Source organism: Pleurodeles waltl, chromosome 8, assembly GCF_031143425.1.
Source record: "Pleurodeles waltl isolate 20211129_DDA chromosome 8, aPleWal1.hap1.20221129, whole genome shotgun sequence".
NCBI classification, from domain to species: domain Eukaryota; kingdom Metazoa; phylum Chordata; class Amphibia; order Caudata; family Salamandridae; genus Pleurodeles; species Pleurodeles waltl.
The window spans coordinates 1,259,418,965-1,259,563,143 of NC_090447.1; the positions used below are offsets into that span (position 1 = coordinate 1,259,418,965).

The window sequence follows — 144,179 nt, forward strand, 5'->3', positions numbered from 1 at the left end:
GAAATACTGTCAAGGTTAACATGGGGTATTGCCTTTAAATATCTTTCAAGTGCAGCTTCCCAATGAAAGCACATAGAGATGTGGATTTTGGGGTCTCTGAACTCACAATTTAAAAATACATCTTTTGATGAATTCGCTTTTGAGATTGTCAGCTTGAAAATGCCAGTTTTAGAAAGTGGGCATTTTCTTCCTTAAACCATTGTGTGCCTCTGTCTGGTTGTGTAATCCACATATGGGTCAGGCTGACAGTTGGGTTGTTTGTGAATTCCCACTAGACAGTGACACAAAAGGAGCTGGGGAGTGTCCTGCATATCCCGATGAGTTTCCTGGGCTAGAGTGGAAAGGGAGGAGCTAGCACCTGCACCTAAAAGGGCTGTGCCTGTCTTCACACAATGCAGTCTCCAACCCCCTGGTGCGTGGCTGGGCCAGGCCTGGGCAAGGCAGGATCTTGTCAACAACAGAGACGTTCCTTTGAAGTTTGCCTACTTAAAAGACAGAATGGGGTATACGTAGTGGACCCAAAACCCCAGACTTTTAGAACACTTCTGGATCAAGAGGAACCTCTGCAAAGGAGAAGAGCTGAAGAGCTAGAGGAGTACTGCCCATTTGCTGTGTGGGTTGGACTGCAGTTGCTGCTTCTGCCTTAGAGAGGGCAAAGACTGGACTTTGCTGTGTATCCTGCTTGTGAAGTTTCTCCAAGGGCTTAGACTGGTCTTGCCTCCTGTTACAAATTCTCAGGGACAGCAAAGACTTCACCTACCAGCGTCTGGGTTCACTTACTGTTGATTCTAACTCGCCAGGTAGTGCCTACTTCAGTTTCTGGACCCTTGGGAGTGAAAGCTGGTGAAAAATCCAGAAAAACCAAGTGCACAGACTTCGGACGACGCCCATACTGACGCCACTGTCTGACCCCGCGATGCCTCCTGCAACTCTAGCCGTGGTCCCTGCTGGAGTGCGATGACCCTGACTGATACCGCACGGCTGATGCTGCAGCAGCCGCTGATGTCCCATGACTTCGTGAGTCCAGAGTGCCATGTCACTGACGTTGGTGACACCTGACTCAGCAGCGGTGGCTGCAGCCCGTGGTGGGACCGTGACTCTGTGAGGTTGCCCAACCACCAGACATCGACCCCGCCGGAAGTGTAAGGAACTGACGCTTCACACCGATGCCATCTCATCTCCACTGCTTCGCAGCATGACCAGACGCCTTGCAGTGACACCTCCGCTCCTCTGCTCCACAGCACCAGAACTGACGCCACACCAGATCCAGAGATGCCTTGCTCCCCGACTCTGTGCGCCAGCCTGTTTTCTAACTTTCACAAGGTACTGTACCTGGGGGTCCATGTGACTCCGTGGCCCTTGACATTGGTGTCGCATTGTTGGATTTTTGTTGTTTTGGTCTTGTTTTAATCTGATAAATATTTGCTATTTTTCTAAACTGGTGTTGTGATTTTGTAGTGTTTTCACTGTGTGTGTTTGTACAAATAGTTTACACATTGCCTCTGGGATAAACCTGACTGCTTGTGCCAAGCTACCAAAGGAGTGAGCAGGGGTTATCCTAGGTGTGCATCTCTATTTCCCTGACTAGAGTGAGGGTCCCTGCTTAGACAGAGTGCAAACTGACTGCTACCCAGAGACCCCATTTCTAATAATAAGTCTTTGCAGTACCACTGAAATGAGTACAATACTTCTACCCAATGAGATCATCATAGGGAGAGCTATGAGACTGCCTGCTGTGCCTGCAAATACACTTGTGAATACCAAAGATATTACGATTATCAGTTGCTGTAAAGGACTAGCTGATGTGGTAAATTATGGGCCCCATTTGCAAAGGTAAACTTAAACTTTTGTATAAGTTTACTACTTTTCAGTATTCACAAAGGTAAACTTAGTCCAAAACTCAAATTTTACTACTTTTCGGTATTAGCAAAGGTAAACTTAGACCAAAAGTCCAACTTTACTACTTTTCAGTATTCACAAGGGTAAACTTAAACCAAAAGTCTAACTTATTCCAAAAGTCTAACTTTACTCATAATAACTTACCTTTGTGAATACCGAAAAGTAGTCAAGTTAGACTTTTGTGAAAAAAGTCTGACTTAGGCGAAAAGTCTAACTTTACGTTTATGAATTATGCCCCCTCAGGGCCCGATTCATAAAGGTAAAGTTTGACCAGAAGGATTTTTCTTTAAAAGTTCGAGGCATAAAAAGGTGAAATTCTGGTGATGTTGATGATTGGTTAACAAATGTTCAAGGATTAGTGTCTGATTTCTGGATGTTTTGAAAATGTTCTTATATTCTCAATTTCAGGGGACGTATGGTGGTACCAATATACACCAATTCACAGGGACAGAAAATGATGTGTATTACATATGTAGTTTCACAGTTGATCCAGTCCTTCATGTGATGGGGAATATTGTTGATTCTGAGAGACTTGGTTTTATTTATACCCAGTTTGCAGATGGTAAAATTCTGGCATGTAAAGAAGTCTATAGGTTTGTCCAGAAATGCTATATTAAACTCAAGATTTGGAGTACACAAAAATGTGTTTTGATTCAATAAATCATACTGTGAGATATTAAAAAGAAAATATATAACATTAACAAATAGGGTTTAAGGACATACAGATGAAAGGAATGAATGATTCCATGTTAAATTAACATTGTGGAAATCACTCTATTTGGAAGCTATTTGATGATTTGGAGGACACACTCCATCATGTCTATGTCTAGTTGTCTAGTGCTGGATATGGCTTTAGGTCCGGGTTCGGCCAGCCACCAACTTGAGTCCTATGGAGAGGAGGTGTACTTGCTGAAGATGACTACTTCTGTCTTGTCTATGTTGAGCTTGAGACAGTTGACTTTCATTCAATTAGTGATTTTGGTTATGCAAGGAGTGAATTTGTTTTCATGTGGTAGGGTTTGTGTCTGAGAGCGAGAGTATGATTTGCAAGTCGTCAGTGTACGAGAGGATGTTGATCATGTGTGCCCGCATGGCTTTGGCCATAGGGATTATGTATGTGTTAAAGATGGTGTTGGCTGACCGATGAACCCTGAGGCACTCCACAGATGTATTTGTGGGCTTCTGAGTAATAAGGTGCCAAGCTGATAACTTTTATTCTGTCCTTTAAAAAGGAGCAGATCCAGCGAGGAATAGGTCCTTGGATGCCAATCTTGTGCAAGTACCTGATGCAGATGGCATGTGAGACTGTATCAAATTCTGCAGAGAAGTTGAGGAGAATGAGGACTGCCATGTCTCCTCTATCATGGATCATGTGGATGTCGTCTGTGGTAGTAATGAGTGTTTTTTCTGTACTGTAGCTGAGCCTGAGTACAGACTGCATGGCGTTGCTGAGCTAATGGTTGCTAAGGTGGCTAGTGAGGTGTTGGATGACTCTTTTCTGCAAGACTTTGGCCAGGCATGGTAGGGGAGTGCATCAATCTTTGCTTTTGCAGGTGATACCTACATGTTCATCTGGTATTTGAAAACGTATTAACAGTTTTTATATTTCAATGCAAAGGCCTACCTTACAAATCTCACTTCAGGTCTCTTTTACCTGTGGCCGACTTAAGTTACAGAATACCCATATGGTGCTGCATCTTCATTTAAGTCTTTGATAGCAAAAAACAAAGCTCCAAAGTATCCACATATTATAACTGCATCTATTAGTGGTTATTAGCAGTACAAAGCATACACGCACAGGGAAAAGTAATAATTATAGAATGAGATCAGTATTCATGAGTACAGTTACCACTATTTTAGCCGAACATTCAACAATTGAATGCAGGTAGGATAACATAGGTCTTCGTATCATGAAAGTCTTCTCCCATAAGGTGTATACTATCTGATGTACTGGTGTCCTGGTATTGATACCACCCCCATTGCATCTTTGCATTTCCTGACAACAGTCAACAGTGTGAAGACACTTACTGGGACTCACTTTCGAAAATGCAGTCTCGTGAACCTTACTGGCTGCAAAAGCAACAGCTATGTTGTTATAAGAAACAGGACTTGAAATATTATTTGTAACTTCCGAAGCCTCTACAGTTCATGATTATTATTTTTTACTTTCAATTTTCATTCAGGCTTGTTTTTCTAACTGATTCCTTCCATTCAATAAAACACCGAGCAATGTTTGCAAATGAGTTGCCCGCTTGTCTATTTATTGCTTTATTCTTTCAGTATCTTGAAAAATTCTATTTACTGTTTTAATTTTTCACTCTGGCTCCTGTTTTCACACTCATTCAATTTATTTAAAAAAAAAAAACATTTATGCTTGCTTACTACTTACAGAGGGCTGTAACACTATCTATTAATCAACCAATTTAAAATATGTCGTGTAAAGAAAACAGACCAAATCTATGTTGGTCAGAGAGAAAATATGATGTATGAAATAAGGCAGGAAAAAAGTCAACATAAAAGCATTTGGTATCCCTTACATGGACTGTGCATTTGAATGACACCAAAATGTCATTTTGCAGACATATGACCAGCTTAGCCTGATATGTTTCCCCTTATCTTTTACTGTGTGATTTGCAATAAACTTAAACGTATAGAGTGGAATAAGATATGGTAAACCATTGAGCTATAAGTCAGCTATATATATATATTTTTTTAAAGCTGAACATTATTTATGGGACCTCTTATTTTGAGCATAACAATCCCACAGGGATGTTACTCTTGGTTAAAAATATGTTTCTTGGTAAGGAAGATATAGAGCATCAACTTAGAGCGATTAAGTGCAAGAAGGAGGGCACCCACTTCCTATTTACTTCCAGGCTATAATGAATCCTATAATAAAATGAGAGTGAAAATGCTGCCTCCTTGCCTGGAATACACGTATAAGGTTGGCCTCAGTTGCGAGGAGCCAATGTGTGCCCTCGGTTTCCTGGCTGCCTGCAACAACGAAAGCAATTCCCACAGCTATTCTACAGACATGGGCTCCTGAAGTTTTGAACACCACTGAATAGCACCCTGGAGATGCTTTGACAGTTCCCAACAACCAGTGGCACCATGAGCTTACAACCAGGGCTGACTTTGGCGCTAGTGGCACCTGGTGTGCTAACCTTTTTTAGGGTCCCCCCAATGACCTCCTTCTCCACAGATTCCCTCACTACTGTCTCCACCAGTGCCCCTCATCCCTCATCTCTCTATAGTCCCTCTCTCACATGCTTTTTGTTTGTTTTATAGCACTACTCATACTCGAGTACATTATTCAGGCTCAATCATACATTTGGAACTCAGTCAGCAGAAAACTTTGCATAAGGCAATGAGAATTACAAGATGTAGAATTCACATGCCATCCATAATACTAGGCAGTATATTTTAAGGGTGTTTGGTCTGGAGAAGCATAAAGGCAGGATTTAAAACGTGCCATGTTGGTTTGGGATGGCTTTACTATTAAGTATATATTTCTACCCAAAACAAACCTTTTTTAGCAACATTAGGATAACGAAATAATGGGGAAAAACATAACGTTTAAACCTATACCATGCAGTTTGTCCACAGTTCATAGGTCACTGTGCTATACAAGGATTGTAATTTATGAACTGTAAGTAACAAAAGAATGTCTGTGACAAAAGCAGTAGCCCACTGAGCTATCTACATAAAATACAATTCTGTGATCTGCATGGTCTTTGAAGCAGGCTTAGTAACCCTCTGCACTACTTTATTATGAGTTAAAACAGCCGACCTCTCTCCAGCAGAAACATTTATCACAAGAGTTGTATTGACATTGTTATTGTTGCCTAAACACTGCTAGATGCCCAAGGAACTCTGCAGCAGGTGCTAAACCCATAAGATATTTCAACATACAGCCCCGCCCACCCAAGTACTCAGTGCCAGGTGCAGCTGCACCAGTCGCACTGCCCTAAAGCCGGTCCTGGCTACATCTGAGTCTTTGTAATCCCCCCCCCGGACTGTGCCCTCTGCCTATATGGCTGACCATCGAAAGCCAGAAGGTTCAAGGACACCTAAACTGTGACTTTGCCAAACTGCTCAAGTGCCAAGCCATAGAGTCCTTGGTTCATTTGGTTTTGGCCCGCCATTAAAATACTTAAAGGTTGTGGATTTATATTACCAACTCCACCATTTCGCCTTCGTCTTCTCAGCTACATGAACTTCTATAAAGTTGCGCAAGGTGTATCATGTACATAATTATAGTGAAATTCATAACCAGTTTGGCTGGTGTACATCCTGCAGCAAATCTGGACCCTCACACTACAATGTTCTAAGCACAAGAACATCCCTTTTGATCATAACTAGGCTACAGAAGGTGCTAGGACAGCCTGGCTTTCTTTGTTTAACGTTATATTTACAGTCACACCTCATTTGATTGTAATTGGTAAGGTCAGATATATCTGGAGATCTGCCTTTTCTATATGTTATATTGCTCAATCTGATTACAAGCTCTGACACTGCCTTCTGCAGTAACCATAAGAAGTACAAGAGTATTTGGTCCATTCAATTTGAAAGCAATATTAGCCAAGGGATTGTAACTTCAGTGGTAAAGTGCAGTTCCAACCTCCCAGTTACCTCAGGCTGCCCCAGGAACCAGAGGAAAGGCCTCACTGGAGGTCAAAGAGAACATATGACAAAGTACTCTATGAATGACGTCTAAACAGAAACATCTATGGCTTACTGTCTACACTGCAGTCATGAATAAAAATGCATGACAGTTTTAGGAGTTGGACAGCAGCAGTGTGTCGACAAACACATTTTTCTCATTGACAATTTGTACATTTTGCCAGTGTGTAAAAGGTGTATTTTTAAATAAGCAATTGTCAATATTTTGTATGTGGTACCTGAATGCACATTTGTACTAGAAAACATTTTTAAAGACTATACTTTTTACAATGAAGCTATGCTAATGGTTTCTGTCAATGCTGAAAACAAAATTACATTCTAGTTAAACAAAATCACACTGTAGGTGTAGACCAACACAGGTGAAATAAGGCTACCTTTTATCAGAGACCCCGAACCAGAGGCAAAGTTTGTGGCAGTGACCATGCAGGAATGGCAGTGCAGTTTCTGTGAGCAGGCAGTGGGAGTGGTGGAGCCTACCAGCAGCCCGGCGCAACAGGAGCTTTACTCTGACCACTTCAAGCATGGAGCTTTTCTTGCTGCCTGTCTTTTGCCTGATGTACAGAGGGTGCCTGTCAGGCATCTCTGTGTTGCTGTGTTGCCTTTTAATCAGTTGGCTGTGTTTTGCCCTGTGGGGATGCCCAGATGCTGGTAAAGCCAACCGGAGGAGGCACACAGGCACTGAGGTTATAGGCAGTAGGTGAGTGGTCGACTTTTCCAATCTTTTTTAATTTTATGCAAACAGTTCCCATAATTCTTGTTGCCTCGCCCCTAAATTTGCTGCCCCACTCTCATTGCCCTCATCATTATTCCTGTACTTTCTTATGCACTTCAACCTCTGGTTTTAGGCATGAGTTACAAGGCACTATATGATGTGAGCTGCCTGACTCTTGGGCGACACCTTGGTGCAGTGGGGCTATGCTTTTGGGAGGCATTGTGGGAGTGCTTTAAGAGCTTTAAAAGCAGAGATAATGGAGTGATGCTGAAGAAGAGCTGGTGGAAGTTTCTGGATGTAGCAGCTCTATGGGGGAGGATTGTATCTAAATAAGATCTGCTGCACACAACCTTGATGACCACCTGCAGCCAGGCTGTGCTGGTCGGAGCCCGCAGAATGGAACTACTCTGACCTCTGCACTGCAGGCTTGTGACAGCATAGAGAATGCTGGATAGTTTACTAGAGAAAGTTGAGAGCTATATGCAGGCAATCCGGATCGTTTGAAGATCAATGGCTCTCAGTGCATTAATTTGGACTGCCACCATCTTAACTCCAAAAGATGGAACGCAAGGCAGATTCAGAGTTGTCCCAGGATCATTGTCTGCCTTGGGAGAGAGTTAACATGGACCACATCTTGAGCAAATATAAGAACAAGTGGTCCTATTTCATAATTCCAGTATTGAGATATTTATCGATGTCAGCACCACTACCATGAACAGACATAAAGAGTTGGAGCAAATTCAGAGAACATTTCTGGTTCCTGTAGCACAGATGGAGAGTTTTTTTCCCCATGAAATTGTGAGAGGTCCTCGAAGACAAACTATATGAGCTTTAGTCTCTGGAGCAGGCCAGGTCCTGCTCTGAGGAATGGTGATAGGTGTCGTGGTTTCTGGTTGTGAGCATTCTAGTGAGGAAACACCTGCTCCTGGTCCATATGAGGTAACGATTGTTGATTTCGAGTGGATGATACAGCTATACAGACATCTTAGTTTTGGAGATTTTTACACTCACCACAAACCAAGCTATATATATATGTTTAAAACCTTAACTCTTGTTCTCTTTCGCAGTGGTTGGGATTCACTCACCCTAATGTGTCTTATTTCCAATTCAATACATTTAAAATAATTTGAAAAAACACATCATTATGATTATTTATAAGAAATGAACTGAGTTCTAATTGAGTTTTCAACAGCAGTCATAACACAGGATTATCAAATAGGTGGTTCTTTGAAGTAACTCTCAGACTGAAGACTGAGGAGGACATGCTGGAGGCAGAGATTGTGGAGGCAGGTCACATTCTTTTGTTTTGGATGCTTCCGATTTACCTTCCTTCCTAGCTACAGTTTTTAGAAATTGTTGGATTGCCTTTCTCTCTGTGAAAACAATAAAAAATACAAGTGTATCAATATCAGAATGCAAAGCACAAAACATCAGAACAAAACACCAGAAAGAATGGCAAAAAGTAAAATAAGCAGTTAGAGGAACACATTTCAGTTTCTCTATTTCAATGATTTACTGGAAGACTCCTGTATGTTCAGAACCCCTATGATCGACTCTTCCCTGTCTTTAATTTCATGGTATGGCTTGATATTTGTATTATCTTGTGTAGGGACGGCTCCTCCATAATAATGGAGGAGTGTCACCCCTCTGCTCAGAGTCAGGCAGTGACAAATAAAATGATAATAAAAACAGTGTTATTATCATTTTATTTGTCACCGTCTCTCTGGCAGTCATGGAATCTAGGGCAGGGCTGGGTCATACGGAAGAGGAGTTGTAGGCACTGGCACTGCAGGCACGGTATAGCACTGGAGCAGTGTCTGGATTGGGAGCCAGTGCTTTGTGCCCCAGTGACTGCCGGAAGGACGAGGAGCTCTGCGGAGGCTGGCACCAGGTCCAGAGCGGCAGGTAAGTTTTTTTTTTTTCATTATTATCCCCCTCCCACCGACACCCACCCTCCCGTCCCACCACTTTTGATTGGCGGCAGCCGCCACTGATCTTGTGATGGTCAGTAAATTAAATCTCATCTCCTGTTGGCAGACCATTTCACTATTGAAATGTGTTACAAAGGAATCAGGGATAATCGCAGTACAACTACAATAAGAAAAAGAAAGTTGTAGTGGGAAAGCAAGGGGGAGGATAATAGAGTGAGTTATGGAGGATGTCTTTCTGTTAAGAGATGAAGAAAGGATGAATTACACCTACAGGGCACCTAAGATGTTGGAACAAAAGTGCTCAAACAACGGATGTTGAAGAGTCTTAATTTCACCTTGACCCATGTATTATAGGACTACATCTTGCATTAAAAGAGGTTTGCCAATATCTTTATACAATAAACATAACTACAGTGGAAGATAGCTCATTGATAAGGTATCACCCTCCATTAGTGCACTAAACATGAGGATAAGACATACCTCAAGTCATTATATAAATAAACTACTCATACCCCATGGTCTGTAAGGCAGAATTTAACTATTTCCATTATTGAACTTGTTCACAAAAATATAGATGATTATTCAGTCACCTTAGCCTTGGAGCACGTGTAGAGCCACAATTTGCTCCTTTACATCTGCGATCTTGTATCAGTCCACCTCTAATTTACATATGAAAAATATTGCTTTAAATGTAAATTGGAATTTAATGCAGAAAAAAATAATTCTAAAATGATGAAACTTTCTGGGTCCTAGTGAAAGGGGCGTAAACCATGTACATTTCCTAAAAGCAGTGCATGTCATCAAATATAGTTATATTACATCTCAGAAAACAACTTCATCCTAGGAGCTCTACCATATGTCCAAATGCAGCGCAAATACCTAGATTAATCACCAGGCAGGTAAAGAGATAAATTTACTAGGCTAACCCCACCTATACATTCCATGAGCAGATGATATGCCAATACAATTAATCCAATAACGACCAGAGAGAGGATGGGCATGTGCCCGCCTCTCATTGCTTAAGTATGACCTGAACGCAGGTAAAGGTTATATGAGTTAAAAGGGGAGTATGTGCAATTGATTCCTCTATGGTTTTATACCTCTTAACGTCCTAACATTCTTTGCAAAATTATATAAAGCCCCTTGTTTTAAATGTAGCTCTCAGGACATTGTTCTGGTCGGATTATTGATACCAAGTTTTGTCAAATTTAATGGAAAGGGGTAATCAGCAGGTCTATTAACACCAGTCATGCATGGATGCACTTCAAACCTGCTAAGGACCTGATTAAGGGTCTGGTGGATAGTGTTTTCCTTCATAAAACAATGGAGAACCATGTCTGCCATCTCTAGGTTGGCATGTCTCATTTTGAAATGGGTAGACCCTAAAGGAACTGTTGCTGGAAAGCTCCCTCTGACAGTCTGATGGAGTAGAGGCTCTCAACAGAAAGGACATAACACAACCTAACACCACCTGCCCTATTTAGGGTGGACGGTGTAATGTCTTCTTTTTCAGGAAAACACTGGCAAGTCAGAGACAGAAAAATATACAATTACCTCCTTGGATAAAAGACTCCCTGAGTGTGGGGACCATTAGTTTTTTGTGTTTCAGAAACAAACTCCAGCTTTGGACGTTTGTCTTTTAAAAACACAATTCATGGAAATGTTTGGTGGAGGCTCTCTATACACTCTCAAAACCTCTTTAAAATGTCATACTTGAAGCTGGATTTCTATTCAAAATGTTGAAAGCAAAAAAAATCTAAAACAACCGTTATCACCCATTGTAAATAAAAGGTTAAATTTATACTATACGCAATTGAATAAATACCATGCTGTCAATAATTACCATCCTTTGGAACTTTTCGAAGATATCCTTTCACTTCCTCTGGATCTAGAGAATGTAAGACCAACTGAAGGTCTAAATAAGTCTTTCCAAAATGTCTTTGGTAAGTAGTGCGCTGAATCCTGTTTTCTTGGTTTTTGATATGCGCCTTTATCACGGTGGGAACTGAAAGCACATTCCAGTCTAGTTAGTGAGCTTACTGAGGATATACTGTACACAAATGTAAGCGCACAGGAAACACAAAATACATCTTACATAACATTTCAAACATTCCCCTTAAGGGAAGCTTTTTTCTTCGGAATTTAAATGAGAAACAACTGCTTCATTAGCTGAGAAATACATTGCCCCTGATTTTTATAGATTGCCATGTGTTTTCAAGATAGATTGTGTTTCTCGAACAGAATATAAAAAAGTTCAATGCAGCACAACCACTGGACAACATCATTTTGCAAATTATTCAGATGTATGGCACAACAAAACTGGATATTTAGATCCCTTCACAATCTCAAGAAAAAGGGTACAAGGAGAATGAAACAGAATAAAGTGACATGGCTGCCCATGGGGCAAAGCTATAACTTAATAACTATTGAAAGCATTGTTCTGTGTTGCACAGTACTTTTCATAAAACATAAAGGGCCTGATTACAACTTTGGAGGACGGTGTTAATCCGTCCCAAATGTGACGGATATACCACCTACCGTATTACGAGTTCCATAGGATATAATGGACTCGTAATACGGTAGGTGGTAGATCCGTCACATTTGGGACGGATTACCACCGTCCTCCAAAGTTGTAATCAGGCCCAAAGTGTGGGTTAAGAAAGTTAACACTGTGCCCTATCAATGGGCTATTTGTCATCCAAATATGTAAGTTGTAAGTGAGCAGCTCTACCTTTAGGTCATAGGATATATGTTTGAAAGGGAACAGGATTTTGTATTCATTCATAAATGATGATGACAGATCACTTGCAAAGTTAAGACAGTTTCTCCACATGTCCTGTTATTTTACCCTTTTGATGCAGAATTTAAAATTAAGTCTTGAAATGGTGGCAACCTACTGGCAAACTTCTATCCACAATTGACAAAACCACTTTGACAGTACAAACTTTTTCCATACCTGGTAAACAACTGAAACATTTGTGATTTAAAATATAGATTCCATGCACGCTGAGGACTAACATCACCATCAATGATACAAGAGAGGAATTCTTAACATCCAGAGACCAAGTTCAAGTCTACACACGGATCCACCTAGATCTCCCTGAGACATCTCAAGGAACTCTTTGCAATAGGAGTACAAATTCTGTTATCGGATAAATTATTTTTCTCATAGTGCACTCATATGGTTAATCTGGGTTTATACCTGTCACAGCCACTCAATGTTCACTTTTAGTGAACCCCAAGGATTCTCCCACATCTTTTTCAAAAACTACTTTTTCCATTACCAAATATTCTAAAACAGCCAGAATATTAGTTATAATGTGATAGTCAGCTACATATTGGAATCTATGATGTCCTTGAGTGTCATTAGCAGGTGAAGGGTTGCTTTGTGAATATCCAATAATTACTATAATAATTATTACAACTTAACTAGCTGTGCCTCAATGTCACTTAATGTACGTATTGGAAGTATTGCACCTCATTGCAAGCATTACATGCTACCATGTAACTGTTCATCTGCTATTGTGTTTGCCCCATAGCCTTTATATTTGATTAACACTTATTGAGTTATAATAATGCCACATGTAAACAAAATGATCAGATTTATGCTTTCGAATTTCTACTCCCTTTGTGTGATAGTACCATGTTGTTCCTGCCACAGTGGGCCACTCAGGTCCTAACACTTGTCTTTTCCTTCAGTGTTTACTATACTGCTACCCCCAGACTTCCTGTTGAAATGTACAGAAAATAATGTACAAATGGACATCTATCTATTGTCATTGTTATCACAATACCAACTGATCAGAGTCCTCCATCTCTTACGGCTGGGAGATAAACTCTTCAGCAGCATGTCATTCCATTGTCAAGGCTCATCCCCAAGGACCTCTCTACTAGGGATCTTTCACCTCAGGGCAGACTTTGGAAAGGTGTGAGTCCACCAGTTTTGTCTTCCACCAGGCATATGGGCTTCTCCTTGCTTAACTGGCATTGTGTCATGATTGATGCACCTTATTCCTACATTCAGTTACCCCTACTTCCCTGCACTAGCGCTAAACAACACTACTACACAACAAATAAAGAAATGAAAAAAATGTCAATCTTCTCACTCTTACGGTGCTGGGTGTTCATTCTATATTTTCTTTTTACAAAGTCATGGGGCGCATGTGGAAATGATGGATAAGAAAAACAAGTTTTTCTTTTTTTTTAAAACAAGAAGAAAAACAGTAGGTTCTTGGGATGATGCACAAGTGCTTCTCTGTTATCAGATGACAAAGAGTTAGCAATGTTCCTAAAGTTGGGAAAGGAGCACCACTACTCTTTCAATAAATGCATTCCTAATAATATAAAACAACAAAAACTGTTATAGTCTTGACAGTGTCAAATCACACACACTGCTTTTCCCTGTGGCTAGAGGCTCTCGGATGATGTTGACCCATTTGTCCTTAGATGGTATTGGAGACCATGGTTGCCAACCTACTTCAGATCCTAGTTCAGACTGCTGTTTGAGCTATTTTTCACATAGAATCTGAACTTTTGTTGGGCCTGGGTTATTCACACTATACTGTTTTAAGCTCTCAAACCATTTCTCATTATCTTCATCAGGTAAAATTATATTTTATACTTGCACCTAATAATTACTGTGGAAGAAGGGGACGCAGGTGCAGGTCAGGAACACAGCATCTACCACAAACAGATCCCAAAATATAATGCACTGCATACCACAAGGACATGTAGCTATCTTGTTATATACATAACATGGAACTGAGCTGTATCTGCATACCACAGCTCCTGAAGCAGTCTCGCAGGACTAGAAGTGCAGGCATTGAAGGTCACTAGCGTGAGCTGCATCACAGGACCCACTTTCCACCTTTGCCCGATTACCAGTGTGGTTGTATGTGATTTCATAGAAAAACGATTTCATGGAATACCATTACTGAGAAACCATTTAATCTAAACTGTTTAATGGAAATTTTTAGAATTAATGGCATTTATATTTTCGGAGAAACCAATTAAAAGAATGTCTTTTTGGTCCAAAATGTTTTTTGAATGCTTATTTTCTGAGTGTAACTGCAGTGGTTGCAGGTCTTACTTTAGAAGCACTTTTGACTGAGATATTTATTTCTGTGCATTACTTCAGAGGACACTATGTTGTATTTATCTTTTTGACTTTGCCAAACAATTACTTCGGGTGTAAACACTATCCATCACTGATCCCTCACAACCCCTAAAAACTATCAATTCCTGCCCCCTAAAACCGCTTCGTACACCTAATCTACAGTCATCCTTGAAGCCTAAAAGTACTTTTACTCCAAAATTCTCCAATCGAACCATAAAATCACTCACTACCCCAACCACCCTCATTCCTAAATCCTAAAAATCCCTTTCTATGCCTAAATCCCCCCTATCCTATAGCCCTTAAAACACCTCTGCACACCCAAAATCCAACCATACCTGAACCCTAAAAAAACACATCAGCCTTAAAACTAGTTCTCCATGGCCCATAAGAACTACTTGTCGCCATAAGTTATTTATCCCTGAAACCTAATATGCCCTTTCTACATCCGACCTATACCGATCCCTGAATCCTTAAAACCCCTCACCAACCTACTTCCACCCCACCCTGAACCCTAAAAACTCTTCACCAACTCAACCAACTGCTACTCATATCTGAGCTTTAAAAACCCACCCTAAACTCTGAACATCCATGAACCCTAAAACAACAAATCACCCTTAAACTCCACCCATCCCTGAAACCTAAAAACATCGCACACGCCCGGACATCATTCATCCATAAACCCTAAACAACCCTCACCGCCCCTACAACTGCAAACTGCATTTTTAAATTTGAAATGTAAAGCACACATGCCCTTTTGGCATGTGTGTACTTTACATGTGTAAAAAAAAAAATGGGGTGCAGGAGAGGGGGACTTAGGCCCCCAGCACCCTGGCCCTTTGCTTTTCCCAAATTGCGATTTCTGTTTCAGAAATCGCAATTTGCGAAATGCAAAAGATTCGCAGCTATGGGCCAACAAGCCCATAACTGCGAATGGGGCCAGTATCGCAATTTGCGATTCGGTAATTGCATTTGCGATTTTTAAGAAATCGCAATTACCGACTCGCAAATGTGATACATGGCCCTTTGCGAGTCGGTAATTGCGATTTCTTAAAAATCGCAATTACCGAATCGCAATGGGCCAGATTCATACATCTGGCCCTAAATCTCTTTAAGTTACTAGACCTCTCATTCACATTCACTAGATCCAGTTTTTCACATTTTGGCATGTGAAAATGCCATATGAAAAAAGATGTGTTGTTACTATTAGTCCAGAAGAGGTACGTCTTTAGTTTGCACTTGGACTCACTTAAAACTTGTCAAACTATGGTACGTGTGAATAGTGCTTTAGGCTCAGATACACCTCACCATTACAAAAACAGACTACACCTAAACAGAGAGAAGGTTTATGTAAACAACGTGAACTGTCATAATAAATTATGAATACAGAATACTTATGAAATGTCAGGATTCACTAGACTTATCTGGATAAAAAGTTCCTAAAATGAAAACAAAGTCATCAAGTTAAAGCAGAATTAGTATGTTCAATACTGACAATCCACCTTCATGTTAGCATACAAAATATCTATAACACATCACGCCAATGACAATCCGCAGATGTTTATTTTTTAAACTAAAACATATACGCATTAGTGGGCATTCCACATATACGGCCTTATTACAATTTCAGTGGATGTAAAAGCCCGTCTGCCGAAATCCTGACTGGGAGGTTGCCGCCACTGTGGCTGCATCCCCGCCGGGCCCATTACAAGTTTCCTGCTGGGTCAGCGGGTGGAAGCCTCAGTTTCCGCCCGCTGACCCAGTGGGAAACAGCCTACAGCATTATCTGTGGCTCATAATGGAGCCGGCGGCAATGCTGTAGTGAGGAGGGTGCACCAGCATCCTAGCAATGTTCACTCTCTGCAAAGATTCCGACGCGGTCGTAATGTTGTGATCCGACCGCCACCGAGACCCTGGTGTGTGTCCTAGGTGAAGCTGTCAGTAGTCTCATACTGGTTTCAAGAGTGAGAGAAGATTTATTTCAGGCCTATTATATTTTTTTAAAGGTCTGAAGGTAGAAGAATACTGACCAGTAATTGCCATTAAGTTGAGTCACTGAGCAATCAATATATCATTAAGAACAACATGGAAGAGGACAAAAATAATGCCTGGCCCCACTGAAAGAAATGATTACAAATTTCAATTAATACATCAACTATTTAATTGACATAAAGCACAACTCTACAAATCTTTCCTTGTCAATAATTTAGCAACTGTTCCCTGAAGTTCAGCAATGCCAATTATCTATGACATTATATTGATTCCTATTAACTGACTTACTTAAACTTCTAAAAGGTGATATTTGGACTTGTGCATATTGGATTCTTGTCGATTTAGTCTTTTTCTATTCAGATAAATATTATCTATTTTCCTAAACTGGTGTGGAGTACTTTTTGTGGTGTTTTCACTGTGTTACTGTATGAGTTATTGCACAAGCACTTTACACATTGCCTTCTAAGTTAAGCCTGTCTGCTCTGTGCCAAGCTACTGGAGGGTGCGCACAGGATAATTTAGGTTGTGTTGTGACTTACCCTGACTAGGAATGTAGTCCGTACCTGGACAGGGTGCATACCTCTGACAACTAGAGACCCAGTTTCAAACAGACACAAATGTATTTATGAGTGATAACTGCTTTTGACAGGTAGGCATCCTGCAATTCTGTACCTTGCCCCAAGACATCAGAATATGTAACAGGGTGAGGAAATTACATTTGTGGTGTACAGCAAATTGAACAGTTAGTTTAAAGTGATAGCATCTCAAACAGAAAACAAGCTTTCATATGAAAACTAAAATATGAAGAGGGTGTCTAAAGCAGAGGGAACAAAAAGTATTTGATGTGACGATTTCATCATAACTTCATTTGGGTATATGTGGCTACTTAAAAAAAAAAAAAAAAAGATTTAGTATGTGAATTTATATACAAACTATTCAATGCATTTTGCATCATTTGAAACACTAACATACTGTTTAAGAATTTACAGTAGAGCTCTGCATAGACATATCTAACATTTGAGATCAAAACGTCATCTTACCAGCTCCTTGTGCTGGGCAGTGCAAATTTGCATAAGCTCCATATTTTAAGTCCAACTCTGCCAAGTTAGGGATATGCAGTGGAATTTGGTAGTGATACCGAAACTCTGTATTTAGAGTGTGAGGAATTTCCTTTTTCCAGTCAGCAAGTGAGGAAAATGCATGTTTAACTTGAAATCCTGCAACATTGAAAGACAATTTCCTTATATTTTCTCTTCCGTTGGAGTGTCACATTTCCATACAAAACTTACACAATCTTGAATGCTAATGTATTTTTCAATCTTTGTTTCTCATAAGGATGGTCAATCTTTTTTTACTAATCACTAGTAACCTGTGTTTTGTAAGGAAAATGTTACTTACTCTGTAAGGCATCTGATTGTAGCTCATAGTGCTGTAGATTCACATGCTCAGCATACGTCTGCCATTTTCCTTTAGTGGGATGTGGTGCTGTAAATACACATGCTCTGCATGGACTACAAAGCATAGTCCACTACAAGCAGTGGCTACCGTGTGGATGCCACAGATGTCTGAAATAAAGTCCTTTTGACTGTCTAGCCAACCAGTGGGTGCCATCAGGCTAGGATATCGACGCAAAAATGCTTGGCGAAAGTGTTTGGGGTTGACCAAGTGGCTGTCCTACATGTCAGCGGGATATTTCCGTGACTGGCCATGGTAGCAGCTTTTCTGTGTGTAGAGCGTGCTTTGAGGTTAACAGGGCTCTATAGCTTTGTGCTAGCAAATTGAGATGCACTCGACTATCATTCTTGGAATGCCGACTTTGGAGATAGGCTGGCCCTTGTGGGGTTTGTCAAAGACTATGAACAATTAGTCAGCCTTCGGGATAGGGCTTTGTTTGATTAGTGTAGTACATGAGAATCCTTTTGACATTCAGGGTGTGAACGGCTCTCTCTGCTACTGAGTCTAACTAAGGAAAGAGGATTGAAAGCTCTATGGTTTGGTTGAGGTGAAAGGTCAAAGTTTATTTTGTGGGGCTGAAGGAAACATAGAGAACACATAGGTTTGAGTCTGAGTTCCATTGGTACACATTTAAACCTGTTGGTGGAAAAAATAGAGCCTAACATTGAGTTGGTGCTCATGCACATTGCAAACTAAGGGTGGAGTCACAGTGTATCCTGGGACTCAAAAGCTTTTCATCGAAGAAAAAAAACGTGCAAATGTGCGAGCCCAACACTAGATGGTAGAAGAATGCACAGCATGTGCATTTACAGTAAAACATGGTATGAACATCAGAGGTTCTACGTAATGAATAAGCATCAGGGGGAAAAAAGCTTTTGCCGTGAAAAGTCAACGAAAATGTATTTTTGCAGCACAGTGTCAGGGAAAAAACAAAAACCTTTTTTCCAACTTCACATTCAGCATAGTAACTTATGTTTAGGAATAAAAAACAATATGTTTTTTATTCAGTTCAGTCCGAAAATGGTTTTGACTAAATTGATGCTTCCTAGTTGCATTCTGTATATAGTAACAACTACTGTATATGACAGATGTAGTAAGGTTTTGCGAGTCATAAACCAGCCCCAAACTGGTTTGCAAATGCAAAAGCAAGATGGTGCAAAGTATAAAAAAGTACAAAAGCTCTTCTCAAAAATTTGCAAGTCAACCCAGACAAAACCAAATTGTACATTTTGTTATCCAATTTAGAGATTCGCTAAAAACTCATTTCTGTCAATTCCAACTGCAATGTACTAAAATTTGCAAATTGTGAATGGTTACAAACAGAGGTTTTGTACCTGCTACAACTTGCTAAATGCCATCAACTAAAGCAGGTGATAACCTAGTGCAAGTTATAAACACAGTTTGTGCATCTCTTATAAATGGCTGCCCTTTATGTGATGGCTAGGAACATGAGGCCATAGGCACTGCAGCAGAGGAAGAGGAGACCATAGCAAGAAAGCCTATTTTAGGTAAAGACAAAAATATTTGCTCAAACACAGAGGGGAGAAATATATGAAATATAGACTGAGCAGACATGTGATGCATGTCCTTTTTGATGTGTTTTGCTCAGGATCATGTAAAAAGACCCTTTTGAAATGAGGTTAGGCCCACATGTGTGGCAGTCCAATGCTTACTGTACCTTCTTGCCTCAGGCAGTTGTCCAGGCATTGTAACAACAGCAGGAGGTGTGTCACAGAATGCCTTTGCAAGGTTTTCAAAATGTAATTGGAGCTGTGTGGCACAGGATTGGCACTCAAATTGCCCTTCCAAACACACTATAGGAATAAAAATCAGTGATGAGTCTTACATTGCTCTTTTAGGTGACAGTGGGTACACTATATGTACCTGGCTCCTCACCACATACCTGAATGCAGTGAAATCCAGTGAAAGGTGTAACATAATTGTGCACAGGTGCCCACGTTCAGATCGGGGAATGTGAAGTTGGGCTCCTGAAGAGCAGGTTCCGATGTCTGCACAAAGTAGAGATGCACTGCAGAACTCTTCTAAAACCACGTGCATGACTGTTGTGTGGTGTGCTGTGTTACACAACATTGTCACTAGAAAAGTTCTTCCCATTGTACCAGATGACAATAGCTCTAACGGAGATGATGTTCCCTGTCCCTTCAAACACAAGATGCAACAAGGGATTCAGAAGGAAGGATACGCAGAGCAGAAATCATGTGGAGCCACATCTAAGGTAAAACAAAACAGTTCACATTCATTAATAAATACCCATTGACAGTGCTTGCATATATGACAGAAAATATTCAATTTATTCAAGGGCATTCAAATATAGAAAAAGTAACACGAGCTTGACATAAGCCATATTTGCCAGATTCCCAAAATATCCTAACCTGACAGTAATAAACATGTAAGTTATCATTTTTTCATGTATGTTTGCATCCTTTGCTTAAGTGATCGTTTGTGTTATTAACCCTGGTTTGGTGTTCCCTTGTAGCAGTCCGTTATTGAGGGCTTCACACAGATCTGCTTGGGTGGTGTGATGTAGGCCTGTGGATGCTTTGGGGCACTGTGCTGCTTGTTAGATAGGTTCTCAGGTGAACTGTGTCTTTGCAACAACAAATTTTCTTGTTCTCAGCTTTCTTACTCTGCAGTGCCACGGTATCTGTGGGAGACTACTTGTGTCTAGGGGTGGACGGAACTCTGTAAGTTTTACTCCGCGGAATTCTGCAGAGTTACAGAAAATGTATTCGAGATTCAAGGGAGATCCGCCCACCTCATAACTTTGTTTATGAAAACACAACACATGCTCTCCTCTTTACACACTCACAGCCAGACTGAAAAGCTCCACTTTCCTCCTCACAGGAAAGTGACCCAGTGATACCAGTCCCCAGCCACAAAATTAGAGGAAGAATGTAAAAGAGAAAAGGGACTCCTGGTCACCTGTACTTGACCTGGGTCAGATAGCCTGGTTTGGCATGTGCGTGACAGATGTCACATGGCAGCAGCATGGGTAGGAGAAGGTAGGCAAGAAACGAGGTCCGATAGGTGGAGGCAGGATGGGAGTGAAACACACGTGTGCAAACCAAGGCACGGTGACCACCTGGCAGACCAGCAAATTAAATTCACAATCTACACACCAGTTATAAACACTTGCAATCTACCAATTGCATCCTTTTAATATTTACAGATGTTAAACAGGAGTGTTACACCTGTCAGCCTTAGGGTGGTCTTCCCACAAACATTTTGCCTGTTTGCCTTAAATTTTTGCTGTATCATTTTGTTGGCTTTAGGACTCTGAGCACTTTACCCCTGATGACTAGTGTTATATTATGTTAATTTAATTTATAATGAGTATGAATCACCCTAAAAGAGTATCCCAGAGCAACCGTAGGTTGCAGTCAAAGGAGGCAGCTAAGTTAGAACAATGCTGTCTTTACAGCTTCCCTAAATAAAAGGTGATCAGTGCTGGTGCGAATACGCAGTGGAAGCTGTTCCAATAAAACGGGGCCAAGTACAAAAAAGATTGCCCCCATGAACGAGCCTTATTGATTTGTGGTATTGTGAGCAAAGCTTTATCGCTGTATCTTAGACACCTTGAGGGATGATATTGGATACGTTTTTGAGATAGACGGAGTGGACCTTTGCCAATCAAGGCCTTATGTGTTAGGCAAATTTCGAAAAACAATTCTCTTACAGACTGGTAACCAGTGAAGAGAGTGCAAAAGGGGTGCAGAAGCTGAGCCAGCAGAAAGATTACGAATGAGGCGGGCGGCAGTATTATGCACAACCTGTAATTTGGACAACAGCGTCTCATTTCCCTATGGGCAATAATACATTGCCATAATCCAAGCGACTGATTACCAGAGCTTGAACCACGGTTTTCCTTGCTGCCAGAGAAAGGAAGGGAAAACTCTTCTGAGTATACGCAAAAACAAGAGACAGAAATTGACATGGTCAGCTCTTTCATAGAAATTAGTTTTTAACTTCCTGTTTTGGCATGGGGGCGATCCCAGGTTCATATGGCCACTAATCAAAGGCCCAAAGCTGTTGAGCCTTGCCAAACAGCATGATTTCTGTTTTACCAGCATTCAGCTGGAGGCAGTTCTCTGTCATCCAGGTGGCCATTGCTTTCATTCTTAAAGCAAAGCGTTCTTTGGCTTTATGCAGATTTCTGTCAAAGAGATAATTAACTGTGTATCATCCATGTAAGAGATTATATCAAACCCAAAGTCTTTAACAATGTAGCAAGGGGGGATACATATACGTTAAAAAGCATAGGGCTGAGACTAGGGCCGTGTGGCACCCTCTTATCCATCCTTAGGATGTGGCAGTTATAATCCCCCATACTATGGTTTGTGTTCTGTTGGATAGAAAGTCAGTGAACCAGTGAAACCCTGCTCTGGGAATTCCAACCTCTTGCAGTCTGCACAGTAGTCTGTGATGATTTATCGTATCAAAAGCTGCAGATAAATCCAGCAGCACAAGCATGGATGGTAAACTGGTGTCAAGACAGGCTCGGATATGATCGATACCAGCAACCAATACCTTCTCTGTACTATGACGGATCCAAACTTTTATTCGACTTGATGTATTCCATTATTTGTTTACTTATTAATCTCTCGAGCATTTTATCCAACAAAGGAAGCAATGAAATAGCGCAATAATTGGGAAGATTTGCCCAGGCCAGATTGGCTTTTTTTAGGATCGGCCTGACATGAGCTGCTTAAAGTGCTAAAGTGCATGTGCTTCTCCACTAGACAAGGTAACTTTGGTGTATACCCAATTGCAGGGCTCGAAAAATCTACTCGACCAGTCATAAAGAGTTTTATTTTATGAGGTCGAGCTATTTTTAGATTCCACTCGACCCTTCTGGCTCAGTGGACAAAGAACAGGAGTTCTGTTCAGTCAGAAACTGAATTAGCAACTGAGATGCATTTAAACCTTATTCTTGTCACATTTGCTCTGTGTTCAGAGACAGAGGTCAAAAATCAATTTGTCTTCTTGCAATGCAAATACTGTTCCTTGTGACTGCAGAGCTCCAGGATTTTGTAAGGTGAACTGTCTGACCTATGTGAAATTAAATGCTTTTGGTATCAGGATTTTCTTAACACACAACATTTATATAACTAAGTCAACTTTACAAATATTTAAAAATATATTTCAGTAGCTGTGAGATACCATTTGTGCTACTTCTGTGTGATGAAAAAAATATTTTAATAGAATGAAAAAAGTCAGAACACTTTACTTGGTGATGTGCAAATGATAAATGTTTTCTGATCCCAATTTTCACAGATTATTGTTAATACACTATATGGTTTTATCAGTAAAGCTGCAAGTTAGTGAGAGGGTTTTTGGACATTTCTTGGAAATTTACTGTCTGTGAATGGCAGTGCGCTACCACATCATGGTTTTCTAATACATTTATTAAAAGTGACTCAGAAATACTCCTGCCCTGATGGCAAAGCTATTAGTAAACTAAGAGGCAAGTCGTGCATGGATCATGCGTACCCTGTATATGGGCTGGTTGGAGCAAAAGTTTAGTGTATTTAATCAAACAAAAGTGAATTTCTTTTACAGCAGAAATGGTGAATTCACATATCTGAAGGTGCACTCATATGTGAGAATGAAGAAAAAGGTTACTGTAAAATACAATATTTGCCAAGGATCACACAATTTGAGACCCGTTTCCGGGTCAAATACATTACAGTTAGGTCGACCTGCAGGTGTAGTCATATTTTTATGATTTTTTGTGGCCTGAATTGGCATATTTAATTTACTTGCGAGTCCCTTGTAAAGTGACATACCATATATCCAGAGCCTGTAAATTAAATGCTACTAATAGGCCTGCAGCACTGATTGTGCCAGCCCTTAACATATCTTAGGCCTGCCATTGCAGAGCCTTTGTGTGCAGTTTCAGTACCACTTCGACTCAGCATTTAAAACCCTTTAAAAGCCTTAAACTACCCTTTTATTACATATATGTCACCTCTAGGGGAAACCCTAGCTAGCCCATGGGGCAAGCTGCTATGTAATTAAAAGGAAGGACATGTGCTTCTAAGTTTTACATACCCTGGAGTGGAAAGCACCCAAAGTCGTTGTTCACTACTGTGAGGCCTACTCCTCTCATAGGCAAGCCTTGGGAATTACTTAATAAACCTTTACGCTGTAATCCCTGATTACAAAAAAGTAGACGCATCATGGTTCATATCTTTAGAATGTTAATGAAAAATTATCTTTACTAGTAAAGTTGGGTTTAATATTGCTATTTTAGAAATGCCACTTTTAGAAAGTGGCATTTTAATACCTTTACTGCTATGTGGGCCTTGCAGCCTGTCTCCAATATACACTGGGGGTAGGTGACAACTACACTTTGTGAATTCCCTATAGACAGCCACACACACACAAAGGTTAGGTGTTTTGAAGCACTCATCTGCATTCATCTGCATGTTGATGCCCTGTCATAGGCAGGAAAGGTGGAGAGGTGTGGAGCGGACACTTAAACTTGAATAGGAGTGCCTGTCCCCACTCAAAGTGCTGATTACCCTTACTGATAGTCCAGAGTCAGGGTTGGGATGAAAGGGGGACCTGTGCACTTCAAGGTGCTACTTTGAAATCACCCTGCTTCAAAGGCACATTAGGGAAGTGGGGAAGTGTGGCACAATGGTTAGAGCAGCAGACCCTGATGCAGAGATCTGACCAGGGTTCAATTCCCACCTCTGTGGGTCTTGGGCTCAATTGCCTTGGACCATATAATTCTCGCCTTGGTGCCTAATATAATTAATGGGTCCCACTCTGTAACTCTGGGCAATAGCTTGCTTAATCTCCACAACAGCCCTCACAGTGCTTGGATGCCTGGCTTCACCCTGGGGCTGTCCAGGAGTGGGTGCCTCACAGGGAAAAACCAGGAGGGGTTCCACAGTGGTATGCGTACAGCGCCTTGAGACCCTAACAGGTGAGTAGTGCGCTATACAAGTGCAATTTTTTTTATTGGGGTACACGTACTGGGGCTCTAACCCCACCAAAGCAGATCACTACTGGACCTGTGAAGAACTCTGCCAGGAGTAAGGACTGTTGTGCTACAAGGACTGTATCCATCTCACCTGACCCCAGAGTGACTCCAAGGACTTTCTGGCTTGCCCCTGTTCTCCTGCAGTCTTAGGGACATCAAAGACAGCCTGTAACACTGTAGTGTTTTAGGTGTCGGACGCTGATCGCTTTAAATAGTGCTGAATGATTAATTCTGCTGGTGGAGCAAAACAGCAGAATTTATTAGTAATTCTGTGTTACAAAAGTAATGCAGAATTACTAAATTCCTCCATTTCCACAGGCAGAAATAAAATTCCACTCACCCTACTTGTGTTCTAGATGGGTTGTGGTTCTCAATGAATGTCAGATGGGAGTGTTGTGTGGCACAGGTCTTACTGGTGCGCACTAACTTCTTTAGATACGTTGGTGCAAGACATGTTCTGTGAGACAACAGTTCATGACTTCATAATCATTGCTATCATGTTCACACTATGACATCTTCCTCAATACATTTCACATGTATGCAGAATGAGGGACAGGATTGGTATGGCACTTGTACATATCATATGGTAGCACAGAGTGTTATGCAAGATAACCTGAGATTTGCAAAGGGAGCCAAGAAGACATGAATATAAAAGAGATAAGGGAGGGGCGTGGCTTCGGGCGTCAAGATGGCGGTCGTACTCTGAGAGTGCTCTGGACCCCTCCGTCATCCGCCCGTAGTTAGAGTGGCCTGACCGAGCTGAAGATGTCGTCTTGGCGGTCCTTGCGACCCCTGGACCCCTGGGAATCTCCGGCGGTGAGCACCTTCATGAAAGCGGCCCCGTTCCCGAGCCGCGCCCGACCCGTCCCTGAAAGCAAAATGGCGGCCGGGGCTGACTCCCGCGGCTGAGCCGGGGCCGGACCGACGATCCCTCCCGGTGCGGCCGAACTGGAACAGAGGTGTGACGGGGTAAGGAAAGAACCCTGGAGGGGGCTGAGGCTGCGCTCCAAACGCGGTCCTCGCGGCATGCAGGAGCAGTCCTACTGCATCCAGGGGGAGAGAGCGCTGTGTGGGTGACGCTGCGGCCGTGCGTCGGCTCGAGGACATCGGCCGGGGGGAGCTGAGAGGCTGCGCTGCACCCGGGGGAGACCCCGCTGACCGGGGCTGGAGCGGCGGAGAGGCGGTTGGTGTCATGAGTTACGACAAAGGTATGCTGGGGTCCACGGAGTGCGGCGGAGACACCGGGACGGGACGAGGCCGTTCTGAAGATATCGACACGACCGAATAACCAGCAATTGAACGGAGGGACTTGGGGCCACCCTCTCCGAGTCCCCGATCTGAACAGGCCCACCGTGGACCGCTGCCGCACCGGGAAACACACCGCGATCCGGCCTAACGGAGGGCGATGGCCTTGAGTGACCTCGTGGCGTCGCTGATGCAGCGTAATCAACACTAAGGCCGGTCGAGGCTCTACTGAAGGTAACGGCACGAAGTGACAACAGGGTGGGGGAGGGGAGAGGAGTTAGGGAAAGAAGATGCCCTACCCCCCCCTTAACACTTAATACCTAATGGCAGTTAGCAGCTGGGCCGGGACGGAGCTGGACCCATCGTGGAGTCACCGGATCCCAAAGGTGGAGAAGACCACAACTTGGGCCTGAACGCCTCTCCCCACGCCCTCTTTATAACTGTGGTAACTACAAACGTGCAGGGGACCTAGGCTTGACTTGAAAGACTGCAAGGAGTCAGCTACCTGACTCCTGTTTCCGATATTGTGATGGGGAGAGACAAGGCGAACAAACAACCCCCACCCTCCCAGCAAAAGATTGACCAGTTCACGACGCCGGCGGGCCAGCGAGGAGAGGGAGACACAGCTAGCGGAGGCCCCGCACCAGACAGAGTGAGTGCCATCCTTCAAGCCATTCAATCATCACAGTCTGCGGTAGAGACTAAGATCGGGGAAGTACGAGAAGACGTGGGTCTTGTTCGACAGGACCTCAGAAACGCAGTGTACCAGATCACTGAGGTTGAAACTAGAGTCTCCCAGACTGAAAACGACCTAGCTGACCTCAGAAGTAAAGTGGCCCAGCTGCAGACCCGAACCGGCGAGCTGCACCGTCGTGTGGAAGATGCAGAAAACTGGTCAAGACGCAATAACCTTCGTTTCATCGGATTTCCTGAGGGCATAGAAGATGGCGGGCCTCTGAGTTCCTAGAGAAGTGGATTAAAACCTGGATGCCGGAGCAGTCCCTTTCACCCTGGTTTGCGATCGAAAGAGCCCACAGGGCACGGGCTCCTCGCCCCCCACCAAGCGGCCCAAAACGCCCAATGATTGCGCGCTTCTTTAACTTCAAAGATAGAGACAATATCCTTAAAGAGGCTAGGAGGTTGGAAGATCTTCAATGGGAGAACCATAAAATCCTAATTTTCCCAGACTACCCCCGTGAGGTCCAGACCCGCCGCCGGTCGTACGAACACGTTAAGCAGAAACTTAGAGCGATGCAACTTTCATACATGCTCCTCTTCCCCGCGCGGCTCAAGGTCCTCTTGGCCGGGCGAGCGCACTTTTTTGAAACACCTGAAGAGGCTTGGGACTGGCTGACGGAGGAGGGCGTCGGAGCCCGAGGGGGGCCCTCGGGACACTCGGAGAGGGCCCCTCGGTTCGGTCCCTTCACCCCGGGAGGCCCCCGGAGGAGCCAGAGGCGCACCAGATCCCGGAGAGGGAGACCGAAAGACACAAACACCTTGGCAAATAATGAGGAAATCCGAGACTCTGGCTCACAAACAGAGAGGAAACCCGCAGACCCCTCGGGGCCTCAGACCTCAAGCCAAACAATAGATGACAACAACTTGAGCCAATCCCCGGCCCTTGGTTAATATGACGCATTTGACACCCGCTGATGGGAGTCCAAAAGACTTGGGATGTCAGACTTACCTATGCAGACCTTACAAGGGTCACTACAGAAGGCGTCAAGCCTCTCTACTATATGACACCCGAGACTTGGCAGGTTACCACTAATTGTAATTGATCCGACTATATGGAGGGGTCCACCACTCCACCCCAAGGACAGTCCTGCTGGCTGTCTGGTTTTGGTTGGGTATTTGGGCGACAGATGCTTCCGGGGTGGGAGTATGGGGAGGGGGGTGGTTGGGGGGTTGGGTTTTTGAAGTTAGTTTAGACAGGAGTAGGAATAAGTTGGTTAGGTTTCTTATTATTTCATTGTTATGTTTGGAATGGTCGCCCCTGGGTCCACAGACTGACACTCAGCCCTATGTAACACCTACGCAACTCATGCCTGGCACTCATTAACTCAGGTCCTTTCCTGGAACGTAAATGGCCTGTTGGACAAGATTAAGAGGTCAGCAGTATTTAACACTCTCCGCAGGTACTCCCCCTTAGTGGTCCTCTTGCAGGAAACCCACCTCCTTGGGACTAAGTGCCCCATGCTCATACGGGGAGGATATGACAGAGTATACCACGCGGGCTTCTCCAGGGGCTCTAGAGGGGTAGCCATTTTACTTCACCGCTCTCTGCCTGTGGTGATCACAGCCACGCAGGTCGACCCACAGGGCAGATTTGTAGTGGCCACGTGGACTCTTCATGGAACACCGATAAACTTTATATTTGCGTATGCCCCCCGACAAGACTTGATGCTTTCTTGCACTCGCTTCGCCGAGTGGTTGTGGGACTGCCCCAGGGGACCACCCTGCTGGGAGGGGACTTCAACGCGGTTCTCAATCCCGATTTGGATGTATCCGGCGAGATCACGGCCAGAAGATTAGCCAGGGCTTCGGCTCTGACTGGTTGGACCGAGAGCCTTGGCCTTTGCGAGGTATGGAGAACCTGGCACCCTAGGGATCGTCGGTACACCCACACGTCGGCCGCCCACCGGACGCAATCCAGAATAGATCTGGTATTCATGTCCGCTCTGGACCTCTCGAGCGTCACAGGGACAGAGATACTCCCCCGGGGAGTCTCGGACCACGCACCAGTGCGGGTCCGCCTGGGTGGAGCAGATCCCTCCAGACGCCCGGTATGGCGCCTGAACACATGGTACTTACAAGACAAAGACTACACCCAGGAGATCAGAAATCAACTAACCCAATATTTTGATCTGAATCTGGGGTCGGTCCGGTCCCCGGGAACATTATGGGCCGCCTGTAAGGCTACCCTAAGAGGGCATGCCAAGCACCTTCTCCGCTCCAGCGAGCGAGACAGGAACTCCCAGATCTCTGACCTGGAGGCTAGGGCCCTGAGACTGGAACGCCAACAAACGACCTCTTCGTCTGCCACTGCCCTGAGGCAGCTGACTATGGTTAGAGAAGAAATTAAACACATAATGCTAGACTCGGCTAGGTGCATTTGGAGAGCTTCGGTAGCCCGTATATATGGCTGGGGGGACAAAAATGGGAAGCTCCTGCACTGGCTGGCCGCTCGCCCTCTGGCCGGCAGGGTTATACCTGAGATTTTAGAGCCCTCGGGCTCCCTCTCCAGGACACCTGCTGAAATTGCACAAAGCTTTGCCTCCAACTATGCCCGCCTCTATGCAATGCACCCCCGCCCTGCCATTGAGAAAGAGACTCCCCTCTTGAATGATGTCACTCTCCCCAGGATCTCCCTGGAGGCAAAAGATAGACTGGATGAAACTATTAGCCTTGCAGAGATCACCAGTGCAATTTCCAACCTGGCATCGGGCAAGACCCCAGGCCCTGACGGACTCCCGGCAGAGCTATATAGCAAATGCAGTGATATATTGGGTCCCCACTTACTCAATATGTATGGAGAAGCCGAGAAACTAGGCCGATTTCCCACTGAGATTGACCAAGCTACGATAGTTGTGATCCCAAAAACCCAACCCCCCATCGCGGCATTGTTCGGCATACCGACCCATCTCACTTCTGAATATTGAGATCAAAGTTCTTTCCTTGACCCCTCGGGGCTGATCCTGAATCCCGCCAAGTCCCTGTTGGTCCCCCTACACCGCTCCAGAGATTGTGTGGACTGGCAGCGGAATATTCCAGTACGAAGAAACAGCTTTAAATACCTGGGAATATTTATTTCACTTCTCCCCGAGTTGACATGGGAACTTAATGTTACACCGTTAACCAGAAAAATTAGAAGTGATCTCCTACACTGGAGGACACTCCCTCTTAGCCTGCTTGGTAGAATAGCGCTCTACAAGATGATGATCCTTCCTAGGCTCCTCTATCTCCTACAAACTTTTCCCCATCCCATTCCTAGGAAATGGTTTGGGGAAATGGACTCATTGGCACGCCAATTTATATGGAGCGGAGCCCACTCACGGTTAGCACTCAAAACTTGCCAGAGGGATGTGTGTGATGGAGGTTTGGGCATGTCCAATATCCATTACTACCACCTCGCGTCACAAGTACTTGTAATTAATGACTGGATGGGGGGTGGGTGGACAGATCCGGCATACCGACTGGAGCTCCAAACGATGGGGTACCCACGGATTTGGGACACCCTCTATGGAGGTCCGATCTCTCGAGACATCCCGGACGTGACCAGGGTGGTTCTGCAGGGATGGCGGACGGCTCAAAAATCAACGAGGTGGTGGGGACGACTTACCCAACAGACCCCACTGTGGCAGGGGAGGCAATTGGTGGAGGTAGCGGGCCTGGAGGGGTTTCAGAATTGGGATAACATTGGCATCTCCACACTAGGCGATGTCTGGAACGGGTCACACATACAATCCTTCGAAGATCTCCAGAAAAACTTTTCATTAAATAAGACACAGTTCCACAGATACCTCCAGCTCCAACATGCCTTATCAGTACATATCCGAGTGGGAGAAACCATACCCGAATGCAGCCCCATGGAGGCCAAGGCATTGATGGGGGGCCTGGGTAGGGGAGGTGTTTCCCAGATATATCGCACCCTGGTCTCCGGCACCTCGGGTTCCCTGGGGGTGCTTCGCCAGAGATGGGAGGGGTGGGTGGGCCCCATGGAAGAGATGGAATGGGGTGAGGCGCTAATGGCCCGCGTGCCCTGGCGATCGCTACCCGCCTTAGACTGATACAAACTTATTTTTTGCACACAGCATACCTCACACCTGACAAACTACACAGAGCGGACCTCCGCCCCACTGCGGAGTGCTCCCGCTGCAGAAATCCTACAGCCGACTTCTTCCACATGGTATGGACCTGCCCGGCCATGGTAGCCTATTGGGGAGCTGTCTTGGGGGAGGTTTCTGAGGTGTTGCAGGAGAATATAGAGAGAGAGCCTCTGCCCCTCCTCCTTGGGATCATGGGTGACACCGAGCTAAGGAGACCAGATCGAATCTTCCTCGGGGTGGCGTGCTTAGTGGCTAAGAGGGATATAGTGGCAAACTGGAAGGCTAAGAGTGCCCCATCATTGGCTAAATGGAGACGGGGAGTGGATTGGTGCCTCGCAGAGTGAAAAACTTGTATATGAGGCTAGAGGATGTCCGAATAAATACAATAGGATATGGGGGAAATGGGAGGCCGCAATAGGCTCCTGAATAACATGTCATCTCCAATATAAGTGCTGTCTGGGATCACAGGTTCGACCAATGTTGGGTGCCCGTTGGCATCGTGTTTTGACGTTTGTATTATGTTTTTTCTTTCTTTTGCAAAAATCAATAAAAAATTCTTTATAAAAAAAAGAGATAAGGGGCACAGAGACTGGCCTGCTTGTGAAGCTGCAGCCGTTTGCATGTAACTCATTTGAGTGAATACCTCAGGTGTTGATTCCTCTAGTGGTGTGAGTGGTGGATGTGTAGATGGGCCCCCTTTATTGGGAGATGCTTTCTGCTGGTGACCTTCTCTTTTGTTTTTGAGCACATACTTTACCACAATTTGTGGATTTCCTCAATGCTCTGTATTGGCAATTACTATGCCATTTATTCACTCCTGTATTCTTTGCCATAAAATCTTTTGGGCAACTTTTATTCACAAAGGTAAATCTACACTTTTGGTATAACTTTACTATTTTTGCTTTTCACAAAAAACAATTGTTGTTTTAAGTGGAGCATCTTTGTGATTGCTGAGACTGTGCTATCTTTTTATGTCTAGAGTTCTCTGCATTTGTAAAGATAGTACACTAAAACTACACTCGTAATTTGTGAATAGCAAAAACACGGTAAACGTACGCCAAAAGTGCAAGTTAACCCATGTGAATAAGGCTGTTATTGTTGTCAATAACAGTCGGAGATCATTTTCCAAACATTGTATCACTGTGGCAACACATTCCTTTATGAGGATGCTAAGGCTCTTTCAATTAAACTTTCTTTTTTCCCTCCTGGCATCATCCACTCTTCTATTTCATCCTCCAAGCTGGACATATGTGCTCACCTCTGCAGTTCTGTTTGCTATCTTCTCTGAATTGTAATTTCCTAATTGTGAATCACTAAATAATTTGTTTTATTGATTCATAACTAGTAAATCACATATTTTAAATAATCATGTTTAAGAAAGTGATATTTATAAATTACAATGGCACATACACATACAAAATGTGCACTTCTGAATTTGTGATTCTTTAAAATTCACAAATAACTAATTGTAAATTTGCGTGTTCATTAGCCTGTCCAAACACGTCTCCAGTAACACAAAGGTTTCAGTTTCTGGCAATAAACAACAGACATCTATCTCAGGGCAGACAATAAAAGGCCCACCTTCTACCAGTGTGGAGTGGTGCAGGTTACACCAGGACAACTCTCTGTGGATATGAGGCCGGGGGGCTCTGTACTGGCTATCGATGTACGTTTGAAAGATGAGTTTTAGAGGGGACTGTGAAAGATGAATTATTTACTATTAAATTTACATTGATTAACTGTTAAGAATTTACATGAATTAGGATAACATAGAGAAAATTGTGTGTCATGGAAAATGTGCCCACTGATGTGGCCACCATGAGATGTGCAATAATTAATTAAGAATTCACGTTTATAGTCTAAATGATGTGCACATGTAGAATAAAATGTAGTAGTGGGTCGCATTAACATATTTAGTATTATGTATTTGCTTAAATTAGGCATTGATCAATTACAAGGTTTTGGCCTAGTTGACTGGGCCTCATGTTAAGTTGCACTGCAGAAATAAATAAATGTTCATAAATATTTTGTGAAAGCCGAGAATTAATATTGTACATTGTTCACATGGTGCTAACAAAGTGATTTGTAAAGTGTCTTAAACTTTCTCATAAGAACTGCCTGTTAGAATGTCGTGCACTAGAAAATGTTACATTGTAAACTTGATGCGTGAGAAAGAGACGTTCCCAGGAGCCAACAATGGATGCACTGACTACAGCTAGGATTGCAACAAAAAAGGTACCTGATAATGGGAAAGGAGAAGAGGAGCCAATAATCGACATGTGAAAGACTGTTTAGTGATATTTTAGATTTATAGTTTACAGCCTATTGGTCCTACCATAAACATACGATTTTCTGACCAATTGCAACATGAGAAAATGCTTTAGGGACCTTAGTATGTACAGACTGCACGTTGTGGGACGTAGAGCTATCCTTTCCTGTCTTTGCTAGAGTCCTGTTCATGGAGCACCGCAGTTCCATGTATTTTGTTAAACTCCGTTAATGCTCATTGTGAGAAAACAGGGCGGCTGATTGCAGAGGCCCCCTAACTTTTTGCCCCCATTTTCCACTTTTTGCTGGTGTTTTCCTGACTCTGATGGTGCCCTGGGTACTGCTAACCAGTCCCAGGGCCTGTGCTCTGTGTAAAATGGATATGCAAAGTAGGCTAATTATAATTGGCTAAGTTAACCTACCTATAAGTCCCTAGTATATGGTAGGGCATGTAGGTTTAGGGACCACAGCATAGGTAGTGCACCCATAGGTGCACTGCTGAGGTGCCCAGTGTCATTTTAAAGGCAGGCCTGCCTTGCTGGCTGCTTTTAAATTAAAGTTATATGCAAATTCGACTTTGGAATTAAAAGTAGTTCCAAAGTCTTAAACTACCTTATTTTTTACATATAAGTCACCCCTAAGATGTGCCCTATGTGCCCCTAGGGCTGGGTGCCATGTAACTATAAGCAGGGACCTTATAAAAATAGTTTTATAAGCCCTGGTGAGGTAAAAACAGCCAAATTCGTTTTTCCCTCATTGTAGTAAATGGCCTTCATAGGCTAAAATGGGTAGACTTTATTTTAATTTTTAAAGTCTCCTTAAATTATGCATACCAAGAGTTTGGTATCAAATTAATTGTTGTATTAAATCCCACAACTTCCAGTTGTTGGATTTAATATAACTTGTTCAGGTAAAGAGTTTTAAACTTTACCTGAAAAGTTGCCAATTTCAGCCCTGCATTGTTTTTGCTGCGGTGCTCTGATTGGCCAGCCTGAGCAGCTTGGCCAAGCTGCCTTGATGAGGTGTGAAGTGGCCTGGCTTCACACAAAGGGATGTGACTGTGGGAAGGAATCTCCCCTCAGCAGATGGTGAGGCAGGAAGGGGGAGGGCTGCCAAACTGCTCTTCAAAGGCAGAGAAGGACATTTGGAGCAACCAGCAACACCCCCACATCCTGCAACCCCAGACAACTAGGTGCCCCCTTGATTAGATTAGGAGAGGGCAGGAGAGGGGTGTGTTTATGATTTTTAGCCACACCAGTGGGTGGGCTCAGCCAGATGTAACCTCCAAAAATCAGATTCAGCCATGATGGATTTTTAGAGAATGTTGCCTCCTGGGATTGATTTTTGCCACACTTCCCAGGAAGTGGTCATTACAGGGGGAAGGACCCTGCACCTGATTGGAGAACCAGGACCCCCCTGCTTTTCACCCAGGAGCAAGGATAAAACTGGCAGACTTGCACCCACACCTCAGTTCCCTACCACATCCAACAAGGAAGAACAACAGAAGAAGAAGGACTGCCCTGCTGGACCCCTAGCCTGCACCTGGAACCTGCACTCAGAAGGACTGCAGCAGCTGCACACTTGGGCTTCACCACAAGATGGACTTTGCCTGGCTTCAACTGGTTCAAGGAGGGACTCCCTGTTTGCTACAGGTGAAAAATTGCTAACCAGAGTCCCCTGCACCAACTCCTGAAGAAAGCGACCAGCTGACCAGTGGCCAAAAAGGAGTTTGCGCCAGGTGCATTCTAGGAGTTGTAGTCCGCACCCCCTAAGGACCATCTCAGAACTTCTGGACCCTTGGGGTGAGCTGTGGACCCAAAAAGAACCTTAAAAGGGAATCTGGGAGAAGCCCCAGAAGTTTGGAGAAGTTTGGACAACTTTTGTAAAAAAGCTCCATAGAGGGACCGACCCGCCGCGGCAACTCTAGCTGGCTTGCCTCAACCGCGACCCGGCCTGATTTGCTGGTTCGTCCCGGTAAAGAAAATCTCAGAAAAAGAGACTAAGTCCGAAGGTAAAAAGTTGACCGGGACCTCCCAGCCAGCGTATCCGAGGAGGGCTCCATGGACGTCGGATCAAGATCCAGGTTTACCCCGGTCGAAGGATTTTCACCTCGAAAAAACGACTAAGTCCGAAGGTAAAAATCTCCACTCAGGATTCCAGCATTGCGTATCTGGAGAAGGGCTCCAGGAGGTCGGATTGGACTGGCAGGTTCGTCCCGCTGAAGAAAATCTTCGAAAAAAAGACTAAGGCCCTCATTCTAACATTGGCGGGCGGCAGTCGCCGCCCGCCTGGCGGGAACCGCCATATGGCTGCTCCGCGGTCGAAAGACCACTGGGGTCATTCTGACTTTCCCGCTGGTCCGGCGGGCGCTAGCCAATATAGCGCCCGCCGGCCCAGCGGGAAAGGGGCCTGCAACACTGAAGCCGGCTCTGAATGGAGCCGGCGGTGTTGCAGGTGTGCGACGGGTGCAGTTGAACCCGTCGCGCTTTTCACTGTCTGCTAGGCAGACAGTGAAAAGCATACTGGGGCCCTGTTAGGGGGCCCCTTCACTGCCCATGCCAGTGGCATGGGCAGTGCAGGGGCCCTGTTAGGGGGCCCCAGGACACCCGTTCCCGCCAGCCTGTTCCTGGCGGTAAAAACCGCCAGAAACAGGCTGGCGGGAAGGGGTCAGAATCCCCATGGCGGCACTGCTTGCAGCGGCGCCATGGCGGATTTGGGCAACCGGGGGAAATCCGGCGGGAAACCGCCGGACCCGGTTTTCTGACCGTGGCTTTACCGCCGCGGTCAGAATGGCCCAGGAAGCACCGCCAGCCTATTGGCGGTGCTTCCGTCATTTTAGCCCTGGCGGTCTCGGACCGCCAGGGTTAGAATGACCCCCTAAGTGTGAAGGTAAACTTTTAACCGAGGCCTCCCGCAGCCTGTAGCCGGGCAGGGCTCCATTGCGGTCGGCCTTAAACTTTGACTTTGCCCCGGTCGAGGTGCAACCAGATGACCCGATTGGCGCTTTTTGTTTCTAGGCGCTAAAAAAAAAAACAATTCTTTAAAAATTCATATCTCCAGTTCCCCTTATCCGATTTTATTTGTTTGGGTGTCATTTTAAAGATAAAAATATAATCTATTTTTATGAATTGGTTTTGGATTTTTAAACTGTTTCCTGTGTTTTATTTAAATACTGTTTTGTGATATTTGAATGCTTTACACTCTGTCTCCTAAGTTAAGCCTTGACGCTCGTTGCCAAGCTACCAAGGGTTGAGCTGGGTTTAATTTACTGAGACCTAACTGGACCTAAGTGGAGGTTAGTGGCCTATTGCTAAGTGTAGGTACCTACCTGCCCTTACCAATAACCCATTTTTCAACACTCATTCCTTAGCTTGAATGTCTTCTAAGTTGGTTCAGTTATCTTAAAGCCCAACCGTGGATGAGCCATCCCTCTTATTGCCCCTTTGTTGACGCTGACCAGACAGAGGTCCACCTGACAAAGAAACCACCTCTTGCTGACTCATTGAGGAGAGGTATAACACAATGCTATTCTTTCTGTGCTATATTTGTACATTTGTTTAGGTACCAACTGCTATTTTGATAGAGCCTTAAATAGATATTCTACAAATTAACTTTGACTAAAGTTGTTTTGCATGAAGCCCAAACATGATATTTGAAATACAGGGTTAGTTAGTACATCCAAATGTGTTGGTAGCTGTTATTAACAAAGAATTGATTCTGTTCACCTGTTGAGTTTAGATGTATACCATCTCTGTTTTTCAGTTAGTACTGTTATTGATTTGTAGTGTAACTCTTGAGTGTTTAATTATAAATACTTTTGCTAAACTGAGATTCTTTAGACGATTTGGTCAGCCTGTGTTGTTTGTATATGTTTATCATTTGGTTTTTAGACTAATCTACGTGATATTAGCATTGTTAATCTAGGGAAATAAACATTTTAACTTTAATAAAAGGAGTGGTTAGTCATGGCCACTTGGGTCGTGGTGCGTAAACATTATTGACTCTTAAAGATTGATGTTGTTTATTGGTTATGTTGCGTATATTTTTGTGGAAGTTATGAGCTACGGTGGAATCACTCTAAGCATAGTTAAAAGGTCCATCAACTCTCTGACGTTTCCCCTTATCAACTAAACTATAAGAAAACAAATAAGGTCTGACGCGTTCACAGGAGCAACTCTCGACTGTTTTGTGGTATGTTCCCTGCATAATTCCAGAAAACAAATTTGCACCAGTTTGTTCACGATCAGCTTAATCGAGGCAAGTTAACATTTATTTTCACATGCTTCAGCCATAGGTCTGGTGTATCAGAGAAGAAAAATAGATAATCAACCTGCGCAAAAAGAACTGAGAAATGTTAATTAAAGGCACTCAAAACAAGAAAAAGACCTTTAACAGGAAGAAAAATGAAAGAGAAAAATACACCATGTGAAAACAAACTGAGGATGTTGGGTACTAAGAACCAGTACCTGCACTAAACAAAGTCCTTATACAAAAGGATAGGCCAAAGCTGAGGGGCCAGATTTTTAAATGCGCTACAAATGGAAAAGCTATGTGTAGAAACAGTAATGAAGGAATAAGGTGCTAAAAGCATTCCATATTTTTTGGACAGTCAAAAAAATATAATTGATTGGAGGGATCAGGAAAAGGAAGAACATTTCTTCAAATCATATTGTTCATTGTTATTGTCTTGTTAAGGAGGAAGACATCTGTGCATCCTAAGACTCATTTTACACTCAAAACGTCTGTTTTAAACTTCACTGGGGCCTCAGAAATGCTCTCAGGTTGTTTCCCCGCTGCCAATAACGTTGCAGTCTCAGTTTATTTTTCAATCTGAATTTCCCCTAAAATTTGAAGACTTTTTGTTATCATACCCGGGGCAGCATTTTCCTAGAGATAAAATTATTAAATCTTGTTTGTAAGCATTCCCATGGTTGATGACACCGTTTCGTAGGGCATTTTTAACACAAGATAGTAGTTTTCTTGGATTAAGGTTTTGCAACACCTGTCTTTTGACAGTGGCATTCAATTTCACCACTGCCAAAACTGGTAGTTACCCATTCTTTACTATTTTCACTGAGGAGGGAAGCAGCAGATTCACAGAATGTAACCAATTGCCTTTAGCAGTTATGCTTATTCGTGGACACAAATGTTTTTGGTGACAATGAAGGGGTCACATTTGTTTTAAGCACTGTGAGTGTGGCTTAAGAGGAAACTGAGTTAGATATAGGTACAGCCATGGCAGATGTTACCGCCAAGACACGATCCGTCAGACCACTAGCAACTTAGCTAAAGTGTTCCAATAAAACACACTCGATTTTTTGCTGTAAATTGATTCAGTATTGTCTGACAAGTATAGGTTTTTCTAGCTTCCAGTTAAGAGTCGACTTGGCTACATTACTTTACTCCGTGAATTATTTTAACAGTTCTCCTCAGAGCCTTCTAATCTTTTCTTATGGAATTCATGATTTGTGTAGGAAATCCACTGTTTCTGCACAGTCACCCCAGTTTTCTGACTCTGTGCACAGTTACCACTGCTAAACAGGAGCAAATTGCTTGTGCTCCCCTTTAAACAAGGCTAAGTGGGTATCCCTAATGTACATGCTTACTTCACCTATAGGTCCCTGGTATATGGTACAGGAAATGCACCCAGGGTCTGGAAGCTATATGCCACCTGCAGAGGGCAGCACCTATTGTGCCATTTACAAAGTGGGCCTTGAAAACATGGCTTTAGGCCTGCCATGTGCATCCTACATGCCGCAGCCTAAAAACCTGTTAAAACTTTCAAAATAATCCCATGCATCTGAAGGATGGGTGATATAGTGAACATGACTATCACACCTTCTTTACAGAGGCACCATTTCATAGACACTCCTGCTGGCCACACAAGTACCTTTTAAGGTCTAGGGTGACACGCTTATGTTCCTTGGTAGGTCAAGCGCTTGGATTATATTGGTATTTCCAAGTTAAGCAATCACATGCATAGGCTACATTAAAGTTCTTTTTGGAACTGCAGGAGGAGTATGATCTCCATTGCTGTCAGATGTATCACTACCTGCACATTAGACTTGCAATTACACCCTTGCCGATATCCCAGGATACAGCCAGCTGGCGGTCAAGATGAAATTCAAAGAGCACAAAATTACCCTTATATATAAATCACTAGTGGTTAACACACCAGACTCCTTTGACCAATTGTGATAGGCCTGGGACACAGACCTGGGCATACCCAATAAGGACAACTGGTGGAAGGCCCTTGCATCTACTAGAGATGCCACTAGCGCTTTTCAGTTTGGAGCTATTAAACTAAAATGTCTCCACAGGGTTTACTTTACAAGGGTGAGACTGTGGAAGATGGGTGTTATACGATTACAATTTAACTTTTGTTTTCAGCACATATAGGGGACTTTCTATGTACAGTTTGGAGCTGTCCAGTCCTTGTGTCTTTCTGATAAGAGGTGCTGGCGATCCTGGGGGAGATATGGGCTGGGTTCAGATTTCCCAGAAATCCTCCTGTTTCATATCTCTGATGACATTGATGGAAATAGGTATAAGGAAATTCTCTTGTGGCTGGGCCAAATGGGATACTGCCAAGGTATGAAAAGTCTCTAAGGCATGTTCGCTGGAGAGATGGAAGGTTGGACCACTGCCTCAGCTTTGAGCGGCCTATCTTCATGGCCCAGGGTTGTCCTCTGAAACATGGGAAAATAAAAAGACAGTGGCCCAGTATAGGGGAATTCATCTTAAGCTGCGCATGGGAAGGCCCTGGTCATTCGATATAGACATATAAGAACTCTGGAACCCTACACAGCTTGAGATGTGGAAGAAAATGAAGGCGCGGATCGGGGTGGAGCGGCATAATAGAGATTCCCTGTTTTGTGGTGGTAGGGCACCGTACTGATCAGTCAGCTGTGTTACAATATCTGACTTACTATATCCCTATTATATTTATTAACTTATATATAATATCGTTCTTATTTTGTAATTTACTAAAAACGATAAAAAGTGTTATAAAAAACGAAGAAAATACCAGAGCAAATTGCTGCATAGTAGGGAGAATGCTCATACCTACAAAGAAAAGCATGGTTACTGCTAAGCCATTTGAGTTCCAGGGTTTTATAATTGTATTCTGCCTTTGAGGAAATTTGGCAAAGGAGACTGCATGCTTATCCACCTTCTATCCAGACAGCAGCCAAATGTGGAACACTGTAGGTTTTGTCCCCACTGCTGACCCTCTGCTGTAATCTATTGGGTTTTCTTTATTATCCACTAAAGGTTGCTGTTTTCCCTGTGAGCTACTGTCTTCACTCTCAACTCCTTCTATTGCATTCTATTGGCTTTTCTACATTATCCCCTGTCGGCCGCTGTTTACATGCAACTTGTTCTTGCGCATGTACAGTGCCTACATATTTCTGAGTGAGAGAGAGCGCTGTCAAAAATCTAATACCTAATCAGCAAATAAACAAATAAAGAACACAAGCCAAACCTAAGCCCAAAAGCACCTGTCACCCTCCATGTGTGTGGGAGGAGGAGCAGAAATACCATTGGTGTCTCAACTTATGTTTCCTATGCAGACACCGAAAGGTAACATTAATACAGAAGGCCAGGCAGAGGAGCTTCATACTAATTGTGGCAGTGAGCTAGGCATGAGCCAGGACAAAATGGATGTGCATGGCCCAATTCCTGTCTGGGTGGAGGGAACAAGAGATCAAAGATGTGCTGTGCATGAGGTCATCATTTTATGTTGCATGAAAGCATTTTATTCATAAAAGTATCCCTCCTCGCTCTATTTAAAGACTGGTATTAACTTCTGGCTGTTTACAATTATCAAAACAAGGCACTGTTTATTTCACTAAACATGCTTTTTACTAATATTTAGAAAACGTGAATATTCCACCATTCCGATAGTAGCAGTGGAAATTCTATATACACAGATGATATCTGAAAAGTGGCCCATACCAATTTCTGTTAATATTTTTACCTTGAGTGCATCAGACTGTGGATGCACATGCTCATCTTACCTTGTGGTATTCCTAAGTAATCTCTTCGGTAAGTGGAGCTGTATTGTTCTTTTATCATTTTCTCTGCCTCTTCAAGTGATGGTGGCTTACTCCAGGGTGAGCGGCTGTCCACAGAAATATGTTTCTCCTCCCTAGGAAGTCTCCAGGTCATAAAGCCCTGCAGTAACACAAAGAACAACCATGGTCAAAGCATAGAGGTCTGGCGTTTTGATGAATGTGGTTCCAGTATGTAAAAAGTCTGTTAGAAAATAATTGTACTACCACATTGTTGTATACATTAAGACACAGAGGCAGAAATGGAGGCAGTCTGGTTTATTGCTTCCATTTGCATCACAGGCAAATACAGAATAACTGCCAATAGTAACAGTTCAAACATGCCTGTCCTCAATATTCATACCAAGGAAGGAGGGTAAGGGGAAGAGACGAAAGTGGTGATTGGATGAGGAAATAAAGATAAACACTAATGTTGCATACAAGCACAATACTAATAATATGTTAAAACATGACACCCCCTTCTTCATGAAAACATGACTTTAAAATCCTTGCATGAGCTTCCAAAAGTTTCTTGAACAATAACATACGCTGACTCGATCAACAATAGACTCATATTCCCCATGTGGAGCATGCACACAAATTTGGACCTCTTCCATAGGACTTAGAGTGTTACCCAGTCCCTCTTGAATGGAACAACTATCTTTGTCATGAAGGGTGGGGCTGCCCAAACGGAATATCTAACTATCACCATCAACATTTTCATCACAATTATCGGAATAACTGCTACAATGACATGAGATCTTAGATTTCAAACATTTAATCACATGCCTAAGATTCCAACACTTTCCGTCTTGTATGATAACCCTTTCTTTATCTCAAGTACATTAATGGAGCTATGCAATTTGCTGTTTTCAGTTGATGTTTCTCTACTCTGATGCAAGCAGTGTGTGCGTGATAGGTCGCACCCTCAGTATTGGAAATTTGTTTATCAGCCACCACGGACAAACAGCTGAAATAGGTTCCCTTCCTTTAACATCAGGAATGGAGAACAAGCCAGTAACAGAATGTGGTGTAATCCTGCAAGTCCACACAAACTGACTAATGACCGAGGATGGAGACATTATACTAACCATTGCTAAATAAACACTATCTTTGAGATATATTAAAGCTCTCTACTTTTCCATTTGATTTGAGATTATACACACTGTCCTATTGTGTTTGATATTGAAAGAATTAAGAAACTCAGACATTTCCACACATGTAAACTGTGCTCCTTTATCTGTGACTATTACTCCTGGAAAACCTTCACTACTAAACACTTCCTTTAAAAATTCTAAACAATGGAAGTGGTAACACTTTCACTCAACAAAACTTAAGGTCAATTAGAGTGGTAGTCAATCACAACAACAGCGTACTGCATAACATCTGGTAGGCACTTGAAAGGTCCGGAAATGTCAAAGCTAATCATTCGCCAAGTGCAAAAGGCCAGGCTACAGTCTGCATTGGTGTATTCCTTGTTCTACAATTTTTGCCTGAAATGGAACATATCTCATACTCTCTTACGCACTGTAAAACATTCAATATGACAAGTTTGCAATAATATTCACAGAGGCCTGCAAAAGATCTCAACTTTTCGTAGTCGTCTGGACCAGAGATCTTATTGCTTCAACCAATCAGTCTTTAGTGTGACACCCTCAGCTGAAATAGTATGTCCAAGGTAAGTCCACCTTAGAACAAAATAATCTGCATTTGTCAGCAATGAGCACCAGCCGATTCTGGGATAATCATTGACAAACATCTCTCAATAAATTATTATGTTGTTGTATGCCTTTAAAAAAGATTACCACATTGTCCTGGAAACATCTTACATTTGTCTCCATGTCTCTTAACATATAAAACATTACTCTTTGAAAGACCCAGGTCGCAGAGACCAACCTGTGGGGCATACATTTATACTGGAAACTCCACTGGGTGTCAAAAAGTCTGCAAGATGTCTTGATTCTTTCATAAGTTCTATCTGATGACATGCACTGCTCAAATCGAGAGGGGACAACAAAAAAGCATCATCCAACATATGCATTAAGTCTCAGGTGGGATGACTGTCTATTATAATGTTCGCATTCAGTGCCTTAAGGTCCACACATCGTTGTTTTTCTTGATTAAAACAGCCAGAGATATCTATTTAGAAGATACTGCCTCCTCAGTTATATCATCTCTGAGTAAGTTCCCCAGCAGCGTTTGAAGATCATTCCTCACACTGAATGCAAGATTATTTAGTTTTGTTTGACTGGCACATAATTCCTCCTGAGTTTAATACAGTGTGCAAAACCTTGAAGCTTGCAATCTTTGAGTTTTTAAACACCTCCAGATAAGATGAAATGACACTGAAGCCATACCTTACCTCTGTAATCACTTTCACTGGTTCTGTGGCTCTTAGATTTAGAGTTATGTTAAAGTATTTTTGACCTCTCCATTTTAAAATGTAGACTCCCTTTTTTACCACATAAAATTTTATTTTTGCAGATCTATCCTTGAAATTGGTGGAAAAGTCAACCCTGTTGCCTTCACATGTCATGGCTTTCGAATCTGGTATATTAAAATTTTTGAGGTGAAGAATTTGTCAAATGTAGAGGTCGGAATTATGGATAATGGTGAACTAGAATCAGCCATAAATTGAAATTCAACTTCATGAACCGTGTGTTTGCACATGGGAGGTGGTGGACGTTTGTTCTCGGTTGACAATTCAGATTCTTTCACCAGGAACACCATCCTGTTATGAGAGTTAATACTTCAACATACATTCCCTACTTTGTTACTTTCTTTTGTAGCTTGAGATACTTTATTCCTTCCATGCTGATTTTCATCTTTGCACACCATAGCAAAATGCTGTAGACATTTACAAATTCCACACTCCTTTCCAAGGGCAGGCTACCCTATGAACTTAACAACATGTGAACTACAGCCACATCTGAAACAATATATTTTACTCTCACGCTTATGTTCCCCTTGAGGACCATGTGTTTTATCCTTTGATTTGGGATAGCATACTTTTTGTTCCTCTTTGTCAGTTTTCACAGGGTTGACTTTCTTAACCTATATCACTGACTGGTCAATTGCCTTAGCTGACTTGGCAACTTCTTCTAAAAAAGGATTTCCCCTTATCCATAGCTGTTCTTTGATGCACCTATTATGGGAGTTAACCATAATTTGGTCTCTAATCATCTCATCTGTGGTCTCCCTAAACATCAAGATACAGCCAAAATATGGAGTACAGTTAGAAATTTATCAATACTCTCATTTCCCTTCTGGTACTGGGTGTTAAAGTAATATTGCTCCAATGTAATACTCAAAGTAGGTTTGAACCGCAATTCTAATCTCAACATTGCCTCCATAAAAACATCACATTCCTCTTGGTCCACAGAAGCTTCAACTTTGGGTAGGGAACAGAATATCTCTTGGTCCATAGATCCTACCAAGTGTAACAAAATGTTTTTTTCACGTTCAACAGACATTCTATTTGCATCCGTAGCTGATATATATATCATAAACTCCTCTTTCTATTTTTTACTTTTCAAAGGGTGGATCACCTTTGCTTTTTAAAAATGTTTGAGTGAGATCAAGCTGCATATCTGTGGAGAAAGCCTTATTCCACAAGGAATTTAGTTTGACCAACAGAACAGTCTTATAATGAGACTAATATATATATATATATATATATATATATATTTACTTATTCAATTATATAGTTGTTTAATATATATATATATATTAATAATATAAATAATATAATATAATAATAATATAATGTAGGTAATAATATATATATATATATATATATATATATATTATTACCTTCTGGTGATCGCCAGTTAAAGTTAAAGTTGGGATCTAGTTTCCATAGAAAAAGCATTTTTTTGACTTGCCTATATCTTTGGCACCGTTTCCGTGGATCTTGCCGTGATTTAAAAAAACAAAAATGTGGTCTCCCACATTTAAAAATGTTTTGGCCACCGGGTGGACCATTTGGGGTGGGGCATTTTGTCAAAAATAGGAGGCGGTGCTTAAGGCCCCCTCCTAGGGCTTTCAGAAGCCCATGGACCACCACCTACCAGGGCCTATGGTTATTAAGTATGCAGGGGTGGTGTGGCCGTCCCGGCCCCCAGGCCCCCACATCTCCAGGGCACAGTGATGTAAATAGTGTGGGATGGGCCTGTGTGCCCCCCCCCCCACGGCCCTGGGGACCATCACCTCCCCGAGGCAAAGTGGCCCCAAGTGATTCCCCCACCAACCTGGGGATGGCCACCTCTCTGGGCAAAGTGATGATAATGGTGCCCCCATGCCGCCTCGGGACAACCATCTCCCTGGGGCAAAGTGAAATAACTGGTATAGGGGGGCCGCAGAACCCCCACTGCCACCTCCCTGGGGCAAATTGATGTTAATATATGCAAGGGGGCCTGTACAGCTCCCCCACAGCCCCAGGGACCGCCACCTCTCTGGGGCAAAGAATTAGTAATGTATGCAGAGGGGCCCACGTGGCGCTCCCGCCACCCCAGGGACCCACACCTCTCCAGGGCAAAGTAATGGTAATGTATCCAAGGGGCCTGCGCTGCTCCCTGCCGCCCCGGGGACTGCCACCTACCTGGTGCAAAGAACTAGTAATGTATGCGGTGTGCCCATGCGGCCCCCCCCCATGTCCCTAGGACCGCCACCTCTGCAGGGGAAGTGCAATAAGAAGGGGGAATGCAGGCCTTGAGGCGCCGCCCCCCCCCAGTTCTGTCACATTTTCTCTCTCCCTCGTCAATTGCCAGATAAAAGAATTGTCACAGAAAACTCTTCAGAAATGCCTCAAACGCTGTAAACGCAAGGAGTAATGAAGTAAATGGCATTTATAATGGCCACCGATCTAAAAAAAGAAGCTTGGATAGTTAGAGAGTCAGAGCCTCTGCCTCACAGTTATGGCAGGAATGTATGACACTTCCACAAAACACTCCCACCAGCGGAGAAGTACAGATTGAAGTGGGCGGATTGTAATGGGATGCCAGCTCACCGCTTGATTAGCCTGAAGAACATCTCCTAGAGCGCTGCTGCCAGTTGCGATAAGGCGACAAACCTCCAGAGAGGATCGAAGGTGGCAGTGCACGCAATCCCACTCCTCGCTGCCAGAAGTCTCCTTAGTGTTGCACATATTGAGCCAGAAATTGCGGAATACTGGTTCATAGCTTCCATTCAGGCAAGTACAGAAAAACCGCTAATGGTATCAGTTCCAACACACCCAACCCCAACATTCCAGGGTCATAACAAAACAAAGGAAGGAGGAGGGTACGGGGAAAAGAGGGAATGAGGATCATGGATGGGGAAATAAAGATAAACACGCACAAAACTATTAATATGTTAAAACATGAAACCCAACTACCTTTGAATTTTTCAAAAATGTTGCAGCCCTTGTTGTGAAATATCAGACCTCTGCATCAACTATTAACGTTCAGGAAGGACTTAGAAACCTGGCTTTTCATGTAACAGAAGTTGTATCGCAAGGTAAGGCGTCAGAAAGTAAAGCTTTTCAACACCAACCAACTTATTCTGAACAGGTTGTACCGTTTTACAGAATGAATAAATAAATAAATACATGTATGTGGCTTGTTTTCATTTCAGAGGCAAATTACACGATGCCAAGAAATGCTACCGATAAACGGGCATGGCTCTTCGGAAACAACAGGCCTTTTGCAATTTGCTTTTAATGACAAATGAAAAACAGGGCATGAAGATTCAGCTGAGAAAGTGCCATTGCAACATTTAGACAATATAGCTCAAAGATCAGGCAGTGGCTTAAATTAAAATATTTCCGCTGAACCCTGTCCTTGTGGCCCGTCCTAATACCAAACCACAATCATTACTCATCCATTCTTTTGCTAAGGAGAGGCTCAGTTTGACTCAACCTTACTAAGCAAAAAGCACAATCAGTCTAGTGCACATAGCCTGTCTAAAGACACAAGCAGGAATCATGACGTTTCTGTATGAGGGAAAGCAACTTTCTAAGACTGAGTTTCTTGTATTTATGCCTCCTTTGATTCAGGGGACTATTACGATGGTATTACTGTTTATCACGACTAAAGCGATAGTGACAGCAATGTTCCAAACCTCTTATCCCCTATGTAGACACGTGGCACGGCACTAATAATAACCACACAGAGACCTTGTTGGTTACTGCCACACTCGGAACTGCGTCACCGCAGTTCGTTCTTTATTTATAGGCTCGTGCTCCGTGCCCCTCCCGGACACGCCGAGCACGCTGTTAAGCACGGAGAGCCCGAGTGGCTCTCCGCTACATCTTTACATCTCCCCCATGTTTTACTCCACATGGACAGGGATTAACAAGACACACTTAAGCCATCAACGAAAATATGATCACACAAAAAGTTAAAACAAAACAAAAATTGAAGGAAATGTCCCAAACAACGAATAACTGAAAGCACATTAACTTTTGTCTCTTAACTCCCAAAGTCCTGGTGTCACTCACAGAGTCGGCTTTAAACAGCTGGAGGTCAGTTTACACTGTCTACGTCGTTCTTCCCACAGTGTGCTTGCAATAACAGACGACCCCGACACTTGATTTCCAAACAGTCATATTCAACAAACAAAATCTTTCAGCTGACTGTTTGGCACAGGATTCGGGCGCAGGTCATATCTCGTGCTTCTAGTTTTACCACTCCCATGTTCAAAAACAGAACTAGGCCGGGTCTGCTCGATCACCATTGGCTCAGCCACACCACTCCCTTCTTCGGTCAATGGCGGTGAATTAGATGTCATATCTTCGATTTCTCCTTCTTCACTACTAGACTCTCTTAGACCAGCCCTCTTGAAATGTGATACATTTCGTGTCACCCGTTGTCTCCCTTTGGCGGCCGTTATCATGGATCCCTTTATGCCAATTATTTCCCACACATCAGGTTCAAATGGCGTTCTGAACTTTCCTCCTCCTCGCCGACATCTCACTACTACTCGATCTCCTTCTTGAAACCCTCGATACTTAGCTCTCCGTTGGGCACTCGCCCGCAAATTAGTAGCTTCTCGCCGGCTCTGAGTGGCTTTGGCGTCTAAAACAGGAGGTTTCCATTTAGGACCTGAGGGAATGCAATCACGTGGAGACACTTTGAACATCAAGGAAGAGGGAGCACACCCAGTGGTGCTATGAGGCGTTTGACGGTAAGCACTCAAAAATTGGTACAGACATTGTTCACTGTCTTCCTTTCGTTCTACTCCAATTCTTAGAGCCCTGTTTAGAGTTCGCATAAACCTTTCCACGTCCCCATTTGCCTGAGGCCAATAAGGCATTATCTTCCGATGACGGATTGCTAGACCATCTAGGTATGACCTGAACTCTTGCCCTTGGAACGGAGGACCATTATCCGTTCGAATCTCGTCAGGCAGACCAAACAAAGCAAACGTTTTTTGTAAAACTGGACGTACATTTTCAAACGCTGTTGATGATACGACTTCCACCACTGGGAATTTGGTATATGAATCAATCAGAACAGCAGTCAATCTCCCATCCGGGAAACTTCCAAAGTCCATGCTAACTTTAGCCCAGGGTTTCAGAGTGGCCGGTTCAGTTACCACTGGACAACTTGGAGGCTCTATTGACGTAATGATGCAGGAATGACATCTCCCAACCATCTCATCAACCTGAGTATCCATACCCGGGAACCAGACTTTAGCACGCAACCTCGCTTTGGTTTTAGCCGCCCCTTGGTGCCCTTGATGAGCCAGCTCAATCACCCTCGACCAGAGACACTGGGGAAGCACGATTCGCCTTCCCCTCAGAACCAACCCATCGTTGTCGGTAGACAGCTCATCTCGCACTTTCCATATACTCTGCATAGCTGCCTTTTGACCAGGGCAGGACATGTGGGTCTTTTCCAGAAAATATTTCCACGTTTTGTGACTTAACGCTTCTTTGACATGACTTAACATAGCATCTTCTTGGGTTGCGTTTACAATGTCAGTTACAAGAAGAGCATTAGGACATGCCGCCTGCACAATCATGCTGACAAAAACTTCAGTACTTTCTTCGTCCTGTTCTTGATGAACATCAAACACCTGCGGAGACGGGTGTCGAGACAGATAATCCGCAGGATTATTAGCACCAGGGCGATATACGACCGAGAATCTATAAGGTTGAAGTAAAACCGTCCATCGCTCAATTCTCGGAGGTGCAAGACGTGTGCCACCTGTAAACAATGGGACCAAGGGCTTGTGGTCAGTCACCACTTGAAATTCATGTCCATATAAATACAGGTGGAAATGGCGGCACGCCCATCGAATGGCTAAGGCTTCACGCTCGATCTGAGCATATCGTGTTTCTACTGCTGACAATGCCCGACTGGCGTATGCAACAGGGATCCACTCTTGATGCCGCTGTTCTTGTAAAAGCACCGCTCCAAGCCCTACAGGGCTCGCATCCACCACCACTTCAGTTTTCTTACTGGGATTAAAATAGGCCATAGTCGCTTTATCGAGCAACGCATTTTTAATATCCATAAATGCTTGTTGCGCATCCTGAGTCCAGTCCCAACTGTGTTGCCCTTTCGTGAGTCGCCGAAGAGGTTCAGACATAGTGGCAAGCTGTGGTATGAACCTTCCGCAATATGTGGCCATTCCTAGAAAACTGCGAACTTCCGTTGGATTCTGCGGAACAGGCGCCTGACGGATTGCTTCCGCCTTTCGTGGGTCTACTTGCAGACCATCTTTAGAAAACACATATCCGAAAAACTCCACCGAGTTTTGATAGAAGGCACACTTCTTCTTGTGAAGAGTTAGCCCGGCGTCAGCCAACCGTTTCAATGTGGCCCTCAGATGACGATGATGCTCTTCTCTGGTCTTGGAGTATATCAAGATGTCATCACTTAAATTGATTACGCCTTGTAACCCTGACAACGTTTCTCGAATTGCATTCTGAAATACTTCTGCGGCTGACGACACTCCAAAACTTAGTCTCTTGTACCTTCTTAATCCCACATGTGTCGAGAAGGTAGTAATGTTCCGGCTCGCCGGATCCAGTTCTAACTGATGATACCCCGCATTGAGATCCAACTTTGAGAACCACTGGGCCCCAGTCAGATCCGCAATAATATCGTCCATAGTTGGTGTTATGTGTCTCTCTCTCCGGATAGCTTTATTTGGTAAGCGCATGTCAACACAGAGACGAATTGCTCCCGGCTGTTTCGGTTTTGGTGCTATCACCAACGGTGATACCCAAGGCGTAGGCCCCTCCACTTTTTCGATGACTCCTTGTTCTTCCAACAACTGTAACTCCTTCTCAACGACCGGCCTTAGATGAAATGGCACCCGACGATGCCGCAAAGCCACAGGGACCACGTTGTTGTCTACGTGTAGTTTGATGCGTTTTCCCTTCAAACGTCCAAGCCCCTCAAAGAGTTGGGGGAATTCCTGGAGAAGATGTTCCACTTGAGTGTCATATACCTGACGCGCAAAGAACACCAGCTCCAACTCTTCAGCCGTGTGACATCCTAGCAATGTGCCGCGATCCCCAGCCACGACATAAAACTTTGCCTCTGTTGATCTACTTCCACTGCTTACAGCCACTTCCACAGTTCCTTTGAGGGGAAGGGGGTCTCTCCCCCCATAATTATATATTTTAGTAGTAGTCGAGGTGATCGGCGGGGCAGGTACTAACTTCTTGAAAAGGGTTTCGTCCATAACATTGACAGACGCTCCTGTGTCAATGAGCACAGAGACCAGTGTGCCGTTGACGTGAACATCACTCATGGGTGGCGGTCTCTTTTTTCCTGGTCTGCCACCTGTAAATGATATTACAAAAATGTCCTCTTCTTCATCTTCCTCCAAGACCGAACCACTTGCTGTCGCATGATCCCTTGCTTCATCCGCACTTTTGGATACAGCTCTAACATTGATGTCTCTTCCTTTCTGTTCAGTTGGTTTGTTCTTCCTGGACCTACACATCTTCGCAAAATGATTTGGCTTACCACAGCGGTTGCATGACTGCCCTTTTGCCGGGCACCCTGCGTTTGGTCGATGTTCATAGCCACAGCTTCCACAGGCTCTCTCACCCGGTTTAGCAGGGTTCAGCCTCCGAGACGTTGCTTGACGTGTCTGGACGGCATCTACCTGTTCCTCTTTGACTTGGACTGGACGAATCGACGACGCAGCCGCTAATGACTGACCTCTCACGGCCGCCATGGCATCTGCTCGGACAGCTGACAACTCGTGTGACCTCGCCAGAATCAGAATATCATCAAGGGACATGCCCTGTTGCCGAAGAATGAGCTTTCTCAAGGCATTAGACCGACATCCTTGAATTATCTGTGCTCTTATTTCTTCTTGTTGGTTGAGTCCTGTACACGAACTCACCAGTTTTCTTAACCTGGCGTAAAACATGTCCATTGACTCGACCTCGGTCTGTTGCGCCTGTCTCAGCTTAAAACGTTCGAAATCGGAGTTAAGTTGAGGATCAAAATGCATATTCAAAGCGGTCACTGCTGCGTCAAAATCGTCTTTATCCCCTGTATTAGGGAGAGAATCAAAAAGCTCCTGTAGCTCTTCTCCACCCATCAGCAGCATTACAGACCTGCGTACTGCTCCATCTATCTCTCTGGTGGCACAAAAATAGTTTTCTAGGCGATTTATCCACAAACGCCACCTTGGTGCAGCTGTGGCTGGGTCAATCAGTTGGCTAAACGGTGGTAATGAAACAATTGAAGAGTGAAGACTATTATTCAGCTGTACCGGGAGTTGCAGATTCCCTGGTGGTTGAGGAGGATTGGCATTATTAGCATTGTCTTGCTGTGGGGCACTCATATTTGCACTCTATCAACACCTTGTCTTGCCAACGTTAACAATGTCTCTTTAGGTGTTTATCCTCTCTCTTTTTGTTTTTTTTAATTTGTTTTTTTTTTGTTCTGTTGTTCTTACTTCTTTTTTTTTTTTTTTTTTTTTTTTTTTTTTTTTTACACTGCTCTTTCCCTGTTATTTTCTTTCCAGGGGGCCCATCAGGCAGCCACACCCCTTCCTCTGTAGTCCTTTGGTATGTCTTCACGTCCTGATTTTTTTTTTTATTTTTTTTATTTTTTTATATACGCGCCTTCCCCTTCCTTAACGAAGGCTTTCTTAGCCTCGGGGAAGACGCGAGTCGAATTTCTTCGTCCTCTCTACACAGAGACGCTCATAAACAGAGCGCTCTGCCGAGAGGACACGCGCGTTAGTTACAGCGCGTCCGTGTCAGCTGATTTCCCGGCACCAACACACGGCCGAAGGCAGGGCGCCGTGACACGCGATCAGCTGTTCGCTCCGCAGCCAGCACACGCCTGGAGGCGGGGCTCTGGATGGAGCGACTCGCTCCACGGCTCAAACCTCGTCTGGGGGCGGGGCAGGGCTCACCGTATTAGGCTTCCCGACCGGGGAGCCGAGCTGCCTTTTTTTCTTCTTCCGACGCGACGGGCAGCACGAAGCGACCGAGCTTCACCGACGGCCTTCGCCTCTTCACCGCGGCCGACACCGCACCACTTTTTCCTTTATTGGCTGACACTGCACCACGTTTCGGGTACGTTTCCCTCACCGCTATGCCTTCCTGTTTATTTTTGTAAGGACTACTAACGCAATGGTTCGTATCCCATTCTCGTCGCCATTGTAGACACGTGGCACGGCACTAATAATAACCACACAGAGACCTTGTTGGTTACTGCCACACTCGGAACTGCGTCACCGCAGTTCGTTCTTTATTTATAGGCTCGTGCTCCGTGCCCCTCCCGGACACGCCGAGCACGCTGTTAAGCACGGAGAGCCCGAGTGGCTCTCCGCTACATCTTTACACCCTAGTTAGGAGCATTAAAGATTGTGATTTCAAGTGCCCTATCTCTTCTAGGTTATGACCTAAAGTTTCACCCAGGCTAGCATAATAATGGCATCTGGTAAAATACATTTTGACAAACAATATTCATTTTAGGTTGGTGCTTTATTTAGAAACACGCTGCCATAGAGGGACACGATGTTGATAAGGTCCAAATCTAGTTCTCCATTTCTTAAGTCTATGAGGTCCCTAAGCGTCTTCCTGACCTAAAGGGGAAACTAAAACATGTGAACAATGTAATGTCAAACACATCGAGACATGCATGACATGTATGGTGAAGTGCAAGACTTGCTGTGTCTATGATCAAATATTTCCCAAACAGCAAACTTTTACGTGTGAACGTATGCCTCAATCGATACTATTTTTGTTACATGCCAACAATCAATGTTTATAGGGATCCTCTCGCTTCCTTGAATATAACTGTATTTTCACATTGTACCACTTATGATTCCCTAAATACTACATTTCTCTTGCATGTCAGTACATTAACTCTCCTGAGCACTCATGGCCCCTACCACCACTTCCATAGTCCCTAATACCTGAATCAGGCTTGCAGAGCGCTTTGAAGTGGCCTGAGTGTATAAACGCCACTTAAGAAGCTTACCTGTCATCAAGTTGAGTCAAAGGCACAGGACGCCTGTCACTGACCCAGAAAACACACAGCCATAATCTGGCCCTCTACAGCTGAAGCAAATTTCTCTCTTTCCGAGACATGAATTTTACTGTCCCAAAGACGACATAGGCATCCAAAGCAGAGATGTAACTTGAGGCTGAAAACCAATTGCTTTGTTTTTTAAGGAACTAAAGGAACTGCATTAACCAGAAGTATCTACTCAGGCGGGTGAATAGTCGGGTTGATATTCCCCTTGTTTTCATTATTTTCAGTTTGAAACAGGAACTAAAGTTACAGGACTTGCTGGTTTCATAACAATCAGAAGTTCATTTTTAAAGATTTGAGAGACGACTAAAATAGAATGCATGAATAGTTTGTTCTGAGGAAGGTGGCAAAAATCAAGAGAATTCATGAAACAATTTATCGAATTTGCGCTGACGCTGCTGTTTGGTGAAAGTGGGTGGAAGGTTTGTGATCAAACAGCTAGGTTTTATGTATTATGTGACACATTTGTAATTGTAAAACAGTGCGTAGGCGGATACATTCCAAATATATGTGATGTATGTGTAATTTTGATTGTTAGCATATTTTGTAATAAATTATTCGAATGTCTTATAGACGCATCTTAAATATGGCGCAGTCACACTGCATTTAACTTTCAAGAGCACTACATTAAGTGGAGAGACAGCTGTACCATCAGAAGATGGAGAACTCTTGGAGAAAGTACTGCATGCTATATTGTACCAATAGTAAGGCCCTAGATATTGCACAGATTATTCAGAGACATTGAAACAAAGACACAGGGACATGGAAACAGGAACAGTGCATCGTGACCTAGACACCACAAGGATCCTGGCACAAGAACTCTAGGAAACTGAGAACTGGACACATATTGGGACATGGGTAGGCAGTAACAGTGACACTGGAACACCGTCAAACTGACACAGTGAAGTTAGCACACTGGCAAAGAGCCAACAAATCAAGGACAGCTATAATGACACCAACACCAACACTCAGACTCGGGCAGTGGGACACTGGCACAAGGGACATGCACAGTGACACTTATTTTATCAGCCTTTATAAGCAGAAAAGCCTCAGGTGATCTTACCAAAATTCAAACTGCAAAGAGCAATTAACACAAACTCTTCAACAGTGAACGCGTCACTCATTCTACTATCTTACCAGACATACTATCTTACCTAAAATATGAGGACTACTAATGAGCCATACGCGTCTGCACATAGCAGGTGACATGTCAAACCTTCCAGCTGCTTTCTCCTTTGGAAAATGTTGATATTGTCGAAGAAAAACATATGTCAGCCCTGCTGCAAAGAGTTAACACTGACCAACCAGAGAACAACGTAGATACTGAAAAGTGTTGATGCTGTCCAATAAATGTACAGCACGCCGTTTGAAAATTGTTTGTCCTGCCCAAGACAGGTATAACAGCAATCTTAAGAAGTTTAAGTACTGTGCAATACATGTACAGCAGTCTTTCTGGGAAGTGTTGGTTCTGCTCGTGGAATGCCTCCTGATAGACGTCGGCAAAGTTGGCAACAACAGCCTAATAAACGTATGGACGCTCTACAAATGCCATCCGTGCTGCTACCCATTGGTTCCAACCATCCAAGAACAAATGATCCTATCTTTCTAGAGTGTGCATGATTGTCTAGTGTAAATAATCTAGAGGGCATTTACTTGCTAAAGTAGTAACCCAGTCCAACTGTCTATCTTGGCACCAAAAGCAGGATTAAAAATAGGCAATACCACGTCGTGACAGCAACTTAACTCTTCCCTATTCAACTGATTGTGGAAAGGAAATGTAGAAGCAGTAGACTGTGGCCATCGGAAATAGATAATGGTACAAACTATGGAATTAAAAATAGTTTACTACATCATCAATATTCGATTCAGCAAGACATTACACCTTATGACAGAAACGTGTTTAAAGAGCCAACCCATTGGTTAGTTCAGCAACAATACTGCAAATTTCATGGACCTACTTCAAACATATCATGTTCTAAACAATGATTTTTTTTTTTTTAATCTTTATCCAAGATGGCCGCCGAGACAGACATACCTCGAGGAGCTCCTGAGGGACAGGATCACAGTTTGTGAAAATCCTGGTCTTTTTCCCTCTGCACGCCGACTCTGCCGAGGATCAGATGTTTCTCTGGACCCTGCCTACATCGAGGTTGACCGCTTCTCTGGTCTCGCAGGCAGGCTGCCTTCTTTGCCTGCTCGAGACCGCTACTGACCCAGGTCTCCATTCTTGGAGATCAGCCGTGTCCCTGGTCTCGCCAGCAGGCTGCCATTCTCTGCCTGCTTGAGACCAACACAAGCTCCGGTCTCCACTTCGCCAGAGCCACGACTCCGGCTCCAGCTTGGGACGGGATGCCTGCCCACCGTTGAGACTGCCTGCTCCTCCGACTCCTGGAGCCGGAGCCGGGAAGATTACTGATGACTAGACTTTGCCCGGTGCCTCGTTTCGGGCTCCAGCCGCCGTGTCAGTCCACCTCAGGGCGGCCCCTCCGACTCACGGTGCTGGATTCAGGCGGACCCCAGGAGTCGGGTCCCCTGCTTAACCCACGCCGCAGGTTTCCGGTTCACCGCACTGGTCCTCTACAGGGCCCCACTTCTTTCTCCTGGATTTGGATCCCGCCTCCTTTCGGCTGGCTCCTGCCTTGGGGATTTTGCCCTGATCTCACCTAGCTCTTGTCGGCTGACCCACACTCAGAAGCCAGCCATTTATTTCGGACTCATGGTGTTGACTCCACAAGTCGAGAGCCCCGTTCCCTCCGAGTTGGAGGTTTCATTCTCCCTATCGGAGCCCTTGCTTGCCGAATGCCGGAATCCTGGCCCTCCTTGACGCCTTACCAAGGACCGAACTCCTGGATCTGGAGCCCCCGGTGAGTTCTATCCTCGTTTTCTACCGGGATAATCGTGCTGCCTCTGCCCTGTTTCCCCGTTTGGACCTTCTTTTGACCTTCCTTTGACCATCACTGCTTTCCAGGGAAAGCAGTTTACGGTGAACCACATCCAGGTAAACCTTTACTGGAATAACCTCTGACCTTTTCTTGTCTGAGACCTGTTGACTTTCTTTTCCCAATACTCATGGCTGATGCACTGTAACCCTGTTGTCCCTCTCCCCACCTCCCCCTGGGGCCATCTTCCTCCCCTGAACTAACGTCGGTGGGACCAGTGTAGCTCTTGCGAGATGCAAGCCGTCCACCATTAATTCATCCTTAACTAGTGGTTACCCTCCTCCCACCCTCTCACACAAGATCGTTCCGTGTCCACCTCACACTCAGCACTGGCACTTTAATCTGGATCTCCCTAGTTCCTACACCCAACACAATCTGTAGTACTACTTAACCCCTTTTCGAGCATCTTTACCTAGGTAGGATGAACATTCTACTGAAGACCCCCCACTCCCCGTCTAGTGCCCCAACCCCGGTCCGCCTACCTTGCCCAAACCTCTACCTTCCACCCCCTCTAGCGACCTTTTTAGCCCGATTACGAGCACTGGCCTTTCACTAGCACATCATGTCGATCCCCACAGGACCAACTATCTCACCCATCTCCTCCTTCCTTAAACCCCACGGGCTCAACTCCTTCTCTATATCCCCCCCTAACCACCTCTCCTCCACTGCGCTGAAAAACTTTAAGCACAAACTTATCAGGCAACACCCGGAGCTACTTATTGCTGACACCTATTACAATGCTCATAAAAGCCCGAAAAAGACAGATCTTATCTTCTTCACTAAACGCCCTCTAGCTGGAACACCCTCCTCACTAGCCACCTCCTCCCCTCCAAAACTACCAACATCTCATACGGCTGCAAACTCTCAATCTCCACATCTCCCTCGTTCAAGGGAAACGTCATCATCTCCATCTTCAGAAATTGAACCATCATGATTCAAGATAATGACACTAACCTCCGTGCTTTTGAATCCATATTCCCTTCTTTAAAGCCAGCCCTCCCACACCCTCAATCCCCCCTTAGCCCCTCAGCAATCCACTCTACCCCCACAACCCACCCAACACCATCCCCTGCTCCCCCTCCGCTCCCAAAGTCTCCAGCCACATCCTGATTGACCCACCCATCCCCATCAACCCCTCTCCCCCTGACCAGGCCTCATACTCCCCTAACCCTAAAACCCTCAATCACAACATCTGTTCAGGCTCCCCATCCCACACCTCCACTATCCTCTCACACAATACCTTTTCACCCCCGAACCTCTCCAAGACTCCCCCAACACTGTCTCCCCTCCCAACCCCCTTCCCCCTCATCCCACCAACAGACTAGACTTGATGAACCGTAGAGATCCTCATTTTCAGCCCTCCTCCCCTACCACCTCTAACCCACTCCCTGATACCAATCCCAATCACTCCACTACTGCCTCCTATAACCTACTACCCAGGGATCTTAAAACCCATCAGAAACAGTCGCTTCAGACCCCAGCAAAGAGGAACCTCATCTCCCACTCCCCCACCTCCAAACCCACCTCCTCCTCAAAATTCTATGAACGGCTCTCCAATCTTGAATCCCAACTCAAACTCATCATACAGGGCATCAACATGATAGCGAGAAGCCTCAACCCACTGATGCACCCCTCCCTGACCCAGACACACATGCCTTCGCTGGACATGAACTCCCCACAGAGTCTCTTCTGGCCCTCCAGACCCTTCCACCTAAACACCTCGAGACCAAGAAGAACAATCTCTCCTTTATCTCACAATGAAGCTATTAAACTCGCTCATTCTTACAACCCGCTCCTACCCATCCCGAATCCCCCCTCCAACATACAGGTCATCACTGGCCTAGGGAGACATCACATACAGCCTTCCTCACCCAGACCCCCCGCTCACCTCATTAATATCCCCTCAATCCCTTTGAGGCCAGACCCCAAGATCTATTTGCATACTAACTGCATGCTCATAAACTGCAGATCAGCAGTCAAACACGCTACGGATCTTGCTGATGCCATCCTCAATCATAACATTGACATTGCCTTCGTCACAGAAACCTGGCTGACAGCACTCTCACAACCGATCATGGACATCCTCGTCCCTCCCGGCTACTCAATTTCCAGCAAAGAGAGAAAAGACCGCCCGGGAGGAGGCATTGCCATCATCCACAAAAATATCATAGAAATAGAGTTAAAAGACTCATTCAACTACAACTCCTGTGAACACCTTACTGCCTCCATAAAGACTAGTGACAATTCCAAGGTGACCTTCCACCTTCTCTACCACCGACCTGGTAACACTCACGCTTTTGCTGACCACCTAGCTGACCTAATAACGCATTGCTCCATCTCCTGCCCCAACTTCATCATCTTGGGTGACCTCAACCTCCGCTGGAATGACGAGAGCAATGCGCTCATCCAAACCCTAAATGACCTTCTTCACAGCAACAACCTTTCCCAACATTGCAAGGGCCAAACCCACATCAAAGGTGCTACACTAGATGTGATAATAGCGCATAAAGACTCACTCACGATTGATGATATCCTTCCTGTAGACTGGTCAGATCACCACATCATCCTTTTCCATCTCAACTATATCGCCCAACTCACTACCCCTTCCCAAAAGACACTTAATTGGAAAAGGAACATTAGCCAAATCCCTTTATCTACTCTGGAAGAAAAAATCACCTCCCTTCTACCTCCCCCTTCGTCCAGCCTCTCAACGACGGAGTTAACCACCCACTTGATCAGTTAGCCCCACTAAAACTGAAAAGGTTGAGAAACACACCATCCAGAGCCTGGTTCAACAATGATCTCATTTTAGAAAGAAGACAACTGAGAGCAGCCGAAAGACTCTGGAGATCCGACCCTTCCTCCACCCACCTGGAGCAACTCAGAAGAGTACGGAGAAGCTACAAAAAACACATATACAATGAAAAAAACTCCTTCTTCCGCAATGCTCTAGACAGAGCCAAAGACCGCCCTAAGGAGCATCAACATCATCAAACAACAAACTACTAAATCTACTCTCAACCCCTTACCTGCAACCACAGACACTTGTGTCAATTTTGCCAATTTCTTCAACGATAAAATCAACGAGATTGAGCTTTCCCTAGTACTGGATTCCCCTCCTAGAAAAGAGCAACCCCCTCCCTCCACTAACAATTTTATCCCTGTTCCATCCCTCTCTGTCAAACCCGCCTCTCAAAACTGAAACCTATCTCCCCAACCAGATGCAGCTGTCGACCCCCACCAGCTGGGGATCCTTCCAACCCCTCCTGGTATCAGACATCTCCAAACTTATGTCCTCCTCCAAAACATCCTCCCACCTAGCCGACCCTCTCCCTTCTTCCCTGGCAAAAAAACTCCACCAGTCCCTCTCCCCGACATGGACTAAGATCATCAACAGCTCCCTTCAAACCGGCGTGATTCCGGACTGCCTAAAACTAGGCCAAATCACGCCGATTCTAAAGAAACTAGGAGCCGACCCCAACAACCTCCATAACTACAGACCAGTCTCTAAACTTCCCTTCCTTGCCAAAACTCTAGAGAAATGTGTTCTCCAACAACTAACCCATCATATTGATAATAACAGCCTCCTCAACCCTCTACAATCAGGTTTCCGTAAAGGTTGTAGTACAGAATCAGCCATCCTCAACATAGTAGATGACCTCCACAACTCCCTTGACTCCGACCGACCCTGCCTTCTGATTCTCCTTGACCTAACAGTGGCCTTCGACACTGTCGACCACAATCTCCTTCTGGACTCTCTCCAGAAGAGACTCAGCATTGAAGGTACAGTCCTCCGCTGGTTTTCCTCCTTCTTACAAAACCGAAAGCAACAAGTAAAACTTCTGACCTCAACCTCACCCACCTCATTAATTACCAGAGGAGTCCCCCAAGGATCTGTCCTCTCTCCCACTCTCTTTAACATCTACATGGACCCTCTTACCTCCCTTCCATCTCTATGCTGATGACACACAACTTTATATTGAAATGTCCTCTTTAGAAGATATCCACTGTCTGAACAACACCCTTAAAGAAGCCCACTGTTGGCTTTCTCATAACCATCTCAAACTAAATCAAGATAAGACGGAAATACTCCTCCTTTCGAAATCAAACCAGCTCCCTCAGTTGCAAGAATGGCTAAAATCCATTGACACTCTCAAATGTACTCTCACCCCGTCTAACACGGTCAAATCTCTGGGAATCTCTCTGGACTCCAACTTGACTATGCAGGACCACATCAAGAAGAACGCTAACAACGCTTTCCTCAGCCTTAAACTTCTGCACAAAATCAAATCCTTCATTTCCCAGGATGACCTCAAACAGGCCACTCAAGCACTGGTACCCTCAAGACTAGACTATGGGATCTCCATCCTTACCGGCACTGACAAATCCCAACTTGCCCCTATGAGGTCCACTCTTCATGCAGCTGCCAGACTGGTGACGGGAAATAAAAAATTTGACCACATCTCCCCGGCCCTGAAGAGTCTTAAATGGCTCCCGATTGAGGCCTGTTGCTCGTTCTGCACTGCTTGCCTAACACACAAAGCCCTTCACACTGGGAAACCAGAATACCTCGCAAAAAAACTCTTGAAAGCTGGTCAAACTAGATCTCTAAGAAGCACAAACTCCTTCCTCCTCCTCCTGCCAAAATCCAACATGCAAAAAACTTGGTCATGCTCCTTCTCAAACAACGCGCTGAGAATATGGAACTCCATACCCATCCACATCAGATCTAACCCTTCCCATCAGATCTTCAAGAAGTTACTTAAAGAATACCTCCTAAACCAACCTCCACACCAAAAAGAATCTCTCACCCCCCACCCCACCACTGCCAGATCGCTATCCTTTTGTTCATGAGATGCCTTCTGTATAACCGGTCTGTAATGTGATTCTTAAGTTTTTCATGTGTTTTTCATGTGTCTATTATCTATACTGTTGTAAAGCGCTCTGATACCCTCTCGGTCTTGCCAGCGCTATAGAAAACTCTCAAATAAATAAATGACTAATTAAATCCTAGTGTACTACTTATAGTAACTGTTTCTTGTCCTGTGCAAAGCACTGCAGCTGTTAGAAAGGTGCATTGACACTTTTGGATAAACTCTCCTGGAGTGCAACGAGTCAATTTTTGGAGATTGCAGAGGAATGGTCCTTTCCTCACGTGCGCACCCGTGAATTTGCATGCCACAAGGTGGACCGATTGCATGTAATATATATATATATATATATATATATATATATATATATATATATATATATATATATATGTGTGTGTATTGGTCCCGGTGAGTCGGTGTGCCCCTTCCCTATAATTTTTAAATGTAGCCCTGGGAAGATGGTGGTCCCCGGGGCCTGAGAGGTTCACGCGACCCCCCTACCCATTTTTTAAAATATCACCAGGGAGGTGGTGGTCCCTGGGGGCCCAGGTCATCGCAACCCCCATACTTTTTATATTTAGCCCGGAGAGGTTGTGGCCCCAGGGCATTTAAGAGCCCTAGGAGGGGGGCTCTGTGCACTCCCCTCCAATTTAATAATTTTGCAAATGTCCCCAAGAACTGGCCCACCTGGGTGCAAAACAATTTAGAAGCGCAGGAGACTGCTTTTTTATTTTTGGAAAAATCTGCAGACCCATCCAAGGATTTTTCTGAATCTGTAAAATAAAAAAAACTTTTTAGCCTTTGCGGGATCCCAGAGAGACCCCTGCACCAAGGCTAGGGGGTCAGGGTATTCCTACCCTAGCCTCTTTTCTGTTTTTTTGGTGTTTTTCTTTTGGGACTCTGCTTCAGCTGAGTCCCAGAATGGCTGCCGACACTTCCTGGTTGAAGTGTTCGCAGCCTATCAGATCTCAGCATGAAATCTCCAGGATCAGTAGATCCTCTGCGACCCTAGATATCTATATTTTTTTAACTTTGAATATCTCTAAAACTACTGAACGGATTTACACCAAATCACAAAAGGCACAATCTGCGGACCAAGATCTAGCTTCCTGCTTTATTTGGTGCAATGCTGTTTAGCAGTTCGGGCTGTAATTGTGTTTAAAGATCCTATGGGAATTAACATGAAAAAAACACTTTTTTTTACCACCCCCTTTTTCTTAGCCCCCCACCTTGATGGATCACTCCGAAACCTTCCATGCCCAAGAAGACCCTGTAGGACACTTTTTTTGGAAAAGCTTGAGAAGATTCATCAAACTGTGCTAAAAATATAGGCAAGTCACAAAAAAGCTTTTTCTATGGAAACTAGGCCCTAACTATAATTAGAACATTGGAATGCTGGGGGCTCCATTGAAAACAATGGAGTGCTGCAGGCTTTTACTGGCTGGTAAAAGCCCGCAACGCCAACATTCCAATGTTCGCTTTGTTCACAGCAACAGCTGTGAACAAAGCTTCACGGGGCCCGAGGGGATATTAATCCTCTCGGGCTCCGTGAACATTTTTTTTTTTAATAGAACATTCTGCCCTGAGTGGCAGAATGTTCTAATAGCCTTAGAACCCGCCGTAGCGGGCTCTACCGGCTATTAAAGTCCCTCTCCCTTGTTAAATGCCTTCGGCTCAGGCATTTAACGCGGGGAGCGGGCCTTTAATAGCCGGCGGGTTCTAAGGCTATACTATCTCCTAGCATCCAGTCTGTAACATGACTCACTAGGAGCTGTGTGCAAATCCCATTTTTGAACATACTGCAAAGAGAGGAGCTGCTTCACTTCCACCTAAGGGGATTTAGTGAAGACTAACTTTACATGCTGAATCTTTCTATAGTTTTTGAGTCTGAAGCACAAGTGTATTTTCATTTTAAATGCATCTTTGCTGATGCTGCCATTGACATAGCTTTGCTGAGTAAGTCCCTAGCACCCAGCTATTAGGTCCTGATGCTTGTTCATACAGCTGGCCAGAACAGTTAGTTTGGAAGGCGAAGGAGCCAAGAACTTTCAGTGTGTCATTGGAAGCCTGGTGCACATGCTGGGGAGGTGTGCCAAATGTGTGGTCTATGGCTGGAGGATTTGGAGGCCTGTTACTCTATTTGTAGCAGGGTTCTTAGTGGCTATTAGAAAGAGTGCAAGCGTACAGGAGAATGTGAGTGAAGAAAACAGACCACGTGCTGTAAAGCACAAGTATAATGAAGTATCTTTGATTGTATCTGCAGAAGGAGTGCACTAGGCAGATAGGGTGGGAAATCCTCTTCGTCCAGAAGGATGGAAGTGATAGAAGGAATGAGGGTGACCTACTTGTGGCGCAACGTTATATAGCCACGGTGTTATGTGTCAGGAAGACTCACCCTGAAGGCATACCCAGAGTTAATTACATCCCCACATGTGATACAGAAAGCCCACCGCTCGTCCTGTTACATGGGTTTGAAGGGAGCTGCTTGTGGAAGCAGGATCAGGGAGACAAAATGGCGTGGCTGTGTCTTTTCACTGCTGGAGACAGGTGGCGAAAAAGGCTCAGGGAAAACAAAGGGGGGTGATATAAATTTATTATGTTGGGGAAATTGGGTAACGCGGAGCAGAAATGCGGGAAGGCTTGCCAAGAGAATGTAGGCCGGAATTTATGGTGGAATGGTACAGACGAGGGATAATGGGGACCAGTAGCCTTGGAAACTGGTAGGTCTTATTTTGTGAAGTAATTGTAGAACATCAGACAATTTGGTTTTTCAGTAGTCCTAATGCGGTATTGGTAGATCTTAATTCAGGAGAGATTGATGGAGGAGCAGAGGGAGGGACCATCCGGAATTTACCTATACGCCCAGAAAAGCTGAAGTCAGTTAACGAGGAAAGCTGAAGAGAGCGAGACATCTGACCCAAACAAGGTGTGTTGTTTTTTTTATAGGGTAGGGGTTTTGAAATTAATTTAATGAATTAGCTTGATGAACATACTAGAATGCAAGTCGCAAGAGCCGAAGATGCTAAAATGTAAGCTTCATCCTGCTTCCATAATAAAGCGGCAATTTCCACTGGCCCAAAGTGAGTCCATTTGGTCTGTCCTTCCCAAAAGCATATGGATCACACTGTTATGTCATATTTTACAAAAGTACAGACTGTAACTCAAGCCTTTGCAAGGGCACTTGATATTTCAAATAATAACTTCCTAAATGAACTAATAGATTTGGTTTCAAACAATTTAGTTGTGATTGCCCCCGCTGCATTAATTACTGGAGTAAGCGGTTCTGCTCCGAGTATAATGAAACGCGCCATTTTTAAAAATTCAGTAGTCTGCCCAGAAAGGTTACACTCGCCTAAGACCACCATGAGAGCACTTAATTAGTAATCAGGTAAACTGGAACTGCAGAATGAGAGTTTACAGACTTTAGCGACTTATGTAGCAACAATTGATAACACAATGGATAAATTGTTTATTGTTATTCCTGTGAAAATAATTCAAGCAACATGTTCACACGTGCGAATATTTCGGAAGTTTATCTCTCAGATATGTTGCAGCGTTTGGTGGATAATTTGAAATATTTTCGGTCGGCTGCTTATGAAGCAGCCAAAAGTGTTATGAGATACCATGTTAAGTGGGGTGAATCAACAGGTTAGGAAGAGTGCCATGGGCCCTATTGCAGTTAAGAAAAACTGGGGTGTAGTGCAGTGTACACTAAGGTCTCCGGAGCCAGTGACACTGTGAAGGCTGTGATATTCATATATACGCCCCCAAGTGGGTGTGGGGGCTTGGGTGGTTATTAAATAATGTTTATGTAAATGTGAGCCAGGTGGAGTAATCAGCCAATTATATGACACGTTCTATTTAGAAACAAATGATTCATTTTAAATCATCGTGATATTAATATCAGTTTGGTGGGAGATTCACATTTGATTCAAGCTCTGAATGAGTCTGAAATCGAGGGCCAGCAGGACAATATGTGGGTCATACCTCAATGTGTTGCAGATGCTCAAAGGCCAGTACTGATGGGTAGAAAGTTAAAGGGCAGAATACATTCACTTTCATTGAGCGCTTTGACAGTTCACACAGCTTCAGATTCACGGTATATACGCATGTTTCAGTCAGTGGAGGGCGGCACTTTGTTACATCATCCCACCTATACCACTGTTTGACATGAGAGTAAATGTAAGAGGATAGAGTGACCCCTTTCCACTGGTAGTGTACTTTAATAGTGAGACAGAGAAAGGTAGTCCTTTGCAGGCAGTGTGGAGGAATGGTGCAGCTTCTGATCCTTGGACATGTACTTCCAGAGATCAGAACCAATTCTACATGTTTTAATGGCTAATACAGGGTCTCCGTAGATTCCTCATTAAAACATGTAATGTCATCTGGCTGGAGCAGACATTTAAAAATTCTTAATGTTGATCAAATACAAAGTGATGCCAGCATCAGCGTCATAGGCCACCACAGGTTCTCAATAACATCTTAGAGCCACAAATTAGTATCACAAGTCTGGTAAAAGGAATAATTGCCAGAGGGTGAATGGTGCTGCCAGTCCTTAAGGGATGTGGTGGAATATTGGGCATCCTGATTAGTTCCATGGCATTCTGCATTCCTAAAAACTCAAATTATCCCTAGTTTTCTGAAGGGTTTAACACCACACCCATTGTTGGAGAAGGACAATGTTAAGAATCCAAGGAATTACCATGTAATTGCAGTCCTTGACATAGGTGCAAAGAATCAAGTCAGACATCTTCTGGGTGATCTTGAAATTTGGGCGAGAGACAATAACGATTTCCTTCTAATCAAGCCGGGTTCTGTGTGAAATTCAGAACTTTAGGCAACATCCTGGGTGTTTCGCTGCTAGCCATCATTATTTCTACGTCATCAAGATAAGACTTTTAGGCCCATATTTATACTTTTTGACGCAAACCAGCACCGGCGCTGGTTTGCGTCAAAAAATGTACCGCCGGGTAACGCCATTCCTACGCACCAGGCGGGCGCCTTATTTAAGGATTGACGTTAGCCGGCGCTGCGGGCTGGTCAGAGTAAAAAAAAATTACTCAAACCAGGCAGCGCCGGCGTAGGGAAAAATGAGGGTTGTGCGTCAAAAAATGGTGCAAGTCAGGTTTGAGTCAAAAATCATGGCTCAAACAGGACTTGAGCCATTTTTTTGATGCACAACCCCCTTTGAAATTACTCCTGTCTTAGCAAACCCAGGAGTCATGCCCCCTTGCCCAATGGCCATGCCCAAGGGACTTATGTCCCCTGGGCATGACCATTGGGCACAGTGGCATGTAGGGGGCCCAAGTTAGGCCCCCCCATACCACTTAAAAAAAAAAATACTTACCTCTACTTACCTGGGATGGGTCCCCCCATTCATGGGTGTCCTCCAGGGGTGGGCGATGGTGGCAGGGGGTGTCCCTGGGGCCAGGGAAGAGCACCTCTGGACTGCTTCCATGGTCAGAGACCATGGAAGTGAGCCCACAGGTCCCTTAATGCATGCTCTGACCCAGGTGTTAAAAAGCGGCACACATCAGGCTGCGTGCCGTTTTTTAAGGCCTCCCCCCTCCTGTGCGTCAAAATGACGTGGGAGTATAAATAAGGCGCACAGGCCTTAAAGTCAGTTTTGGGACAGGAACGCCTACCTTGCATGTCATTAATGCAAGGCGGGTTCTGGCATCCAAAAAATGATGCAGACTGAGGATTTTTGACATCCGCAGGGTCGGACGTCATAATATAAATATGGTGCACCGTTTGCACTGAATGTGCATCAAAATTTTTGATGCGCATTTGGGGCAAACGGAGTATAAATATGCCCCTTAGTCTGCTTTATAGATGACACTGTTGCTTGTGACGGCACAGGCAGAACACACTTTTGGAGAAAGCCTCATGCATGAGCATAGAGGACACACTGTTAAAAGGCATTCAAGCTTTCTCTGATACCACCAGGAACTATGTTAAACTAGGGAAATGGCACCATGTCTTGAATTACATAAATACAAATAGAAAACTGAAGAGGGGTAGCTTCTCACATCCCTGTGTTCAGCCTTTATGCTATGGATCTGTCTTGGCTAAGGCGAATCCCGTCCCACCAAAGTTTAAATACCTTCATATACAGATAACCTGTAATATATAATATATTTGGAATATAGCTGGAAGATTACAGCTCTGCAAGGTATAATCTGGCAACATTTTAAACATTAAGGGGCATATTTATGAGCCCCTTGCGCCACTGGAGCGTCACTTTTCACGCCGCTGCGGTGGCGCTATGCCCTGTGATGTATTTACAAGGTGGCATTAAGCCGCTTTTTGTGGGTTAACACCACCTTGTAAATATGGCCCCTTCACACGCAGCCCTTTGCACGGAAGGGGTGTGCAATGGGTGGTGCTGCGGGCGTGCCACAGCGACACCCACTGCATTTTTACGCTGCCTCAGATTTACAATTTTCCTGAGACAGGGCCAAAATCTAACGCCACCCCGGGGTAGCTTTAGAGTGGCACAAAGAGGAGAAATGCTTTCATTTCTCCTCGTTTTTTGCTCTTTGTGTGTGTGCTGCCTTTTGCAGCACACGTAGAAAGAGCAAATCGCCATTCAAGATTGTTTTTGTGCAGGAAGGTGTTCCTGCACAAAAACAATCTCCCCCTCAACGCAGCCATCCTTGCACTACGGTGCAAGGGTGGCTGCGCTGGCAGATGGCAGCAAATTTAGCGCTAGTGCAGGGGGAAACACGGGGTTGCGCTGTACTCTAATAAATACAGCGCATCGCTGCGTTTTGAAAATAACGGTACACAACGCTGCAAAATTTGGCGCAGCGCCGCGCTCTGTCATTTGACAGTAAATCTGGCCTTAAGAGTGCATCATTGACCTTCGCGCACATCAGATGAAATGCAAAACTCTATAGGCTATCTGCTTTATCAATCACAAAGATCATCAGCATGAAGAACTTGCCTGCACTAATGTATGGAATGGAAGCCTTCCAAGCATAACTGCACAAGTGGTTTGACACGGCTCAATGTGACATTTTAAGGAACTTTTTTCACTCCCTGATTTAACTAGCATAGCGTACCAGCACCTTGAATTTGGGGTCCTTAGGAAAAATCTTGTGAACATGATGAGCAATGTTGCAAATGACACCGCAAAATTATTGAAAGTACAAATTTGTTGATGTTATTGTTTACCATTATCAATTGTATTATTTGTGTGTTGTAGGTATCATTTTTCTAGAGCCATTTTACCTTTCAATTCCTGAAGACCGTGAGTTCTGAATGGACTGACTGACTGTCTGTGGAACCCACACATAGCTGAAAGAAACTCTGCAAACTCCTTAGGAAGCTCCCCTTTGAGTGGGTGTTAAAGGAACTATCCGGTGTTCAGTCCTGCATCTCTAACAATCACTAACAGACACTCGGCAAAGTTGCTTTGTTTGCTGACATCAGCAAGGGGTTTGACCCCTTTACATGACAGTTTACTCATAAAGAAATCTGACTACCGTGGAAGTGCAGAAGGCATGAGCTTGCAAGCAGAAGTACATTTTTTCCACTAACAATGTGGCCTAATTTGAGGTGTTTTAAGAAAAACACAGGCAGTAAACTAAGGTAATAGAAACCGCGATGGAGACAGCATAACTGTCTCACAATGTTCTGATTGAGAAATGTCCTCTGTACTATCACTTATCATACTTTCAGATATGAGGGGCGGGCAACATTAAACTTATGAAACAATCTAGGTGATGGTACGTTTGAGTGCTCTCATCATTATAGGTGCTGCACGGCTGGAATCCAGATACAACACAATAGGTCATCCTTGAAGCACACTGCATGACAAGAACTTTTAACATGAAGTCAGATGGGATTGTAAACCTTTTAGTTAAACGTTCTGGTTAAGATAATGGTAATAGAGGTTCAGGGCAGGACAGACCTTTTGGCATTTCCCCCGGGAACTGGCACCATTGAAGGCTGTTTTTGAAAGCCTAGGGCTGCTCATAGGGCCGCCACTGGTGCCTTTGACGCTTTCTCCAGCACCCCGAGGGTAGTTGCAGCAGGCATGGGGAGGCTTCAAGAGAAAGAGAAAAGATAAAAAGAGGTGGAGGGAAGGTAGAGAGAAATCTGAAAAAGGAAGAGGGAGAGGAGAGAAGGAGAGAGAAAGAATAGATGGATGGAAAGAGAGAGGTTGGGTGACAAGAACAAGGGAGAGAATCTGGTTTGAGCAATTTTTGCCAGGGATGTTTTTAGTCTCCCCAGTCCGGCTCTGAAAGGCATCGAACTATGTACAGGAGATATCATTCAGAAGTCAATGAACTACAATGGACAGTGCTGAGGTAATGTGCACGTCCCATGCTTGGTTAATCATTATTCATTTCCCCTCTGGTAACGGAAGCTTGAGGTAATGGTGACTGATGCTTAATTTGAGCCATTGGTTTCCAGTGCTAGGTAACAGCACTTTACTGTCAACACCAGCACTTATGACAGTCTACATCATGGTGGTGGTGTCTGTCTAATTTAGAAATGAACAATACAACAGGCATTTATTAATTCAATTTACATTAAAACGGTTTGATACTTCCCAAGCCATCCTTATACTGTTGGGCGATGGAATAGTGTGAATTGTCACGCTTACAGGAGTGTGATGGTGAGTAGTTGTGTTGGTACTATTATTAGGAGTCCTGGGAAGGGCAAAGGGTGGTGCAAGCTGCAGTGACCTGCCTACGAGGGCCCACGCACTTAATATTTTTCAAATTGAGCACTGATGGCAGTGGTGGCTCCTTTGCTATGGCGGCAGCAGCTGCAAATTGAAAAATAAAAATGATAATAAACGCTGTTTATTACAATTTTTATTTTTCAGTGGGCGGGGACACGGGCAATGACAGGGATGGAGAGCGAGTGCACAGCATTCCCCTCAGTGCGCATGTGTGTTTGGCTGGCTGTTTCTGGCCAGCCAAACACACATGCACACTGTGCTCTCTCCAACCCGGCACTGTGTTGCCAGGGTGGAGACAGCAGGCAGGCAGAGGCTCCCAATCTGACTTGGAGTGCCAAGCCAGGGCATTCCGGCCAATACTAACACTGCTTTCATGCAGCCAAGAGCATTAAGGCAGGGTTAGGATTGGCAGCAGGGCAGGCTGGGAGCCTGTGGCTGCTGTGACGAGGACCAAGGCGAGTCAGGTAAGTTAAAAAATAAAATGTATTTCTTTCCTTTGTCATCGCTGCCACACTCCTTTTGAGTGCTATGAGCCATGGCTGACTGATGGCAGCTCACACCTGGACTCCTACAAAGGCTATACCAAACGCTGGACTCTAAACACAGGTAATGGAGAATTCTTGCATTAACTACTAGCATTTGACCTCTTGGGCTATGAATTGTAAATGTACTTTGAGATGTTTGCTTCTCTGATAAATGTTCTCCGAATACATGAAAAAGACCGATGGGTCTCTGGATGCAGAACTTAAATTCGAATTCATTGAGCTTCAAAAGCAGAGCTCAGCACGAGCTTGTGGTTTAATCGTAAAAAGCATATGTATATTACTGATTCAATAGTCCAAAGCCTTGGAGAAAATGACCCCCACGTGATACCAACCCAATGGCAGCCTCTAGATGTCTGTCCCAATGGGCTACACACGCAAGTGGAGAGCAATGGTGGGCACATCACCCAGAGGACAGCTTACTCATATTATTCAAGCCTACATGCTCTGCATACCAGAATCGATCTGCCCTAATGTAACTGAGAGGCGGGAGAGAGTGAGATAGGTGTAGAATATGTACGTTACACACCGTCAGACCAAGACCACTTAAAACTCTTACTCTCTTAGGGACCACTGAGCATATGCATACCCAAGTGGCACCTCAGCATGGAGGCTCTGAAAGACCCGGGTTTCTGAGGAGTCATAGACAAATACATTACTCATTGCTTTATTGAAAATAAGGGCCCTGTCTCAGATCTTGTGGTTGAATGAGTCCACCATGAGGTGGTTATCAGGGTCTTGTGCCTCAAGGCCACGTACGGGGAAAAATAGGCATTGGTGAGGGAACTGACCTCCATAGACGACGCTATCAGAAACCTGAAGTTGAGAGTCACACAGGGCACGGACCAAGGACAAGAGCAGAGGGACCGCAGGAGAACACATATGGAGCTCATGGACAAATTAAGCCACATCGACTATAAGGAATATGTAACATGCCAACATGGGGAGGGAGATGAAGCAGGCAAATTACTGGCCTGATTAATCCGAACGTAGCAAACTACAGCTCCTATTGAAGCTATACATACACAACAGCTACCATAACTGGAAACTAAGAGGGCATTAATTCTACCTTCAAAGAATATTACAGCACCTTGTACTCTGCCCCCGAAAATACCTAAGTAGCTTGCATAGCATTATATGTAGATGGAATCACACTACCCAGTCTCTACAGGGAGAGAGATCTCTGGCAGTTTCCCTATCGAGAGAGGGACCAGAAAGGGATGACAGCTCTTCCTGCTAGTTTTCACATTGGCAATGAAGCCCCTAGTATGCTTCCTGGTGGCTTGAGCACACCTTTTGTCACTGGAGATAGTGAACCGCTGGCATATAATATCAGTTTACACTGAAGATGGCTTAATATATCTCCAAATGACCATACTAATCTACCAACCTGATGGCATTCCTAAATGTTTGGGCACTGCATCAGGCCTTAATTATAAACTGGGGGAAGTCTTGTCTGTTCCCATTTATACTCCTGATAGAAGCACAAATGCACTTGGTACTGGTGGTTGGGATGCAGTGTCGATTCAGCTCTTTCAGGTACTTGAAGGACAATGTTTATTACAAGATGATCTATTGAATGGCAACCTCGATTGGGCAGTGACAGTGCTGCCTGCCTATGTCATCTGTGGGTAGAATAGCTATTTCCAAAATGTTTATCCTCCTTCACTTGCTTTATAATACTTTTTCGTGGCACTCCCTGTATAATCCACATATCTTATTTCAAAGACTTGGTTTCCCTATTGACAGCACTGATATGGGGTACAGGTAAATGAAGGGTGTCTCTAGCGAAACACTATGCACCACCATTGGAGGGAGGTCTAGGAGCTCCCAATTATGAGCTGTAAAATGTTGTAGCCCTGCTCCAATGGCTGGTGGATGACTGTAGCCTGGAACATGTTGCTGTTCTGGTTAGGTGATTTCGAAATCTTACGTTGGATCATGACATGGAGAAGAGGTGACAGGAGTACCAATACACTCATATTGTGAAGTGGACCTGGAGTTCACACATCACACCATGGGTAAACAGTCACTGTATGCACTGTAACTACCATTGTGGTCCATTTCAGCATGCCTTCAACTTACACAAAACTACGACACACGCTTGTGGCAGGAAGCTGGGATACTCATCTGGTGGGGTCCTGTTCAATGAGGGCCAATGGATCGACGATCTGAGACTCCAAACCGACATTGGATCAGGAAGCTTCCTATTAAACTGCACACTACAGACCCAACTGCTACTAACTTGGGACACAATACTGAAAAGCCAGTGGCATCAATGGGGCTGTGTGCGCTAACTACACACAGTAATCACTGCAGGCCATTACTGTGCTCTGTACAACCCTGTTACAGATGACAGACACCTCGATGCCACAACTGTGATAAAGGTGAACGTGCCACTTATATACAGAGATTACAGATAGAACATGGAAGAAATGTCTGGGAAGCATCAGAAAGGTCTCCAGAAAAAAGGAGACTGAAATTTACACACTTATATACACCATACTACCTGAACCCCAACCGCATAAAAGAAATGTACTATATCGCAACAGCTGACGGTCCCCATTGTGAAACACCAGAGGCAGACTTCCTCCACATGGTTTGCAATGTGTGGGTCTCTAGCTACTAAGAGGAGGTGCTTCAGACCCTAACAGGCATAACAGATATTCCTAGAGACCCCATCACCTGCTTACTAAACCCGGCGCTGTGCACGTCAAAGACTAAGGGCCTGATTATGACCCTGGCGGACGGCGGAGGCCGTCCGCCAAGGTACCGCCGTTGAATGACCGCACCGCGGTCAAAAGACCGCGGCGGCCATTTAAACATTTCCTCTGGGCCGGCGGGCGCTCTCCAAAAGAGCGCTCGCCGGCCCAGAGGAAATGCCCCTGCAACGAGGACGCCGGCTCAGAATTGAGCCGGCGGAGTTGCAGGGGTGCGACGGGTGCAGTTGCACCCGTCGCGTATTTCAGTGTCTGCTTAGCAGACACTGAAATACTTTGCGGGGCTCTCTTACGGGGGCCCCTGCCGTGCCCATGCCATTGGCATGGGCACGGCAGGGGCCCCCAGGGGCCCCGCAGCACCCCCTACCGCCATCCTGTTCCTGGCGGGCGAACCGCCAGGAACAGGATGGCGGTAGGGGGTGTCAGAATCCCCCATGGCGGCGCAGCAAGCTGCGCCGCCATGGGGGATTCTAAGGGCAGCGGTAAACCGGCGGGAGACCGCCGGTTTGCCTCTTCTGACCGCGGCCGAACCGCCGCGGTCAGAATGCCCTGCGGGGCACCGCCGGCATGTCGGCGGTGCTCCCGCCGACCCTGGCCCCGGCGGTCTTAGACCGCCGGGGTCAGAATGACCCCCTAAATGTGATTGGGGCTTCACAGACATAGCATTATTCTTAGCAAAGTGCCACTTGGTGATGTCCTGGAAGGCACTGGTGGCACCTGAGACCTCGATCTGGCTACGAGACGTGCTAAGATGGGCAGGTGCGGAACTACAATCACTTTCCACACTAGACTTGGGTGGAAGAGGGGGTGAGCTCCGCCTTGAGTCTTGGGAAGAATACCTAGCAAGGGCTGAGTCAAAAGTAGATTTATACCTACATTGAACGCCCAAGGCGACCTCTGTGTATAACACTAACCAAGAGATGGACACCACCAACAGTGGGGATAAAAGGGGAATTACTCCACACAAAAGGAGGAGATGGGCAACTACAGTGTTGTTTCGCTATAAATGCTGTCATAGCATTGTCATAATAGTACTGTGCCCAATCAGTTTATGTAAGTTGATATGGAATATGTATTGCTGACTTCATATCCTGCAATAACGAACTGGAACTATCTCCAAGATGTACAAGGGCCCCAACACCCCTTATTAGATTATTTAAAGTACTCGATAAATGAACACAGCACACAGTGAAACTATCACAAACAGTGCCTGGTGGGACAAAGCACATTACATGCATTTCACTATTAATGATTCCTGTATTGGTTCACACTCGATTTCTCTTTCCAAAAACAATGCTTGGTCCAAAATTCGATAACTTCCTTTTGAATATTTTAAGCAGAAATATGCCTTGCCTAGCCACCAATCTGGATACTGATGCCAACGTATTTAGGCCTTACATAACCTAGCATTAGTCTTAGCAAAGTGTTGCATGAACTCCACTACTGATCCAGGGGCGCTCCACAGCTCACTGCTTCTAAGCATGTTTTGTCTAATGCCTGGTAGCATTGTGATGGCCTAGACTCTTTATGGAAAATCTTAAGCAGTAGCTAGGTGTCTGGTACATGAACTACATTGATGATGCCAAATGACTTAGAAATTGACACTCAGATCTTACAAAAGTGCTTGGCTGCTTTGAGTGTTTTTTGGGAGTGATTGTTAAGTTCTGCTCTGCCAGCGGGGTTGACAGAATTTTGGCCACTCTATGTTACACTTATAACATGAATTTCTGGGCGAATTCCCCCAACCGCTGTGGAGGGCTTTTCTTGTACGCAGCTTGCCAAAGGTAAATTTTTGAGCGTGAGCAGGCGTCCCATAGCATGATTTCTGGATGGTAGGAGGGCACACAGCGAGATTTTCTCACTGCGTTGTGGGTGGTCTTGACTATTCACAATGAAAATGCTGTCTCTCACATGGAAAATCTACTCAAGCGGCAGCAAAACCAACTCAAGCACAAGCATCCTGTGGTACGTCATGTGATTCATTTGCACTGAAAACTGTAATGAGCTCCCTTCACTAGTTATCATAGCAAACAATGCGATGTGCCGATTTCCGCGTATTCGCTAAACTCTGCGAAATCTTGCGGCGTATTCATGTAACTCTGCAGAATACTACTGTGTGAAACTACACAAGTTGCGCCCATCCCTAGTTCTTTTTAAACATATTTTTATTGTTTTTTTCTTTTTTCACAAAAATGCAGAGTTAATATGCAAGAACATCTTGAGTACACTTTTCAAAGGCCAACCCATAACTTCCCCAAAATCATATATAACTATACAATGTATTTGCATTTTCAGATAAACCAACAAGAAATAAACAACCCCTTTAAACAAGAGGAATGAGTGTCCACAACAATCATCGGGTGCTGTATAAAGATACCCATGGTGGAGACATCGTTGGAAAAATGATGCTTACTGACAGGCACATATTTCAAGTCTGGGAAAGGTCACTTAAGCTCAAAGAAAGGCCTCAGAAGTTGTGTTGACACAGTCTAAACCTCTAGTAATTTCATTTTACTAAGACTTACAACAATCAGTACTTCAGGCACGCACCTTAAAGGCTTTAAAAAATGTACTATCTTGTACAGATCATTTCTGTAAAAACAAACAGCATCACAATCAATAACGGAAGAAGTAAAAACATATTCTGAAGCCACCAAAATGTGGAACTGAGAGTTAAATCACAGCCGAACAAAATACTTTTACCTACCTGGGCATAACCATTGCTGCCTTAGGCATCACATAGAAGTCATCCAGCAAGACAAGTGTGATAGATAAGGGAATCATCGCTTTTGAGTTAGTATACTATCCTAAGTAACATAGGTAAATCAAAAATAGACTTGAGTTACACATACAGAGCAGAAGTATGGTCAGCAATGGAGAATAACTCAGAACACCTCAGAGACAAGAACCTTGGAGAAGAAAATCCCTGCTTCAGATCCCATACTTCTCTCCATCGGTAGCTTTTCAAGCAGAATGCGCACTTACACTGATTGAGCTACAATGCCGAAAAACACTAATGAGCTAGGCTCCCAAGCACAGCAAAGCTTGCTCATCCCATACGATTGACAAACGCTGAGAAGCATCTTACAATTCTGACAACAGTCATGCGAAAAAGTGAACAGCACAAGAAGCAAGAAAACTGAATCTTGCACCTGAGTTGTGAATTGCGCAATGCTCCCCTCAAAGGCCAGTGACTCACAAAACCTTACTGAAAAAAATACTTAAAACGTAACCAAAAGGAATGCCAGAAAGAGGCAGCCGGGAAAAAAAGCATTTCAGGGATGGAATCATCCAAACTCCATTTACAACAGCAGCCATATCTGACCTACCTACAAGACAGGGAGGAGGGGAGACGTTTTGCTTTAGCAAGACTGACTCTTATGGACTCCCAGAACCAAAGCCACAGATGGCATAAAAATCACACCAAGACTCCCGTTACAAGGTGAACACTCTGGAAAACATTGCCCACATTCTCTTTGAATGCAAACGCAAGAACACCTACATAGAGAACTCGATATGGCAGATGCACATAGAACACCAAAAAACACTCTGAAGTGACCCCTGGAATACCATCAAATGGAAATCACGGAGAAAATTGCAGCATTTCTCAATGTAGCAAGGTAGAGTAGAAAATCCAACATCTCTCTGGTAGCCACATGTGACTGGGAATTCGGGGTGGAGGGTGGGGTTGGAGGCAACACATTTCAACAAGGACTAATGCAAGATCACAAGCAAGGCAAGAAATCCCGTTCGTGATAAACTCCACCCCACCCCCAAGGATGGAAACTGCCACGCTTATTCTTACATCACCTGCCATCAATGAACAGTCCGAAGAAGCCAGCATAGGTAAAAGGACAAGTCATGATGGTCATGAACTATAATTTGCACTGCTTGGGGTTTTCTACCAACTCAGTGTCACATTCCAACAGTACCACAGGCATCTACAGTCTACACTGTTCCTCTGGATCATTCTAAAGGAAACTTCAAGCCATTAAATGTCATGGGCAGAAGGAACTAAATCAAAATGTACCACTGGATGGGATTTAATACCAGCCACAATCAGGTGTAATTACCTCCACCTGTCCCCAAACCCTAGATGGCCTCAATCCCCTTTTCCCCCAATCCCTCCACCACGGCCATTGCCCCCTTCAGCTATGATCTATATTGAGTACTTTTAACATTTCTATGCAAAGGTTGGAATTGCTGAAAGCAAAATAAAAGTTAAAACATAAAAGCTCACAACTCTAACACACAAAGTCAAACAACAGCATTACAATATAAAGAGTCTAACGCATATACCATAAGGTGGAAAGCTTCCTTAGTCATGTGAAGGATTGAACCCTCACACTGAAACTTCTCCTGGTTGCTGTAAGTCATCTTTCAAAAGCCAATGGTCATATCAATTTAAATTCATACAAATGAAATACTGCTTGATTAATTAGTTCTACAAACAGTAATGAATTGCGCTTTTTCAAAACTCCTTTTACAACAGTGAACAATGTGTATTACTAACATTTTTCAAACATACAGATTTTGCATAAGTTATTGAACTAAGCATACATTTTATAATTATCCTTACTTTGCTTGGAATAGGTCTGTTGTTCCTAACCCCAGAAGACGTTGCTGCCCTTATTGGATCAGGTTTACAAAAGGGTTTCCATTGGAATTCTTCACTGTAATGAGTGCAGCCAATTGGGTCACCAAGTTTATATGGATATCTATAGCCTTTGGATGACCTGGGACTAAAAAACACAAAATAGGGAATCAAAAACTGTGGAAGTGGCTTCAACTAACAAGCAAACTAAAACATTTTTTACTGCTGCAGGTGAAATGGTCACTTACCTGTAACAATAATAATAATTTTCTAGAAAAGGCATTTGTAGTACTTTGGCTGTGTTAGCCGATAAACGTATTTAATAGTTATATTGGGTACATAGGAATCAAGCAAAGGAGCCTCCATAGGAATGATTCCCAAGGCTTTCTCATGTCCCTAAAAATTCAGAAAATTATTTTCTATGTATCATATATATTGTGTTATGAGCACCTGAGCCCCTGACAAGACTGTGGAGCTCTCTGAATAGCATAGGGGTTTCAAAATACTTTCGACTCACAGGTACTGGAACACTTTTCATAGTGGGAGTCTGCCATCAATGTTACATCAACAAAGTCATAGGGATTGTGAAAAAAACTAAATTTGTCACTTTATGTGATGCTCCAGTGGTGGAAACTACAAAATGTGTGGCTTTGAATGGCCTCGTAGATATGGAGTAAGGCAAGGCAGCGCTAATTACTGTGTTGCCTTACTCTGTGCTCAGGAGGCGTTCCATGGGTGTTGTGGTGGGTGTTCCCACCCAACACCGATGGATTTTGATCCTTCCCCAGATTTACAAAACCATATAAACCTGGGGATGCGCCAAAACCCTACGTCTCCTGAGGTGAAATGCAACAAGGAAAAATAACTTTATTTTGCCTCGTTTTTTCCTCTGTCCATGAGTGCTGCATTCTGCTGCACAGATAGAAAGAGGCAAATGCCTCTCAGGTTTGTTTTTGTGCCGGAAGGTGCCCCTTCCTGTACAAACACAATCTTGCCCAGAGCATAGGCACCCTTGTACCATGGTGCAAGGGTGCCTGCAATGGCGCTAGGCTGCTAAAACGGCATCAGTGCAGGAGGAAAGGACAGGAATGCACCATATTGCATAAGTACTGTGCAATCCTGCCCTTTCACTTTGGCTGACTTGCTGTGCTGCCCTACACCAAATCCCCATAAATGAGGGACCAAGTGTCACAAAAAGAACAGTGTATCAAATGAGCTACACTCATTCAGCAGAAAAGTAGTAAGGGTGGTAAGGATGTAGGATATAGCTGACGGTGCATTTTGGAGCACACTGTCACAAATATATTGCTAGAGAATGGTGTGGTAGGACACTAACATTTACATTTCATTGACATGGCCACTACATTTCCACAAACATGCAATGTCTTGATTTGTTTTCATCATATTAAAATCTTTGTTTCTCTCACACTTCAGTATTACAAAAAAATGCTTCAGCTGTACTTTCTTAACTGCTGATGTATTTTAAAGTATTTTTGCTGTTTTTTTAGAGTATTTACATTTTGGATATTCAAAAGAAATTGTAACCTAAATCTTTTCCTTTCAAACTCCCAGTACCTCAGCAAGATTGTCACATTTCACATTACAAAATCCTCTCACTTTGCAGTCCGAGAAAAAAAAGTAAATACCATTTTCAATGTTAAGAGAAAATTGGAAGAGCTTGTCGGACTTTTGACATCTATCTTTGAAATCTCAGCAAATGTGACAAAATAAAAAAGAGGCATCTTTATTACACCTTCTGAATCGAATGGTTATTTTGGGGTGCTGCAGCACCTGCTGCATTCCTACTTCCAGCCCTTATACTCTGACTGATGGGCAGTGGCTGCCATTCTATAAAGGTCAAACCAATAGAAGATATTCTTGAGCAATTCTTTTTTCAAACAATCCATGTGGAACTGTATTGTGGATTGTGAGTGAAATCCAGCACTGGGTAAGGAGTTGAAAAGAAGCACCCATGGGTGGGAAAGCACTATGGAGCAGATGTATTAATATTTAGTGCAACTCAACACAGCATGTGCTGCACTGCATCAAATGGAGAGGGCAGAACGGCGCCATATCTACTAAGATATGGTGCATTCTAGCTCTCCCTCTGCTCTGGCACACTCATGACTGCTGAGCGCCAAGGCACCATGGTGCAAGAGTGCCATGGCCAAGAGCGTGTTACAGCTGGATTATTTTTGAGCAGGAAGGGACACCTTCCTGCACAACATATCTCTCCTTGTTACGCCTCTCCTGGAAAGGTGTACCATTTGGATGCATTCCGAGGTTCACTAGTGTTAGTAAATCTGGGAATGTGCTAAAAACCATGGGAACACCAATACTCCACCCATGGAATGCCTTTCCAGGGAGACGTGCGCTGCTTTGTGTTACTCTAGATTTACTATGCAATGCAGAGCCACACAAGATGGCTCCGCTTGGCTTAGTAAATCTCAGTTAAGGGCTTGTGGTGCCTTTGTGTGACGCAAGGGCAATGCAAGCCCTTGATCAATATGACCCACTGTGTGGGAATGAGTGAGGCAAAACCACTGTTCTGATAGTGAGTTCAATAGTGCCAATGTTCAGATACTGATTGAGAAAGAAATATGGTGTAGACTGTGAGTGTGGTACTGCAGTAGGATAAAGAAAAAAAATATATAAGACAGTGACAGTGTCATTTAAACCCACATAGTAATATTGGGTTAAGTGGAAAAACAACTTGCCACAATTAGCCTCTACACCGAGTATCAGCTGTATTTTTCCAACCAAATGTTCCCTGGGCCTTTGGGTTAATGCTATTTTCCCTAATTTTGGATGTGTCATTCCTCCTAATAGACTGGTTTACAGGGGTTATTACTATAAAATGAGGCCTGGTGATAAGACTTGTGCAAACTCAGATGTGTGCACCATTTGTGCTCCACTGCTAATTCTCACCAATAGAAAACCAGCTTTACTATCAGCACTCTGGTATAAATAAATCCACTTATGGAGACAACCGCTGTGCAAACACTGCAATGAGCGACAGAAACGCAACATGCAGACTCTCAATTGGAATGAACCAACATTCAGTGGCTGGAGGAAAGGCACTAAGAAGTTAGTGAGGGAAGGAGAAGCATTCTCACAGTGTGTGTTTGAATGAATGAGGGAGAAGATGTATGGAACCAGTATGTGGGTGTGTGATACAGAAGAACTTTGAAGAGAATGCCTATCAAAATAGTCCATTACACTGGGAGTCTGGACATTTCAGTTGTGTTCCACTTTAGAAACAATTCACACTACTTTTTTTCAAAAACTTCTCTTGACCCTGGAAACCTTTGAATGGAAATGGAACTGGCTGAAAAATATAATCCTCTATAAAAATGATTTCACTGGATCTTTTTAGCCATTTTCTGAAATATATTGTCCTCTTGTCAGATACAGGGTCACTAAAAATTGTGGCTGCTCTGGCTTTGAAGGATCAGTGCTCCAGGCAAGATGGTAAAGGTGGTAACTACCAACTGCAGTTGTTCACTGACCTTAGCTCTTAGCCAGTAAATCGAATACGTTGATTCAGAACAAGGTATGGTGGGCCTTATGATATTTTTGCACCAGACTCTTACAATTCCTATTAATTCTATGACATTATAGTGCAGTCTTTTCTCACAGATTACAGGCAAGTTAATGATTCATTAGCCCACCCCCAGAGTGTTCCTCAACTCAACCCTGAACTGTGAGACTTTTCTAAGCTACTATAATGTTGCACCAACCGGGTAGATGCATATACATTTTCTTGTCATCAACAATTACTTCACTGCTGAAGCAAAAACTTTTGAACCCAAATTCTCATTTGTGACCAGAAAAAGAAAGTCTGTAATATTTTATGAAGGTCTGATGGGATGACAAGGTCACCACTTAGTATATTTTGGGTAAAGAAACCTCTCCCACCTCTGCTCAAGAGGTTGACGCTAGTCAAGTTGAGCAACCTTAGACATCAGTGAACCCAACTACTCAAAGTTTGTGTCGAAACTTTCATTTTGTAAGCAACCCACGTGCAATGAAAACAGACTTTGAGACCCTAAATTCCTTAGTACGCACTAAATGAATAAGAAGGGCTTGTTTCGCATCCATTGAAGCAGGAACAGAACCTGAAAGAGTATCCTGAAAAACTGGCAAGATTATCTCCTGAGTGAATAATAAGAAAAAGGAACTTTAGGTACAAATTTAGGATCCAGGCTCAATATTACATGATGAGGGAAAGAATCGGAAATAAAGAAACAAGACAAATCATCAGAAAATTGTCTACAAAATCTGATTGCTGCCCAAGTCAAAGACTTGAAGGAAATTCCACAAATGATTTGCCAACCATCACCATCAGGAAAAACTATGGGAATGGTTGGAAAATGAATCTAATCGATGAAAAGGGGAGGGAGTACCTTACAGTTGACCTCCCTGCCATGCAACTGCTCTGTTTTCTACATAAAGGGCATAAAAAATGTTCGAAGACCACTTGAAGCCCACAATATCAACCAAAGGGTCACGTTTTGAGCCTATGTCCAGCTATATTGATTTCTTACTGGCACCTCTACTGAAAAACTTAAGTTCATATTTATGAGATAGAGGCAACTTAGTAAAGTATTTACAATATATACCTTGGAAAGAAACCTACAAATTTCTAACCATTGATGTGATTGCCTTATATATGAATACCAAAAATAAGATGGGGATGAAAGCTTGTGAATACTTTTTGGGCAGCACAAATAATCATCTCAATGAGCACAATCAGATGCTTATAGAAATGGTTACCATGCATTTGATGAACAAAATCTTTGTTTTCAATATACAAATGTACAAGCAACAGAAGGGTACAGCTATGGGTTTTTCCTTTTTGCTCAGTAATGCTAATTTGACAATGAGTGGTGGGAGAAAAAAGAGGCACGGACAACAACAAATGAGAAATTTGTAGAAGAAATCATAATGTAGTTGAGATTCATCAATTACTTTTTTATATTATAAGAAGGATCTGAGACAGAATGTAAAACATACTACAACATCTTAAACATGAATGCGTGTAACCTGGGATATTCATATAACATCAGTTCTAATAGAGTGTTTTGTTTCTGGACACAGAGAACTACATCAAGGAAAATATGATTCATACCACTCTACATAGAAGACTGCCGGCAATTAATTAGATTCTCCATGCGGAACGTTTTCATCCCATCAGTTTAAAATAGAGCACACCATAATGGGGTTTCCTCTGGCTTGAGAGAAACTGCTTGGAGGAATTTTAATACAGCAGACATAGTCTGTGGATGACTGTCAGACTTATTAAAAGGAAATACCCTAAAAAAGAATTTGAAAACAGCAATGAAAGGGTAATGAAACTGGAAAAGCACCAAGTATTAGAACCAAAGGTGATGGAAAAAGAGGAACCTCAGATTAGATTAATAATTGATTATTCATTAGAAGCTTATCACATCAAGAGAAATCTTCATAAGCATTGAAAAATATTGATGACAGACCAAACTTGGCTACAATATTAAGGACTCGTCCCATGGTAACTTACATGAAAGCAAAAAGTTTGAGGGACAAACTCACCTACAGTCTCTTCACCCAACCAGTATAAGAAACTAACTGGCTCCGTAAGAAGGGCTTTCGGAAGTGTAATAATTGCAAAGCATGCAAAGTGGCCAAAACATTACTGAATTCAAGATGGCAATGGGATTTACATGAAATATACAAGATCATATCACATGTAAAGCAAGATATTTAATGTACACCTCGGAATGCTCACGCCAACTTAAGTATGTGGGGAGCACAACTTGCCAGCTAAAAAAGTTTCCTGGAACATAAATGAGCCATCAATAACCAGGGCAGGAGTTATGTCATGGCCAAACATATAGAGAGTAAGCACAACAGTAACTGGCAAAAAATGGAATGCTATGCAATCAATTATATTCCTAAATTATGAAGAGGAGGTAATCGAGAACTCAAACTTAGTGAGCTGGAATATAAATATGTTCTAGACTTGGTAACAATGACCCCACGTGGTGTAAATCAGAATGAAGAGCTACATGTATTTCTTAGGTGAATCTAATATCTCACCATGTTTACTGATAATTAAAATCATGTGGCAGCAACAGTAAGCAGCAGGGCCATACAGTATTCAGCTTGATTGGTAGGTGGATCGATGTGGAAACTGAATAGATGAATGTCTTAAAGAACTTAGGGGATACAAACAAATGGATATGTGGTAAATGTTCACCCTTGCTCTCTTGGATACAAAGACAATTGGAAAATTCAGAAAGTGTTAGTTGCATGTTTACCGTGTTAAGAAACATTAAAAAATATAGCAAATATTTTTATACGTATTGCTACCAACTGGAGCCATGTGAGGATGTAATGGATTGTTGATGAATTTTAAAAATGAAATTGAGAAACTATGTGGTGAAGTGGCTACATGGAGTACTGATGTGAGGAAAAACAATGTAATCTCAGGATAAACTGACTGATTGATTGTGAAAAAAGGATTGGACTGTGTGTCTAGCTACATATACATGGAACCTTTAAATAATCAAACGTCCAAACAATGTATTGCATAATATGATGCACATCATTTAGTCTCATCCTACAAATGATGATCCTAGTCTCTTCTAAGAACACAAACAGATGAAGCCATCATGTTCGGTCAACCAAGACATACTAACTTACCTTATAGACTATTTTGTATTATTTCACATTCTTACCAGTGTCCTGTCCTGCATGTTCTGAGCTAGTGCTAGTTTATTATAAGCCCTAACTCCAAATGTTTTTTTTTGTATTGCTCTAGCTTTAATAAAGGCCTTTTATGTTTATACTTTATAATTCTAATACATTATGTATTACTAAACAGCTTGAATTTATGCCCTCATTTAGATTTTTCCAGGCGCAATACTTGGCCATTGGCAACGTACCTTTTTAAAAAAATAAAAAAACATATCTTTATTGGTATTTAGTGACATATTTAACAGACAGTGCAGAAGGATCACATTACAATCATATTCACCCTTGCGTTACCTATATATTCATGTACAGATTGATTCCATAGTAGACCTATGTATACTCAGGTTTTTGCCTGTAATCTCCCACTATCCCTATAGCACATATGTTGGTAGTTCTATTAGCTAAGGGGGTAGAGGAGTCTACCACTTACATAAATGTGCAGTTCTTTTATGTCTATATCTTCATAAGAATATGAGGTACATTACTTGCTAGTTTGTCTGGAAAACATATGCATTAGGTGCAGGGGACTCTGAGTGCACTCCAATTACAAGAGGGAATCAGGGGAGGTTATACGTAGAAATGGATAAACAAAAGTAAACAAACATAACAAACAAACTAATAGTCTCTGGGGATTGAGTCTTGGTTACTGCAAGGCAATGTGCTGCCAGGGGAGCAGTCAGGCTCCATGGGGGAAACAATAGCTCGAACAGTACTAAAGTTTGTACCCCAGCTGAGGCCAGTGCACTTCTTACGGTTCGTACTTGAAGTTGGAGTAATCGTTCCTTTCTGTGATTAGTCCTGGACCTGTGAGGTGTTTCTACCAGCTCCACTCATCTCTGCGTCACTCCATCCTCTAAATCAGTTTGACCCAAACCTGAGCCTCCATCAGGGTGATGCCAGCTCTCTAGTATCTTCACCCACACTCCTGCCACAGGATGCCTCCGGAGGCCCCGGGCATTCTCTCTGCAGAGTATGATTTCCTCAGCCCTGGCCAAGGTGGTAACATCCTTTGCCCATGCCTCGACAACCAGTCCTATGCGCGAGGCCAGATCTAGGAATCGGGTGCCTACTCTGTGTGTTGTCAGTGGGAAAACACTACCCAAAAGACATGTTTCTATTATGCACAGCAACGTGCACCCTACAGCTGTGTCGAGGCGAAGCAGGACTGCATTCCAATAAACTTGCAGTAGTGGACATCTCCAAATCATGTGACAAACATCTGCATTGGGTGATTGATACCTCGGGCACTCCCGGACATCCCCTCCATATATAACTTGCAGTCATGTGTAGGAGGTTGAAATGTAGATATTTCAACCTTGTGTTACATGAAATTGTGTTGGGGTAGGCTAACATTTTCTGTCTGGTATTACATGTCCCAGCATGTCTGTCCATTGATCCCCAAGGGTCTCTAATTGTTTCCGTCCTATGTCATTTAGTGCCTTGTATAGCCACGTCACCTCTTGCAATGATAAACCAAGAAAAAGCAGTAACTGAAGGACTGGGTTCTGTGGGGGCTCTGCTCTGCCTGGGCCCCAGAGCCTTGTGTAGGACCACACCAATGCCTCGTAATTGAGACATTAGCCACTGGGTAGGTCATAATGCTCACATAACTTATCCCTTGGCAGGAGGAGGCCTGTTTCAAAGAAATCCCCTACTGTGGTCACTCAGGCCGAGGTGCTGGCCCAAAGATCCACCACAGTGAAGCATCTGATCGGGTTTCATGGGGCAGCATGACCAGTGATATAGCCTGTGCATACAATGGTGCCCTGCCGATCCTCACGCTGCCTCAATGCCAAATGTGCAGAGCTACCTGCAACAAAAAATTCGGCCCAGGCATCTGTACCTCAGGTCGCAACATTTTAGCAAGTAAGAGTCTCTGATGTGGTGCCAGTCCTAGGATGTCCAAGAGGCCCTGGAGAGTGTAATCTAGCCACCTGGTCACACACAGCATTTGTGCTGCTATATAGTACACTTCAAAATCAGGAGCCCCAAGGCCCCCTTGCTCAGGCAGGCGGTTCAGCAGCTCAAGGGACACCCTATGTTTGCCATTATCCCATATCGGAGCAGACCATCTAATTGTTGAAACCATGCCCCAGGAATCTTAACAGGGATATTGGTGAAGAAGTATAGCAACCATAGAAGTATCTTCATCTTAAAGATAGACACCTGGCCCATCAGCGACAAGCACATAGATCTCCAGAATGCAACACCAGAAAGCAAGGATTGCACTGTTTTGCCCAAGTTCCCCTTACTCATATCATTTAGTTGATGCCACACATGAATACCCAGATATTTAAATGTCACCAGTGACAAAGTAAGCCCTGCTTAGAGGTCCATTGGTTCCTGACTGTATTGATTACTGGGGAACAAGCATGTTTTAAATCTATTAACCTTCAGTGCCGATATCTTCCCAAAGTTGTCCAAATGCCCGATCGCCTTTACTGCCCCACCGAGCCTCCGGAGAAGTAAAGGAGGAGGTCGTCCAGATAAAGAGAAATAATATGCTCATGGCTGTCCACCACCATGCCACCCCCTCTTCCCTCTAAATTGGCGATGTACCTTGTTTGCCAAGCTGGTGGTCTACTCGCTCTATTTAGAGGCAAGAGGACCACTATTTTTCTGCCAGCGCTGCCTCTTCCCAGTGGTAATGCTAGTGAAAACCTTACACCAATGGCCCAGAGGACTTGTGGCTATAAGTGTAAGTCCCTCAGTCCTTCTGTTCTATTTGGGGTACATGTTATGGGGTATTTTTTCGTTAAAAGAAACATTTTAATGACCTCACCTTCTAGGAGAAAACTCCATGATTGCATGGTCATTAATGTTTTGTTTTACAAAAACAAACTCCCGTCTTGGACATTTGATTTGGTAAAACAAGAAAGTTTGTTCAGTGGCCTCTATTCTGAAGGCACAGAGCTCTCTGCCATGCAGGCTGGGTTCTCTAAATATGGCAGGAGGTAGTCCACCAGAGCAGCAGAGGGTATTACCTCTGTCTACCTCAGTGCAGCGGCCATCTGCCAATCTCTGAGTGAGGGCTTTAGTTTTTTATTCATCCTTGTTGCCTAAGCTATTCTAAAAAAGAAGGTTTTTCATGGCCTGAAAGGTAGCTTTAGCAATTTTGAGAAACCATTTATGCCTGATCTCTTCCCCTAACTTTTGCAGGAGTTCTCATTACAAACAGCATGGAAAAAAGGGAAGGTATTCCCCCCCCACACACACATCCACAGTTACCAATACTTGGATTACTGGCAAATCTGGGAGTGGGGATAATCCAGCCTACTATTAGTTGGATCCTCAGAGTGCACTAAGAAATTAATAATTACTGGGGGATTCTTTAAAATTCCAGGTCTAGTTCCTCTTGTAATTCCTCCTTTTCCACAGACTTCCAGAGATTTTGCCCACTTTCATTTGAAAGTAAGGAGACTTGTGGTGCTCTGATAAATCTCATAATTTGACGGGACCAATACCTACTGCTCATGGCCTCATCAGAATTAGGAGGCCACTTGTAAAGAGGGCCTGTAAATTTGACTACATCTCTACTAATTTCTCTTTGAAAAAGGATTTTGAAGACCCTGTTATGTTCTATGGTATGAAAAAGAACATTTTAATTTATTTTGTCATCGTTTCGAGCACTATTAGAAACACTTGAAGTGAGTTTTCTATAAAATCAACTAAATAGCAAATAATCCTCCTGAAGACCTGTTACGATATTGGGGATGGGGATTCTGCTATAGACTCAGTCTAAATGACACTTGGCTATACAATCTGACATTTCCTAACAACATGGGAAGCCTGTGACTTGATCATTCTATTTTTCAGGAAATAAAGATGATGTCTTGGAATTTTGAATTTAGGCCTGTATGTGCAGCAAAATCTGTTATTTACTTGAGGACATCTTACTTTCTAAGTCAGGATTACTTTAATAGTTTATGACCTAAAGAAATAGGAGGTATACTGTTCGGACTGCATTGTCCATGTAACGCTGGATACCTTAGCTGTGTTACAGCCACTCAATATAAAATGTTCACCTGTAATCTTATGGTCAACTCTTTCATTGCGCATTCCCCACACCGTCATTTTTTCTCCAGATGCCTTGGCACTGTCCTCATCTGCAAGATTCCAAGGGCCCAGTTCCACTCATTCCAGTACCTTCATTCCCTCATGAATTCCACAATAAGAACAACTACCACAATTTAAAGCAAGTTTACAGCCATCTGAATACCTTCACATATTATGCATCATTTTCCACACATGTGCATTTACCGTAGTCCATTGACCAGCTCACATGTCTTAGGTGTATACTCCCGAGCCACTGTTGTTTCATAAGGTTCCCAGCACGGATCACACTCTGAAGTAAATTGGAGAAAGTTACCACAAAGTAAATCTTTACCGCATAAAAGAAGTTAAACAGTAGTCAAAAACGGGTTTCACATCGGTCACTACATTGGAACTATTTACATCAAAATGAGATTGTGGGAAAGCAGCATAAAGCTAACAACATCTCTGATACTGAACAAAGTTTTAAGGCAATGAATGCTGCTGGATCTGGTACACATTTTGTACTTGAGATTGATAGAATATATTCCCATTTGAATAAATTCGTTTTGTTTCTGACTTTTTTGTCCTACCAGTAAAAGCTTATCTGTGATGGCTATGCACTGACGCAGTGCAATCCAGTGGTGCTGGAACATTTTTTTGGAGTGGGGGTGCTGCCATTGATGTTACATCACAGAAGTTAAAGGACTGTGAAAAATCCAAGCGTCACACAAACAACAAGTGTAGCAAATGAGCCATGCCCATTCAATGAGAGAGCGTAAGGGTGTTGTATATGACTAGTGATGCATTTTGGAGCACACTCATAAACATATCACTAAAGCATTGTGTGCTGTAGCGCAATGTTATTTAAGAAATCACAATTTCAACTAAATTTGCACAGGCATACAGTTTTACTTATAAGACTATGGGGGTCATTCTGACCCTGGCGGTCGTTGACCGTCAGGGTCAACGACCACGGGAGCACCGCCAACAGGCTGGCGGTGCTCCCAAGGGCATTCTGACCGCGGCGGTTCAGCCGCGGCCAGAAAGGGAAAACCGGCGGTCTCCCGCCGGTTTTCCGCTGCCCTGAGGAATCCTCCATGGCGGCGCAGCTTGCTGCGCCGCCATGGGGATTCCGACCCACTCACCGCCATCCTGTTCCTGGCGGTTTTCACCGCCAGGAACAGGATGGCGGTGAGGGGTGTCGTGGGGCCCCTGGGGGCCCCTGCAGTGCCCATGCCAATGGCATGGGCACTGCAGGGGCCCCCGTAATAGGGCCCCACAAAGATTTTCAGTGTCTGCCATGCAGACACTGAAAATCGCGACGGGTGCAACTGCACCCGTCGCACCCTTCCCACTCCGCCGGCTCTATTCAGAGCCGGCTTCCTCGTGGGAAGGGGTTTCCCGCTGGGCTGGCGGGCGGCCTTCTGGCGGTCGCCCGCCAGCCCAGCGGGAAACACAGAATAACCGCGGCGGTCTTCTGACCGCGGTGCAGTATTCTGTTGGGGGAACTTTGGCAGGCGGCCTCCGCCGCCCGCCAAAGTTAGAATGACCCCCTATGTAGCTCAGAAGTGATGTGTGGAAAACAGGTATCAGTGAATATTTATCATTTGCGCACCACCAAATAAAGTGTCTTGACTTGGTTGGATTATATTCAAATATTTATTTCATCACACTTCAGAATTTTAAATGTGCCTCATTTAAGCTTTCCTTGCTGCTGATACATTTTGAAATATTTGTGCAGTTCATTTACAGGTATTTAAATTGTGTTGTGTGTGCGGTAAGAGTGTTGTATATGAAATTGTATTTAAATTGTGTTGTGTGTGCGGTAAGAGTGTTGTATATGAAATTGTATTTAAATTGCGTTGTGTGTGCGGTAATGGTGTTGTATATGAAATTGTGTTGTGTGTGGCTAAGGGTGTTGTATTTAAATTGTTTACTTAAATTGTGTTGTGTTGTGTTGTGTTGTGTGTTAGAAAAAAATGCCTACTCATAGACTTTCATTTCACGCTTACCTTGGCAAGATTGTCACATAGTTCGGCATACAAATTACTCTCACTTTGCAGTCAAGAAAGAAAAGTAAACATCAATGTTCATTTTTTAGGATAAGCAGCAATTTGTCATAAGACATTGACCTGCATTTGACCCCTGTTTTTGAACCCATTGCAAATGTGTTTTTGAAGGTATCTTCATTGCTCATTCACCTTCTGAACTACAGCATGGTTATTTTGTGGGTGTTGCTACCCCCCATTCCCCCACCCCCACCCTTCTCCGGCACCTTTGGACTGCAAAATTTGAAAACGAGGCTTGATGGTTTCGGTCTGCCAGCACCTATGCATTAACTCTTGTTGAATGGGCCCAATTATTTTGCTCTTTTTTTAGCTAGTTCTTATTCTGTTGACTAAATAAGCTAAAAGTAAACGTCTCGCAGTTTAAACTAATGATTGATGGGCCGAGGGAAGCTGCCCGTGCTCAGGGTAAGCTCTAAGGCCCACTGGAGCACAGGAATGGGACGCCTGTGACTTGATCGTAAACAGTCACTGGTCCTTTGCAAACTTACTGAAGACGATGGAATAAAGAAGGGAAGCTCTTGGTTCTGGCTGATAGAGCATGTCATCCAGCCACGTTTACAATTCTCAAAAATCACACAATGCTTCTACAAGGCAACTCACTCTGTAATTTCACAGCCTATCATAGTTTGTAATGATCTTCATGGTGCGTGCAGTTGAGTAGAATGCAGACTAATGTGATGATGGCATCATTTTAGGTGGGCTTGTTCCTAACCATAAGTGTTTATGCCACTGATAAGGGACAGGATGGATGGGCGCTTCTCATGCCACATAAGTTAATTATTAAGGTTTGAACGGTACTGAATATTGCAGTTTGCCTCTGAGTCCTGGAGTACTGTCAACACAGCCAAGGGAACTCTTTCTAGGTACATGTTAACAAAATGTATCTGCTAAGATCTGGCTTCAGTCGAAGCACCTCTCTCCATCTCAAAAAACTTTTTTTATCATCCTTTTCTCCCACCAACAGCCAGGTTCGTGCTGGCCTATAATGCAATCAGGCAGTACCTGAATAGCTGATCTGACACATCCTTGTTAGGCTGTTTTTTCTTTTTTTTGCAATTGTTTATTAATAAAATGCAACATTATGCAATTACATTGAGTAGTGTTCTTTCTTTTCTTTTATCTCAGTGAACTTTTACTATTATAAGGACATTTGTAACAGTTCTGCTGAGCTTGATGGGGAAGGTAGGATTGGTTGTGGATGGAAAGGTAGATGAGGGAAGAAGGTCTTGTCATAGAGAAGGGTGAGGGCATAGTTGCCTATACCTTCAATTAGAACAGAGAGAAATGGGGCTGGTTTTTTAACAGTCGGTGGGCCTGCTTTATGGCCAGGTGCGCCGGTTTTCACTCTTGGTTTCCCTCATATTATCACAAATAATGCCTGTGGCAAACACAAATGCATTCAGCCTCTCATACCTTGCAAAATACCCATACAGCGTGGCTTCAGAAGTTCAAACTGGCCTGATGTGCAAATGTGGGCCACTTTTTTAGCCACTTTGTTTGCTATTGGGGGGCATTTGTATTGTGGTGCCCTGGCCTATTTCTGTCCAAATCCAACTGTCTACAGCATCTCTGTGATTTCCTGCAAAGATCCACCCTAAGTGATGATTCTTCTGATTTCTTAACTGCAGGGTCAGCTTAAGCATTTTGGGGGTCCTAGGCCAAACATATTTTGGGGGCCCCCGTTTAGAACAACTTTTAATTTATGATCTAATTTCAGCTTTTTTCATGCCCTTTTTTGGCCAGGTCACCGACCCTGCAGAGGCAATCTAGTAAACTGTAAATGTGTTTCCATCTAATATTCAAGGATAGTGATGTGTGTTTTCAATATTGCAACAGCTCACTGACATTGGAAATAACGTCAGCGACCCAGTGCTATTTCACCTATGTGAGGTCCAGTTTTGATCTAAAAGGAACTTTTTTAAATGAATGTTGCATGGTGTTGAAAAACGTAAACAACATTTCTCCGCAAAATGTCTGTAACAGACTCCCAAACATTACCCGTATTAAAATAAATTAAAGGAGAATAGTATTTTTTTTAAAAAATGTTTAAAAATCATTTAAGGTCATCAGGGCAGGGAAAACAGATCTGGATCTATTAGAGCCCCCTTGAAAGGCTGGGGCTCTGGGCCAGAGCCCACTTTGCCCATGCCTTAAAACGTCTCTGGTTACCTGCTACCCTTACCCATGAAAATCTACACTAGTCACATACCTTGCTGATGTGCTCCTGAACTCTTGTCTCTCTTCTGTACACTTGTCTGCTCAGGCTGCTTCATCAACCATCTAGAGTCAGATCCGGCCTCCTTTCCACCAGCTGCACGTGGGCCATCATCAGCCTTGGATGGTTTCGCCTCGCCAATACGCAGCAGAACGTGTGCCACCAGGCCTACCTTTCTGAGTAGGAGGGCACAACTTGGAAGAAACTGATCAAGGGACAGTCTTTGACTTTGGGACTAGCAGTAATACTTCATATAGGTATGTGTTGTGTAGTCGATTCCACCTATTTTTCTTTCTTTTCATCTTTTTTTTCTCATTTCCACTCTCTTTCTCTACCTCGGGCATTGGAAGTAGGGGTGTGAAATGAGAAGCGGCACACCCAGAAAAAGTCCAGACCACTTAGTAGCAGAATGTATAATAAAGAGGTCATTCAAGATAACCGTTTTCTTCCAGCACATGATGTATGTTTAAAGAAAGTCAGACATTGGATGTAATTAAGCAGGCGAGATGCTCTTTTATTGCAAAGTATCATGCTTTATTTAATCATGGCAGATGTGGTTTTAATTTAGTCAGTCTGCACACAACACACATGAAAATGCAGAATGAAGACAATTTTATGAACACATATTACAAAATGTGTCGATTTAGTAACCTTACCTTTACTAACATCCAGGCTTGACTAAAGAAAGTGAAGGGGGAGTGTAGTAAAGGGTTGTTAACTTCAAATAATACTTTAAAATATATCAGCAGGTGTGTAGAGAAGTGCATGGTATATGGCTGATGTGGATGGAACTGGGTTACAGAAACAAGGATGCACTGGCTAGTGGGTAAATTTGTACAGGGAAAAACAACACTATTATTTTTTTACATCACACATAGTTACAGTGTGAGGCACATAGAGATAAGTGCTTGCCGATATTAATATCCAGTTCCTGGGATGGAGGGTAAGCAATTAGGGGCCATATGTACGAACACTTTTTCCCATAGACACAGAATGGGGAAAAATCTTTGCTACATCTGGCCCTAAGTTACTAGAAGTATCCTTCTGTATTTTACGTTATGCTATGCCGCGTTGTTGCAGCAGGCTTTCATCTGTCATCTTGGGTATTCCATCAATTTGAAGCACTGTGGTATTGTTTCAAGAAACCCACTTAACCACCATACACTTAACAGACACCTAACAGTAGATAGGGGTCCTCTTCTGCTACCCCTATGCTGAATGGCAGACTAAATTAATAAGGCATACATGGGCGAAAGGTCCATTTTCACTGGTTAGATTTCCTGAGTTAGTTTAAGCCGATGCCATCAATACGGCTCTTACCAGGCATAACATGTCTTCAGGAGCCATAAAACATAAGGTGAATGCTAAGTAACATTTGAAACTGCTTTAGAAAAAGATGCTGCTTAACAAGATACTTGTTTTCATCTGTCACAATAATTGGTAATGCACCCTAGCTATGTGAAAAGTTAGGACATATTGATGTGAAATATTTTGTTAACTAAGATCTAATTCCTTATTTAATGAAAGAAGTGGATTGAATTTCACATTGTATACTTATAAATACTTCACATCAGGTATGAACAGTGCACTTTGTTGAAATTAGGTAATGCTTTGCAAGCATACAGCTTGAGGCTCATGTAGTCCCACTACTAAAAAGCTGACTCTGTTAATGGCCCAAAATCTCTGGGAGTATCTCGTGTAGTTACCTGCCTAACAGTAGTATTAAGAACAAGGTTTATCCCTGTAGCAGTCAAAAACAGAAGTGAGACAAGAGGATCACCTAAACAGGTCATACTTTTGTCAGGCTGTCTCTGAGGCTCTTTCAAGTGTCCCTGTGGAGCAACATTAACAGTTGCACACATCACTTCTTCAGCTGCTGACTCAAATGTAAACACTTTTATCTTGAAATTGCAACAAAAAGCACTCAGGGCCTGAGTCACACAGGTAAACTTACACTTTTGTGTATGTTTATGCTTTTTTAGTATTTAGAAACTACAAGTTAATAGCAAGTTTAGGACTGCAGAGACCTGTCCTATCTTTTTATATGAAGAGTTCTGACTGCTGAGTCTCTGCAGTCGTAAACTTACTACTAACTTGTAGTTTGTGAATACACAAAAGTGTGTACGTTTACCTTTGTGAATCCAACCCACATTTTCATGCATATTATATATGCATTAACCCACAAGGAAATTGCAGATTGTAGAGTAGTTTTCCCAGTTCTCTGATGTAGCAGAAATGTGATTGCTGCCTTTGATGCCACAGTAATCATCATACATGAACACCTTTACATTTTGTTATTTGAAGTTCTAATAGATTATTGTAAAGTGGTGCACGGAAACTCTATGTTAATTTGGATTCACTGTAGGTTAATAAACTAAAGTTTGGTGGTATAGCCCTAAAACTTGATGTATAACCCATGAATTCAATTTTATGTGATTCTTTATGATGTTAATTAATAATTTGCACTAAAACGACAACATATTTTTGAAAAGTAATGTTTTAAATGTAACATGCAAAAGTAGAAAAATGCATTTCTGTACTATAGCTAAAGAAATGTATCAACAGATGTATTTTATTTTAAACCTATTGTAACATGAACAATGGCAAAGACTACTGATGTTAAATTCATAATTTTGAATGTTATATGTGTCTTGTTTGAAATAAATAAATGTAGCTTTTTAATTCAATTTACTTAGCCTAAGTGAGGCCTGCAAGGCCCTGTTTTCTGACTTTGATTTAAGATGGATGCCTTTCACATTTTGGTAATGGGAATCTTCACTGATTTTGCAGTTCCATGTCACATGATGAACTTTTATTGGACAATTATACCGTCCCTGTCATGTGTAGTGATGAATGAGCAAATCATCTTGCACTTTGGACCTAATTTACCATTCCCCAGGTGGATCAGCAGCATTTTGCACACCATTCTTGCCTGGCAGTCCCTCTCCAGACCCCACTGTGGCAGTCTTCTTGTCCTTCCCTTTAAGACCAAACCTCTTGGACTCTGAGAGGTACATACCTCTGTATCCTTACCCTTCATTTTACTATGCTTTGCTGAGACTTAGACATTTTTCCCCTGAGCCCAAGAAGAAGACTCTTGACTGACCTTCTGACATTCTGATGCCTTCCCCTTTTACGTACTTTTTGTCAAATTTGGTTACCTTTTGCCCTAGATGACATTTTTCCAAATTCTTTTTGTCCTTTTTCTTTTTACTTTTTGTCCACATGCGTTTTAGTCCAGCACATGTTATCTTTTGACTTCCTAATTTGTAGGGTTTTCTCTTGCCCTAGTTAGCTAAGTCTAGATGACTCTTAGGGGCATATTTATATTCTGTTTGCGCCGAATGTGCGTCAAAAATTTTAGCCGTCGGTAAAATTTTTGACGCACAACTGCGTTGGCGCAGTTGTGCGTCAAAAAGTATAAATATGGGCCTTACATTGCCTTAATGTTTAAAATAACTAAACTGTGCTTGTGTCTCCACCCCTTCATGCTGGGTGAAAATATTTATTGACCTCATTTAAAGCATAACTGAAAAATGCTTTAATATATCAAACCTATGGCTTTTTTCACAGCCAGCTCAAGTTCCTACATTATTAACAGAAAACACTTATGAGAGTAGTTGTGCGCATCTGCTTGTGTGACTATCATGTGTCTGAGAGCTTCAGCAAAGCAGCATCTAAGTGTTTGTCTGATTTATCGTGGCTCAAATTACTCATCGTCAGGTGCACTGGACAGGCACCACCTGAACAGGTACCAACCTACGCTCATATTCAACAGTGTTTTACTCACATAGTGAATCTTCCATGTGCAGAGTCAACTTGGAGAAGGCCACTCTGTTGCACAGAACACTAACATCCTAATTTGTCAAATGGTTGTGTGTCCAAAAGTATTACAATGTACACATATTTTGGTTATTGTATGAACATGTGAACGGAGACCAGACCTTGTGATTTACAGAAAGTGTCACCTCAAAATATTTGAAGATGCTGACAAAGTCAACAAAAGGTGGAATGCAAGTTGAGGCTAAGAGCATACATTTTCCACACATGTATTTTATATCCATGTCATTTGTGTGGTGCGCATAACTCATGAGATTGATTTTGATCATCACCTCCTTGGAAGAGTTGGGGAACATGGATTGCTCTGCCATGTTGAAGTGGCTTCAAAGTTGTTTTATTGGCAGCTTCGTAGAAGACATTGTTTATATAGTTTGGATCTTTTCATGATCTTTGTTCAGTCTTCTCCTTTGGCTTTGTGATAACTGTGTTGACTCAGCGCAGCACCTGCATTACATTAGACAATCACTATCAAGGCTTGTAGCTTTCTACTTCAACCACCCACTTGTGCTGCTATCTGCACGATGTTGATCTGTGAGGAAAAGATTATGGAGATGTGAACCCGGGATTAGACCACTGACCACCAAGATGATTTGGGAGAGGGGTGAGGGGCAGAGTCTATGTGACTAAATGTTTCAGTACAGGTGCAAATCTGGAGTGTGCACATGAAGGAATCAGAATGTACTTCGGTTCATGTGTATGTGCCATTGTGTCCAGTTTTAATGGCTGTGCAGAGGGAGAGGGGGCTCACCAATGGGACAAACTGTTGCCTCAGCCTGGCATAACAGTGCCCCAACCTTGACATATTATGCATTCTTGGCAACATGTTGGCTGCATTTTACCTGGGTATGCCTGTAGATTACCAAACAGACTACTTAGATAATTTACAATGGCTGCCTCTAGCCAGTGCATGAAGTAGGAACTGCTCTTATGTTGCTCCTGCTTGGACCTCATAAGGCAAAGTCAGGCTGGCTGCATGTATTCAATGCATGTATATAGATTCCTTTCCAATGTCTTCTGGGTGGACCCTTTGGAACACTTCTTCTGACCGCACGTAACCAGTGCACTTGTGTAGGTAGTGGCTTTGTCCTCTGTCACTCTGACACAGTTCCTAAAGAGCACTTACTATGAGTGTGCTTCACTTGAGCAGGCCTGCGGATTACTACTCACCACTCCTGGATGAACTCCAATATTAGATCATCCACCAGGCCTACTGTTATACAATGTATGCCTGCGGGGTGCTCACCTGTTGCTCTAGGGAGCTCACATAGGACACAAGTCATGACTTTTTTTTAAACACTTTTTATTGTTTTTCATTAACACACACAATTAGCAACCAAATTACTGTCGAAAGCCTACTGTTTGATAAAGGCGTTGACAGTCAGGCAGAGTTTCAATTCTCATTCTCCCTATAGCACACAATATTTTATGGCATTTCATCTCTCTCTCCAGCAAAACAGTGGTTCAATTGTTAAGTAGTGGGCTCTCTTTTTTTTAAATGATCTTTAGTTATGAAATTTCTGGTACAAAACATAACATCAATTTAGCAACTATCACGTACAACCAGGTGACCGAGGTTTACCGGTTCAAGATATCACAGTGCCCACATTTATAGCTTCCACACGTTGACATCCCTTTGGTTTTCCAGCCCTAGTCACACATTTAAAACCTTCCTGCCCCTCCTACCCTTGGGTGACCTCGCTCACTTCCCGCCAGGCATTCCTCGGGCCCCGCATCCAGGCTTATGGGGTCCATGTTCTCTGTGGTCCTCCAGGAGCACCATACCTTCTCAAACTTCTGTGGCCAGCCTTGTGCCTCCTATCCCAATTTTTCAGCCCTCGTGCACCACTCCAAGTTTGCTTCACAGGTCCTCAGGAATGGGATCCTATCCCACCCCCAGATTATCATCACCTCTTTCCAGGCAACTTTTAGAGCAACATTACAGAATAAGAGTGCATAACAGTCCGGTGTTTGCTGCCCTCAAATGCCCAGGGCCACCAGCTGTGGTGTAAGCTCTACGATAAGGTCCAAGACCACTGATATCCGGTTCCTCCAAAAGCCCTGGAATTTGAGGCATCCCCAGAGAGTGTAGATCAGGTTACCCCATAGCTGGTAGCCTCTTTGGCAGAGATCATTGTCAGATCTTCCCATACAGTCTAATTGCGTCCTTGTACTGTACACCATATGGAGCAGTTTCCGGCTGATTAGCTGGAACCCTGCCAGCAGGGCCACCTCCCTTGGGTAGCGGTGTGCTGCACCCCAATCATAGTCCTCCAAGCTGCCTAGATCTCATTCTCATGTGTCTCTATGACTATCCAGCAGGGGGAGGCTATTGTACAGAAGTGTAGAGCAAATTTGGGATACAGCATGTTGAGTCAATGGGGACCCCAGCACCCTGTATTCCAGTGGTGACTTGTCTGGCACCTTATCAAGACGTATATTTGTCTTTGCAACAAATATGTCGGTTATTGCAGATATTAACTCCCTGTTAGTGCGTAGTGCTCTTGCGTCTCTGTGAAAGACATCATCCCACCATCCCACCACACATCCCTCCCCTTGAAGATGCCCAGCAGGTCCCTCTTATATGGTCTTCTATATATTGCAGCCTTTGCAGGATGTTTCCCTCCCATAAGGGGGCTTTCAAAGTCAACATCCCTGTCCAGCATATCTTGCAGGCTTCCCGGTGCCTTGCAGAAATTACTATTACTGTTGGTGTGGGCTGCGGCTTTAGCACCCTTTGCCTATAGAGTCGTCTGGTATAGCACTCCGGGTCCATCGCTCACCTATACCCCAGCAGGGATGGCTCCTTCCGCAGCGAGAAGGCCTAGTCAGTTATCACATGTAGTTCTGAAGTCCAATAGTAGAGCTTTAGGTTCAGGAGGGTGATTGCGCCCTCTAGTGGTCATGGCTATCCTAGGCACCACTCGCTGCCACAGCAGCCCCTCTTGTCACCTCCTCTACAGAGAAAAAGAAACCCTCTGGGGTTTGGAAGAGAGTGTTTTGCAACACATAAAGACATTTTGGGAGGCAAATCATTTTGTAGAGGGCTGCTTTAGCCATGAGGGAGAGTGGAAGATTTCTCAGATGCACTGCGTCCACTGGGTACACCTCAAGGATTCTGTTCAAGTGTTCCCTCAAGATAACAACAGGGTCTTTTGTTACAAATATTCTCAAATACTTGAAACCCCTTGGTGTCCATCTGAATAGCTATTTTCGTACCCTGCCACGGACCTGGCTCGACAGTGGGAACACCACTGATTTGTGCCAATTAATGGGCAGTCCCAAATAGGACCTGAATATACCCAAGATCTCCAGTGCTCTAAGGATAGACTGGTCTGGGTCCGCCAAATAAAGTAGGATGTCACCCACGTAAAGCGACATAACATCATCCCACCCTCGATCCCACCTTAAAACAGTGGGCACTCTTGGCAGTATCTTGGCTTTCTCTAGTTTAGTAGCAACGCAACCTTACAACAGTGGGAGTCATTGATAGGGTTTTGCCTCCCTTGGGCATAATAGTGTCCTTAACTTGACATAGTGGAAATTATTCGTAATACTTTAACTGTATCTGTCTGTTATACTCGTTCGAGTGGCGAAACGGCAGACCGAGGCAACTGGACCCCAACAATAATTGTTGAGGTTGCTTGCCACTAGTGTCCTGTGGCTTGACATTCAAGACTCTACAAACCGGGCCACATACTTACTTTCTGCACTTGACTCTCGGGTATGGAGGGAAAGCAGTTTAAAGTATGAGGAGGTAGTCTGGAGGATAGAGACTCAGCTCAAAAAATCACATAACAGGTGCAATAATGTAATGTCCAGCTCAATGCTTATCTTTTTAGAAAAAAGATAAGTATTTTAATCAGAACTGAGTTTCTGAGCATACATAAGGAATAAGAAATCTAAATAGATGCAATGTGAGGTCTACGTGATTCAATATTGAATGAAACATAGAAGTAATCACAATAAAAGCTTAGGAGCATGTTCACTATCATTTTGTATCAAATAGATCAGTCTGCAGCAAACGATTATTCAGTTCTTATGTTGGTATTGTAATGCTCTATAATGTCCAATTAAACTCTGTTAGCTAAATGTTCACAATCACTGTCTTTCAGGTGTATGGAATTACTCAATTTGGTTCACACTTTGAATTTCATAGCGCAGGGGCGCTGGTGGACAGAGCACGAGATGAGCTGTCATGCTCATTGGGGCTTATTCGGGCAACTATGCCTACTTCTCTCTGTGGCTAGCCAGGTAGCATGGCACCCGCTCTACAAAGGCACCTCCAGTAGACTCGTACAGCAACCACAGTGGAAGGATCTTCTATCTTCAATCCAAGGTCCAAGTGTAATCGCTGAAGTGCCAAGAAGGTAGAATTAGCAGGGCCGGCTTTTGTGATGGTGACACCTGGTGCAACAACCCTCCCCCATATAACCTCCTCCTCTAATTCTCTCACTACCACTCAGCCAAAGTGCACTTCATCTCTCCTTAGCCCCTCTCTCATATACATTTAATTGGTTTTGTAGTGCTGGAAAAGGTTGGCTTTACTAATCCAGTCAGCTATCCATATAAAATCCAGATCTGTTCTTTGCAGCAGGCATACTAACCCTCTGCTCTACTTTATGTTGAGTCAAAACTGCCACTAGACAAAACTCCAATCTCTCTCTCTCACAGGAACACTAATCACAAAAGTTATCATGATATTTTTATTTCTGCCTGCGAGCTGGACACACAAGGAACTCTGCAGCAGGTACTTTTAAATCATATGTCTTTGCTAAACACAGTGCCCCTTCCTGAAATCAGTGTCCCCACTGGAGATCAACAATCAGTGCAGCCACACCAATCACACTGCCTTAAAGCCAGCTCTGAGAATCAACACAGGATTTCTCCATCTTTCTCCGTGGCAGTCTCTGAATCGGGCAGTCTTTACTTTGTGAGTGAAATTGAAAAGTTAGACACAACCTTTCCTCTTCCAGGTTTGACTCAGCAGTCAGGTAAGATGACTGAAAGATCTTGGGCAATCACAAGTCTTCCTTCATGGGTCTTCTTGGCGCTCACCCATGTTTCTTCTTCTTCCTTTTGGCTACTCCTCACAGCAGGCTTGACAGTTGCATTTTTCTCCACAGAAAGGCAGACCCCTCTGGGATATGGATCTCTCCTTTCCCCTCTCCGCAGGCACATAGCTCCCAGAGACACTGGCAGACTCAGAGCTTCTTCCAACAAGACTAGCAGAAAACAGGTGCTGCCCCTCACCCTCAGGAGTGTGTCTATCAATGATAACAATTCAAGTCTCCTCGGTTAATGAAGGAGCTCAGACTGGAACAAAGTGAGGACGTTTGGGACCATTTTATATAATGTATTTTACGGCAGGGGATGTGGACCCACTATCTGAGTTTAGAAACCAGTTTGGTCTCGTTTCCTTTCATAGTTAATTTTTTTTCTGCAGTGCCGACAGGTTTTTTGTGGAAGATCACAGCTCCTCACAGCAGGTAGTAAAGATGGTGGCTCCAAGCAGCCACAACAGGAGCACAATGCATGTGAAGTTCCGCACCTGGTTCTCATCAGCTTTCCACAATGGACCACTCAAAAGAAAACAGAGATCGAGGCTCCTCCCAGAAACTTCTCTTTCAGTAGCAAATTTCTCTGTTTCACCCACATTGTGACATCTTTATTCAAACAGCCGATCTCAGAACGGACTAATTAGCTATTCCTTGTTAAACAGGTCACATAGAATTTATAAAGGGAGTCCTGTCTCCGTCCCTCTTACTTTTGTGTCTAGAGTTACCCCTTCACCGCAGGAAATCCAGGCAATATACTTCAACTGTCAAGGAGCTGTTTCAGAACCTCCATCTTGTGCCATTTCGGACAAGGAGAAATCCAAAATAAATCCCTCACGTAACAGTATGCATACTGACATAAACAATATGGAATTCTGCTGCCATACATGCACATAATAGTCGAACAATGATATCGGAGCATTGTCTGTTCTTGACACAAGTAGAGTTTTATTCAAAGGAGTCTGCAAGCATCGTGCTTGTATCCTTGCAAAGGTAACAAGCATTTGCAATACAATGGGATTCACATTTGCTCGAGTTTGAGCTATTACCGTTGTAAACTCCTAACCAGACTTTTCTTCCCACACAAATTGACAATGAAAAGTAATACAGTTTCACATAAGGGAGCCGATTGAAAACACCATGGCATCAGCATGAAGCAGCACACAAAAGGAAAGGGAAGTTCGCTCACAGTCAAACGTATCAGCAAAAGTTCAATTAGCCATGTAACAGGGGTGATGTCCAAGGCGGTAACTAAACCGCCCCAAGGAGGGACAAACGTAAAGCATTCACCAACCAAAATAAAGGACAGATGAAGAGCAAGCCCATGAACGAGTGATAGTCATGAACAAGCAGTGTGCGTGGTTAAAAGCCCAGATACACACCGACACGTAGGAAAAGCAGCGCTTGTGCACTGCTATACTCGACCTAAAAAGGACTGTTCGGCTACTGACCACCAAAAATGCTGTATGCTGCCACCACCACTCACAGTGGCCAGGGTTACAGATAAATGTGTGGTGAACAGTCAAAGGTACGTTTTTGATGCCCTTCCATGACCTCTGAGCTCCTGGGCTCAATGTCTATTTCAGACATAGGCCTGCAGTGCCCACCTAGGATTTTGTGTGTTTTGAAGCCAAAATAGAGCCAAGATACCATTTTCACTTGCAGTAGGTCACTCAGGACAGAGGTACACGTCCTTTAACGTGCAGGAGAGATTTCCTTGAAACATCGGCTTTCCGGTGGCTCAATCATGACATAGCAGGAATTTTGGCAATGCTCTGGCTGTGTGTGCCATAGTGGATAGCTCAACCTTGATATCAAAGTTTCTTTGCAACATTATATTTGTTGCTGGCATAATGGCGTTTCGGACACAGTGGCATACTTGGCAAAAAGAGTTTGTGTGACAGTAGTAAGGGTAAGCACTTGGTGAAAATGATATGCTATTATTTTGGGGACAAAAAGGTAATTTGGCATTACAAGTCAAAAATGTTTTTTCATGGGGATCTGAGCTGAACTTATTTATCAAAAAATAACTTTTGCATTTTATGATAAAATATCTGCATTTTCAGAAATTGGCAAACTAATGCTTTGGACAAATGATGGCATTTAGAATGTTATATTTAAAGATGATACCTAAGTGATAATCCAAGCAGAGTTTGGAAGACAATGGGTACTTACAGCCAGTGGCGTAGCGTGGGTTGTCAGGACCCGGGGCAAGGCAGTGAGAGAGAGTGAGTGAGCCAGGCAGGGGCAGAGAGCTGCGAGTGTGAGCGCGCCCCCCCCATGTTGCGCCCGGTGTGGCCGCCCCCCCTACACCCCCCACGCTACGCCACTGCTTACAGCAATAGCTTTCTATGGCTTGTGTGAAGGTATTTTATCATCTATATTGGAAACAAATCTGCGATAGAACAACTAGGGTCTGAGGCCTCAGCATGTAAAATTGATAGGCCATTCTGCTCTGTGATTCTGTAAGCTCTATATAATTAGGCCGTAATATTGTTATATATAGTCCGGCTTCAAAGGTTTGTCTAGCATTACTGTCTACACTTTGTCAACATGAGATTCAGCGGCGGTCGCCGCAAATCTCAAAGGGAGAGGTGGCCGGTGGGAGGGATGGTGGGGAGGATTCACAAATTATTTTTTTTAAACATACCTGTTCCCGTCACTGCTACCTCGCTCTCCTGCTCTTCTTCGGTGTCCCAGGACTCACTGGGACACCAGCACAGGCTTCCCAGCAATCCTTGTGCTGCTCTCATGCTAAACCTAGCATGAGAGCAGCACCAGGATAGGTCTGAGCAGTTTGTTCTGCAGCTCAGGCACTGCATGGGAGTCTGTGCAGTTTCTACAGCCGGGTTGGAGAAACCTACGTGGCATTTGTGTGTTTGGCTGGCCTGAAGTACACAGACCCCACTCCCCCTTGTCTCTCCCCCTCCCATGGCCCAAGCCCACCCCACCCTGCACATGCTGCTGGCTGAACCATCAGAAGAAAAATAAAACAATAATGATATATCGTTATATTTTTCAGCTCCTGGCTTAGCCAGGGGTGCGATGCTCCTTCGCCACTGCGAAGAAGCAGCCCTGATGAGATCTGTGTAACCTATTTAAAAACCTGCCCCTTCCAAGCATATTATTAGTCATAACATAGAAATGAGAATCAACTTAAATTGTGCAAGTTGGAAAAATTAATTGAAAACGACATTTACATTTTCATAAATGATGTGTCATTTGAAATTTTATGATAAGATTTGATTAACACTCTGTATTACATATGTCTTTGTTACATTTTTAGGGATATTGTGCTTAAAATCCAGTGTTTCCTTACCATTTTCTTAGATTTGGGGAAGGGGAATAAGCCTTAACATCCCTTGTCTTTTTAGTTAGGTTGTGTGAAATGTAAATGCCGGAAATTTTATCATTTGCCCCCCATTTTTCATATACATATTTATGGGGAGAAAAACTTGCTTTACTCGGTCATACTTCAGAAAGGCATTCACATCCTCCCTACCTCTTTAAAAGTTCACTAGCCATCAGTGTCGATACTTCAGAGGAAAGATGACCACCTATGACTGCTCAGTGCCACAATTTCCAAAATATGGGCAGTGGATCTGTTTCCTTGTTTCTTTCCTTTTTTGGAAAGACTTTATCTCAGAAATCTATACATGCGTCATGGCAAGTTTAAAGTTTTTTTTTAACTAGAACAGTCGCCTATTTTTGAACAGTTATCAATTTAACAATGTCAACTATATATACTTAGTATTAAATATAGTTCACATTCTGTGTCATTAACAAATTGTTGGGACGGTCATGCGGTCAATTTGCGCTCTGCAGCATTGCTACAAATAGTGCAGTAGGTGCAGTGTTACCAGAGCCTTGAGCTGTGAGGGCCCTTTGCTATCCAATTGCCGATGCTTTTTGATCTCCAATATAGGTCTAGTGAGGGGTAATTTTCAAGCTCGCATTAACCCTTCATGCGCGTGTTTCGGCCAATGGCCTACACACGGCCACCCAGATGGATATATAAAGATATGTATATATGTATATATATATATATATATATATATATATATATATATATATATAAAGATGTGTATAGATAGATAGATAGATAGATAGATAGATAGATAGATAGATAGATATGCATATAGATATGTATTATATATAAACATATATTATATAGTCACTTAAAAAAACAAAGGTTACAGGAACGTTATAGTTAGGTTCTGAATTTACTTGCACAAAACCATAGAAATTCAGCAGATATAGTTAGAGTTATTTCAAGTAAAGTTGTCATCAGTGCTGTAATATCTGGGGTAATTAGCAGTGCATAGTGAGGGTGTGAGTTATAGTTACCTTAGGGCGCGAGTTATAGTTCCTTGAGATAACTCTAACTATAACAGGTGAATGTATGTGATTTTGTAAGTTTAAAGTATGAGCCTACCGATAACGTCTCTGTTGTAATCTTTGTTTTTTTGAGTGAATTTCATTGTTTTTTTTAAATTCTATTTCCTAACTATAACATCCCTGTAACCTTTGTTGTATTATATATATATATATATATATATATATATATATATATATATATATATATATATATATATATATATATATATATATATATATATATATTTTATTGGATATGCCACATGTCTACCATCTGCAAATTATGCAGAAGATAGTAGATTTAAGTGGTATATGCTGCATAATTTGCCTTTTCGTGCTGTGTCTGTTATGTAAATGTTAGTCAACCCTTTTGTATAGTTTGGTGCTCTCCTCACACATAATTCCATTGACCCTAGTGATAGCGCTCTGAGTTTCACAAAGAGCACTGCTGCATATAAAGTTGCAGTGGCTGCTGTACACATTTTTTGCTTCTTGAGATCAAACTGAGATTTATAACTTCGGGGAAAGTACTTTTATACTGGCAATGGCCCAGCACGTCCCCCAGCATTAAAGATGTGCATATTCCCTAACAAAAGTATGCTTTGCTATTGGGTATGTGGCAAGGTGAAGTAATACTGTCTTTTTTGTCTTTTGTACTGTGTTTGGAGAACCTGCAGATGTAGAAAAGAACATTGCTACCAGTTTCTGTTGGCTGACCCCCTCAGGCCTTGCCCGGGCTGCAAGTGCCTTGTCATCCTGCTGCTGACCCTTTGCTGGCTCCCTGCCTACTTCCCCATGCCCCTAGCTTTTGTTGCCGGGTCCTCTGATTGGCGGCTTTGATCAACACCGTCCAATCACTGCACCGCATATTTTGCTGGTTTCTGACCTCCTGATGCTTGTCGGCCCCGCCCTTGGGAGGTGTTAATCGTGGGCCTCAAAGCGGTCTGCTCTGCTGACCGGCCCATGACAAACCACCCCCCCCCCCAGACGTGCAAGAGACCTCCAAACCTCTCATGGCTCTGTAGCTTCTCCCAGTCCCCCATTGCTCTTCCAAACAGACCAGAGGGAAGACATTGTTGGAGTATTAACGACAGCAGATTTTTTCCATCAAAATACATGGTATATAAAATATACCAATGAGTGGTCATAAACACATTTCACGTATGGTCTATTTACTTTTACACTTCCTGGTCATCCTTTTGTTCATTCATTACTACTGTTTGTCACTTGTGTATTGAATCATGCACAGCCTCCTCGACAACGACCCATAGGTCTGGTACCCAATGTTGGGCGGTTAGGCTCCCACCTTGCTACCAATTTTTATTGGGCAGCCCCCCTCAGCGTTGCCCAGGCTGCAAGTGTTGTGTTCTCCCGTTGCTGACCCTTTCCTGGACCCCTGCCTGCTCCCCCGTGCCCCTGCTGTAAGGCATCCCAAGGACATTGTTTGAGCATGCCTTCTTTTAGATTGTCGTGCTTGTGGCTGTCTGTTTTTGGTTCCGCCACACAGCCTGTGGTTTCTGGAATACATGCAGTTCCCCTTTTCTTGGACAACGCCCCCACTATGTTCAATAAGGACATGTCCATGCCCACCCCGGTCAAGTGGACACTGTATACCTCAAAGTTAATTGACCTGCTTAGGCTGGATTCAAACCCCGCCCTGGGGAGACTGTCCCCACCAGAAGCACAAGACATTGCCACTGGAAAGACTGAGTGGACCCACTGGCATTTGAGATCAAACACGGATCCCTACCATGACGCATTGGTCCACTAAGCCACTAGACCCATCTGTGGTCCCACCAGAAGGCATTGTTGTCCAGTTGGACTACCGAAGGACACATTCATGTTTTATGCAGGCATGTTTAATTACCTGCTTTGCCCATAACCACTGGATGTTGAACAGGCCCTGCTACACTGCTGATTAGCCAGACCAAAAGACATCACATTCTCACCCTTTCTTCACAGTTAGCTCCCCTTTCGTCAAGAGGTACCTCTTTCTCCACTAGAGTTCACAAGCTCAGGCCATGTGTCCATGGTTTCACAAACAATGGAAGCTCCCCCTTTTATTGCTAGGCCCTCTTTGCTCCTGGTATTACTCTAGTTTGAGTGCGCCCGAGTGCGAAACTAACCCCTTCCTTCTGCTGCCTCATCTTGGTGTCCCTGCCATTATGCATCCCAAGGCCCACCATGGGCCTTTCGTCATGTCTTAGTATCTAAAGTGGGTGCTGATGGATCACTCGAGAGGATACCGACTGCAGGTTGCTGGTTGAACACACTAATAAACACAACATCACGCAAGTTGTAACTCTGAGGGGTTGTTTATCAGATACCATGCCAGTGCAATTGAAATATGTAGAAATGACCTGCAGAAAGGTAAACACTTGAATCAACATGCACAGGAGTACCATCAGGTGTGTTAGCTCAGGCAGAAAATGACCAATCATTTTTAGAGGCAAAACACTCAGAAAAAGACATAAAATGGATAATGATTAATAACCCAAATACTCTCTCTCACTGCATGGTGAAAGAGACGTGGGCTAGAAAGACATTTTTCTAATTCAGTTCCACTGAGTTTTTCCCTTGAGCAATATCCTCGACCAAAGAACAGCTATGCCCTATGAGGACACTGATTTTTACCTCTTTTCCCCACCAACAGTAAAAAGAAAATATTCCTGCAGCTATCCACATATTTTTCTGTAGATTTAGCCTGCATCTACAAAAGGCATGATAGATCACTTTCAGCCATGGGAGCTAAGATGTGAGTGAGCTGCAAGTGGAATTATAGCTGCCATCAATTCATGGCTTTTAGGAAGAAACTGAAAATGTATCTTTTCAGGTGTTGGTGAGGCAATTAATGTCCAAGTACATGGACACCTTTGTTCAATATTATCGCTGCACACATACCGCCACCACTTCGCAGATGCTGAAGGGCATCCCTTCATGTATGCCAACCGACCCGATTCAGAAGGGAGACTTCCGATTTGTGAAGCCAAAAATGGCTTTTTGTTTTAGGAGTGGCCCTTCTAAAATGATCTATGTTTCAATATAAGGCTATAGGGCAAATACACTCTCCCTATTTGTCATCAAAATCACCCACTTCCAAGTTTGAAAATGTTCGTATGCTTGTGCTTTGGCTCTCAGATTCCGTAATTGTGGATTGTGAATGGCAAAGAGAGAAGCCCACATTTACCCCTTTCATTTTGCAGCTTAAATAGTGCTGTGGGCCACGTGAGAAGGGCCAGGGGTCCCCTGAGTGGGAAACGTGTATTGCTGGCCATGCGCCGCTTGGTGTCACTCGTTTGTGTACTTCCCGCGTGGATTCTCAGTCTGTCCAGAACCCTGGCATGTGAACTTGGGGCCTTCCCTGGCCAGATTTGCTACTGTTCATATTACTATTTATGACCTGAATGTAGGCCACTCACAATACATGGCCTCCACTGCGTGCTCATTTGAATTCCCAGTCTTTTCAAGACAGGGCCTCTGGAGGGCACTGTGGAGACCATTCCCAGGGTGTCCTTGGCGTGGTGAAAAAACGGGGCGGGGTGAGGGTACACTATGAGGTTTGCAGCAGGAGAAGAGGGTAGGGAAACATACTTTAACAGGTCCCAGAATGCTGGAGTTATTTTGCTGGGGCTGCCCAATTCAAAGTAGGCCACAGCACATGTACTTCGGATTTTAGGCACAGATGCAAAAGCGCTTATTGAAACTAGTAAATGCTGGTCCTTTTATGGCCAGGCCCCATATTGGTCTGTTCCTGGAACAACCGCATTGGTTGCTTGCTATAAAAATCGTTCATATTAAGATGCCACATTCAGGGCATGATGGGGTGAATTCGAGAGGAGCATCTTATCCGCTCGTCCCATTGGTGCAACGGTTCTTTGACATTCCTTAAGCTCAGGTAAAGGGGGTTTGAAGCTCAAGGTACTCTGGCCTTTAGTTTTCTCATGCAGTTCCTGCTACATCAACAAGATACTTTTTGAGAAAATGTGTTGCAGTCTGTTAGCGCTATCTGCAGCACTGATGCACTTAAGTGAATAAACCCACCTACATTCGAAGCTGATGACATCAACTGATGTACTGACAGTGGCAGATTTCTCTGTATTTTAAATTGTGATACGGTATTAAGATGGTGTTTGCTTAAAAAATGTGTCAGTTTGCACCATAAATCACCCCCTTATACACACAAGATTCGTTTTTTCAGTCTCAGTAATCAATGTCTAAATCAGCCGAGTTTATTACATTGCTGAGTGGATGAGATGTTGGAGTACTAAGCCAGAGGGTAATGATGGATCAGCGAGCTCCAATGACGTAACAGAGTACAGAGAGGTGTGAAGTTTCAGACCTATGTCTTGAACACAAAATACAATGGAGCAGCGAACTATCCACCAACAGACTTAGACAAGAACTCTCAACCTTCAATGTGCGGGTCTGACGCCCTAACCACTAGAACACCCCTTGTCCGTAAGGCCGAGCGCTTTACAGGAGCAGGAGTTACAATACACAAAGTTGCACACATTGTTTACAATGTTTGAGCAGGTGTTTGCATTATGCAGTTATCCCATCTTAGATCCCTCCCTCTCTCCAAGGTAGGGCACTTTTTGTCCTCTCAGATAGACAGCCCTGCCTCCCTAGCGCGTGCACTGCCTTACCTAAGGAGGCCATAGCGGTCTGGGGCCTTCGCCATCGAAGCTGCTTCGGTCTCTGCTCCTCGCCCGTAGGACCACAGTTAATCTGTGAGGTGAACAGGAGGGAGGCGGCCAGGCGGTCGCACCTTTCTCTCTCCGCCTGAGTGTCGCATCTTTCCCGCAGATACCTCAGCTGGTCCAGAAACTGCGGCTTCAGAACGTCTCCATTGATCTGCAGAAGAGAAACGAAGCAAAAAAAGCAGTTGTGAATAACGGGTTGAAATGTCTCATAACAGCCCGGCACAGTGGGTGGGGAGCGTGTATTATGAGCGACGCCGCAGAAACATACCTGCGTGGATAACATGACTGCAGACGGCCTCGCGGGAGACCCGCTCACCCTGGTGCTCCTGACGGTGTGAGCCGGCTAGGAGATGCCTCCGGGCTCTCATGGAACCCGGAGCAGGACGCGCAGCGGTTGCCAGGCGGCAGCCGAGAGACACAATAAAAAGTTCCGTCACTGCGGCTGCATGAAAAGAAGAAGGCGAGGCTTGAGATTGTGGTGTCTACTTTCAGAGGCGAGGGGTGCACCAACATGGTTCAGCTCTCTGGTAAATATAGTTAATTGGTGTCGAGTAGCACCCTACCGTTCCTGCTGTATTTTTTATATGTATTTTATTTTTCCGTCGTATTGTATGTGCTTCGACTGTCTCGCAGGGGAGAGTAGCAAGAGTCTGGCGTGGGGGCATGGGAGATTAGATAGGTGCACACTTTCAAACTGTAAGTGAGATCACTAGAAGCACCGTTAGGTGCAGCACTGAGGTAACCACTGGGCAGACAGAAACAAGGACACTATGCATCTGATACCAATGAATAACATAAGACGTGATGTATGAAGGCTGACAACAACTACAAAGCAATATTTGAATTCCCCCATATTTACTCTATTCTATTTCAGAACCTCTTCCTACTCTGTCACTCACTCTTTCCCTCCTTCCGCACATGGCTCTTCATTTCGTCCTCTGTGCACTCTTCCTAACCCCCACGACGTGTCATCGTTCTGTCATCTTTTCTCTCATCTCCCCGGTGACCTGCCTATCCCTTGTCCATTTCTCCTTCCCGTTCGTCTTTTTTTCACAATTCTCTTTTTCTACATCCTCTATTGCACTATTTTGTTGTGCATCTATTTTCTGCTATTTCCTACTCTTTTTATTAACTCTAACTCCATGTTAAGAAGAGACAGCGTTCAGAACATGCCAAGAAGTTCGCTTAGCGAGTTAACATATATCACTGACCAGCGGTGGAGGAGCGTTGCCCCAACCCTCCCGCGCAAGCAGCTGCAATCCTTTAACAACGAAACAATAATAAACTGGGTTTATTATCGTTTAGTTGTTAAAAGGACAGGGCTATGGGGATGACGGGAACCAGGGGGAGTGCACTGTGCACTCCCCTCAGTGCACATGTGTGTTTGGCCGGCTTTTAGACTTTTTCATCCTTGGTGTGGTCTCCCTTAACTTTTTGCCTCTGATCCTACGTTGTTGATGTGTGCTGGACTCTGTTTTTACTGTTTTTGTTACTCTGGGCACTTTACCACCACTAACCAGCGCTAAAGTGCAAGTGCTCCTATACAAAATGTATATGTAATTGGTTTATCCATGATTGGTGTATTTGATTTACTAGTAAGTCCCTAGTAAAGTGCACTAGAGATGCCCAGGGCCTGTAAATCAAATGCAACTAGTGGGCCTGCAACACTGGTTGTGCCACCCACCTAAGTAGCTCTGTAATCATGCCTCAGACCTGCCACTGCAGTGTCTGTGTGTGCAGTTTTTAACTGTAAATTCAACTTGGCAAGTGTACCCACTTGCCAGGCCTAAACCTTCCCTTTTCTTACATGTAAGACACCCCTAAAGTAGGCCCTAGGTAGCCCCAAGGGCAGGGTGCGGTGTATGGTTAAGGTAGGACATATAGGGGGTCATTCTGACCCTGGCGGTCATCGACCGCCAGGGTCGACGACCACGGAAGCACCGCCAACAGGCTGGCGGTGCTTCCTTTTGTATTCCGACCGCGGCTGTGAAGCCGCGGTCGCCCAGCCAGGTCCGGCGGTTTCCCGCTGGATTACCCCCGGCTGGGAGAATCCTCAAGCAGCGCCGCCATGGGGATTCCGACCCCCTTCCCGCCAGCCTGTTTCTGGCGGTTTTCACCGCCAGAACCAGGATGGCGGGAACGGGTGTCGTGGGGCCCCTGGGGGCCCCTGCACTGCCCATGCCACTGGCATGGGCAGTGCAGGGGCCCCCTAACAGGGCCCCAGAAAGATTTTCACTGTCTGCATTGCAGACAGTGAAAATCGCGACGGGTGCAACTGCACCCGTCGCACCCCTGCAACTCCGCCGGCTCCATTCGGAGCCGGCTTCATTGTTGCAGGGCCTTTCTCGCTGGGCCGGCGGGTGCTCCTTTGGCGGGCGCCCGCCGGCCCAGCGGGAAAGCCAGAATGGCCTCCACGGTCTTTTGACCGCGGAGCGGCCAAGTGGCGGTTCCCGTTTGGCTGGCGGCTACCGCCGCCAGCCAAACTCGGAATGAGGGCCATAGTAATGTGTTTTATATGTCCTGACAGTGAAATATTGCTAAATTTGTTTTTCACTGTTGCAAGGCCTGTTCCTCTCATAGGTTAATATGGGGGCTACCTTTAAATCTGATTAAAGTGTAGATTCTCTTTGGGAGCAGATTGACATGTGGAGTTTGGGGTCTCTGAGCTCACAATTTAAAAAATACATCTTTTAGCAAAGTTGATTTTAAGATTTTGAGTTTGAAAATGCCACTTTTAGAAACTGGGCATTTCTTGCTTACACCATTTCTGTGACTCTGCCTGTTTGTGGACTCCCCTGTCTGGGTCAGTTTGACAGTTGGGCTGGTTGCACCTCTCACTAGACAGTGACCAAAAGGGAGCTGGGATGTAGTCTGCATTTCCTAATGGGCCATCTGTGTTAGGAGAGAGGGGAGGAGTGGTCATTCACACCTGAAAGGGCTGTGCCTGCCCTCACACAATGCAGTCTCCAACCCCCTGGTGTGTGTCTCGGGCCTGGTCTGGGCAAGGCAGGATTTCACAAACAAGAGAAACTTTCCTTTGAAGTAAGCCTACTTCAAAGGGCAAAATGGGTATAAGAAGGGCACCCAAAACCACAGACTTTAGAACACTTCTGGAAAACAAGAGGAACCGCTGCCTGGAGAAGAGCTGAGGAAGAAGAGCTGCCCTGCCTGTGACTGTGCTTTGTGGAGCTATCCTGCAGTTGCTGCTTCTGCCAGTGTAAGCGGACAAAGACTGGACTTTGTGTGCCTTCTATCTTGTGAAGAACTCTCCAAGGGCTTGATTTAGAGCTTGTCTCCTATTATTGAAGTCTAAGGAACAGCAAAGACTTCTCTCTGCCAGCACCTGGAGCCTCTGCTGAGGCTCCTACTCTGCCAAGTGGTGCCCATCCAGTTCCTGGGGCCCTGAAAGGAGAAGCTGGCAGCGTGAGAAATCCATGTACTGACCGCCGTACGGGGGAAAAGATCGATGCGATTCGGATCTGCCGCTGAAAAATCGACGCGCCGCCAGCTTTGTGGCTGAAAATCGACGCTCACCTGCAACACGACCGGAAGATTGCCACCCGTAGCTGGAGAAACTACGTGCAGCATCGCTAGTGAGATCGCAACCTGCGCTGCGTGGTTTTTGGATCATCGTGCGGCTGGATTTCTGATGCAAACACCACTGGGTGTGTAAAAACGATGCAAGGCCTGCCTGGACCCGAGATTGCTGACCGGACTGACGCATCGCTCTCCTGCGGTGAGAAGAAATGACACAGACTGACCCGACTAAAGAAGAAACAACGCAAGGTCTCGCTCGTGAGTGATATTGATGCATCGCAAGTCCTTTCTGATACACACTCGCCCGTGCAGGGTTATTTTTGATGTGCCCAAGGTACATTTTCATACTAACAGCGTTAGCGTTGTGTTTAACATTAAATAAAGACTCTTATTGCATTTTTGGTGATAACGTGACTTGTGTACTGTGGATTTTTGTCGTTTTGGTCTTGTTTTGTTTAGATAAATATTCTCTATTTTTCTAAACCTGTGTTGTGTCATTTTGTAGTGTTTTCATTAAGTCACTGTGTGTGTTGGTACAAATACTTTACATCTAGCACTCTGAAATTAAGCCTGCTGCTCGTGCCAAGCTACCAAAGAGGAGAGCGGGGGTTAGCTGAGGGTGATTCTCTTTTACCCTGACTAGAGTGAGGGTCCCTGCTTGGACACGGGGTAAACCTGACTGCCAACCAAAGACCCCATTTCTACATTGGTGATCAGTGGTTTGGATTGGACTTGTATTTGTACTTGACATACAGTGATTAAGTATACACTACTGTTTTGAGGTCAGACCACTGCATGACCACATATTACTTGTCTTGTGATTGTTTTGCTTTTCTCTTTTGGACTTCATTTTGTTCTACTTTTTGCTGATCCCTGGATTGACTGTTTTTTTAAAACTTCATTTGGGAACTTGTTTTTCTGCCTTTGGAACTTTGCATTTTTGTAATCTTCTTCATGTCCCAAGCTGGAGATGTATCAGTTGGAGCTGCTTTTGACCTAGAAACATTAGAGAGCTATACAAAGGCTCAGTTGAAGCAGTTCTGTAAAAGTTTTGACTATCCCATTAAGAGCTCATCCAAAAAGGTGGAGCTGCAAAAGGCGCTGAGGACCTGGGTGACATCCAAGAGCACCGAAGAGCACACAGAGGATGAAGAAGATGAGGAGGAGGAAGAGTGTTCCATACACAATGGTATTGTGGTTGGGCCTGTTATGTCCATGGAGAAGGTCTTCAGGGCAGGTTGCAGTGTCTCACCTAAGGGTCTGACCCCTGAAGAGTTACAGGACAGACAGGCAGAGAGAGATTACTAGCTGGAGTTGAAGAAGCTCAGTCTAGAGATGGAAGCGAGAAGGCTAGACATTGAGGAAAAGAAGATACTGCTGGCTCATGAGCTTAGCTTAAAAGAGTTAGATCAGAGGAGCCAGTCCAGTAGAGATGGTGGCAGCCACAGCACAGTGCAGCCTGAAAGAAGGGTACACATCCCAAAAGACCTAGTGAAGGATTACAAGAAGGAGGATGACATATACTTGTAGTTCAAGGGGTATGAGTCTGCTCTCCACATGAATCTGGTCCCTGAAGCTCATTGGGGGGCGGGTCTGTGTAAGCACTTTGGGGTAGAGGGGAGGGATACAGTGACAGCCTTAGGGGATGCTCAGAATCTCACCTACACTATCATGAAGGATGCCCTACTCACAAGATATGGGCTCACCCCTGAGCAGAATAAGGATTAGTTTAGGTCCTATAAGAAGAAGGAATCCCAAAATTGGTTGGAATGTGTTGATTCTTATTGCAGGTCACTGGATGGTTGGGTGAAGGGCAGTAAGGTACCTACGTATGAACGGCTTTACAATCTGATTGCTTGGGAGCACTTGTACAGTTTATGTTTTCCAGAGCTGCGCCAGCACCTGATTGACAGCAAGCTGACTGATCCCAGGAAGCTTGCGCAGGAAGCAGACCGCTGGGAGAGCACCATGGTCCAAAAGAGGTATAGGGGAGATCACACCAAGGGTGGGCAGGGTCCCTCCCAGAAGAAAGGGGGGGTACGGGTAAACAGGGGGAGTTCTCTATAGGGCCCCAAACTGATTCCCAGGGTAAGGATTCCCAACCCCCAGTGAGAAGAAGCCATGGTTCTCTAAAAGGAAGCCAGTGGTAGGGGGATCCCCATGTAAGTGTTATGCATGTGACCAGGTAGGTCATGAGAGGTAGGGGGGCCCAAATGCCCTAAGAGTACACCGGCACCCACTGGTGCGCCGTCCCAGGGTTTGGCTAGTCTAGCGCTTGGGGAGGCGTTGGTTCCAGGTGGGTGGGAGCCAGCTGAGATGTCCCTTGTCTCACTAGGGACAGTGAGATGGTCCAGAGAACCCTCGTGCCTGAGAACACTAAGAAGTACAGGCAGTGGGTGACCATCAATGGACAGAGGGTGGAGGCTCTGAGAGACACAGGAGCCAGTGTGACTACAGTGAGGAGTCAGCTGGTGTCTGAAGAGCAGATTGAACCCTGGGTACTTCACCAAGTAGTTGCAGTGGAAAACTCAGAGTGCCTGTGCAGAGTGGCGCAGGTTCCCTTTGAATTGGGGGGGGGGGGTCTCAGGTTCCTTGAAGGTAGCTGTAAGTCCAACCATGCCTGTTGATTATTTGCTAGGCAATGACCTGGAGGATTCCCCTTCGAAGGAGGTGGAACCCAGGTCTCACTTTGAGATGTTGGTTCTGCCTGGCTGGATATGCGTATCCACCCGGTCAATGGCAGCACGTCAGGGTGGCCAAGAGCCCCTGGAGCCTGAAACAGTGGCCCAGGGGACCGCCAAAAAGAGGAAGGGCAGGCGGCACGGGAAACCGGCCCCAGTAGTTCCCACGGTCTGGGAGGAGGCGGAGCCTGAGGGTGACACCCTGGAGCCTACAGGAGGAACAGGTGGCTGAACTGTGTGAGGTCCCTGAGCTGTTACAGTGGCAGCAGGAAGGGGGCCCACCAGGGAAGCATTCTGTACAGCACAGAGGACATGCCCTACTCTGGAGGGTTTGCGGCAGCAAGCTGTAGACCAGGCGGCTGGCAAGGAGCCAGGATCGCACCTGATCTATTGGAAGGATGACCTCCTGTATAGTAAGCCTAAGGTTCCTGAGCCTGGGTCAGCCCGTGTGCTGGTGGTACCCCTGTGCTTCAGGGCCTTCTTACTGGAGTTGGCTCATGATGTTCCGTTAGCTGGACATTTGGGGCAGGAGAAGACCTTTGAGAGGCTTGTCATCCACCTTTACTGGCCCCTAATGTGCAGGCACTCGGGTGCACATTGCAGGTCGTGCCAGACTTGTCAGTCAAGTGGCAAGAGTTGGGGGAAATGTAAGGCTCCCCTCCAACCTTTACCAGTTGTCAGTACTCCTTTTGAGAGGGTAGGTATTGACATTGTGGGGCTTCTGGATCTCAAGAGAGCCATGGGAAACAGGTTCATCCTGGTCTTGGTGGACCATGACACCCGGTACCCAGAGCCATTCCTTTGATGATCAATCACTTCCCCTGTGGTGGGTCGTGCTTTGATGGGCGTTTTTACCCGCATGGGGTTCCCCAATGAAGTGGTATCTGATAGGGGTACCAACTTCATATCCACATATATGAAGTCTCTGTGGAAGGAGTGTGGGGTAACCTACAAGTTCACCACCCCCAGAAGTAATGGTCTGGTTGAGCGATTCAACCTCTCCTTGAAATGCATGATTATGGGCCTGTCAGAGCCCTTGAGGCGGAAGTGGGACACCCTCTTGCCATGCCTTCTGTTTGCCTACAGGGAGGTGCCTCAAAAGGGACTTGGGTTTGGTCCCTTTGAGCTCATCTATGGCCACCCTGTGAGGGGATCTTTCAAGTCTGGTCAAGGAGGCTTTGGAAAACGCTCCTAATAAACCCCCCCAGGATGTATTCAATTACATGCTGGCTCTGAGAAACTAGCCTGCCCGCTTAAGGAGCCTCGCACAAGCAAGCCAGGAGGACATTGAACGCTGGTATGACCAGAATGCCACTCTGGTCGAGTTTCAACCTGGACAAAAAGTGTGGGTGATGGCACCAGTGGAGCCTAGGGCGCTCCAGGATAAGTGGACTGGACCAATTGAGGTGGTGGAGCGCAAAAGTGAAGTCATCTACCTGGTGGACTTGCAGTCTCCAAGGAACCCTTTAAGGGTCCTGCATGTCAACCGCCTCAAGCCGCACTTTGAGCGGACTGAACTGTCCATGCTCCTTGCGACAGATGATGGGGTGGAGGAGGAGAGTGAGCCTCTTCCTGACCTCCTGTCTGCAGGAGAGAAAGATGGATCTGTGGAGGGAGTGATCCTCTCCCCCTCGCTGACTGAAGAGCAGCAAGGTGACTGTTGGCACGTGTTGGGACAGTTCGCCTCACTGTTTTCCCTGATCCCAGAGGTCACACACTTGTGCACATATGATGTGGACACTGGGGACAGTCCACCCAATAAACAGAAGGTTGACAGGGTGACTGATAGGGTCAGGCTTGCATTAAGGATGAAGTATCCAAAATGCTAACCCTAAGGTTATTGAGCACTCCAGCAGTCCTTGGGCCAGCCCAATGGTATTGGTCCCAAAGGCTGCTGCACCTGCGGCGAATCCCGAACTCATGTTCTGTGTGGACTACTGGGGACTCAATGCGGTCAGCAAGACTGACGCACACCCTATCCCCCGAGCTGATGAGCTCATTGACTGGTTAGGAGCTGCCCAGTACCTCAGTACGTATGACTTTACATCTGGGTACTGGCAGATTGCCTTAAATGAGGGGGCCAAGGAGAGGTCAGCATTTTCTACCCCAGATGGACACTTTCAATTTAAAATCATGCCATTTGGGATGAAGCAGTGGCGTAGCGTGGGTTGTCAGCACCCGGGGCAAGGCAAGTAATTTGCGCCCCCTAACCTGTGGATTTTAGCACTCGCGAGTGCGAGCGCGCCCCCCCCCAGATGTTGCGCCCGGTGCGGCCGGCCCCCCCTGCACCTCCTACGCTACGCCACTGGGATGAAGAATGCCCCTGCCACCGTTCAGAGGTTGGTCAACCAGGTGTTGGGTGGGCTGGATGAGTTCAGTGCCGCCTACCTGGATGACATTGCTGTGTTTAGTTCCACAAGGGAGGAACACCTGCAACACCTCTGGAGAGTGTTAGAGGCCCTGCAGAAGGCAGGCCTCACTATTAAGGCGAGCAAGTGCCAAATAGGGCAGGGTTCTGTGGTGTACTTGGGACACCAGATGGGGAGTGGCCAGGTGGCACCCCTACAGCCAACGATTGATACCATTCTGGATTGGGAGCCTCCCAAGATCCAGATCGAAGTGAGAGCCTCCCTAGATCTCACAGGATACTACAGGAGGTTTGTCAAGGGGTATGGTACCATTGTTACCCCCTTGACTGAGTTGACTTCTAAGAAGCAACCCAGGAAGGAGATCTGGACAGAGGCTTGCCAGAACGCTTTTGATGCCCTGAAGGCTGCCATGTGCACAGCACCTGTCCTGAAGGCACCTGACTACTCCAAGGAGTTTGTTGTGCAAGCAGACACCTCAGAGCATGGTATTGGAGCAGTACTCCCACAGCTTAATGAAGAGGGCCTAGATCAATCTGTAGCCTTCATTAGCAGGAGGTTGCTTCCCAGGGAACGTAGGTGGAGTGCCTTAGAACGTGAAGCGTTTGCTGTGGTCTGGGCGCTGAAGAAGCTAAGACCCTACTTGTTTGGGACTCACTTCCAGGTTTAGAACGACCACAGGCTCCTCCGATGGTTAATGCAGATGAAGGGTGAGAATCCAAAACTGTTGAGGTGGTCCATTTCCCTACAGGGGGTTGACTTTACGGTGGAACACCGCCCTAGTACAGAACACGCCAATACTGATGGCCTGTTCAGGTTCTTACTTAGTGATGAGAACTCCCATGAGGTTGGGTAGGTGCTCCCCAATTTCAGCTGGGGGGACACACGTGTTAGACGTTTTCATCCTTGGTGTGGCCTCCCTTAACTTTTTGCCTCTGTTTCTCAGTTGTTGATGTGTGTTGGACTCTGTTTTTGCTGTTTTTGTTACTCTGGGCACTTTACCACTGCTAACCAGTGCTAAAGTGTAAGTGCTCCTATACAAAATGTGCATGTAGTTGGTTTATCCATGATTAGCATATTTGATTTACTAGTAAGTCCCTAGTAAAGTGCACTAGAGGTGCCCAGGGCCTGTAAATCAAATGCTACTAGTGGGCCTGCAGCACTGGTTGTGCCACCCACCTAAGTAGCTCTGTAATCATGCATCAGACCTGCCACTGCAGTGTCTGTGTGTGCAGTTTTTAACTGTAACTTCAACTTGGCATGTGTACCCACTTGCCAGGTCTAAATCTTCCCTTTTCTTACATGTAAGGCACCCCTAAGGTAGGCCCTAGGTAGCCCCAATGGCAGGGTGCAGTGTATGGTTAAGGTAGGACATATAGTAATGTGTATTATATGTCCTGACAGTGAAATATTGCTAAATTCGTTTTTCACTGTTGAAAGGCCTATCCCTCTCATAGGTTAACATGGGGGCTACCTTTAAATCTGATTAAAGTGTAGATTCCATTTGGAAGGGGATAGATATGTGGAGTTTGGGGTCTCTGAGCTCACAATTTAAAAATACATCTTTTAGCAAAGTTGACTTTAAGGTTGTGTGTTTGAAAATGCCACTTTTAGAAAGTGGACATTTTCTTGCTTAAGTCATTTCTGTGACTCTGCCTGTTTGTGGATTACCTGTCTGGGTCAGTTTGACGGTTGGGGTCGTTGCACCTCTCACTAGACAGTGACACAAAGGGAGCTGAGGTGTAGTCTACATTTCCTGATGGAACATCTGTGCTAGGAGGGAGGAGAAGAGTGGTCACTCACACCTGAAAGGGCTGTGGCTGCCCTAACACAATGCAGTCTCCAATCCACTGGTGTGTTTCTGGGGCCTGGCCTGGGCAAAGCAGGATTTCACAAACAAGAGAGGCTTTCTTTTGAAGTAAGCCTACTTCAAAGGGCAAAATGGGTATAAGAAGGGCACCCAAAACCACAGACTTTAGAACACTTTTGGAAACCAAGAGGAACCACTGCCTTGAGAAGAGCTGAAAAGCTGAGGAAGAAGAGCTGCCCTGCCTGTGACTGCGCTTTGTGGAGCTATCCTGCAATTGCTGCTTCTGCCAGTGTAAGAGGACAAAGACTGGACTTTGTGTGCCTTCTATCTTGTGAAGAACTCTCCAAGGACTTGATTTAGAGCTTGTCTCCTATTATTGAAGTCTCAGGAACAGCAAAGACTTCTCTCTGCCAGCACCTGGAGCCTCTGCTGAGACTCCTACTATGCCAAGTGGTGCCCATCCAGTTCCTGGGGCCCTGAAAGGAGAAGCTGGCAGCGTGAGAAATCCAAGTACTGACCGCCGTACGGGGGAAAAGATCGATGCGATTCGGATCTGTCGCTGAAAAATCGACGCGCCGCCATCTTTGTGGCTGAAAATCGACGCTCACCTGCAACGCGACCGGAAGATTGCCACCCATACCTGGAGAAACTACGTGCAGCATCGCTAGTGAGATCGCAACCCACGCTGTGTGGTTTTCGGATTATCGTGAGGCTGGATTTCCGATGCAAACACTGCTGGGTGTGTAAAAACGACGCAAGGCCTGCCCGGACCTGAGAGTGCTGACTGGATCGATGCATCGCTCTCCTGCGGAGAGAGGAAACGATGCACGCAACCCCACTAAAGGAGAAACGACGCAAGGTCTCGCTCGTGAGTGATATCGATGCATCGCAACCCCTTTCTGATGCTCACTCGCCCGTGCAGGGTTATTTTTGATGCCCCCAATGTACATTTTTACACTAACAGCGTTAGCGTTGTGTTTAACATTACATGAAGACTCTTTTTGCATTTTTTGTGATGACTTCACTTGTGTATTGTGGATTTTTGTTGTTTTTGTCTTGTTTTGTTTAGATAAATATTCTCTATTTTTCTAAACCTGTGTTGTGTCATTTTGTAGTGGTTTCAATAAGTTACTGTGTGTGTTTGTACAAATACTTTACACCTAGCACTCTGAAGTTAAGCCTGCTGCTCATGCCAAGCTACCAAGGGGGTGAGCGGGGGTTAGCTGAGGGTGATTCTCTTTTACCCTGACTAGAGTGAGGGTCCTCGCTTGGACAGGGGTTAACCTGACTGCCAACCAAAGACCCCATTTCTAAAACCTGCCATCTCGGGTCGGCCAAACATACATGCACATTGTGCTCTCTCCATCCGGCTCTTTATTGCCTGGCTGGAGAGAGCAGGCACAGCCTCTCAGTCTGCCCGAGAACCCCCTGACTGGGTGCTCCGGCCAATTCTAACGCTTCTCTGAGCAGCAGCAGGATTGGCGGCAGGGCAGGTTGGGAGCCTGTGCCAGCCTGCAGTGACCAGGAAAGAGGAGCGGCGGCGGAGCAGTAAGTTTTTATTTATTTATTTATTTCTTAATTAAATGTTTTTGTCCCCCCCGTGCTGCCCCACCCCTTTACCGTGCAGAGAGCTGCAACGGTCACTGACCCATGTTCTTTTCTCCGTGAAACAAGTCTACTTCTCAGCAAGGCCCGATTACGCTTTCCTATTTCCATGGTCACTTGAATGAGTACCATAAAAATGGGCATGCACAGATGTAAACTACATTATAAATTATTGTTATAAATGTATTTTTTAAACTTTTCTACTACGCACAGCATCACGGCTATATTTGTTAGCAGGTTTGTACCTCGAAATGGAGACTTACTCTGTTTTGTGACTGAGGTGCAGTCCTTGGTGTCTGCCTTGGGGGGGATTGGTTGTAGGATTCCCTTGGGCAAATTGGCAGCAGAGCATAGTTCAGAGTGGGAGAAGCCTAGTATTGCTATCTCCGCTCTAAAGCTTGAATGTGCTACTTAACAAGCAAGTGCACCAAAAGGGGTTAAACGCAAATAGCATGAAAATGTTTGTGAGCTGGGGAGGGATCAATCCTGCAAGACATTTTATACAAACATGGGATCCAGTGCTGCATTTTGAAGCACATGTACGCATATAGTCATATCTTGTGGTGGAGTATGGCTATTTAGAAAGATTACATCCTTTATTAAAATATCCAGTTACTGCATCTAAATAACCAGAAGCAAACTCTGGACAACTTACTTTTTGCAACTTATTGTGGAGTATTATTGGTAGCTGTCAGAAATTGGGTTTCTGGATAACAGAGCAGTCAGGCTTAACTTAGAGGCAATGTGTAAAATATTTGTGCAACACTTCAAACAGTAAAACTGTGAAAACACCACACAACAAATACCACACCTGGTTAGAAAAATAGATCACAATTGAATATATAAAACAAGATCCAAATGGCAAAAAAACATTCAGTAGAACCAGAGTTATGAATTTTAAAAAAATAAACTGCAAAACAGTACCTAAAAGCATTAGTCACCAGCCTCGGCTATCTGGTTGTGCTGGACCAAGTCAAACTAAGTAGTTCAAGCTGACTGCGATGGAGAGCAGGTTAGATACAGTCCCAGGTTAATGCAGTTGAAGTTTTACCGTCTCAAGAATTGTGCCAAGGGTCCAGTATGCGGGGAAGAAGTGCACTGGGAGCAAGGAGAGTTTCACTAGCAATAGTCGGCAGAGTGTGAGGAGCAGGATGGTGTCATGGAGGGAGCCTCACAGTGGTGATTTGTGCGGGCGGATGATGCTTTCTATGCCAAGATGAAATTGCAGGTGCTTGTGCTGGATTTCCGGGCAAACAATGAGGATCTGGAATGAACTGGCCTATTCATGATAGCGAAGAGCCCAAAAGCTTGATTTTAAGAGCTTAAACCCACCTCTAAGGACCCAGGACCTGGGAGGTGCCTCTTGGGGACCAGGAGCTTGTTGAAGACAGGCCCAGGAGCTGTGGGCAGCCTGTTATGTCCTTGAGGCTCAGATCAGAAGGCCAGCAAACTAGCCCTTTGAGTCACTCTGGGGTCCTGGGTTCAAGATGGGTTCCAGGTCCAGTTCTACCTCTCCAGGCAAGAGGGCAGCAGGCAGCAGGTTAGTCCCAGCGAGGCAGCAGCTCCTTCAGAGTGGCAGTCCAACTGAGTGGCAGACCTTTCAGCAGCACAGCAGTCCTTGTTCCTGGCAGAGCATCCATAGGTCCAGAAGTATAGTGAAGTGGTGGTGTCTAAGGTCCAGTACTTATACCCTCTGGTACCTTTGAAGTGGGGGAGACTTCGAAGACATGCCTTTGAAGTGCGCAGAGGTCCTATCCTTTCTGCCCTGGCTCCAGACTCACTACAGGGGGATCTGTGACCCTTTGTGTGGGGACAGGACACAGTCTATTCAGGTGTAAGTAAGGCTGGGCCCAGCTCCTCCCTCCCTTCCTGCTAGGATAGCCCATCAACTCACACCTACACTCCCATTGTGTGTGGCTGTCTAGGGGGAATACACAAAGCGCAGCTGTCATCTACCCCAGACATTTGTTCAGGCAGCAGGCACCAAGTGGCTGAAGTAAGAAAATGCCAACTTTCTAAAAGTGGCATTTTCAGAATTGTATTTTAAAAACCGACTTCACTATGTTAGGATTTTAAATTGTGATTTTAGAGACACCAATCTTGGAGCAATTATCTCTTCCCATTTGGAAATTACGCTTATAAAGTGGAATACAGTAATCCCATCAGAGAGATGGGCCTGGCTATATTGAAATACACATTTGAGAGTTTTTCACTACCAGAACATGTAAGGCTTCAAAGTACATGTCCTGCCTTTTATGTACATTGCGCATTGCCCTCTAGGTTATCCTGGGCCTAACCTAGGGGTGGCTTAGATGTATTAAAAAGGAAGGTTTGCGTCTGGCAAAAGAGTTATTTTGTCAGGTTGACATGACAGTTTAAAACTGCACATATAAGCCCTGCAATGGCAGGCCTAAGACATGGTTAGAGGGCTACTTTAGTGTCTGGCACAATCAGTGCTGTAGGCTCACAAGTAGCATTTGATTTACAGGCCGTGAAAACATATAGTACATTTTACTAGGGACTTACAAGTAAATTAAACATGCCAATTGGGTTTAGGTCAATGTTAGCATGTTTAGAGGAGACAGCACAAGCACTTTCACACTGGTTAGCAGTAGCAAGGTGCACAGACTCCTAAAGCCATCACCATTGAATTCAGCAAAGAATAGGAGGAAGGCAAAATGTTTGGGGGTGACCCCTCAGAAAGGGCCTGGTCTGACAGTGGCTGGCAGCACCCCGTTCAGAGGAACCAGGGGGCAAGCAGGGTTTAGTGAGCCCAAGAGGCAGCAGCCAGAGGAGCAGCAGCTTATTCAGGTGAGTATACTGCGTGCAGTCCAGGCAGGCTGCACTCGGCTGCCATTGACTTCCTCACACGCAGTCACACCATCACAGCAACTGGAGACTCTTTGCGGTTCCTGCATGCACGGTAAGTTTTTGGTCTGCCACATAGTGGGGCTTTGGTGGTATTGAAGATCCTGATGTGAATCCTTCATCCCAGTGAAGGTGCGCAGGGGGCTCTCGTGGTGGCCTAACTCCTCTATCAATGATTCGGATCATGTCACATGTCTTGCTGGTCCCGGTGACCACCTTGGTACATGGAGCCACAGTAGCTTCACTGCACAAGGGCTCTGGCCAGATCAACTCAGCATTGTCCTCAGTGGTGGCCCCTAATGGCATACAGGGTCGCGACTCACCACTGCACAAGGGCATGACCTTCACAGCACAACAATCTCCTGTAGGCAGCCCCTCCTGGCATACCGAGTCACTGGCTCCTGACCGCATATGGGCTCCAGCCCAATCGGTGCAGCTATGTACATGGCTCACTTCACGGTGGCCCTCCTTTGGCATACCAGGGTCAGCAACTTTGTTCTACACACTGGCAATGAACCAATCAGTTCAGCAAGCATCTCCTCGCATCTTCGAATGGGTGTCCACTCAACAGGGCTCATCACTGGACCTCTGATGTGAAGTCCCTAAGACCAAGATCCATCTTGAGCAGGCTGACACTCTATTTACTCTCCTTTGCCTAATCATTCACATGCTAGCCTTTGGCGCAGATGCTTTCTATCTTTATCTTTCCAAGAACATGTGAAAGTGTCAAATCATTCAGAAAGGACATCAATAAGATACCTAATGCAACATCAGCCTGGGACAAATGCCTTCTTATCTCCATCTGAAGGTCAGATAATAATAATAATAACATAATTAGTGAGGGAACATATTGAAATGATGAGATATAATGCTAAAATAACATGCAAAATTAATGATGTTTAAACGTGTTGTTCAATGCAAAATGTAGTAGGCAACCATACTTAAAAGTGCTAGGCCTGAAAACATTGAGACACTGCCATACTATAGTTAACTAAATTAAACGAATTGTGGAATCAGCACAAAGCTTAACTTGACCGTTTGAAAAATGTGTTTTCTCGCAATAAATGGTTGTTGCGCAAAATGTTTTTTTTTCTCATTTATACAGATGTTTCTGCTTCTAAAAACTTTACTGTTAACTAATGAATAGACTTGGTATTTGGAAAGTTTGATATGAAAGTTCACTCACAAGGATGCGGTCTTGAATGAGAGGATGAATCATGAGAAACTAGATAAAATAGTTACACAATAAGACCTAGTGGAGGTCTTAGAAGTTGCAATCTGAAGTTTACTGTGTTCCTGTGAGAAGACACCAAGGGAACACGTTTCCATGGGCTCTTTAAAAGCTGGTTGAATGACTGATGAAAGAAGAAGCAACAAGTTTTGTAACATTGATTTTGTGCATCTATAATACTGTTTGTTCCTAGAATAGGCTATTGCTTACCCACACACCTTTTATCATTCTCCTTTGCCTTTTTCTGCCCATGCCCTCTATGCTGGAGACTCTACTGAGTTTCTTGAATCTCTCTTCATGAGAAGTTCTGCTCTGATTGATAACTGAACTGTTGAGCTGACCTTCGATGCTGAAGCTGTATGCTTTATGATTTCTCTCAATTTAGGACTCTATGGGTTCCTGAACTTGACACCTTTTACTTCTCATTAATAAAATAGGGGGTTCTTTCTATTATGTAATGCTCTTAATGCATTTATTGCAATTTATTGATTACTTATTTGATAATTGATTTCTAACTAAAAATTCTAATGATTGAGATTGATTAATTTTATCTTGTGACTTTAATAAAGATGAACTACTAAAATGATTTAAGAAAATAAAATCCTTTAACTCATAACAAACTCTCTTTACTGACTGATATAGAATAGAAATTGTTATGATACATCTAATGTGATGTCCAGCTCCTGATTAATCTCCATCAACTTAAAAAATCCATCAACCTGAGAATAGTAGTTGAAGGGGGTCTCCCCTGATAATAGTAGCCTGAACTTTTTAAAACTGATAAATCCCCACTCCAGCAATAGTGTAGCCTGAATTGACGTGTTTTTTTTAGAAATTCCCCATATCAGATAGGCCACAGGAACAAAGGCCCATCAAGTGACCACCTGGTAGGAGAGGTCCTTTGTCCCAGATTATCACTCAAAATACTGCCAAAAGATCTTTATAGAGAATGCCAGACCATTCTGCTGCTGCAGCATCCTGTTCTGCGCTGAAAGATGATATTGAGCCAAGTGTGAGAGGAGAGGAGCTGACACCAAAACTGTCTTTAAAAGAAGAAGTCAAGCAAGAGGACTTCATTTCCTATCAACACAGGAAATTACATCCAAGCACCTTGCACTTCTCCCCTTTCCAGGACCTACTTAATTGCAGTGGCAACACAGAAGCTCAGCGTGCACGCCGAAAGGCAAGCCCGTCTTCACCTGTCCACATCTAGACCATGCCCAGCACCAGGAACCCTGGTTCAATCACCACCCAGAGATACTCAGCAGCAGTCCTTAGGTTGCTAGAACCCAGACCTCTGTTTCCCCAACTGCTGCTGCACCTCACACCACAGTAGGAGTTTTCACCTGTACTCACTGTTGGTTCTCCAGCAGCCACTTACCCACACCTCTACATGCAAATACTAGCAACACCCACAACAAATCCTCTCAACACACACCACATAAGCAGCAACAATGCCTAAACCCTCACCCTACAACAAACATCACAGCAAACCCACACATCAACACCCACTCACATGCACACTTCTCAACACATCATCACTAAGCAAACACACAACCGGAATATGGGACCTGCTGAGTAGCAATGCACTCGACACCCTCTTCATCACAATGACCTTGCTCAAGCCCTTATCGCTCCCACCACTGCCATGGCAATCCCAGCGGGCTTGAAAGGACTGCCTTCACAAGCCAGGAGGAGGGCTTGCTATCGTGTACAAGGAATCCATGAAATGCACAACATACGCAGAGAACGCCATCCGATTGATGCACTTCAAGCTACAAATCTCTGAAAACGCCACTCTGAGCGGAACCCACACCTACCAAACACCCATGCCACGAGCCATTTTTACCAATCTCATTACCAACTTTGGCACATACTCCTCACTGACCTCAACTTTCACCTGGAAGACCAAAAACGACGCCTGCTCTACAGCACTCCTTGAAAGCTTGAGCAACATCTGCCTCACCCAGCTCATCCCAGAACCAACACACACTGAAAGACACCACAAGCAACATCATCAAATACAACTCCACCGCACCGCTCACACTGACTGATAACTCCATCATCCACTTCTAAATCAACACATGTCAAGTCAACACCTCTACCACATTCAGCGTTTGAATCCACAGCTTGGGCAAAATCATAGAAGCAGACTAGCTCAGCGCCCTCAGCACAGATTAACCTAGCCCCACATACATCCTTAACAAGGACATCAACAACTGGATCAAGAACTGTGCTAACTCCCTCGCCCCCAATAAATCCAACAAATGTAGATCACCCAAGCAAGCTAGTTGGTACATAGAAGACCTCAGAGACACCACCCTAACACCAGCAAATACGATACACCAAGAAAAAAGCAGTAGTGGACCACATTGAAGGGAGCTCCAACACCTGCAAGGAGTTCTGCTCTTTTGTTAACAATTTCACCTTGCCCTTAGCTACTGTCAGCAACATCACTGCCTTCCAACAAATCTGCACCAACCTATCCAACTTCTTCCACACAAAATCACAAGCATCTACAGCAACGTTGCACACCAACCCAACTCCAGAGAACTCATTGCTAACCTACCCACCACCAACCAAGGTGGCCACCTGACTGACTGGACCATTGTCACCAGAAACAACACAGCGGCAGTCAAGCAGGTGACCATCCACACAGGGACCCCAACAGATCCATGCCTCCACTACATCTACAACCTGGGAATCACCAATCAGCATCACCCTGACCCACATCATTAATGCACCATCATGTCTGCCACTTTCCAGGATGAATAGAAACTTGCAGAAATCAATGCCCTAATCAAGAATCCCACAGCTGACCCAAATCAATTGAGCAACTTCAAACCCATCTCCCTGCTCCCCTCTCCAGCCAAAGTAATTGAGAAGGCCACGAACAAGCAAATCACAACCCACCTTGAACTTCACCATCTTCTAGACAACACTCAATCAGGATTCAGAAAGGACCACAGCACAGAAACAGCACACATCACAGCCACCAACGAGATTCAAATTATCTTGGACAGAGGAGAAACAACAGCCCTCATCCTGCTTGACCTCTTCGCAGCCTTCCTAATTGTCTCCTTTAACACCCTCATCAGAAGACTCCACAAGACTGGCATACAAGAGTCCACTCTCAAATGGATCTTTTCCTTCCTCATGAGAAGAACCCAAAGGGTCAGGCTGCCACCCTTCACATCAGAGACCAAGAAATTGAAGTGGGAAGTCCCACAAGGATCGTCCCTCTGCCCCACACTTTTCAACATATACATAACACCGCTCTCCAACATCATCCGATCAGAACACGTCACCGTAATATCCTTTACCGTGGCACACAACTCCCTCTCTCCCTGATGAACAAGACAACCACCAGAACCAACTTCACCAGCTGCATTACCATGTTAGCAGACTGGATGTGAACCAACTACCTGCAGCTCAACACCGACAAGATGAAACTGGTGGTTTTCGGCAACAGGACCCCCCCCATGGGACTCCATCTGGTGGCTGTGGGAGCTAGGACCAACACTCAAACCAACAAACCAGGCAATAAATCTAGGGATTATCTTAGATGACAAGCTGAACATGATGGCTCAAGCCAACACAGTGTGCACTTCCTTCTTCCACATCATATGCATTCTATGAAGAAAGATCTTCAAATGGTTGCCTCAAAACATCAGACAGACCGTCAAGGAAGCACTCATTACCAGCATTATGGCAACACTCTCTATGCTGGAGTCTCACAACTCCTACACAGACTCAAGACCATCCAGAACACCACTGCAAGAATCATACTCGATCTACCATGCCGCGCCCACATCACACCACACCTCAAGAAGCTTCACTGCCGCTCCATTCACAAGCATAACCAACTCAAACTTCTCACACACATACAACACCCTACGCAACACAGGACCAGAACACCTGAACAGCCTCATATACTTTCACCAACCCACCAGACACATATGCTCTGTCTCACTCTCACTCGCACACATTCCCTACATCTGTAAAAGCAAAACTGGAGGTCACCCATTCTCGTACATCGCACCCAAGACATGGAACAATCTCCCTAAACATATCAGAGCCTCCTTCTCACTTCTTGTGTTCTGCAAGAAGATGAAGACGAGGCTCTTTGTATACGTACCTTGGGAACTGCACAATTACACGCCTGCCAAGGCACCTGGATACTCTCTTGGGTGATTAGTGTGCTATACAAATCAATATATCATATCATAACATGCTGATGTGTTATTTCCTTTTGAGGGAAATCTCTCTCTTGGCTACTGATAATTACAGCCTCTTATGCAGATATACAATGTGTTGATTCCCTCTAAGAAACTCAAGTTATGCCACTATATGCTCTCACAGCACAGCCCACAGATTTAGGTTTTAGGGTGTTAGGTTGCTAGGTGACATTGTCACTATTTTCAACATTTATTAGTGCTGTTCCAGTAACTACAGCTTGGAATTGAAGGCGACTTGCAATGGCCCCAGTGTGAATCCTACCATATTGCTCTAAGGCAATGCATTCCCCATGCTTTGCCCACATTCTCCACATTATAGTGACACAGTTTGTCAGCCACTGCATGTCTGTGATAAAATCTCTTGCATGGTCTCAGAAATTTTTTGCTCATATTACAAGGGCACTATGATTTACCACATCAAAAAACTTCAGCTGTTCAATACGATCACCTATTTTCAACATTACACATGTTTAGCCACCTCTTTCTGTAATGCAATGAGCTATAACTGTAGTCAAACCTGAGCTGTGGAGAAGGCCTTCATCACACTAGCTAATGTAAGCTGAAGAGCAATACGTGCAGTGCTCTTCCCAACTGAGTAGAAATAGGGCTGTGTTAGACAAAATGCTGTGCCACTTAAGCCCCAGATATGAGGTGGGTGAATATATGTGCAAGGATACCATGTTACCAGCAATAACATTTCCTGGACAGTATCCTTTCACATAAATCCATCTGTTATGAATATTTTTCCCCAGAATGGGGGAAAACATGTGGGCCCCGCATTACCAGGTCCAAATCCAGATGCAGTGTCCCTATTTTGAGGACAAATTTGATTTGATTTACCACATGGTGGTAAATTGGAGTGGGAGTAAGGCAGTGGAGGCTGAAAGAACAGCTTAGGCAGTGTGCTGGCAGAAGGAAACATTCCATGCTCCTCTGTGCAATGGGCAGGTGTCGGGTGGGTGACAGGGGTTAAGGCATGGCTTTATTTGCAACCCAAACCTAAAGTAAAATGACTTTTTCCTAATTTGCGATTTCCTACTAGGACATCTCAATTTCGTGATTTCCTAAATTGTGATTTCCTAATTGCGATCGTGAGCCTGTAGAAATCGCTATTAGAAGAACACACTCCTATGTACATTTCATTTTGTGATTGCCTAATAGCAATTTCTACACATTTGCTATTTGGAAATCGCTAAACTTTCGGACATATGGCCCTACATCCTTCATGTACTGTACCACTCACAGGCACACATACACCCAGCACAGGCATGTAACATCCACAGACTGCAGACTATTTCATTACCCCCGTAATGTACACATACACCCTGTGCAAGTATACCACTCATGCGTAGCACAGCACTACACACCAAACCGAAGTATGCCAAGGGTGAGTTAAGCAGACAGCAGTGGAACTTTGAATGAGTGAGCCAACAGGCCTCACTTCAGTGCAACAGGTTAAAAAGGACTTGTTCACTCCTTCTGAATACTACACGGTATACTTCCACCACCTCGTTCGTGCTGCCTAACTCTTGGTAAAGGCAACAGCCTTTCACTACTATGTCAGTAGCGCTTTGGACACCCCTCCTGGTTAAACAAGACCGCAAAATGCGAGACAAGCTTATGTCTTGGAGCACATGCATGATTGGTGTTGGCCTATGACAATAAAAATCAGCATTAGGGATCCTGACAGTGCAAGTGGGGTACTCGGGGCAAGGGTGCACATCCATTACCATGCTAGTATTCTCTGTCAAACAGTGGCATATGTGTGCAATTTTGGTGTTCCATGACACATTCATTCTAGCTGCAATACTTTCACCGCTAGGTAAAACGTTAATCCCAACCACACTATTGAGTGGTCCATAAAAAATAATAAAAATGATTTTGGTAATATCATTCCACTTCCGTGTTGGCGTACTATGCTATTGTAGCAGCCCTTTCACAAAAGCGGCCCACTAAGTCAACAAATTCTGAAAATTAATTGGATTTTTCATCACAGTACAGAATAGTGGGATAGAGCAACAGATTCCCTTGTTTTCCTGTTATGGAAGCACTTATATCACAATGTATCACAAGTAAAAAGGGGGGGGTAAAAAGAGTGAGGGTGGGGGCATCAGCAATGTATGACACATTTCATAAATCATATTTATGTTACTTTAACGGTTCAGAGCCGTTGCTACCTGGCACCCGTACAGCACTCACACAAAGCTGCCTATCTACAAACATTGGGGGTAATTACGACTTCGGCGGTCTTTTTGCAAGACCGCCGAGGTACCGCCGTGTTGAAGACCGCCAGTGGTGGCGGTCTTCCGCTCGGCGTATTATGACCGTTGGCTGCTCTCCGTCCTTGTTCCGACGGAGAGCCGCCAACAGCCATACTGGCGGGAGGCGGGGAAGTGGAGGTTGCTCCACCTCCACCGCCACGCCAACAGAACACCGCCCAGCGAATCACGTCCTGTGATTCACCGTGGCGGTGTTCTGTTGGCGGTGTGGTGTCGGCGGAGCTGCCCCCATGGCTCCCGTCCCCTCCCGGAGGATCGTCGGACCAGGTAAGTCGATCGTCCATGAGGGGAGGGGGGTGTTGTGTGTTGTGTGGGTGCATGGGGGTGTGCGTGTGTGTATGTAGAGGAGGTGTGTGAGTGCGTGTATGCCTGCGGGGGTGTTGTGTGTATGGGAATGAGTGCATGTATGTCTGTGGGTATGTCTGTATGGATGTGTGCGTGTATGTTTGAATGTGGGTGTGCGTGTATGACTGTGTGTGTGGATGTAGGCATGTATGTCAGCGTGTGTGCGTGTAAGTATGTAAGTATGTAGGTGGTGCCTGCGTGCGTGTCGTGTGGGTATGGGTGAAGTGATGCTGGGGGTCGGGGTGGGGAGGGGGGCCCTGCCACCTTTGGGGGGTGGCAGGGGTGGTGTGGGGGGTAGGGGAGGGAGTCAGGGTGGGGGTGGGGGGTGGGGGAGACCCCTATCAGTGCCAGGGAAGGAATTCCCTGGCACTGATAGTGCTTACCGCCATGGTTTTCATGGCGGTTCAGACCGCTGGAAAACCGCGGCGGAAAGCCGGGTCAAAATACCACCGGCGGTATAGTGACGGACGCCGGGCTGGAGACCCAGGTCTCCAGCCCGGCAGTCGTCTCTGTCCTGGCGGGCGGAACGGAGAACCGGCGGATGACCATGGCGGTAACCGCAATACAAAAAAAAAGACCACCAGCCTGTTGGCGGTCTTACCGCCGCTTCTCCGCCTTCCGCCAGGGTGGTAATGACCCCCATTGTTTTGTAGTACCAAATAGTACCACCTTTATACTACAAATTGCCATTCACAAACTTAGATGTGGAGTTTCCACCTTCCTCTCTCTCCTGTCTTTTTCTGTGTGTACATCTGTGCCCCAAAAGTGGAGTATCTGCACATGTAAGCAAATGTTTTAAATAGTAAAAGAGGGAGGAACAGGGAGAGCGGCTGCAAAATGGTGAATGCTTACTACTAAAGTTGTTGTGGGTCCACTTTAGCTTGACTGGGTACGGGAGTTTAGCTTAGCTTCAGCTTGTGCCCTTTAACCTAGATAACATACTCTGGCCCATATTTATACTTTTTTTTGCGCCGCATTTGCGTCGTTTTTTGACGCAAAATCGGCGCAAACTTACAAAATACAATTGTATTTTGTAAGTTTGCGCTGCTTTTGCGTCAAAAAGCGGCGCAAATGCGGCGCTAAAAAAGTATAAATACGGGCATCTGTTTTTATCAATCTTTTTTTTAAACAAAAGATTGGCAGATGCGTAGTAGGAAAGCTTTATTTAGAGCATGCCTTATTCTGTTACAAACTATATTTTTAAATGAAACTATCCAGCAAACATCTTGCTTCAGGTTAGCAAAATAAAAGAGATAAACACACCCAGCATCCCCACACCAGCTGAATTTCACAACTGGCAAAAGTTTTTAGATGTCACTGAAGATCAACTCACAGCTTGGGTTTAGAATGGTACCTTTAATTTCTCACTTTCAAGTCCGGGCGGGTGGTTATTGTGGCCAAAAGACACAAATGGTTGTCAAGCATGTTTTGTTAATTCCTCGGGGGTTTCAAAACAAGCCGGCCGGACCCTCGCTACGTCTCGGAAGAGCACTCGGGTATTGTCACTACATACAGTGTGGGTGAACTGTGCCAACAATGGTTATGTTCTTCCACATTAGCAGCTGTAAAATAACATCTTAGTCTCCTTTCTGAGGAAATAGACATACAAGATTTCTTGTTAGGACCAAGGAAGCCACGCTGCAGACAGATAAGGAAAACATGGAAAAAGCTTTAGCTGTTGTTGATAATGGCATGAACGCTTTGTCCAACAGAATTTACACCTTAAATAATATTGTGTAATCTGTAATTGACATCATTCAGAATAACATGTCCTTTTTACAACATGGACAAATTCTGCTGCGTTCAATCATGTAGTTAGGTTGGGCATCGCAGGTTCTGAAAAATGGCAGTATGCCTTGGAAACCCATAAATAGTAGCAAATTATTTGCTGCTTTAAATTTTTCCAGGCAACAAAATATAATGGCTAAAAAAAAAATAGTTACATCATGCTTAACATTGAAAAGTTAGAAAAGTTGCCTTTTTCTGTGGCAGAAATTCCCTCACCAGTATGATTAATACATGGAGTTATAAATCTGCCCAATTCCACCTTTTGTTTCACAAACTGTTTAAAACATTTTGCTGTAGGCAGATATGAGCGGCTAGGAAACAGTTACATACATGAAGTGTGGGAGTTTTATTTGCTTCATCCAGTATTTCAGATACTTTTGAATGGAATTTATGTGGTTCTGAATGATGAACGCTGCTGCGGAATGAAGCTTGGAATTTCTTACGTTGTTTCATTTTCTCAAATTGTAACTTGTTACGCCCATGTTTATTCCCCCCATATTAGAGGTAAGGGTAACAGACTTGTGGTCCCCACATTGCAACTTCTAATTTAAATTTTGACAAGCTGAGCTGACTAAAGGAACTATTGTTTAAAAAACAAGTGGCCTTGACATGAGACAGAGAGACGTAATATTTCCAGATAGCAAGGTCATCAGCTGAGATACAGTCCCTATTAAATACCAATTTCCCCAGACACTTCGGAGAATTAGGGAGCAGAATTTTCAATGCTTCTAGCACTGCAGGGATTGTGCACTTTTTTAAGGCTGTCGGTTCTGGATTTGTCAGCACCTTCAAGATCGTGTTTGTAGTCATACCTTCAGCCGTACATTCACTCTTTTCGAGTGTCTTTGGCAGATTCCCACTTTGGCACTGATTGGCAGAATACTTCTGGTGCTATTTTTGTTATGCAGTGGCTGTCCTACCTCAGTAAAGCGGAGTGATGGAGCTACCACCAGCCCAGCTGTGTCATGATCACATGATGCAGTACTTCAGAGCCTCCTTGCTGGAAGAGCTGGAGCATAATTGGTCGTTGACATTCCGACCAGTCCTAATGTGTCTGCAGCTGGTTTTCCACTGCATTTGGTGTTCTTGCCATGCAGCCTGTTGATGTTCTCGATGAGGGTTCATTCACGGACAAGCCCCTTGAGACTGAGATTGATTCACTAGGCATCTTATGAGCCACCATTTGTGAATCTCCTGGCTCCAACGACATCTGGCACAATGGATGGTGCCGCCTCCACAGGTCATTTTGCGTTTGAGGTTCCCGCACACTTCTGCTCTGTGGATTCCTCTGCTAATTCTTTGATCCATCTATAGCCTGCCGAAGTGGAGTCCTTTGTGGTCTCAGTCTCCATTGATGATATTGGAGACCTTTTGCAAGACCATGATTATTGTTGATTCGACCATTGGCTTTTTCTCAAAATGTCAAATGTAACACCAAATTGCCTATTTGCTTGTCACTTTTGACATTATGGAGCCAGAGGTACAAAAATGCAATTTTACATTTCTTTATAGTGACTGCATAGAAATCGCTATTTAAGAAATGCAAAATGCTGTGCACAGAGATACCGTCTTCCTAATAACGATTCCTACAAAGAAGGAATTGCTATTAAGAAATCGGTATTAAGACATCCCATTGCATTTTAGTCAATGGGACGAGTTTGCATTTCCTAAATAGTGATTTCTTAATAAGAAATGGCTATTTAGGAAATGCAATACCAGGGATGGCACTTGTAGAGCACACATATGCACATATGCCTAAGGAGCATGTGTATGCTCTATTGCAATAAAAAAAACACCTTACAAATGTATTCCCTTATAAAATATGTGAACCTGTTTTGAAATTAAAATTTGATGTAAGTGAATATTTTAATAAAATATAATTATATGTATTTTAATTAATTTATAAATCACTTTCATCAAATATGATTGCATATAAATTATTTATATTTTTTTCTTTATTCTGTAAGTTTATTTCAATGCAATTCCTCATTTATGTTCTGGAACTCAAACGAGGTCCACATAAAACCATATAGTGATAGGCATAAATCACATTAACATTAACATACACTTAAAAACATTTAAAGAATTAAACATCTTTTGTACAAATACCCTAACTTTTCGAGTAATAGGGAAATATTCGGGCCGCCACAACTGACTTAATATTATACTTTAAAAACATTGGCCTTAAAATGCGGTGGCATGCAAGAATCAGTGAGGGGCAAACAAAAAGCCCATGATTAAAATCCTGTATCCCAGTAATTCACAAATTACACACTTTCCCTTTATAACTGGAGCTAGACCAATTTGTGGTTAGCACATTTACCGAGAGCAAGTTAATTCGTAATAATGTCCAGAATCGATGCAGACCATGGTCCAGATTCTAGGACTGGTACCGCCGAGCTAACTTGGAGTGGCAGGAGGAGATCACCACTTCGCATTTATCCTTATACATACAGCATGTTATGTACAATTGTTGACTAATAAAACTGGAGGCATCCTTTCAGAAAAGTCTGATGTGCAGGTGAGATGCCAGTGTAGCTTCCTGTAGATTAAATTGGTCTAGTGCATGGGCAGGAGTCCTTTTTACTCTGCTTAAGCTGAGAGCTCCACTGAATCACACTCGCCAGACCTTGCACATAGCAACTTGTTAAGCCGAATTCCAACCTTACGCATCACGAGAACAGATGGGTTAAGGTTACAAATTTTTCATAAAATGTGCCCTTCCATTTTCTCTAAGACTTCCCATTTCAACATGTTAATTGATCCAATAGTATATAATAATAATGTCAGCAGAACTTTCACCTTAAAAACTGATAACAAATGAAGAAAATGTCTCTGACCCATTGTGTTATAAAACGTTCGCAACTCATTGGCATGTGAGGAAGCCTTGGTGGAACAGTGATCAATGTGTACCTTTTCAAACATGCTACCTGTTATAATTTTCCCCAGATAGGTATATGAATTTATACCCCCCAACTTCTTTGGTCTTAGAACCCAAACATAGTTACTGATTTTTCCGGGCTTTCCTAGTTTTAAAGATCAATACCTAACATTTTGAAATGTTAATATTCAAAACGTGAAGGGTGGTAAGAGCTGTAAGAAAGCCAACCTACTATTCAATCCTTTGGGGGTTAGATCCAGTATTGCAATATCATCCACATACATCAAGCAGGAAAAGGGATGACCACCTATCCTAGGGGCATCCCCCTTGGGAGATCAGAAACGTACATCGATAAAGGTAGTGAAGCCAACAGGCAACCCTTTTTCAAACCATTTTTGGTTGGAATTATGGAAGACCATTCCCAATCCCAGCCCAGAAACACCCAACACCAAGTGAAAGAATGGAGAGCAATTACTAATGACAGGAGTGTCTTGGGCATGTCTAGCTTCATTCATTTTCTCCACAATGTTAGACTGTTCACCCTATGAAACACATCAGAAAAGTGTATGAATGCCACATATACATTAAGCCCTCGAATGAAAATGGATTTTTCCACTATAAGTTCCAACATGAAAATAGTCTCAGGCGTACAGCGTTACTGCCTAAAACCTGCTCATTCTATAGGGAGAACTTTTTCCTCTGAAACCCACTCAGTGAGATGTTTCAGGGTTCTCTTAACAAATACTTTCCGTTCTGTGTCCAACAAGGCTATTTGATGATAATTACAGGGGATATTTTTGAGGCTCTTTTTGTGTAATGGTATTAAAATGCTTCTGGACCAGAAGGGGGGTGTAACTCCTTGTTGATAACAATAGGCAAAAAGGGAAGTCATATGTTCCCAAAGAGAAGGTTTCCGCTTGAAAACGATCAAGGGGAACTCATCCAGCCTCAGTGCCCCAGACTATTTCATTCCCATAATAATACCCTTGATCTCTTTTGTAGTAGGGGTGCAGTAAGATGGGAGAAGGGGGTTATGGTAAGTGGCGTAAATATGAGACCACTCTTCCCCAGCAATGCTGGAGTATAGTGCCATAAATAAGCTAGCCATTCTACTTCCCTTATTGAAATTGGGTGTGATTTCAGTCTAGTGCTACAACAGTTGGAGGACATTTTCCAGTATCTCTTAACATCATTTGAAGAGGCTGCTTATTTTAGCTGAAGCTAGTTATGGCCATCCTTCCCCTTTTTTAGGGATAGTTTCAGATGATGCCTTCTTCTTTTCCAGAGATGAATTACTTTACCTTCTTCTGTGAAGAAGCGGATATATTGGGCCCTCAATAATTTACTTATATCCCTAATTATATGAGACACAGGGTTAGCATATGGTCTCTCAGAGAAGACTGAGTTGTTTATTTTACAGGTGCTGACCAACATTTTCATATAGTTTCTGTGCATTAGTTAGAACTCAGGGCCCATAGACTGCAGATCCTCTATTAATTTGGTCAGCAATTTTTTAAGCTTACCAGATGACTTGCGATTCCAATGATTTCTACCAGTTGATCTCTCAAATCCCACAGATATAGCTCTGAAAGTCCAGGGTCACACTTCTTTTGGAATGACCTCAATCATACAGGAAACCAACTTGTGGTCACTATATGGATTATCAGAAACATTCATGTCAGAAAATGGAACGATCACATAATCAATAATAGAGCAGCTAGAAGACGATTTATATGTAAAGTTGGCAGGAGTATTTTGGAGAGGGATGTTTCGACCATTGCTTCTTTTGAAACACTATCCCCACTTTCTCCTGTGGCACCTAAGGCAGACTTTGGGTCAAATCGGATTCTTTTTGTTCACTTTTTGGAAATTCTGTGTTGTTTCTTCTTCCTTGAGGTTTTTCTCTTCCTTGTTCTTACTTTTCATGCTTGTGAGGCTTGGAAATGCTGATGTCTTTATTTTGAAATATAGGAAAACGTTTATGTGTTTTACGCTCAGAGAGGGGAGACTGAGTTGATTCGTCCATAGGTTCTGGCGAGAGAAAATCTGTTCGGTCTCCGAAGGAGGCTATCTCTCATTATTCCTCTCCCTACATTGAGGAGGGCCAATCTGCATGCCAGAATCCTTATAGCATTGATCGGGTACAGAGACATATCCCTGGAATTTACTTATATAGGAGCTGTATTGAGAAGCCTCAGACCTAGGACCACTCCTAGTTTCCCTTGTCAGGAGTAGGGGCCAGGAAGCCTTTTCCGATAGGGATCTTTTGTCCAACATCGCAAAAGAAGTGAGTCCATTATGTGATCTGAATTATTCACTGATTTCCTAAGAGACAGTATCAGGGACAAGAGGCTCTCTAGGCAGTGTAGAGATTGGGAGAGCTCAATCATAGCTGCCAGGGAGGTTACACAATGAATGTGAATTCAAGCATAATTCTGGGATGCAGACACCCTAGAGTTGGTAAAAAAGAATCTTACTTGGAGTGTTACTGAAAAAGCTGCATTCTGGGGTGTGGCCCACCAAGTTTTCCTCTGCCCGTTAAGTCAATTAGTGATCTGGAAGTACTCTTTGGTATTGATTTTGATTTAGCTCAATAGCTAGGTCAGGGAGAGTAAAGTCTTCTTTAAGAAATAACTTTTCCATAGATTTTATTTTCAGCGATTTACAGACACCAAGGCTGGGTTCGGATTCTGGTGGTATTTCTGGAATTGACTCTGCCATGGCTGACCTATTAGTGCCAACATCCTTTTTATTAAAAACGGTTGAAATTGCATTAAAGCTTTTAAAAGCATTCATGTGCAGGGATTTATTTCACAGAGGGTCGGATTTAGGCCCATATTTATACTTTTTGTGCGCTGCATTTGCGTCATTTTTTGACGCAAAAACAGTGCAAACTTACAATTGTATTTTGTAAGTTTGCGCTGTTTTTGGGTAAAAAAATGACGCAAATGCGGCGCACAAAAAGTATGAATATGGGCCTTAGGGCCTGATTACAACTTTGGAAGACGGTGTTAAACCGTACCAAATGTGACTGATATACCACCTACCGTATTACGAGTTCCATAGGATATAATGGACTCGTAATACGGTAGGTGGTATATCTGTCACATTTGGGACAGATTAACAACGTCCTCCAAAGTTGTAATCAGGCCCTTAGGGGCATATTTCTACTCCGTTTGCGCCAAATTTGCGTCGTTTTTTTGACGCAAATTCGGCGCAAAACTAACGCCATATTTATACTTTGGCGTTAGACGCGTCTAGCGCCAAAGTATGAGTAAAGAGCGTCATTTTTTTGCGTGAACACCTTCCTTGCGTTAATGAGATGCAAGGTAGGCGTTCCCGTCCAAAAAAATGACTGTGCCGCAAATGCGTCGTATTTATACTCCCGGGCAAAAATCACGCCCGGGAGTGGGCGGGGCAAAAAACCCCGCATTTGCGCCTCTTTTTAACGCCTGGGTCAGGGCAGGCGTTAAGGGACCTGTGGGCTCAAAATGAGCCCACAGCTGCCCTCCCATGCCCCCAGGGACCCCCCCTGCCACCCTTGCCCACCCCAGGAGGACACCCAAGGATGGAGGGACCCACCCCAGGGACATTCAGGTAAGTTCAGGTAAGTATAAATTCTTTTTTTTTAATATTTTTTTTTTGGCATAGGGGGGCCTGATTTGTGCCCCCCTACATGCCACAATGCCCAATGACCATGCCCAGGGGACATAAGTCCCCTGGGCATGGCCATTGGGCAAGGGGGCATGACTCCTGTCTTTACTAAGACAGGAGTCATGTAAATGGCGTCTGGGCGTCGTTAAAAATGGCGCAAATCGGGTGGAGGCGATTTTTTTGCGTCAACCTGACTTGCACCATTTTTAAGACGCCCTAACGCCATTTTTCCCTACGCCGGCGCTGCCTGGTGTACGTGGTTTTTTTCCACGCACACCAGGCAGCGCCGGTCTGCTTGCGCCGGCTAACGCCATTCAATAAATACGGTGCCTGCATGGCGCTTCAGAATGACGTTAGCCGGTGCAAAATTTTTTGACGCTAAACTGCGTTAGCGCAGTTTAGCGTCAAAAAGTATAAATACGGGCCTTAGTCTTTTCACAAGCATGTGAATAGGCCGATCTCCTAGAGCGAAGTTTCTTGACCATCATGGTTTCTCCTACCTAGCAAGGGGAGCTACTATATTAGGAAAAGCCAGCAATAGATATTACACTCTGCACAAAATGCACCCAGGCCACCAGCAAAGCCTGCCCCAGCGCTATAGGCACACACCCCTCCCCGTGCTCCTTCTCCCTCCACAATAGGAGATACCACCCTCAGCTCCGTTTGCTCTTACCTGAATAGGTCAATAGCCTCCACTTCCGAGATACCAGGCTGTGCAGAGGAGAAGGCAGCAAGCAGTACCGTTCAGAAGACAAGGGACCTAATGATACCTTCAGGGGTTAGCGTCAAGCGATAGGACCGGTTGCGGCATGTGCACTTGGGCTGCTTCCTTGGGTTCAAGTAGCTACATTTGCTTCTGTGAAGGCTGAATCAAGGACTTCTAAATTCCAGCTGTTTTTGTAGATTAGGTAGGTAATAGACATGGTCTATTTGTCAATGTACTAGACACGGTGATAACAAGATAAGGCTCCTTGATGTAATTGTGTCAGTTCTCTTTAAATACGATGCCTTCAGAAGAACACTACTGCGCTTTACCACCCAACCTTACTCACTAATGGTCATTAGTGCTAATACTGCCTCTGACATTCTCTGTGGTTCTGTGTTTCTTGAAAAGCTCACCGGTAGTGGCAACACAGGGATGGTAAGGAGGTTGTGTTTTAACTAGGTCCAAGTGCGGGTGAGCGCACAGCAAGGAGAAAGCCACACCACAGATGTAACTGGGCTGCTTCTGCTCTTCGCCGGCTCGATCCTGGGGAAGAATGCTAAAGCTCCTCCCACAACCACTAAACCTAGTTGAGGTCAGAACAAGAGAAGTTTGTTGCTGCCTCGGCTCACCTTGTGCCCTCAAGAATTGCCTCCTATCCACCACCACTACAAATGAACTCCATGTACCTTTCACCTTCACTGCACTTCTCTCACCTGCATCAGTGCGGTGGGATGCAAACCGACAGGTGGCCAGGCACCAACTTTTCGGGTTTGCCGAGTAAGTACTTTCTGAGCGGCTGGGCCCAGGAGCTTCAAATATCTGCTGCATCAATACCGGCAAGAATGCTATGTGGGAGGGGGAGTCGTGACATTCTGTCGTGAAGACAGGCTCTGAGGCCCTCCCTCTACTCCAGGGCTCCCAGTTGCGCAGTGGCAAGACATTCCAAAAGTGGGTGGGGCAGTGTCTGTGTTTGTTTTAAATGAAACTTAAATCTATAATGTTACTTTTAGTTATTCGTTCTGTAGCATTTTCTGCTTTGTTGTGCCTCTAAAATATAATTACAATAATATTTTACATTAAATATTTTTAGTATTTATTTTTAGCA

The 144,179-nt window shown here is 44.3% G+C and overlaps 1 protein-coding gene across 1 annotated transcript; it reads right to left on the reverse strand.

The window, feature by feature from the left end:
* Positions 1–4,134: 4,134 nt before the first annotated feature.
* TEX26 (testis expressed 26) lies at positions 4,135–111,478 on the reverse strand. The gene is made up of 8 exons (XM_069202183.1): positions 111,354–111,478; positions 111,029–111,236; positions 89,053–89,137; positions 78,043–78,205; positions 41,158–41,314; positions 17,371–17,547; positions 11,069–11,230; positions 4,135–8,667 (listed from the first exon to the last, which is right to left on the reverse strand). The coding sequence occupies exons 1-8, from the start codon at positions 111,366–111,368 to the stop codon at positions 8,534–8,536; spliced, it is 1,101 nt and encodes a 366-aa protein (XP_069058284.1). The 5' UTR covers positions 111,369–111,478; the 3' UTR covers positions 4,135–8,533.
* Positions 111,479–144,179: the final 32,701 nt, after the last annotated feature.

Excerpts from the sequence above, each read along its gene's own strand:
- TEX26 (XM_069202183.1), bottom strand. Across the intron at positions 89,138-111,028 it reads GACCGCTATGGCCTCCTTAG|AGTGTGATCCGTGCTGGGAA; the intron begins GTAAGGCAGTGC and ends AATTTACTTCAG. Across the intron at positions 78,206-89,052 it reads GAGCTGGTCAATGGACTACG|TCCCAGGTCATCCAAAGGCT; the intron begins GTAAATGCACAT and ends TGTGTTTTTTAG.